At 41.1% G+C, this 144,179-nt stretch overlaps 4 protein-coding genes across 7 annotated transcripts in view; 3 read left to right on the top strand and 1 right to left on the bottom strand.

Moving 5' to 3' along the window:
* The window catches only part of LRRC63 (leucine rich repeat containing 63), a 7,200-nt gene extending 6,153 nt beyond the window's left edge, over positions 1 to 1,047 (bottom strand). Inside the window, 1 exon segment of the mRNA XM_065644137.1 lies at positions 960 to 1,047. Within this exon segment, the coding sequence (XP_065500209.1) occupies positions 960 to 1,047 (88 nt within the window).
* Positions 1,048 to 5,406: 4,359 nt separating this feature from the next.
* Positions 5,407 to 57,218, top strand: LCP1 (lymphocyte cytosolic protein 1). Of its 2 annotated transcripts, none has more exons than XM_065633451.1 (16): positions 5,407 to 5,472; positions 35,153 to 35,243; positions 37,028 to 37,179; positions 37,916 to 38,045; positions 40,176 to 40,308; positions 40,893 to 40,974; positions 42,940 to 43,105; positions 46,806 to 46,948; positions 49,358 to 49,453; positions 49,956 to 50,151; positions 50,804 to 50,882; positions 51,153 to 51,267; positions 52,112 to 52,245; positions 53,226 to 53,349; positions 54,242 to 54,366; positions 55,783 to 57,218. In XM_065633451.1, the coding sequence occupies exons 2-16, from the start codon at positions 35,177 to 35,179 to the stop codon at positions 55,913 to 55,915; spliced, it is 1,875 nt and encodes a 624-aa protein (XP_065489523.1). In that variant the 5' UTR covers positions 5,407 to 5,472; positions 35,153 to 35,176; the 3' UTR covers positions 55,916 to 57,218. The 2 variants fall into 2 exon arrangements, with proteins under 2 accessions (XP_065489523.1, XP_065489514.1); XM_065633442.1 differs by lacking the exon at positions 5,407 to 5,472 and adding an exon at positions 24,901 to 25,096.
* An 11,012-nt stretch (positions 57,219 to 68,230) lies between these two features.
* Positions 68,231 to 84,475, top strand: CPB2 (carboxypeptidase B2). The gene is made up of 11 exons (XM_065650827.1): positions 68,231 to 68,301; positions 72,084 to 72,159; positions 74,785 to 74,909; positions 75,001 to 75,109; positions 75,653 to 75,754; positions 76,308 to 76,412; positions 78,849 to 78,965; positions 80,117 to 80,207; positions 82,030 to 82,232; positions 84,080 to 84,164; positions 84,291 to 84,475. Exons 1-11 carry the CDS (start codon positions 68,231 to 68,233, stop codon positions 84,473 to 84,475), a joined length of 1,269 nt encoding a protein of 422 aa, XP_065506899.1.
* A 2,603-nt stretch (positions 84,476 to 87,078) lies between these two features.
* On the top strand, positions 87,079 to 137,270 carry ZC3H13 (zinc finger CCCH-type containing 13). Of its 3 annotated transcripts, none has more exons than XM_065640395.1 (20): positions 87,079 to 87,319; positions 93,434 to 93,556; positions 93,998 to 94,107; positions 99,467 to 99,578; positions 106,220 to 106,328; positions 107,968 to 108,107; positions 108,847 to 109,007; positions 110,290 to 110,487; positions 111,858 to 112,031; positions 116,785 to 117,095; positions 118,143 to 118,607; positions 119,604 to 119,786; positions 123,742 to 124,285; positions 125,361 to 125,464; positions 125,882 to 126,892; positions 127,981 to 128,490; positions 131,885 to 132,040; positions 132,953 to 133,153; positions 134,773 to 134,936; positions 135,572 to 137,270. In XM_065640395.1, exons 2-20 carry the CDS (start codon positions 93,440 to 93,442, stop codon positions 135,740 to 135,742), a joined length of 4,941 nt encoding a protein of 1,646 aa, XP_065496467.1. In that variant the 5' UTR covers positions 87,079 to 87,319; positions 93,434 to 93,439; the 3' UTR covers positions 135,743 to 137,270. The 3 variants fall into 3 exon arrangements, with proteins under 3 accessions (XP_065496467.1, XP_065496475.1, XP_065496458.1); XM_065640403.1 differs by having other exon boundaries at positions 93,431 to 93,556; positions 131,885 to 132,034; XM_065640386.1 differs by having other exon boundaries at positions 93,431 to 93,556.
* The last annotated feature ends 6,909 nt before the right edge of the window (positions 137,271 to 144,179 follow it).

The raw sequence follows: 144,179 nt of genomic DNA, 5'->3' as shown, positions 1-144,179 counted from the left end.
AGAATTACAGAAGCTAGACAGTGGAAAAAAGCGCTTGCTTTGGTCTCTTTAACCCAGTTTGTAGGGCCAGCGTTGTTTTTTTCATGCTACCACTTTATTCTACTGTGCTGATCTGTGAAAAAAATCACTGTAAAATTTCTGTATGCTGTACTTCTACAGCACATCCTGGGGCTTGACATTTTGGACAAAAGTCAGCGAACCTGTTCAGATGCCGGGGTCCTTCTCTACAGACCTGGTTGCAGGACTGGTGCCTAGTTTCCAGCTTATTTTTTTTATTACTGAGGTTAAAAATGTTTCAATTACAGAACATGTTATTGTTTTCCACTTTTATTTTTAAAGATTAGTCCTTAAATATTTAATCAACAGCTACTTTATAGAATCTAGAAAGCACTTTTCATTCACATACACAGACACACAAAATGCCCAGTTATTTCCGAACCATATGGCACTGCAAGTTCTTTGTTTTAATTGGAAATCCCTGATGCCTTTAAAATAATATAATCCAATATATGTATTTTTTACATGGATGTATATTCTGAGAAGAGCAGGACCATCCCCCAAAACCTCATTTTTTTCATTTTGTGTGAATCAAAGCTGTATCTCACTTCCCTTGTGGTCTGACTCCATGTGATCTAATTTAATTCTTCTTGACGGCAGCAGTTTTTCATGTTATCTCATACTTTTGGATGAGCTAGGGGGAATGCCTCTGTTATCCAGTGGGTAGTGTTCAAGCCTGATAAGTGGAACATGCAAGTTCCAGGACCTGCCCCAATGACCCTTCCACTGTTTACATGAAGAGCCTCCCAAAGAGATGCAGGTCATACGGGTCATACTGCAGTCTTATTCACACTGCTTTGGACTAGTAGCTTAACTTGTGATTTATTTTCTTCTATGATAATTTTAGAGAACACATGGAATTTGAAACTATGCACTACAGGAACTGTCTTCGTACAATTTACCTTTACCAACATTCTCCCTTGGTGCAGACAGTTTAGATGGCAGCTTAGGAGCCAGCAGTGTACGAAGCAGTTTTGGCTGCTCAACCATTTTCTGCTTTGCCTTTGTTCCTGCCAGATGACTGAAGATATTTCAAAAAATTAGAAAAATCTGACAAGGCAAACCAGGAGAAATCATAATCTCTGGTTTAAGGTGCTGAACTCTACATGTCTGCTCAGATAAATCAGGTGATAAAAGAATCATAAAACAAGAGAAGTGGCCAAAAAGGGAATTTGTTCTCTTAGTGACTGATTCAACAGTTTTTCTAGTTATCATTAGTGTTTCAGGAAATAAATCAGTGATGTTATACATATATATAAAAAGCTATTCTATTAATTTTGGAATGCTTCCATTAAAGAATTTTTTCAACACCTCAGTCACAAAAGGTGAGGCAATTGGAGGAGGTTTTAATCTCTGAGACGAAGAAGGAACACTAAAATAGAGAAACAAGGATGGCAAGGATTCCGAAAGCTCCCGGAAACAGTTTTCTGCTGGATAAACAGATTCAATAAGAGCAACAGTTAACCTTGGTAAAAGGCTGAGTCTGCAAGTAGTAATTTCATGCTTCTTTCTGGCTTCCTATTAGTTTATGAATGCATACAATGATACTGATTTCAATCAAAGAACCCCTGATTTCATTTCAGAAATCCTCTTATTAGTAGCCAAGTTTAGCAAATCTCTGATTCACAGTAATTTTCAAGATTATCTGCATCCCAAATCGCAGAGTGTTTGGTGTTTCTTTGGGGTTTATTTTTGTGCGTGTGTATGTGTGGGTTTTTTTCTGGTCTAGGGCTAAAAACATGTAAGACATCACACAGTATAAAGACTCAGTCCTAAAGAGTGGGAAATCAGAAGGAAAACACAAAAGAGAAAGCACTGACGAAGGTGACTTTGAAGAGAAACTGAAAGTGTCATCAGGAAACTAATGGCTCACAGGAAGATTTATGAAGATTAAGAAAACCGTCACACACAGCTAGGAGCAAGGACATCTCTAGGCAAAAAATATTTCAATAATTTAATTTGCAAGTAGATAAACTTCAGACTTCAGTGCAACTTTGCATGTGGACAACATTAATTTAAATGAAGTGTAGCATTATATAAAACTGTAACTAATAGAAAAATAATACTATGATGAAAGAAATGAACACAGTCCTGAAGTGTATAAACAGGACTGGGTTCAGATTTGACACCTAGCTAATGGACTTGAATGACAGCTAAACAAGGGGATGGAGAAAGGAAGAAGCAGAGGAAGCTTGAAAAGGAAGCCTGGAGTTCAATTATAGCCATACTGAGTTTGAATAAATGGTCAAATATCGCAACAAGATGAGCTACTGCTATGCAAAAATAACTTGAATCTGGTACGGTTCATGAGGTCACCCAGAGGCTGGGGACAGCATCCTTGCAATAAACTGGAGACACAGAAGGAAGAATATAATATTAAGAAAAAAAACCCCAAACAGCTCAACAACAACCAAACCCCCACAATAGAGGACTTTTTAAAAAGCCAAAGACCATTAATTTCAAGAATAGGTACAAAACACTCTATAGCTATGCCTAGACTTCCTGGGTGATACACTGTATCTTATCACTCCAGTCCTCCATTCTTCAGGATTAGGGTTCTGGCACCTGCCACATGGATCATAGCGCAGGATAATAATTCGGGCTGGAAGACACATCAGGAGGTCTCTAGTCCAAACTCCTGCTCACAGCAGGGTTGCCTGTGAGGTCTGAGCAGGTTACTCAGAGCTTTACCCAAGGACAGAGACCCCACCACCTTTCTGAGCAACGTTTGGGCCTCCTTCTATAGAAATCAAGACCTAGAGTGCACACCCCATCACGGCATAAGTCTAAAGATATGGAAATGCTCAATTAGAGGTAACCTGTGTTGAAACTGGTTGACAGACCAAAGATGGCAAGAAACATTCACATATTTGGATAAGAAGAAATCATCAGTGCCTTGAGGAGCACTGCCTGCGAATTGCCCGGGGGCAGAACAGGCTGGAAAGAAGCGAAGCGGAGGATGAAAATGGAGTGGAAGAACTCCTGACAGCGAGTGTGCACAGCTCATTCAATTGGCTCAGGGTCAGGGAGGGAGGTGAAAGCACCAGGGGGAACCCTGAAGTTGTGGAGGTGAGCAGGAGGGATATGAAGGAAAACATGAGGCTAAGTGGGGGCACTGAAGAAAATGCAGCACAGACAAAAAACCCTGGTGTTTTTGGCAGGGAAGGAAGATAAGAGTCAAGCAAGCTGAAGGGAGAGGGAATGTGATTTTCTCATGAGACAAAATTGCCCATTATAGTTGGTGAGATTCAAGATAAAAATCAAAACAAAAGAAGAACTGAGAAGTATAAAGATGGTGGCCACAAAAACATGGCTGTGGTCACCACCGTAGGTCTAATTTAGCTCAAGACACCAGACAGCTGAGCCAACAAGCCTCATCAATGCTGAAGATGGGAAGAAGAAAATTATTTGTGGGGAAATTCAGCCTGGTGAATACGGAGAAGCAGAGTAAAAGATACAGGAGCAAAAGAAGGCACCTGTGATGAACAGGTTGAGACCCTGCAATGGGAGAAGAGCAAAGTCAGGGGCAGAAGAGAGCAGGGGGAAACAATTTACCACAAACATATTACAAAGAGGGAGAGCAGTACAGAGAGACTTCAGATGTGGATCAAAAGAAACCTTGATACAGCTGTTTTCTGCTCTAACCATGGCCAAATAACAGGAACTTCCTGCTGGACGGTAACAAAAGCAGGTTAATGTTGACCACGAAAAAGCATCTATTCTGTGTATCAGCTTAGAGGAAAATTTTAGTTACCCTTTTAAAAGCCATATTTTATTGAGCAATATAGTCACCGTGAAGTGCAATACACAATACCAGTAAGATATAACATTGTGCTTCATTTTGTTCTTCATCTTGAATCTTTCCCAACTTTAAGCACAAATTTTCCCTTCTCGTTATCATAGTTTTTACATCTTCATTTAAAAGGTTCCTTGTGCAGCACTGTTCGACACAAGCAGAACAGACAAACCTTCAACCAGACTTAGCTCCTGCCTCTGATCTAAATAGGGGCAGCCTGGTCCCACCATGCAAACATCTGCAAACTCTGTACACACACCCAGGACTTCTTGCTTTGATTCATCCGTTCACAGAATTATTTTGGCTGGAAAAGACCCTCAAGATCATCAAGTCCAACTGTTAACACTGGCACTAAACCATGTCCCTATGAACCTCATCACAGAATCACAGAATGTCAGGGATTGGAAGGGACCTCGAAAGATCATCTAGTTCAATCTACCCGCCGGAGCAGGAACACCCAGATGAGGTTACACAGAAGGCGTCCAGGCGGGTTTTGAATGTCTCCAGAGAAGGAGACTCCACAACCTCCCTGAGCAGCCTGTTCCAGTGCTCTGGCACCCTCACCATGAAGAAGTTTCTTCTCAAATTTAAATGGAACCTCCTGTGTTCCAGTTTGCACCCATTGCCCCTTGTCTTATCATTGGTTGTCACCGAGAAGAGCCTGGCTGCATCCTCGTGATACTCACCCTTTACATGTTTATAAAGATTAATGAGGTCACCCCTCAGTCTCCTCTTCTCCAAGCTAAAGAGCCCCAGCTCCCTCAGCCTTTCCTCATACGGGAGATGCTCCACTCCCTTAATCATCTTTGTGGCCCTGTGCTGGACTCTCTCCAGCAGTTCCCTGTCCTTCTTGAACTGAGGGGCCCAGAACTGGACACAATATTCCAGATGAGGTCTCACCAGGGCAGAGTAGAGGGGAAGCAGAACCTCTCTCGACCTACTAACCACCCCCCTTCTAATACACCCCAGGATGCCATTGGCCTTCTTGGCCACAAGGGCACAGTGCTGGCTCATGGTCATCCTGCTGTGCACCAGGACCCCCAGGTCCCTCATCTACATGTTTTTAAACCCCTCCAGGGATGGTGACGCAAACACTTCCCTGGGCAGCCTGTTCCAATGCCTGACAACCCTTTCTGTGAAGAAATCTTTCCTAATACCCAATCTAAACCTCCTCTGGTGCAACTTGAGGATGTTTCCTCTCGTCCTATCACTTGTTACTTGGGAGAAGAGACCAACACCCTCCACGCTACAACCTCCTTTCAGGTAGTTGCAGACAGCGATCAGGTCTCCCCTCAGCCTCCTTTTCTCCAGGCTGAACAGCCCCAGTTCCCTCAGCCGCTCCTCATCAGACTTGTGCTCCAGGCCCCTCACCAGCTTCGTTGCCCTTCTCTGCACCCTCCCCAGCACCCCAACGCCTTGCTCACCCCAACGCCTTGCTCACGTGCCTCGCCGCCCGCCACAGGCGAAAGGGGCGTGTCCGGGGGCGTGGCCACACGGGCGGTGGGCGGGGCCTCCCGGCGCGGCAGGGCCCGGCGCGGCGGCGGTGGGAGCAGGCGGAGGGGGGTGCGGCAGCCCCGCCGCCCGCCCGGCATCGCCTGTTGCAGCGCGGCTCCTGGCTGGTAACTATTCCCTGATCATTATAATTAACGGATAATTCCCTATTTAGTTAATGGATAATTTATTGTTATTATCATTTTCATTATTATCATTATTATCATTATTATCATTATTTCCATCCCGGTGCTTACCGGAAAAAAAAATAAAATGAAATAAAAATTAAATTGAGCCTTGGCCGCTCGGACGGGAGCGGCCGGGGAGAGCGGCCGGTGACACTGTCCCCAGGCGGCGGCGGCGGCTGAGCGGAGGCTCCCGCAGTGGGTGCGGGAGCCGGGGGGCGGCTGAGGGCGTGTGTGGAGCTCTGTATGGATAACATACATCCCCCGAGGGGCTCGGAACGGGGCTGGACCGCTGCTGGTGTCACACTCTGCCTTAGCACTGCAGCACCCGCTGGCTGGATGGGGTAGCAGGTGTAAATCTGGTGTTTCCTAAAGCAAACTGGGTCGAGCTGAGCCAAACCTCCTCAAATTAATCTCGGAAATATAATTACTTTCAGAAATAGACTCGGCACTGCAGTCCAGGTTCAAGCAAACCACATTTGATCAAGTGTGAGAGAGATCTTGCCTGGGTGTAAAAAGTCTGTTGTGAGTGACTTAGAAATGTGGGATAGGGCAGAGAGAGGACTTGGACAGGACAGGGAGGGGTGGGACACTGAAGTAGAGGCAGTTTTAGCATCTCTGTTACCTGAAAATTATCTCATTAGGTTGCATTTAGGGACTAATGTGTAGTCTGCATCTGTGTTATGTGAACAGTGACCACCAAGCATCGTTTTCTATGTCAAAAACTGCTCTGCTGATACAGTCAATCTTAGTATTTATTTTTTAAATTCCTTTTTGTCCACAGGGTCCCGCTAAAGACAACTTCTTTATAGCGGTAATAGTTTTGAGAATTTCTGAAGGGCATTTCCCTTGACTCACTATGGAAATGAAGAAGCTGGTTTGCACGTTGCAGATGACTCTGCTGTTTGTCCCCTGCCTGCAAGGTTAACATTTCCCTACCAGGCTGGCAGCAATCAATTCCCCTCTCTTGCCTACGCTTCTGCTCTTCCTTTGCACGTATTCCACTGCGGAAAGTGAGTGGAATAGGCTGAAGGAAAAATTTGGATGTCTTTCACAAAAGAAACTGGGTAAATGAAATTAAAGGTATGGCTGCAATGTCCATAATGAATGCCAGAGGGGAATTATTTATGTAACAGGCCAAGGCATTTACATTTTTTATGTAATCATCATAGAAGAATCAATACCATGCCCGGGTGATTTATTTTATCATTGGCTTTTGTGCGTAGCAGTGCGAGATTCAAAGCAAAACATCACAACGAAGAAATACACCTTACGTGTGTGCCCTGCCAAGTCGCGAGGTCTCCCCTGTTAGGCTGTAAGCTCGTTTGGGCAGCTCTGGTGTCACTGTCTTTGGTAGTAGTGACATTTGCATGTCCGCCAAGGTGTGCCCACCCACCCTGGCACCCCCTTCCAGGGGAGTCGGAGTGGGGGTGTTCATACTCGCCTTTGGGTTTGGAGTTAGGGTACAACCAGGGTGAGCATCCAAACCTGGGAGCCCAGACACACTCCTGAGTCCCCTGCTCAGATGCAGGCATGTGTTACTGAAGATGACACCATGAGGAAGGCGAAAAAGACACCTGAAGGATACCAGAATCCTCCTACTGAAACATTTCTTATGTGGCGAAATACTGGGTTGCAGTCTTCCCTTGGAGGTAAATGGTTTTATCGAGGTTTTATGACTGGCAATAGGGATAATCCAACAAACCCTTGCCAAAATTTGTAGTTTTTCTTCACTGGAGCACTGAATTCAGCAGGATTAGTAGTTTCATTAACATGCATGAAGCCAAGTGTTTGGTAGGTGGGATGTTGTGTCGGCCCAGGTAGAGCAGATGATGGTACTGTGCTTGGGCTTGGCTGGGTCCCCTCTGCCAGGCACCTGCTGGCCAAGATGTTAGGAGAAATCCTTCCCACAGTGCTGTCTCCTGGCTCTGCAGCAATGTCTGCATGTCTGTATGGGCCAGCGCTAGGTGGTATGTGGACCCCAGACTGAAAACCCGGCTTGTCAAATACCAGAGTGTGATTTAGGGAGCCAAACCACCTGATGTTGCAGAGTGAGGCTGCAGGTTTTGCATCCTGTATTCTGCGAGCGGGATGAAATTTTGCTTTTACAGGGGCCCCTGGCAAAACTTCTCCAAGCTTCAGTGGGATTGTTTTGTTTTGTTTTGTTTTCTTTCAGATGAGAGGAATGAGGTGGCCTTTGTGTTTGCAAGATCAAGGCCTGACTTTTTTTTTTTGTTTCAGCATAAAAGACATTTACGAGAGCTGTGCTTAAAACACCATCTCACTCAAAGGTTTGCCTGAGTTTTCCCTGGTGGGGAAAGAGCCTTTTTCCATTTTCTGTTCCAGACCCTTCCCACGGTGATGGCAGGGGCCGTGACAGCAGCTGAGTGGTGGCACAGCCACCTGAGCGGGTGTCTGGTGTGGCAAGACAGGGGGGAGTGACTGTGGCCCCAGATCTCCAGCAGTGTCTGGCACTGATTTCCATTGGTGATCTCTCTTGGGTGGCTGTCTGGATGGTGCTTCCATCAGCTGCATCCAAAATTATGCCTCAGTTCCTTTAATGATTGTTAAGAGGTACTGATTGTGAGGGGGAAGGCCAACAACAGTAGTAGTCCAGTAACGGACTATGTAATACATCTTATCTCTGATTTAGAAAACGATATGAAATTCAGATGAAACTCCCTTTCCCATACCACCACATCATGTGGTACTTTCTCATGTCCCATCACTGTCTTTATGATAGACCTGCGGTTCCTAAATTTTCCTGTGTACAACTCACACTTCGTATAGCCCTTGCTCCATTAAAGGTACAATGCTAAAAGAGAAGTGCTGAGATGGCTCAAACCTTCCAGTCGCCCATGCCAAATCACAGAAAGGAGCAGCAAGGAACCACAGGCAGGGCTGTGTTGGGAGCATGTACTGGGAGATGAGGAATTCAGAGGTAAACTTCTGCTCCTCTGCATGCACATGTGTAACCTGTACAATTGCTAAATAACCAAACTTATTAATTTACATGTTATTTATTAATTTATTTTACAGATAACCCACAGATTTAGCTCATGAAAATACAACCATTCATCAGAAATTTTATTATTTTCCTTGTCTCAGAGAATCCATATTTTTGGTTTTGATGGCTGGAGGAAATAAATACCAATTGCAATGGTGTGGGTTGCCAAAATAGAATGATTTTCACCAAGAAGCAGCTAGGACCATGCTGTTAGTCCTCCTACTGACCTTTAGTATTGGCGACATAGGGAGCACACAACTGGAAAATTCACAAATTGGTAATAGCATTACAAGGTGGACTTGAGGGATGGATTTCTAAATTGGTGGTGTACTCTGCAAAGAAAACATCAGCTGCTTTTCTTTCAGTATTTTGCTTTTCTCAGGCTCTCCCTGTGGGCAGAAACCCTCTGGAGAGTGCCCGAGCAGAGCCCCTGACCCAGACAGCTCCCAAGAGCCCTGAAGCTGGTCCCGCTGCGTGCAGGTTTAGGGGCCTGAGTCAGATACCTGGTGTTAGGGAGGGGAATGATCCCATGTAAACATCTGCAGTCTGTAGCCTTCCTCTTTTCCTTCCTACCTTACCCAGTGACCTGGTGAACCTTAGTATATACAGTGCATTCATTTCGTTCTCTCTTACGGGAAGACGGCTAGTTCAATTTCCTTCTCTCTTATGGGATGATAGCTAGTCCACTTAATCAGCATTTTGAATAAACCTAATTTATTTTTTAATCTGCTTTAGCCTTATTTAATCTGTTTCTATTGTTATCCTTATAGGTTTTTTTAAAGAGTTTTATTCTGAATCAATATTTAAAATGTTTCCTTAGTTAACATTTTCCTAGTTTAAAATTAGTCCTTGTTGGTTTTCATTATTGAACCTTCAATATTTACTCTTCCTTTCCTGTTGTTATATTTTAGCACTAGTAGACATTTATTAGATTGTGAATGTCTGCCCTTGACTACTGCCATTTCAGGAAGCCACTTAAGTTGTTTTGTAAGGTTTTTTCTTTAAAAAAAATCTCAGAAGGTCAACACATTTCATTTTGTTCTTGCAAGGCCTTATCCTGCAGGAATTGAACTGTTTTCACTGGGAACACTCATACGTATGAGTGAAGCAATCAGATATGTTTTTACATCAGAAAAGTTTCCTTCCTCATAGCACTGCATTTTAATGTAACCCACTGAACATGAGATTTGGGGGGATGAATGCCAGAGGTCCCTTCCAGCCAGCATAGCCATGGTCTCTCTCAGCCTCATTAAACTGGGTACTGCAGGATGAAAAAGCGTGGTTAAAACCCTAGTGTTGAAGTATTTGTTCAGCAGAGTGGCAGCACATGCCTTTCACACCACACTTAAATCAGCGAGTCCAAAAGGTTTTTGGAAAAGGAGGCCAGCATCGTTTCTGGAATTGATTTCCCCAAAGACAAAGCACTGCAAAACTGCAGGAAAAAAATACTTGTTTCAGAGACCTGAGTATTTTACAAAATGTTTTTGTTCTGTAAGCAGAATTTCTTTCCCCATTACAGTTCCTGTCACTGTGCTGTTATGTTGCCTAACCCTGAAATGAAAGCAGTTTTGTTAACTTTTTACAAATGCTTGTTGCCATGTTGGGACTGATTTGCCTGTCCCTCTCAGGGCAGAAAAAACCAAACCGTACCAAAGCAAGAAAAGTTTTATTTTCTTGTGTGTACCAGAAAAAGGGAGCCAGTATGCTGGAGTGGAACTGAGTGAAAAAAAATTCTGAAAAAAAGCCAGAGTCACTTTTTTTTTTAATGATAGTTTTTTTATGGTCATCATAACAAGGTTAAATAACAAGGAAAAATGGAAACCCCGGTGTACGCTGTTAAGCAGAAGTCCCAAGTTGAATCACTGAAGATGTACCTAAAAATAGTATCTTTAGAAACAACTTCTTTGTTTCATGATTATGTAAAGATAAATGAGAACATTCTCTAATTTTTCCTTTATTGCTTATGGGAAGAACTGAAAAGATGAAATTTCAGTGTGTCTTACAGACAAATGCTTCCTTGCATTTACAAGAAAATAAATGATTTATGCCATATATCAAAATCTTTCTACAAACTATACAACTTTTACCCTACTTTTAAATTCAAAAGCATCTGTATTCCTAAGTGTCAGCAAACTTTTCTAGCATTTATTTCCTGTTGTTTTGTATATAGTCCTTGCTTGCCTCACATTCTGTTGAGAGAAATATGAAATACAATTTGCAAGATTTTTATGGTGAAATATTGGTAATAAAATCTCAAAAATGTAACTAGTGCCTATTAGTTAGCTTTGGCAGGCTATTTTTCTTCCCTTCCCAATATGTTTGCTGTCTTTATGTACAGGCAGGTGTCATGACTTTGCCCCTCAGTTTTTTCCCCTGTGTATCCAGGCCAAAGTTTTCAAAATAAAATGTAGATTTCAGATTACCTAGTTTAAGGCATGAAAAAAATAGAGCAGTCTCTGGAAAGCACTGAGCAGCTGTGGTCAGAGAGCTGTGCTGTGCTCCTCTAGGTCCCGGGGAAGAAGATGTGTCCGGGCTTTCTGGAAGACCTGCAGACTAGAAGTTCATGGAAGTCCTCAGGTCCTGGATCTCAGAGTTCACCCAGTTCCATCCGGGGCTAGAGAAAACAGCAAAGACTGCACAGCATAAGTGGAAATAGCTTGAGTTACGTTTTCCAGGCACAGTGAGGTCATTTGCATGTTAGTGACTTGATCAGCTTGGCTTTAATGAGCAAAGGTAATCAGAACTGTGATAATACAGGAAGTGTGAGCAGGATCACGCGATGAGCAACAACAGAACGTGTATTTTTGCCTATGAATTAAAATGAAGTAGTTTATGTATTCTTTAAAAAACCCCTTAGTTTCTCCTAGCAGTTCTATTTTAAAATGCCCAGCTTGACATTTCTTCATGAGCATGCTTACCCATCGGCTTGGACCCTGCTCATCAGGGGGGTCCTCACTGTTGTAAGGCTAGGCAGAGTAACTCCTAGCTTTGATGAGCTCCCCTTGCTAAAAAGACCCAAAATCAGAGGCAAGCATCCTCCTCACCAAGTACCCAAAGCCAAGTGCCTTGCCAAGCCTCCTGGTGGGGTTGCCTCCCTAAAGAAGCCATCCCTGAGTTGGGGAATGAGCTCCCTTGTACCTGGTGAGAGAGACCTGCGGTGCCATCAGGTGATAAGCTCGGGGGCATCTGCTGCCTTTGAAGTGGTGCAGTAATTACACAGACATCAGATGGACATATGGGGTGAGTGGACACTGGGGCAGAGGAATTAACACTGTGCTGCTCCCTTCCTGACAAGCTGGGGTCGTCGGCCACTGAAGGTCTCACATGCTCATGAGAGCGCATTTCTCAGAACTAACACCAACCATAAACTCTTTAAAAAAAAGAAACTGTCTTCAAATACGCATGTCAGCAGGGAGCCTGATAATTGCAAAAGTTGTTGGGTTTTAGGTAGTACTGGAGCTATCAGCATGCGTAGGGCATTTGGAACAAATAATTAAAAAGAAGTCCTGCAAAGGGAAAATAATGTCTTGCACATTTTGCCCCTTGATGATGGTAAATGTTTTACAGGATGAGGCAGTAATCAGTTTCTTTATTCTTATATTGCAAACACAGTTCTTATATTGTCTGTTTTCCTCGGAGAGATTGCTAGGTTGAAAAAGAGATACCAAAGGAGAAATACTTCCCAGAAAATGAGAAAGACATCAGAGAAGGAAAATGTGCTTACTAAAGATCCTTCAGACTCACCTTTAATCTCCTGTAAGTAACAGGATAACTGATACATTTTACACCTGATTTCTACTGTCAGAAAGATTTTTAAAAATTGTTAATATATCACATTTTCATAAGAAATGCCACTCTTCCCCTGCCTTCTTTTCATTTTGGGTATTCATTCAGTTAAAAAGGCAGTGCAGCCTTAGTGCTGTGATACACCAGTAAGCCCCAGTATTCTTGTGTGGATGCTACACACATAGAAGAGAAAACAATTTTTCAAACCAATTCAAAAAGCAGCTGTCAGGTGGGGACTGGCATTTTACACTGATTTTCAGATAACCCCTGCTGGCTGCCCTGGCTGCAAAGCTGCGAGTGCCCAAGCATTTGCCTTTGTCTGCAGTTTTCATTTGCATCCCCATGTCCAGATTTCGTCAACATCCACTTTCACAATTACATGCCTCACGTAGACAAGCAGGAAGTCGGAAGAGGAAGGACTGTGCAATGGTTAGACCACTATTTCAAACCATGCGCGATCTCAGATGTATATACTAAAAATATGTCTTTTTCTAAATAAGAGAAGTAAAATACATTAGTCAGTGGCAGCTCAGTTGCTACCAGCATTTGAGCCAGGTTCTTTAGGCAAACTCAGGTATTTCTGCCCTACTCTGCTTTCAGTGTCTACATGCTCTTAGTTAAATGCGTTTGTGCAACCGATGGTAACCAGAAATCCTAATAGCTGCAAGAGAGGTGTCCTGTTAGGCTGTGACCACCATGGACCTGCCATGTATTTATCATCTCATGCTTTCTCTCACAGCCTTTCTTGTGGGGAGATTTGAGGCCTCTCCTGTGTTGTCCCAGGTGCACACAACCCACACAGTGGCGTGGCCCAGAAATTTTGGACAGAAACACACAGCCTTTGCTTAAGTTCTGACTTATTTTGCAAGGGCAGGTAGGGGGACCTGCGGAAAAGATGGCCTTTAATAAAAGCTGAGGTTTGTGGCTGCAGATACCTGTGTGCTGGGAAGGAAGGGAGACCACGGAACTTTGCGGAGAGGCTGCAGAGCAGCTGGTACACAGGATTTTACTAAATGCACAGTAATTTTTCTCTCATTCATGAGTCGACATCTCTTGCATCCATTGCTGGAACATACCCTTGGGCACAGAGTAGCTGGAGCATCATAGTTCACATGCCAGCTGTCTTCATGGTGCCTCATTCCTGTGGCTGTGACCAGAAATGCACCCATCAAAGGTGTGCGCCTGTGCTCTAAGTACACAAAGCTCTCAGTACTGAAATCTCACTGGGATGTGGAAATATGCTTGCTTTTAAAATGAAAGGTAACAGATCTTCAGCCTTGGAGGAAACAGAGATTACAACATACAGCTGAAGCTGCCGAGGAAATGTAAAGAGGCTGAGCTAAACGAGGTGGTGGATGCCCCATCCCTGGAGACATCCCAGGCCAGGCTGGACATGGCTCTGAGCAACCTGACCTAGGTGAAGATGTCCCTGCTCATGGCAGGGGGTTGGACTAGATGAGCTTTGAAGGTCCCTTCCAACCCAAACTATTCTATGATTCTATGGTTCTAAATCTAGTCTTTGCAAAGGCACCTGTGAACCCTCTTGTTTAAGCGCGATTTGCTAGTCAGAGCCTGCAGCATGCTGTTGAGGACACACGGTGTGCTGCATGTGAGCATGGTGGATCTTTGTGAAATGAGTCAGGAGAAGGTTGGTTTGTAGAGGATCACTGCAGGCCGTCAGAGACACCCCCTCAGTTTTTCTTCCTCTTCCTGTGGCAGGAGCAGCTCATGTGCAGAGGAGGGAGAGGGACCAGGCCAGCTGTTGGGATTTTCTTTAGTGTGAAATCTTTGCGTTACTCTTCTATAGTTTGGCTGTCTAGTGTTTCTGACAGCTAAAATGCATATTGGGTTGCACACTACTCAGTCATGTAATACAGAATGCTGTGAAGAGCTGAAAACCATATTTTGTTATACCAACAACTTAGGTACTTTCCACACTAATGCTTAGGAAAGGATTTAGAGTTACTGTCTTGTTGGAAACTCATTGCTGCTCATGTGAAGCTCATAACTCACCAGGTGGGAAAAGGCAAAGAAATGCCTGAAGGGGCGTTAAACCAGCCAAAGCAAGTTTGACCAGGAGGCAGACTGCTCCTGCCACTCTTGACACTGAACCCTCTTTCCCTTGAGCTATTCAGTGGTTGTGCCAGTTTTTTATCTCAGTCTCATTCCACTTGTCCTGCGTGCCTGTCCTTCAGCCCTGGCTAGCAAAGGGGATGGAAATAAAAGTTGAAGATGGTCCTGCTTTCTTCTCCCCTCACCCTTTGCAGCTCTCTGAATGATGGTGGTAGAGCAAACCGTCCTTCTATCTGTCTCTTATATCTGGTTTCTCTTACCTCCCTCTCTGTCTCATCTGGGACAGTTCAAGCCCTTTGGGGAAGCTTTTTTTCTTATCCTCTGTCTTTCTTCATTCGTGGAACCACAGTGCCCAAAGGCTCCAGGAGCTCTTGTAGAAACCAGCTCTAGGAACAAAGAAAACACCAAAATGCAAAGGAAAAAAAAAAAAAAAACGTTGAGCAGCTAGGAGGATTCTGGAAGAAAAATTCCTGACTGCATTACTCATTCCTCTATGCAAACCTGAGGTGCCAGGGAAGATGTTTTCTGGCCAGCACATCACAGTGACTGAGGCCATTTTCATCCCTGAGCAGTAACACGGCTCATTGTACCTGGTCCAGAGTTCTGGAGTGGACTTCATGGCCAGTCCGTACATATTGCCTATGGTAGCACTTGCCAGGCGTGTCTTTGCCACCAGCTTTGGTGGGAACATGCACAGCAGAACACAACTGTCAACCTCAGGAGGGATGTGTAGATACTCCTGCCTCTGGAGATCTGCAGACGGCTCACATTGCAGCCTCCTTGGCTCAGTCCTTGTGGCCATGGAGCGTGCAAAACGCCGCCAGCACTGTGAGGTGTCAGAGCTGTGGGAGGAAACCATCTCACACTGACAGAGCACCAAGAAATCCTGCTGCCCAGGTGGTACTTCTGGTGCCCATCCCTCTGTGTGCCCTCAGTTAACCTCTGTGAGGTGTGCAGAGGAGACTGAGGTAAAGAATAAGCTTCCATGAATGGCTCTCAGCTATTTGGGAAGCTGGTTTGGCTCCATCCTCCCCATCTATGGACCATCAGCTTTCCCTCGTCCTTGCTGCTGGCACAGGGCAGGCACCAGCCCCCTGCGCGCCTGTGTCTGGTCCTTGGCACATCTTCAGCTGCCTGGCCAGGGCGAATGATGGCAGGGCTGCTGGCCATGCCTCAGTTGTCTGAACCAGCCAGTTGTCTGCTTCCGGATCATGACATAAGCTGGCCAGTGGTATCGTCTGCAGAGGTTTCCTTCATCTCGAACGTGTTGAGGGGTCTGTGTCCCCACAATTTGGGGTGATGGCGTTTGCCATTCATTCATTGTATGCGGCACTGATAAATATCGGAGAAGGAGCTAAACGGGTCTGCCCAAGGTCATCTCCAAAGCCAACCTGCTCATTGGTGCAGCTGTGTAATGAGGGGTGGAAAGTGGGCAGCAACGCTGGCTGGGAGCAGAACTCCTGACACTGTCGCTTTTGGAGTTTCGGATTAGGGGATGGGTTGTATGCTCTTGCTCCCTACATGTCAGTGAGTGCCTAGAAAAATGGACCTCGCTGTTGACTTGGGGCTGACCTGCAAGAATGCTGTGGTCTGTGCATTTATTTAGTGGGATGCAGAGCTGAATATGGTCAAGCGCTATTGATCCTTGGGCTGTTTATACAGGGGGTTTCTGGGCAGCTGCCTGGAAGAGTTTGTTCTTTTTCCGTGATCTGGAAGAGCAAGGAAGGCACTGGGTGGGATTACCGGTGTGTCACTTGGATAGCACAGGGCTTATCTCCTGGCCCTGCCCTGTGGACGGCCTTGATTTCTAAATTCCTGATGCCACTGACGAACACACAAGATCATTACTGTGGTGGAGTTTTCATTTGCTACCAAATTGTTTAACATTTCTGTTTCCCCTGTGCCCCTTGAATGCTGTGTCAAAAGAGTAATTAATATTTGTTTCAAGTTTATCTGTCTTTTAGGTAACACTAAATCTAATGTTTCACGCTCTTTTTCAAGAACAGTTGTTTAGGGGCTTTTTTGAGTCTTCTAACATTTGAAAATATACCTGATGACTTTGCCTCGTTGGCTTTCAGTGCGCATTAGCCATAGCAGCATGGAAAATGGAGCAGCTAAGTGAGGATGAGAAGATGAGAAACTCCTCTGCTTGTCTGAGGATGAGCTCTGTCTGTCTACTAGCAGTGATATGTATGACACCCACTGGTAGCAACAGCAGCTTCTATGTGAGCGAACTCCTGCCACATGATACACATCTGACACTTCACACTAAGTACTTGCTTACGAGTGGTGGATCTTCCATCTCTCTGTGTTCCCTCAAAGATCTTTCACTTTAAGCAGTCAGCAAAATTAAAGTCTAGTTTTCTCTTTTACGATATGTGCCTTCTGTATGATTGCTAACTTAACTATTACCCCAACATAAAGGTTCTTCCTGACCATATTTTAGTCAGGTGCTAAATACATTGTTTGCTAAAATTTGTCCAGGCTGCCTCAAACTTTTGCTCAGATGTGCAAAGCCTCGCAACCTTGGCCACCATTTCTGTCAAAGCCCAGTTGCTGCTCTATCTAGACTTCTCTAACAGAATTGGAACATACCTTTGGAGGAATACCCTTCAATTGCCTTGCAAAGTTCATTGACATCTTTTCAACCTTATCTCAGCTGAGCTTCCAAGGGGTGTCAGTGCCACCCACTTGGCCAGGAAGGTGTTTGGCCAGCAAGATGAAAAACAAATGCAAGGAAAAGCTTGGGTTTGCTTATTTGAGACAAGCAAAGCTGACACTGAAAACATGAAGGAATCAGAACTGGCATTTTGTGGGGCTTGGGCTGATGCAGAATTACAGCTAAGACCAGCTGCAACTGGTATTCATGATTGCTAGCAGGGAGAGATGGGCAGAAATGTCTCCCCATTCCCAAGTTTTTTCCCCTCATATTTGTCAGTTTATGTATGTCATGGATGGGATTCATCCCAAATACAGGCTCTGACTCAGAGGTTTTCTTAATCACCATGTAAAAACATCTACTGGGACTAGATTTGTTGGGAAAGAGTGTGACCTTGTCTGCACCCCTTTTCCAAAAACAAGATGCACCAGGTAAGAGTTTGTTGGATTTGGGAAAACCTGACCTCAGATACCTCCTGTGTTTAATTTCCATACTAATGCCTCATACCTCATCTGCTGGAGGGTGGTGAGTCCTCCTGAGGCAGAGCCAGGAGCAGAGCTGGCTCTGCAAACACACCTGCAGCAAGGCTGGAAATGAAATCCCCTTGTTTCAGGCGTTTGTTTTCCAGATTCTGTGATTCTGTACTGAGATTTTTTTTTTTTTTAATGTACTGTAGGAAGACAGCAAGTTCCTCCTAGGGGAAGCAAATTTCCCCTCCCAACAGGGAACTAATAACTGCTTGTATGGGTTTCTGAGCAGCAGTTTCTGTGCAGAGTTTCAGGATGTTGACCCGCCCGGCTTGGAAAATCCAGGTGAGAGGCTGCAAAAGAAGTGGGGCTTCTTAGAAATAATATTTCTTAGAAACATTATGAAGAACACTGGCAGAACAGCACCGTGTGAGCACAAGCAAGCAGAAACTGCTAGGGCAGGAGTCAGGGAGTGAGGAAATGACAAGAAGTAGCGGGAGAAGGGAAAAAATATAGAAAATGTGCCAAGGGAAAATGAAATAATAAAGGGAAACATGACAAAAGAAGAGGAAGAGATAAAAGAATATAACTTTTACAGAAGCTGAGTGAAAAAAGCAAAACCAAAACGACAAAAAACCCCAACCAAAACCAAAACAAAACGAGAAAACCTCAAACAAAATCCAGAAAAACAACTCACACCAAATAAACAAAAAAAACCCCCAACCAACCAACCAACAACAGAAAAATAAACTAAAAGTAAAGCAAACAGCCTAGGAGGTAAAAATTTTCAACATTTAAAAAGATATAAAATCAAAATATAATGATAGATTGTACAATAAGGTATGTATGCAAGCATGCCTGCATGAACACGACATTTTGTTCAGTCCTACAGGTGTTTGTATGCAGATTTCTGTCTGAATCCAAAGCAAATTGAATTATTATTTCCTTGGCAAAAAGCCACCTGTGGAGAATTTGTTCGGAAGAGCAGCTTCATTTATAATTGTGGGGGATATTTTCCTGCTATCACATCACTTTGCAGCAGAAGACAGGTACTTGAAATTCTGGCAGTGGGGTGGTAGCGCCTGGGTTCCCAGCAGAAGTGTTTTATCTTTGCCGTGACAGCTGCCCCGGGCACGTGATAGAACCTGGCGCCCACATAGTAGACAGTGGAGGGGACCTGGGGAAGCCAATTTTGCTACCAAGCCCAAGCCATCTACAGTTCGCTCTCCAAATATTGAGTGAGAATGAGGCTGTTAAGTGTAACAGATAAATGAGAAGGTTGGTTAACTACGAGACAGCTTTTGCCAGATTCAAATTTCCAAAAATTATGACTTTGTTTCCTCCCAGCTTTGCAAAAAAGCCCTGTCATAATTATAAACTAAACATAAAAACATTAAAAATAAAACATCTGTTCCATTTCTCCATGCTTTTTACTCCTATAAGCCTCTGGCCCGCTGAACCATCAAAGTCACATTTTCATACTTCCACCTCCCGATCACGAAGGTGAAATATTTCCTTAAAGAAAATCAGACCAGCTAGGAAACAGATTTTGGGTTGAGTCAAGGTCTAACCAAAACTCCGGTTTTCATAGGAGTGCAAAACAACCCAAAACCATGAGAGCAAACATTGTTGCAACAGCCTCTGCAAATGACTCTTCTGGACCCATATCCTCCTGGAAATGGGTTTATCAGCTAGCGGAGTCACTGCTGGTCTCTGTTCGCGATGTGGGATTTGGGCACTTTCCCAGGAGACCCATGGTTGCCTGCCCTCCTTGTGTGGGCCACAGCTACTCCATTGGCTAATAGTGGCCAGGCTCTCCCAACCTCTTCTTCTCTCCACCCCACCAACTAAAAACTAAGATTAGCTCATGCACCGTTATTAATATTTCAGTAATACTCCCCGTTGCAACAAATGGATGGTTCTGCTCAATAATTCATGGCTGGGCGTAGCTTATTAAATTTGTAGTGGGGTATACACTTTCATGTTATTTATTTATCATTGCTTTCATTTTACAGTTGTTTTTTTCCCCTGCTATTTCATTTTTCACTTGCTTAAATGCGTCTCCTTCAAAGTTCAGACTGCTTGCAGGAGATTAATCTTGTCCCTTATGCCTTTTAAGTAAGGCTAAGCTCTTACCACAAGGGCCATAAGGAAGACTTTCAGACACCGTCATTTCAGAGCAGGCAATCCCTTTGAAGCAAGTGACTTTGGGGCTTTGGTACCGAGTCAGACAGCCCAAAGTTCATCCCTGGCCTCAGAGCTATCTGCTTTTTGTTTCACAGGGATGTCTGGCTCCTTCTGCTGAGAGAACAAACTTCTCCAAGACCAGCAACTGATTGTTGCCCAGTCTCTCCTAATCACCCACACATATGTTTTGGCTGGTTGTACCCCCTGCTTAGGAGTGATCTTTTGTTTTGCTTTGTGGAAACAGTCTACTCATAGCTTTTTTGATCTTTGTGGCTCATCTTTATTACTAAATAAGACAGCCTGTCAGCGAAACTGAAACAAAGATTGCCTTAGAAGACTCATAGCCAGGTTTTCAGATTTAAGGAATTGGAAACCAAAAGCTGCACAAGCATATAAAATCACAAACCAGTCTCCGAGCCTATGTTAACAGGACATTATCCTCCTGGCCGTTCTTGTGCCCAGCTCCAGGGGAACTGGTGTACTTTGGAGAGCCACTTCTCAGAATGACCTCACCCAAACCACACTTTTCAGTATGAGGGAACATCTTTTTACATGCCTCTATCTCCAGATGTGCCAGTATACAAGCCTAGATGTCCCTGTCAGCCCAAGCGTAAATGCCTTTTTGCTGGTTTGAACAGGAGGTTGCCAGCTCTGCTTTGTGGCAGAGGTTTCCCTTCATTGTCTTCATACCTGTGTAGGCATGGGCCACCACCCTCCATGCTACCTTCTCCCTTCTCCTCTGGCTCCACGCAGCAGCTGTGCAGGGCCGTGCTGGCAGTGCTGATGCAAGAGCTCCATGGGGGTCGGTGGGTCCTGGCATGGAGGGTGGTGGTTGCATGGGGGTTGGAGATCCCATGTCTTAGGGAGGGAGAACATGGTGGCAGACTCTAGATAGAGGTGAAGCCCTGCAGGGGTAAGTCTGTCCCCTCCTTCTTGCATGACCAGAGTGAGACAAAGAATGAGAAGCTCTTGTTGCACCAATAGATATTTCATGGTATCATGATTTCCTCCCCCAAAAGACCTCAGTATCTGTGCTGTGACAGGTTCAATGGGATCACCCGTCATTGCTTTGCATTCTCAGGGCTTTTTCTAGCAGATGTAACGCAGGGAGCGTGCAGCGTAAAAGGTATTATTTTCACATGCATCCTGCAGAGCCCATAGTCTTTAGCATTCTCCTGCAGAGATCAGACATGGCATTTCAGGATATATTGCTGACACAGACAGTCCAAGCAGTGGGTCAAATTACCTCCCCCCACTTGAGCACACACCATCAGAGTAATGACTTCTGCTTCACAAGGACTCATTTACCTTTCAACAGCATTTAAGTACTCAGGGTCCATTTTCAGAAACAAGGCAGGCATTTCAGTACCTAAATCACTAGTGGCTACAGGAAGTGTCACTGACTTTAATAGGAACAAGAACAGGGTCACATGGAATAAAGGTGTGATTCAGATAGCATCAAACTGTAGTGGGAATTAGATCAGGTCCTCTGTACTTATATAAGAGCAAGATATTTTTTTTAAATGAGATCACTTTTAAATAATTTCCATTAATTTTGATTTGCCCTAGTTTGTCATTGATCAGGAGGTTCTTCTCAAAGGGTTAATTTAAAATTGTGGTGTCATTAAAACAAAGATACTTTGCAAGGTCCACAGGAAGCTTCCACTGTCAGCTTGGAAGATCTATGATGCTGTCTCTGCTCTCCGCCCCACCACACCCATCCCATCCTGTGTATGTTCTTGGATGGAGGACCTGTCCACAACTCATGACTGTATCAGCAGTGGCAAGGAAGGTGTTGCATTATACAAATGTCATTTTGCAAAATAGCGGCTTTTGGAGAAACTCATTCCCTGAAGCAGAAGCAGTCTGCAGGAAGGCAAAGGTCTTGGGAAACTGCAGTGGGCAGTTACAAATGTAAGAGCCAAGAGGTGGCTGTGCCAGAAAGGCCCCCACAGGAATACCCTTCCCTAGTTCTCACAAGGAAACTGTTCCCCTACAGCAGACCCCAACTCCCTCCTGGGCTGGGGATCCCTACAAACCCCCTCCGGGCTGCCAGAACCAAATTCTGCCAAGTACAATGAAGCTGCTGTACCTCTTCTTAGGTAGATGCCCCATTTCCTCTGAATATAATTCCCATTCATTGGCAGAAATGGGATCGGTGGTTCCTGCAGGCTTGATGGCCTGAGAAAGCAGGCAGTCACCACCCTTCCTAAGGGTCCCTGAGGCACCCGAGGGTGAAGGGGAGGAAGGTGAGAGCCCGTCGGCAAGCAAGGAGGCAGGAGTGAACACACGCTGCCACGCAGAGCTCCGGGGCTGGCTCAGAGGCAGAGGAGAGCTGAGGCTAGGGGAGAAGAGGAGAAAAGCCGTGCAAGGGTTTGACACCTGCGGTGACACGGTCTGGCTGACCTGCAGTGAAGCGTGGCTGCATTGCACTGACAGCAGGATGATGGTGCCAGTGTTGTAAGAGGTGGGTGGGAAGAAAGGTCTTTCAGGCACATGGATGGTAAGGGGAAAGGGTTTTGAAGTGTTTTAGTGGTGACAACGGAAAAGAAAGGATTGGTTTTGACCTGTTCTGCTGTGGCTCTGGGGCATAATCTGTTTATAATTATAGTCTTCTGTTAATGATTAGACACAGTGCATGTTAATTTATGGTACTTAATTTGTAGACAATCTTATCTGTTTCCTAATGTTTTTGCCTGTAACTGGAGGAACATCCCTCTCTAACTCTTCTGCCTTTCATGCAAGCAAACTTCAAAGTAGCTTCATTGGAATTTTGGCCCTAAGACTTGAGCTGTAAGTCAAGTGTATTTTTTTTTTAATGCAGGACAGTAATGGACATCTAACTTAGTAGCACAGTGCATCCTATTGTAACACCATCTAGCCTGTTGCTAGCCATAAGCATACTTTATTGTAAAATACAAGCTATTTATATTGAAGAGTTATGATTCAACACACATCTAGGAAACTGATACTATAATGATTTCCTGCAGCATTCTGCCTCATGTAAGAAATCACAATAGAGAGCTCATTATCATACATTGTCAGCAATACCACAAGCAAACATCACACAGGTATAAGTTAACCAGGTATAGGTAGGAGTTAACTATTGCACCGTACGAGTTAAATGTATTTCAATCCTGCCAAATAAAATTGTTATTTGTGTGATGCTTCACAGATGCATGGCACAGAATTTAAATAATGTGTTGTAATGACAGGACTTCAGCTGGGGTTGTGCGTAAAGACTACTTAAGTTTAATAATGATTGGAGAAACAGCATTATTAGGTATACAGAGCAATTTTCCAGTAGGTCTTGAAAAGGGAAAGGGACTTATGGTCCGTATGGCAAATATGTAAAAATCTTTTGTTTATACTTGCCTTTTAAATCCATCATATTTTAAATCTCATCCCCACTGTCCTTGTATTTCTAAGCTTGTTAGAGGACTGGTTTAGCACAGCTGGTGCCTATTGGTATGTACTGGTGTGAATCAGTGCTGTGTACTGGTGACACAGTATAGAGCTCAGTCTGAGATGAATATAAAATATCATACGCTAGTGTGGAAAATCTGAGTCCCTCACCTACCTCTGCATAAGCTATAATACCTCAAGAGAGGATGTTAAAAGTGCTTAGCAAACATCTCTGACAAGGAAACACCCGCCACTAGTTTTCCTGTTCAAATAAGATGTTAGATTTAAGGCGTAGAGTATAATACCAAATAACGGTGTGGTATTATCCATATGGTGCCCTTTTCCATATCTCAGAAGAGGTATTGAAGCATTTTAGGAATTGTTGTGGAGAGCAACAGCAATTATTAACAGTTTGGAAAAAGTCTGTAAGAAAGAAGTTGGGGCAGATCATTGGGTTGATCTTAAATATCCTAGAAAACAAAGAAGAGGAGCTATGGCATAGTCTATCAAATAATGAAATACCACAGGGGAGGTATTTTTCTAATAGAAAAAAGGTCCTCTATCAACAAAAATGCCTGGGACCTGTTTCAATATAATTCTGAATGCAGCGAATCTATGTGTGCTTCAAGGATGGATTTTAACTATGGGACTTTGTTCATGAGAAGGTTTTCCTGAAGCTTTCTACATCAGCATGTAGCTGATGGTCTAGCTGGTCTGAAGAATTGTGAATGACAGTTTTTATATTAAAGCCACTCAGTTTGTTTCATTTTTCAGCTGCCTATTTTCAGAGGTAAAAGTCAGAACAGTTGTTAAAAAAGCTGAAGGATGATTCTTCAGCCTGTGAAAAGTGGTGGGAATTTTGCTGTTAAGGCAGGACATTCCCTAAAATCTCCATGGGGTTGATGAATCACTTTCATCTATTGATGTTGCATTTCCAGTTCTGTTAAAACTTCTGCAACACTGCATCATAAGGTTTGAAAGACAGCTAATGTTAGCATCCATCAATCACTTTTATGCTTCACTCTCAGTGTAGCTGGAAAACGTGCCCTTGAAATCAAAGTCAGTTGTGAGGTGAGGTAAGGAGCACTGTGTCCTGTTTGAGGCTCTTCGGTACAAAAAAGACTTTGACAGAGTGTAGAGGGTCACCAGGATGGTCATGGGCTGGAGCACATGAAGTCTGAGAAGGGGTGGAGAGGGCTGGACTTCTTCAGCCTGGAGAGGAGAGGACTGAGAGGGATCTTTTTGGTCTCTACACTTACCTAATTGAAGATTATAGAGAAGATGGAGCCAGTATTTTGTCAGAGGTGAGCACTGAGAATAGGAAGGTCACAAGTTGCATCAAGGGAAATTCCAACCACATGCAAGGAAAAAAATTTTCACAGTGAGGACAGTCATATGTTGGCAGAGGTCGCCCAGAGATGCTGAGGTGTCTTCATCCCTGGAGACACTGCCCCAAGTGCCCCAGCCAGCCCTGCACTGAGCATGGGATAGGACTGCAGACCTTGCTGTTTTGCAAGTCTAAAATGTGTCTGCTTTTAATTGCCAAAGACAGAAGGTGTTTTGTGCATGCATGTGCTTAGCGAGAGAGAACGGAACCTAAGAGGAGTAAAACTTAGAGGAAGTGGTACACACCAGTGGACCTGTTGTAGGAGTAACGAGGTGAAGAGGGAGACCAGAGAATGCTAAATTTCCTTATAAAGACAAAATCTGTTTCACTGTGACGTTTTTGTCACCAGTCACTTCCTTCTCTGGGCTCAGTCTTGGGCTCTCAGTCTTGGGCTCACAGTCTTGGGCTTGCCTACTTGCTCTGCAGAAAGGGAAGATTTTCCTGGTCACGCTGCAACCTGTTTCAACATACCACTTCGCAGTTCCCCAACCTACAAAAAGTTTGCGTTTTTTTTAAGAAGTTCGCCCTTTCTGTTGGATTTGCAGCTTGTCAAGCAGTTGCTTTGGCAGTTTGGACCCACCGCTTGAGCCTGGGAGGTAAGATCACAGCACCTGCTGGTTTTTTAGCAAGCAGCCCTCATCGCGCGTACGAGCAGTTTAACTGCACAGGAAATTGTGGTCGCCATGAAAAAGCAGTGCAGGTTCTGTATTAGCATGAAGCATGTTCCATTTCTCTTGTGCACAGCGTTTCTTCTGACCTTCAGGAAAGTGTTTGATGGATTTAATTGGGCGGAGTGGTCTTTGACTGAGTAGAGTGGTAGTCTTTGACTTTGCATTAGTTTGGCATGGTGTGATAAAGTAAGAAGCCATTATCTAGATTACAAAGTGGATCCCCGTAAGAAGGTAATTGTAATTCCAGTGCTGAAAAACACTGATTCATAAAGCTAATGTATTTTGGCCCGTATGTATGTTTACAATATACTCTGCTGACTGTTAGAACATTCATACTAGGCTTTTATAAATGTAATTTTACTCTCCAGAGAATAAATAAAACTGATTTATGGTGGAGCCTGACTGTAGTAAGGACTTTGGCTTTAAAAATGATATGGGGTCGTCTTACCATTATATTTGCCCTTTAAGATCTTGACTGTTGAAGCTGGTCATGTTTGTCCCATTTTCTTTGGGATTTCAGTACAGGCTGTAGATGAGCTGTGACTTGCAAATGTCTACAGACATTTTAGGCTGCAGTACTGTGAATAGGAAGCTTTGGGCTTAACTATTTGCTCTGTAGGAGCAGTAGACTTGCTCTTTTTGTCAGACAGTGGTTTCCTCAGCATGTGCATTTGGTTTGAACGCTGTCTGTACAACTGACCCTTAAGCCTGTGAGCACCTTGACTTTTCAAGCAAATGGGATCTCAGGTCTCTGTTAGTGTGGCCCAGGTCACAGACACCAGTGGCCAGCTGACCCCTCACTGCTGCAGATACCAAGCGAAGATGATCCCTAGCAAATGGCAGGCGAGATTGTGCCACCAGAAGTGCAGGCGGTTGCTCGGGCGATGGCTGTTTGATTATCTTGATAGAAGTAGATCACGCCCTGAAACCTCTCATGTAGGGAAACCCCAGCATGTGTCACCTTCCTCCCCTCTTGGTTGTCACACAGGAGCAGTTTGCCCCCGCCAAGGTGGGGCCAGAGAGTCCACAGGGGGCCAGGGCTGGGGCTGGAAAAACTCTTCTGCGTGGGCAGATGTGGAAACCCTATCCGTGGTGGGAAACTCCATTGAGGAAGGATGCTAAAGCCAGGAGGGGCTGGGAAGTGCCTGCCTGCCTACTAGTAACAATGAATGGGGATTTCTGCTTCAATCCTGACCGTGAGGTCCAGATTTACTTAGCTCAGAAGATGAAGACAGTGATCACATAATAAGTCAAAAAAAGATATTATATTACTGGTTTCGAATCTGCTTCCTCAGTTGAAATCAAGGGGTTGGGCTGAGTACTGTTATGGTTATAAAATGATTGGGATCCTATATGAAACTCATTGTACTTAAACGAGTCTAGTGGTGTTGCTTCTCTCTCCCTGCTCACAGAACACACCATGCACTCCATTGTGTTGTATTATGCTACCTTTTTTTTTTTTTTAACCTGTTTCCTTCTGATTTCAGTCTTGAGCAGCTTAAAACACAGCTGTGGAGCATGGAACAGAGCTATCTTGATAGAAATCCTACAGTAAAGTCATCGCCTTATGTTTTTTTCCTAATGTGTGAAAGAACTTTAGAAAGAGGTCGAGTAAAGGGGAAGGAAGGAGGTGGGGGAGGTCAGGAGAGTACAGTGCACTCAGAAACGTAGCTGATTTTCATACTCATAGCACTTTCACGCAAAACAGCAGACTCCAGTGAAATGCTGATACAAAATGTAAAATATTTATCAAAAGGAAAAATATTTATGAAAAAAACTGAAACAGCGTTTAGGGTACTGAAACCAGCTGTGCTGCAAGATGGAGTGGGGGGCTCTGCACTGGTCGCTCTCTGCATCTTTGCAGTTATCACAGGGGAAAGCTCTAGGATGGAAAATAAATCACCACCCCCAGGTGTCCGGGACATAGAGGTAGTGCCTGTGAGGAGGAGAATTATAGAATCATAGAATCATAAAATAATCATGGAGGGTGGTGTGCTGCCCTGAGGGGTGCCTGGCAGTGGGGGCTCAGGGGCCACACCATGAGGATGGTGCCTCCTGCTGCTCCAGCTCCTGCTTTGGTTCCTCTTTGCACACTCAGAGACTTTATGGCTCCCAGGATGGCACCACTGCAGAAAGGGGTCCCAAGCAGCAGGACAGCTTGTAAGGAAGGTGATGTTCAGATCTGCTTTCTGTTTTCTGGTCCGGTTTGGCCGATGGAAGGGCCTGATCACCCAGGGACTTGCTAAGCCCCTGGGAATCCTGCTGAGAGCAGAGAGGAGTCCTGCAAAACTGAGGACAGAATACAGCTCCCAGCATGGGAGCAACAGCAACAGATTCATAAATTCCGGTGGAATCAGTCGAACACAGATACATATTTCTATCTACCTAATTTTTACAGCTGGAACATGTTTTTAATATTTTCCATGCACAGAGGAACTGTTTTTCTGCTAACAAGCTGCAAACACAGGCCATGTTCTCCTTTTCTTGTATCAGACACTCAGCTTTCACAGGACATTTGGGACTGAGTCAGTACTTTGTGACCTGACCTTCTGCCATTGGGCTGCAGCATGATGACGACCTCACAGGAATAGGAAGAGAGGCTTTTACCCGTCTGCCCCAGGGTTTTGTGTTCTCCTCTTCCCCTACCTTAGTTAGCAAAGATGGAACTGTGTGGGGCAGGGCTTTCCTTACCAAGTAGGACGTTGCTGAATGACTGAAGATGTTTGTCAATTCGGCTTGATTTGGAAAAAAAAAAAAAAAAAATCACTCTAAAGCATTTGAGAATCCAAATGTTCCTTTTTTATGGAAAAATGATGTTTTCACTTAAAAGCTAGCTAATTTGTGTTGCTAAAGGGATAGAAAATACCAGTGACCCAACAAAAAACGTAGTGTATTGAATTATTTTTTTCTTAAAAAAAAAAAAATCTAGACTTTGAAGAATAATATGCACATATATGCTGTCTCCCTGGTAGGATGTATCTGACAGATAAAAGACACATAAGGAGAGTTTTTATGGATTCACAGCTCTGCTTCTTCAACGTCTTAATTTCCTTGAAGGACTAGCACTCCCTGCCACTGAGTGATATATTGGAAAGAGATCTCAATTTCTCTACAAGCTCTGTGGATTTTCCCTTCCTAAGCCCTGCTGACTCATATTTGATTTAGGACTCAAGCATCGCATTGACAAATAAGGTCCTTTATAAAACAGAACATTAAGAAAATAACTCATGGGCATCACCATGTTGCTTTCTGAACAGCAAAAAATGTCTTTTCTCTATGTTTCTTCAAATTGTATACAAAGTAAAATATGTGAAGTGCAACAGCTTAACAATTTCAGTGCATGCATACCCGGTGAGATTTTGCTGTTGCAGGCACCAGTCTTCAAAAATGCCTTTGAGGCAAAGAATGTCATTTGTTGTGGGCTAAACTGTGAACCTTTATCATGTATCAGGGAGGAGCTATTTGCCATAACTTCAGAAAGACTCCTCTCCATATTTTATATGCTGATTTAAACAGCAAGATCCCACCCAGACTGAAGGTGCTGTAATACCCAAATTACACATTGCTAATAGAGCCAAGTATGTTTCTGTCTGCTTTTGGATTAAAAATTTAACTTAGCATCTTTGAGGAAATTACAAAAAGCTCTTGTGTGTATCTTCAGCTATTTAAATAGGGAAATAGTCATACCACTAAGTGTACAGCTTGAAAAACAAACTTTTTTTATGACCCTCCTCACCTCATCAAAGGTGCAGCAATTCTTCATGCTTCTTCAACGATTTTCAAAGTTGTTGTGTAAGACATGCATCTAATTGACACATGGTTCAAAATCTGATGGCATTTACTGATGCTGTCAGTCATGTCAAGTAGGTGGCTAGCTGAACAACTCACCAGCAAGGAAGAGATATATGGATTCTAGTTCTTATCTTACATCATTAGCAGAAAAAAGCCTATTACAAAAAATATCCATGTGATCTGCCTGGAAGCTGTGATGCCAAACAAGAATAAAGGACATGGATGAGATTGTTTATTTGTCTATGGTGGCTGGATACCTAGAGCCATCTCTGTGAATTATCACTGCTCAAACCATTAGTAGGCTGGGGAAATTTTAGTGTTAATTATGTTAATGTTAATTAACTATCCTGCTTTGCTGTGGGTGCACGATGGATCCCCCTGCTCGTGCAAAGATACAAGTGCATTATTTTGATCACAACTGTAAGAATCACAACAGATAATAATAAATATATGAGAAAGAAGCATGATAATAGTAGGTATGCTGAGAATATGAAGTTTGTTTGGGAGATAAACTCTTCTGGATTATGTCAAAAATATGTTTGGCTGACTGCCAACAAGATGGCTTTGCCTGTTGCATTTTAGTTGAAGTTTTTTGCAAATGAGCGCAAGATGAAACTTTAAAATTGAGGAACTTCTGGGCCACGCTGTTGTGGTTATAGCATTGATTCTTCTTTCAACATGCCATCTACTGCATAATTTCTCTTTTTCTCACCACTTAGTGAGAACAAAAACCAAAAACTTGTCTCCAGAAGTAAAATATTTAGCAGAGACCAACTCAAAAATCCTTTCCTTGCCTCCTCCTTAGCCCTTCCACACTGTAGAAAATCAGATGACTGATACACATAATTTGAACAGAGATGTGTATGGGTATATGGACTTACGTGTGGGACCTTATGAGAGAACGGTAGAGGGAAATATTTCTGAGAAGGAATATCCTATCAGGGATGTTCTAGTGAGTGACCAGGAATGAGCAGGGCACCAAAGGTGCAAGAAGTATGGGACAAAGATTGAATACGCTCAAGATACTCCCTTTTCCCTTATATTTTTCTGGCCTGCAAGACACTACAGATCTATTACAAGAGTTTCTGCACAATTCTGAGGCTACTTCTCTTATTCCTGCCTGCTCGTGGTGGGCTGTGTGTTGTGGGAGGATTGATGGTGATGCCCCTTTGATGTCAGCCAGGAAGGAGAGGGTAACGCAGGAGAGAGCTGGGGAAATACTCCCCAACCCTTATGGAAAGCCAGACATTTGGAAATTGAATTTGAGGATGAGACAAGGAAAAGAAAAGGAACTGGAGCTGTGAGCTCTGCTAAAGTAAAAGGCAGAGTTTTGTGTTTCGCGTGGGACACAGTCTTATGTTGCCCCAGGCAATTCTAACAGCTATGTTTTGCAACAGCGAGTGCCTCCTGTTTCATCGCTTTCAGAAAAAATAAACAAGTTTGAAGCAAAGAAAGCAGAAGAAATAGAGAAATTTATATATGACAGGGAACATCCGTGCAAACCTTTCTCTGATCACTCTCCAACAGCTAGGTTATTGTATTATTAACAAAGTACTAGTGCATTAACAAAATTAAGCTCTGATGGTAGAAAGTGAGTGAATATTAGTAATTTATTCAACTTTCTTGGTTCCAAATTCACAGTTAAGTTGTTCCTGCCAACTTAAATATGTGTTTTTGAAATGTAGCATTTCCCTATGAAATATGCTTTTCTGCTTTGGGGAAAGGTACAACATAAAGTCTAGCTGTAAAGTGTGGTTTCACGTCTTCAAGGTTTTCATTGCTTTGCTTGCAATAAAGCTTAAACACTAGAGAAGTGGAGGAAAATGTGAAACAAGATAACCATTTAACACAAGTCTTGAAAACTTTTAGGTTTTAATGGCTTTGCCATTTATTATTTATATTGCATGGTGCATGTACACTTTGCCAAGTAATACATAACCAAGGAGCTTCTCAGACTATGGCTTCAAAATGGAAAGAGATGAAAGAACATCAATATCGCTGTGTTTCAATTTAGCAGTAACGTTCAGATTTGAGATTATTTTAGTTCTTCCTTTATATTCCAGACTGAAAATAGTATGTTCTTAGACTTCTTAAGACATCAGAGTGATAGTAGGTTCTCCTGAGGATAAGGTCAAATAAAAGGAGGCTTTATGGCATGTCTGCAATGTACTGGTTTGGAAACGACATCAGGAAAGAGAGTGCTTCATAGAGGCTCTTTTGATATCAGTTTGCTACAATTCTCAGCAGCTTAGGTGAGACCATTTTCCCTTTTTCACATTAACCTTTAACTCAGCTGTCTTCTGGGGAGGAAGGAGTGCATTTGCACAACTTTATTTTTGCTTTTGCAATAGCAGGTTTCTGCTGTTTGGCAAACAAGAAAGAAGCGTGACTTTCAGGCAATGTGTAATCCGGATGTCATGATGCCATCCGAAGCTCAGGCTGTCTCAAGGAGTGTTTTATTCTCCTTCTGAATTTTTATTACCTTGCATTTCTTTCTTGCTGGCAGTTCCACCATCTTTCTTGCTCTGAGCTATAGAGCTCTCTTCCCCTCCTCAGTGTCCTGCTTCCACGTCCGAGCATGTGTCGACTTTCATCTTGTTCTCCCTAAGGAACTTCAATTTGTTCACTGACCTTCGATCACACCAAGTTCAAGATCCTCCTCCCAGCTGCTGCTGACCTTCAAAATCTCATTTGTGCTGATGGCTAAGCTGTTTGCATTTGTTCCTTCTCAAACCCACTCTCCCTCTTGCCATGCCTACCCAGCTTTTCTCTTCTTGCCGTACATCTCTGTGCTCAAAGCCTGGCTCTATCAGCTGAATTTCCTTTTGCTCCTCCCTCAGCTCCTCAACAGCTATGCCCTTCAAAGAAGCTGTTTCAACTTTTTCATATTGCCCGTCTCCACATTTTCTCTTTTGCTGCATTACCGTCCTCTGCATTTTTTCCTCTGCATCTCTCTTGTTGCACTGATTTTGAAAATGGCTTGGAGCAGACCGGTGCACCGTATTCTTACAATGCCTTGTGGATTATCAGTAACTGGACTATTCACCCAGGGTTGCTGGATGCCCCCTTGATGGGATGCCCAAGGTATTTTCAGGTTGCATTGAGAACGGTGAAGTGCTGGAAGTGTTTTTCCCCTAGAAGCAAATGACTCTACTACTACCTTGTTTCCTTGAAAATAAGACAGGGTCTTATATTACTTTTTCCTCCGAAACGTATTACTTTTTTACGTGTATAGCTGCCTGGACACTATTTAAATTGACTTTTTTAATGAACTATAAATAGGGCTTATTTTTGGAGTAGGGCTTATATTTTGAGCATCCTCAACAATCCTTAAAAAATCATACTAGAGCTTATTTTGGGGGTAGGTTTTATTTTCGAGGAAACGTGGTATCTTATAAAATCAGAAGGAAAATATAGGACCTGACCTCCCCCACCATTGTCCAGAACCATTATACATTTCTGTGTGCCTAGATATCGTAATTCACCTTTAATGATCTAAGCAAAATAAGCAATTATGTACTGAAAAGTAGCTTTTTGAAAGTGGATTTGTTCCTTTTTGCTGTGTGTTGCTAAAGCTTTGGACTTTTACTCTCTTGATTTCCCTATATTTTGTTTTTACTATTCAATTTTTAAAAATGACAGCATTTTTAATTGTCAATAACTCTGAATCCTTTAATCTGAAAATTCTGATTTTGATTAATTGAGTGTAAGTTTGTGAGCTTTCATGCACTTCTCAGAGGTCTGGCTGCAGGTGAGCCTCAAAGGCCCATGGCGAAGACTTTCAACTCTTTCCCTGCCTTTATTGCAGTCCCTTGCCAAAACTGGGAATAGAGGTAACCCTGAAACTATGTAGACGTGATGGCTATAAAGCTGGTATGCCATATTGGAGCAGGCAGTGGTGACACCTTCATCACTCCAGTACATCTACTCCTTGGGTGATCAAGGACCAGTTCTCGCACTCAGTGCAGAGATTCATCTGATTTCTTGGCTAAGAGTAGCCACCTTTGCAACAGAGTGGATAATATTACCTGAAAAAGAAGTCAGAAGGGTTCATTACAGCAAAGCCCTTCATCCTATTATGTATTACTGGTACAAATGCCCACACATGTAAACATATGCACTATTAATAGGATTCTCTGTCTTTTAACAGATCAGTTAGTTACTCATCAGAGGCCACAACTTCTTTTGCAGTCAAGAAAAGTCCATTTGATGTTGGTGATAATTTTTTCTTGAGGTTATAAAACTATTTGCAAAAGTAATGTTACAGGCAACAACCCATAGTGTTTACTGTCTGTAAGGATCTAGAACAGTCTTAATGCTATTAAAAGTTGTGTCTCAAATTATATTGCTTCATCAGGTGACTGGACTGGAAGGGATGATCTTGCAGCAGAATATGGATTTTCTTGCTTATAGTGTAAGATTTTCATGTGTTCACGTGCATTTTAGGGAATCCATATGTTGCAAAAACACGCAGTATGTGACAGAAAAAGATTGTTAGTGAGGAATCAGAGGCAGGAAAGACACCGGGATGAAGGAGGAAGATTATGGACCTAATATTACACTAGTATACTTAACTCACATTGCTAGTGGATCACAGGGATTTTTACAGGTAGCCCTCAAACACATGGTGGCTAGAATCACTTTTAATGTTATATTAGTGTTTCAGTAGCAACCACCAGCTCCATTGTGCTGAAAACTGCATATGGGTTCTTGTGCCCCAAGAGCGACTGCATTGTGGATTATCTTGCATTTCTCTACTTGTGAAGGTTGGAGTAAATGAACAGATTTCTCTCTGGAAGCTGTCCTTACCTTAAAATCACAGTGATGAGGCAGATGAAGGGTGCATGATACTACAGGGAGACAGCAGACAAAAAGCCAAGCATATGAGGTTGCCTTTGGGCTGTTTGAAAGCCATATCCATAGTGGTTCTTGCAGATACAAAGAATCAATGCATGAGCCCAGGAGACCATTAAATCTGAAGCCCAGATAGGCTGTACAGAACCGTGTCTTTTTAGACAGCTATAACAAATTCGTAATTTTTAAAAATTATCCCTGTATATCTTTCTATAAAGTTTGGAATCCAAGCCTCCAGGATGCAATGTTGGTTTCAGTCTGGGAATAAGGTACTTCTGATTTTTTTTTTTTTTTCTTCATTTGAACACTGTAGCTACAGCAACCACTTTCCAGGATCAACTCAGGTTTCCATTCTGTTCTGTTTAAATAGTTGTTTGGTTAATTAATACTTAAAGAGACATAGGACACTAGAGTCATTCTCACAAATATAGAATAATAGATAGTCTCTCTCCTGGACAGTTTCCTCATGAATAGATGTAAGGGACAGTAGATGCCTGAAAAAGCAGAAGGGTATAATGTGCATGTTCTGGCAGTGTATTAAATGATGTGACAAACAGAAGTAAACTTTCCCTTTCTGATTATTAAGAAAGATGCCTAGAATGGGAAAGTCTAATCCTTCCTCCTGTTCTGTATCTTTGGTGGGAGGAAAGGCAGGAAAACTCCTTCTAGCCACCCACTCCTAAAATGCCATCCAAACTCAAGCACTAACTTAGCTATCTTTGGGGGGCAAAATCCCTAACCTCTCTCTGTAGCCAGGAAAAGAATTAGCCCTCTGGAAGCCTGACCTGATGCTCTGAACACCTTGTGAAGGAACTTCTCTCCATCCATCCACCCTGTAAGGGTGACCAGCCTCCTCATTAGGTATCCAATGGTAGGGGTGCAAATATCACCCGGGGCTCTGGCTCCAGCCCAGAGCCCCTGGAGCAGACAAGGCTGCAGCTTCTCTGCCAGCACTGCTGAAGAAGCACATGGTGAATTGTGTTTCCAAGGGGGGAATAAAACAAGAACCAGCACAATTTTGTCTGCTTTCTCCATGAGAAACAAAAGTTAGCAGAGATAGGGTTTAATTCCAACTAAATTTGTATAAATAAAACTTTTAGGATTTTGAGCAGGGCCTGGCAAAAGAACAGGAGTGATGTTGATTTAATTTCACATACTTAGAATTTTACCCCTCCACTTCATTTTGAGATGCAGAGACGAACTGGGTTTTCAGCCATGGAGAGCTGCTTCAAGACCTCGAGTCATGCTGTCAATCCCAAGTAAAAACCGCTCTTTTTTGTCATGATTACAAACCCCAAAAGACACGAAATAAAAGCAAGTGCTTTCTTCTTGCAGACCCGCCCCTCAGAGAAACAAGAAATGGCATCGACAGCACACTTCTCGGAGGAGGAGATGGCAGAGCTACGAGAGGCTTTTGGCAAAGTGGGTGAGTACAGCAAACAGGAAAGACGCTGCAGAAGTGTGAAGCCGTAGCGAGCTCTTATCTCTCGTACCGACCGGCTGCGAGGAAATGGAGATTACTCCAGCGCTGATCTGCTGTGTCACAGAAACCACAGAAGGTCCTTTTCCTGCCGCCGCAGGCCTCCTGGATGGAAGCCCATCAGCACGCTGCAGAGCCATGGCTTCTTACTGGAGAGAGACGGTGGGGCAATGAGCAGCAGGGTTTATGAAACAGCCTCAAAAGCTGTGCAGAAAACCATGTTGGAAATACTCTCAAGTATTTTCCTAAGAATATTGCTTATTCCTGACAAATTATTTTGAAGGCATAAAGTTTTTATTCTAAGGTAAATTGAGTACACCCTCTGCGGGAGGGAGAGTCTGGAGAGGACGAATGTGCAAACGGCTACAAAATTTGTAATCCCTTTACTAGGACCTTTCAAGCTCCGTATATTTTTAAACTGTGTGTTTACTTTCAAAGGCTTTAAAGATCTCATCTGATTTATCTCCTTTAAAGTCATGCAGACCCATCACTGTCTACCCAGATTCTAAGAAAAGGTCCTTATGCTTCTCACATCTCACTTATCTTCTATTAGATCTGTCAGCCTCGCTGGATTATGTGTTAATCAGTTGTCCTTGCTGCTTCAGGTGATGGCTGTTTGATTTCTGAGCACACAGTCTTCCAGGCTGGCAATCCTAAATATCTGGTCACTCTGTGTGCCCCATACACCTAATGCACTGACAAGGCAAGTGCTGGAAGGAAGCTCTGGTTCCTCTCCCAGACATTTCCCTTCTGTTGTATGATTTCAGAAATGGATAGGATGCTCTTTGCAATCTGTATGAGTCTGTGCTACTGGTGCTGAGAACCGAGTGCCTTTTTGCAGTGTGCAACAGGTGACTCACATTGCTACTCACCGCGCAGGAATATCTGCAATATGCTGCTTTGAAATCACCTCAGGCACTGGGCTGGGGAAAAAGAGCCTGCAGAACAAGAAACACACAGATATATAAAATACAAATATAGATATATAAAACCTAAATATAAATATATAACCATATATATGTATATATAACTATGTACATAATAATAGTGTTTTAACAGAAACTTTTCAAACAATAGACTCCGTTTCCTTTTTTATTTGTGGAGATTTGCACAAACTGGTGGAGAAGAAAGGACCATTTAACCTGTGTTAGTGATTTTCTCCTAAATTCCTACCCTGGATCTTGTAACAGGCTCCGCAGGATTATCCATGTTAGCATCATTGCAGAGATACACCAAGTTGTTATTTTAAGAACGACTATATGCATTTCCAAGCCTCTGAACTCATGACTTCTGATGCAGAAAACAGGCCAAAATCACAAGTTATATATATGAATATATGCACATGTAACATGTAACTCTGTATTGCATCAAGTCCATTTTCTGTAGCTGTTCTGTAGACAGGATGCTCCCTCTATAAATCACTCACATGCTTGTCTACATGTAAACCTTGGAAAGACAATTACATCCATCTAAACCTAGCTTTGTTAAGATATTGCTCTATTTCTAAAACATATAAATTCATCAGTATGAACTTTGGTTTGTTGAATAGTGGTTGTGATTTTTTATTGGGTGTGAATGACACTGCGGTGGTTGAAATTATTGGATTTCAGGATATCAAATCTTTACATATAACGTACCCTTCCCCAGGTAAAATAAAAACAACAGCCTTTGTGTGCATACAGTTTTATTGGGCTGATTTTGAATCTAAATGTTTGCTTTAATCTTTGCAGATATTGGTGGGAATGGCTTCATCCATGCCAGCGATTTAACAGACGTGTTGAAGGCAGCCAATCTCCCTCTCCCAGGATATAAAGCCAGAGAACTCATTCAGAATTTGACAACCACGGGGGATGGCAGGATCAGTTTTGATGATTTTATTTCAGTAAGATATTATTTATTTAGTAAGTAAGGTGCCAGGTGGGTTATTCAGGGTGGTCCCCAGGGCACAGCAGAGGCAAAAGCACAGGGCCTGGGCACCTAGTTAATCTGAGGAGTCCCATCGCTGGAAAAGATGAGAGCAGGAGGTAACTGAACTAGAAATCTTGCAATTAAGTGGGACAAATTACATGAATGCGGCTGTGTATTGAACAGACCTAATATCTTCCTGTTTGGTTGATGCAGCAGGATGAAGTGTTTCAGTCACAAGTTGCAAAAATATTGTGTTCTGGCTAGATGCTTATGAAAAATTTCAGCAGATTGAAACTGAAAACTTTATGTGGCATTTTTTTCTACTAAAAAGCTGCTTCTTTCTCTAGTCTGAACTGGGACAAAAGCGAATGCTAAAATAGTGGAATTTCCCTTGGGATGGAGAAACAGAATTTTACTCATATTTTCTTCAAACTGAAACTGTTAAAGGCTCTCCTCCTGCACATCTTAGCTCCATGGTTTTGTACCATGTACGTTTCTGTTACTTAGGTGATCTTTGTTCACTGCTTTGAAAACATAAAAGCTGTGTATGACCCTGCTCTGCCACTGCAGATACAGAGGTTTTACACAGAAACCCACTGAATAATACTCAAGCTGTGAAGCAGAGAGGACACATCTCCTGGCCCAAGACCTCACTGTTTTAGCTTGGTTTGATTTTCTGAGATTTTAAAATTGTCTCTTGTGCTTGAAAGATTTTCCAAAACCTGAAGAGTGATGACGTTGCTAAGTCATTCCGAAAACAAATCAACAAAAAGGAGGGCATCTGTGCCATCGGTGGGACATCCGAGCAGTCCAGTGCCGGCACACAACACTCGTACTCAGGTAGGTACAGCTGTCCTACACTGATAGTCAACAGGAACAAGTGTGCCTTTGGAGATATATACACCATGGGTGTCAAACTCATTTTCACCAGGGGCCACATTGGCCTCCCGGTTGCCTTCAAAGGGCCGAATATAATTTTAGGACCGTATAAACCTAACTACTCCTACATATATACAATCCTAAAATTACATTTGGCCGTTTGAAGGCAACCGTGAGGCCAATGTGGCCTCCGATGAAAATGAGTTTGACACCGCTGATCTACACCTTATCTTGGTGCAAACCCAGGTGTTCTGGCCTCGGTGAGCTTCGGCAGCTGCTCAGGCAAGCCTGGTGCAAGGCAAAGAGTTGAGAAGGTGACGAAGCACCAGAAAAGGCTCTTTGTCAAAAATAGTGTGAGCTGGTTTTGTGGGCTGGACAGAGCTGTGGCTACAGGAGGAAGGCGCAGCTGGCTCAGCTTCCCTTACCATAGCGGCACTGCAGCTCTGCTGGAGAACGGCCTCCCGGCACGGCTGCAGCAGCACAAAGACTGGCCCAATGCTGTCCCTGCTCACCGGCGAGGCAAGACACAGGTTCCTCACTGTTGCAGTCTCTGCAAACTCACCTGTAACCAAACATTTCCCGACCTTTTTCTAAAGAGGGCACGACCCCATCGGGGCTCTTCTCCCAGCTTGTTTCTCCAAGCTGAAGGTTTGGGGCAGCCGGGGTTGTTTCTGCTGCTTCCTGGGCACAGCCTGCTCTGAAGCATCTCCGCAAGGAGAAGGTCCCACCCTTAGCTGTCTTCTCCAGGGGCAGGGGTGGGGAACTGACTCTCGCCAGGGAAGGGAGAGTGGAGGATGCTTCCAGGGTCTCCACCCTCCTGAGAACAGAGGACACCTTCCCTGAGCTACTGGGGGTGGTGTGAGCTGCTGCTGGTACAGGATAGCTACGTTACAGCCCTGTTGGACTACAGGCAATGTTGCCCCATTACCCTCTGAATGCTCTTTGTCAGAGTCCAACACACCCTGGCCAGGATCTTCTAGATATTCCACATGTGGAGGCTGTAATGTAAAATACAGAATTCACTTATTTCAACTTATTTGAAGTTACGTGAGATTTTGATTTAGCAGAGTGATACGACAATGCATTCGAATTATGGTGCAAGCACAAATACACAGAATCACAGAATCACAGAATGTTAGGGATTGGAAGGGACCTCGAAAGATCATCTAGTCCAATCCCCCTGCCAGAGCAGGAACACCCAGATGAGGTTACACAGGAGGCGTCCAGGCGGGTTTTGAATGTCTCCAGAGAAGGAGACTCCACAACCTCCCTGGGCAGCCTGTTCCAGTGTTCCGTCACGCTCACTGAGAAGAAGTTTCTTCTCAAATTTAAGTGGAACCTCTTGTGTTCCAGCTTGAACCCATTACCCCTTGTCTTACTGTTGGTTGTCACCGAGAAGAGCCTGGCTCCATCCTCGTGACACCCACCCTTTATATATTTATAAACATTAATGAGGTCACCCCTCAGTCTCCTCTTCTCCAAGCTAAAGAGCCCCAGCTCCCTCAGCCTTTCCTCATAAGGGAGATGCTCCACTCCCTTAATCATCTTTGTTGCCCTGCGCTGGACTCTCTCCAGCAGTTCCCTGTCCTTCTTGAACTGAGGGGCCCAGAACTGGACACAATATTCCAGATGAGGTCTCACCAGGGCAGAGTAGAGGGGGAGGAGAACCTCTCTCGACCTACTAACCACCCTGCTTCTAATACACCCCAGGATGCCATTGGCCTTCTTGGCCACAAGGGCACAGTGCTGGCTCATGGTCATCCTGCTGCCCACCAGGACCCCCAGGTCCTGGTGCAACTGAAACATACAGTTGAATCACGTGAACTTAATTACCAGTCTCTATCATGTGCCTGCCCTCATGACACCGGGCAACCCCAGTCAGCAGGAAGGAGTGTGGAAGGAGTATTAACCAGCTCATTTGCTGTCTTCAGCTCATTTGCTTGTCTCCTCGGAGCCTTCTTCCCTTGTAGGCATTCATTAATCACTCACGCTGATAGGAGAGTCTTCTCCCCCAGGAGTTCGGCCTTTGTAAGTAAAACGATGGTAGAATTATTGCCCAGCAAACTGATAGATTTGATGTTGTGTCCACAGAGGAAGAAAAGTATGCCTTTGTCAACTGGATTAATAAAGCCCTTGAGAAGGATCCTGACTGTAAGCATGTGGTCCCAATGAATCCAGAAACAGATGACCTCTTCCAGGCAGTCGGTGATGGCATAGTGCTTTGGTAAATAATACCTGTCTTTCTCACAAAAGGGAACTGTGACTCTGCAGAAACTCGCATTTCTGCTTAAATGGAAGCTGCTAACTTTACATTAAGCTCATTAATCTTTGCAGATTCAAGGCCTTAATAATGCTATTTTTCCCCTCCTTTTATTTTAAAAAATATAAAGCTTCTTTCATGTTAAGTGAGAGTTTTTCCTTGCCTCTGGGCCCTTGCAATAAGATGAAGTCAGTGAAATTTGAGGAGTTACTTGGTTTTATTTTTGTCCAAGGACTTTTGGGGGTTCACACAAAGCAGCACGAGACAGTGAGTGCTTTCACAGAAATTTACTGCACGATAAACTTTGTGCACAATTTGACCTTGTGGCATTCTTGGCCTCACAATTATAGTACAATCCGCATGTGACCCAAAATAATTTCTTGAGTATTGCGTGTGTGCCCGTGTTTGTATGGGTAAAAACAGAGTCTGACTATATTTGTTCAGTAATTGTCCAGCTCTTTGACTTGTCCTACAGCATAGTTACAAAAGCTATATCATATTTCATGTGCACATAGCTAGTAGTGTATTTTTTTTTCTTTTATTTCCAGTAAGATGATCAACTTTTCAGTGCCAGATACTATTGATGAAAGAACAATCAACAAAAAGAAACTCACACCCTTCACAATACAGGTACAAGATTCTTTGCTTTTTTCTTTGGGATGCTTTGATTTAATCACTTAGAGCAAAAGCTGGAGATACCATGGTGCTGCCCAACCCAATGAGGCAAAATGGTTTGTGGCAAAGTGAGATGCTCAGGTCCATGTCATAAAAACATAAAGACTTAGATTTCTGTGTCTTTCCAAAAATATGAGCAACCTGACTAAACAAATTGTATTTGTGTTTGCATTTGACCCGCTGTATAATGTTTACCAGTTCAAAGATGTCATGTGAATGCAAGAGCAACTAGATAATACAGTGACCAATTCCAGTTGGAGCAGCTCTCAGGAGGCTGAACCCATGTCTAAGGTCACACAGACTGTTTTGCAGTCTGGCGACCTCACTAAAATATTAACTGTGATTCAGGAGGTACCGTGGTGTGCAACGTGCCTGAGATGGGACCATAGCCTTTGCCGCCTTTCACAAGCCATGCTATTTCACCTCAAAAACAGAATACCTTCTTTATTTCTGTTATGTGCACATGTATATGACATGAAAATTGGACAAAAAAGCTAATTTTCACCTATTGAAAGTTTACTGTGTTTCTCACATAGCATTATGCAGAGAGATATTTTTACGTGAACAGCATCCGTGTATCTGGGTATAAAATAGATATAAGGAATAGATATGAACCTAACCCGGTTTAGCCCTCAGCTACTCTGATTTGATGGAACATTAGCCAGGCTCAAGTAAGCTCAGAAGCCATTAAATTGGATTTTTATGCTGTATACCACATTTTTCAGTTCTAATCATTCTAGTCAGCAGCACAGCTTAGAGATGCAGCTCAGATCAATCCCTGTCACACATAGACATGATTTGATCAATATAGCTTCCACTTTAACTTAACCCTTTTACAGCTGTCTGGTGGAGAAAAGGTAATTAATTTGAAATGCTCCAATTTTTCTAGCTTATGAGAATTTACACTATGTCTCTCTCTGCATTTTGTATCTAATCAAATCTCTCTGTCATGCCAGCAGTGATGAAATTTATGTGAAAAATTGCAAATCTGTAGACATATTATATTTTCCAGGCTTTTTTGCCTGCTTTACTTGCCCTCTGTTTACTAAGCCACCTTTTTGAATAGTGCAGACTTGTGGGTCAGATTTTGTTGTAGCCTTTGTTTTAAATAGGGAGCGGTGAAGGAACATAATGTTCTTGAAAAATCGCTTTCCTTCTGCCCCTCACTGTGAATCACAGAATCCCTCTGCTTCCCCTGAACACTCCCAAACCAGGACTCCATACTCCACAGTTCAAAAAGAAAATATCCAGTCTTGACCACTTCTGACTTGGGCTGAACTGTAAGGTTACAAACTCAGCAAGTTTATTCCTATGACCATGTGTTTTTTGTGTACATTGCCAGTTAGCAACTCATTTGTATCTTAGGAGTTAGGGCTTTTGTATACTGCTTAGGGAGAGAAGAGCCTGGAATATCTGCTGGTTGACTGGGTTGTAGCTCCCTCGTTCCTCCATGTGTGCAAGACCGAGCGGAGGAGAACTTGCCTCATGCTGAAGCTAAGTCTGCACTTGAACATGTGCTTATGCATTGGCTATAGGAAGACCCTGGCTTTGATAATAAGGATTGAGCCAGGACATCACTGTGAATGCAGACATGTGCTCTGAGCCCCAGTGCCCTGTGACGTGGTGTCTTTCACCTTTGCCAAAGAGGTCATAGAATCATAGAATAGTTTGGTTTGGAAGGGACCTTTGAAGGTCATCTAGTCCAACCCCTGAAGGTCATTTCCATCTTCTTCTTGGGACCCCGAATTCATCTGTAATCCCAGGAGATTCTGAATTCCCCTGCTCCCTGTGGTCAGACTTGTACATATATGCATTAACAGCAAAGCTTTTCACAGATTTCACTAGTTTTGTCTGTGTTCCCTTCCTGTATCCTCAGCTCTCCAGTTACTGCATAATTCAGAAGCTTTCTTCTTTCCCTAGGAAAATCTGAACCTGGCCCTGAACTCTGCTTCAGCCATTGGGTGCCATGTCGTCAACATTGGAGCTGAAGACTTAAAGGAAGGGAAACCTTACCTGGTTTTGGGTCTTTTATGGCAAGTCATCAAAATTGGGCTCTTTGCTGACATTGAGATCAGCAGGAATGAAGGTATGTATGGCGCTTGCTTTTAGTGCTCTACTGTTAATATTGAACAGCCTTTAGGATAAACCTCTTTAAAAAAAAATTCTTAATTCAATTTTTTATTCCAGTATTTGTTACCTGTCTTCTTGACCACTCTAATTTCCCTTGCTCTTCACAAGTTCCAGCACTCCAAAGTCCAAGGCTGTGGATAGGCTTTTATGTGCAGAGCCAATTTCATGCTCATTGGGTCAGGAATGATGATCTACACCCAGGTATATGGGTGTTTTGGCACTAACTCTGGGATAAGGAAATGCTACACTGCATTCAGGAAGCTTTGTTCTTGCTCTTGATGAAACCATTGCCAAACATCTCCTCTTTTTTTGTGAAATCAGAATTCACAGAATCACAGAATCACATAATTCATAGAATCACAGAATAATTTAGGCTGAAGGGAACCTCTGAAGGTCCACCCTGGAGGTCCTCTGGTTCAGCCATCCAACTACCCACTTACAGCAGTATTAGTCTTCACAGAATCACAGAATCACAGAATGTTAGGGATTGGAAGGGACCTCGAAAGATCATCTAGTCCAATCCTCCTGCCAGGGCAGGAACACCTAGGTGAGGTTACACAGGAAGGCGTCCAGGCGGGTTTTGAATGTCTCCAGAGAAGGAGACTCCACAACCTCCCTGGGCAGCCTGTTCCAGTGCTCCGTCACCCTCACTGAGAAGAAGTTTCTTCTCAAATTTAAGTGGAACCTCTTGTGTTCCAGCTTGAACCCATTACCCCTTGTCTTACTGTTGGTTGTCACCGAGAAGAGCCTGGCTCCATCCTCGTGACACTCACCCTTTACATATTTATAAACATTAATGAGGTCACCCCTCAGTCTCCTCTTCTCCAAGCTAAAGAGCCCCAGCTCCCTCAGCCTTTCCTCATAAGGGAGATGCTCCACTCCCTTAGTCATCTTTGTTGTCCTGCGCTGGACTCTCTCCAGCAGTTCCCTGTCCTTCTTGAACTGAGGGGCCCAGAACTGGGCACAATATTCCAGATGAGGTCTCACCAGGGCAGAGTAGAGGGGAAGGAGAACCTCTCTCGACCTACTAACCACCCCACTTCTAATACACCCCAGGATGCCATTGGCCTTCTTGGCCACAAGGGCCCAGTGCTGGCTCATGGTCATCCTGCTGCCCACCAGGACCCCCAGGTCCCTTTCCCCTGCACTGCTCTCTAATAGGTCATTCCCCAACCTATACTGGAACCTGGGGTTGTTCCTGCCCAGATGTAAGACTCTACATTTTCCGTTGTTATATTTCATTAAATTTTTCCCCACCCAACTCTCTAGCCTGTCCAGATCTCGCTGGATGGCAGCACAGCCTTCTGGCGTGTCAGCCACTCCTCCCAGCTTGGTGTCATCAGCAAACTTGCTGATAGCACACTCAATTCCCTCATCCAAGTCATTGATGAATATATTGAACAGTATTGGTCCCAGAACTGACCCTTGAGGCACTCCACTAGATACAGGCCTCCAACCAGACTCCGCTCCATTGACCACGACTCTCTGGCTTCTCTCCTTCAGCCAGTTTGCGATCCACCTCACTAGTCTTAAGGTTAGATGAGGTTGCTTAGAGCCTTTTCCAGTGATCTCTGGGCAGCCTGTTCCGGTGCCCAACCACTCTTGCTGTGCAATTTTTTTTCTTATATCTAGTTAGAATTTCCCTTCTTGCACCTCGTGATTTTAACCTCTCATCTTTTTACTGTATATCCTGGCAAAATACCTTGTGTAGTTGTTGAAGACAATACTTGTTTGCTCATCCTCTTCTCACGTCATGTACTGCAGCCCAACCATCTTGGTCTCCCTCCACTAAACTCACTGCAGTTTGCCAACATCTGTCTTGTACTGGGGAACCCCAAACTGGACACAGTACTCCAGATGTGTCTCACTAATGCCAAAATTCTCTGTGAAATAGCTTCAGCGTGAGGTTGTGGGTGTGTACACGCTGTCCATGCCGCACCTCACCTTGCTGCTTTGCTCCCTGCGTCTCTGGATAGTTCGCTAAACCAACAGTGACACTTCTTTCCTCCAGTTACCATGCAGGTGTTACCTTCGTTTCTTCACTCCTCGCACATTTCTATCCCTTTCATAGCTACAACCACCAGTTTCCAGAGTTCTCAGTTCCCATTCCTTTGTAGATAGCCTTGCCCAGCTTAATAGCTATTTTTTCCTTTCCTGGTATTTTCTCCTTCATTTCTCATCTCAGACTTCAGTTTGTGAGGGTAGACAAGCCAAGGTAATTTTTATTTCTTTTCAGGTTCTCTCTTTCCCTCATAGCCCTTGTCTGCAGCTGTTCCAGGTGAAATTCTGCTTTCTTGAATATGGAACACTATATTTCCACTGAGCTCTCATTAGCATATGGAATCAAGGCAGTAATACATCCTGAACTCTATGGGAAATACCTGGGATGCACTAATATCATGTTTAGTTTTTCCCTGGTCGTAGCACATGGTGACTCAGAGCAGCTCAGATGACACCTAATACGCTTAAGTTGTTCTCATCCTCTGTTCATATAACCTTTTAGCTAATAGCAGTTATTCATATTAATTCCCTTGTGAATGTCTTTGAACATGGCACTATTAAATTACATTACATTTTTATTACTGTCATCTAGTTCTTTCTGTCTAATTTTCTGATCATCCTCTGTATTGACTATGCCACCTAGTGAATATCACCATCAAAATTTTAGCACATTGCTAGCATTTGCGCCAAGACAATTGATGCAAAAAAAAATGAAAACATTAGTCCAAAAATCAATCCATTATCAACTCCACAAGAATCCTTCTTACAGCCTACTTCTCAGTCTTAACATTGTTCTCTTAATAAGATCCACTCTCTTTTCAGATACTTCTATTATCCCCTTCTGCTTCAGTTTAACCCCATAGCACCCTATATCAAATTAGCTGTGAAACTCCAGATATAGTAGGTCTCCACTGTTTCCTTTTTGTAGCAAATCCGTATTTCTTTCAAGGAATGACAAAGGTAATCAGAAGGAGATCAGAGCAGGGTAACACGCTCTCCCTTTTTAGCAATTAGTTTCCATGTTATTAGTTGTCCTTTTCAAAACTTGTTCTGAAGCCTGTCATGCTCCAGAGACCAGCTGAACATCCTGCAGTTGCAAGGGTCAATCCTTCCCTCCTGCCTCTTCTTCCTTTTATGACATAACTAATACGTTAATTTTTCTGTAGAAATAGAGTATCTTCTCCAATTGACAGATGAGTTAACCCTACTGGCCCATGAGGCCATGAAGTCCTGTACAAATTCTTCAGAATACCTGTGTGTATCCAGTTTCAGCGTGAAGGTCAATGAGATTTCCTTCATCTAAGCTGCATAAAGTCTGTGTTCATTTCTTCATTCCCATTTTTCCCCTGTGCTGCTCAACGTCATCATCTTTTCATTAAGATCTGGGACGGGGAAATTGCGTAGTTCTTAGAGCACACTAAAATTGTCTTACATTTCTATATGATCCACAGCTAAAACTTTGTCCTCATTTTATTAATGAGACTCTCTTTCTGTTTGTGTCCTCTGTCATGCTAACCCAACTTGAATTTTGGCAACACTTTCGTTGCTCATTTTTAGAAACTAGGCTAGCAAAATGTGTAAGAGAGAAAATAGTTATACGTTCTCCTCTACAAGTATTGACAACATCATTAATTTTTTCTTTTTTCCTTGTTTAGCCTTGATTGCTCTTCTGAGAGAAGGAGAAAGCCTGGAGGATCTGATGAAGTTGTCTCCAGAGGAACTGCTGCTGAGGTGGGCAAACTATCACCTGGAGAATGCAGGATGCAACAAAGTCAACAACTTCAGCTCAGACATCAAGGTATGAGAAACGCTGACCAACAATAGCAAAGCAGTAGCTCCACACCCAAATCCTGGTCCTCCAACCTGGGATTGTGCACTGAAACAATCCAAGCAGCTGAGACTGCTCTGCCAAACACATGGAGCTGGGTACATAAAATAATCTTGGTGGGGTTTACCTCTCTGCTTGGTAGTATTTCTCCTCCTCTTGACCCCCCAGTCACCACTGCCAGCCCCAGCACACCAAACGCCTGGGAAAGGAATGACTGCTGTCTCTGGACAGGGCATACAAACACTGCCGCTGTATTTTCAGTTCCCTGCCTCTATTGCTCTCCTCCTTCCTCAGTGTCCTTAAATGCCTCTTGGCCTGGTCTTTGCCTTGGAGAAGGCTGGACCTTACTCAGACATGTAACAAAGTGTAGGGGAAGAGGATGAGGCTCTTCCAATTCCCACACTTGATGTTTCCTTTGGTACAGCACCTGGGTCATGTGCTCCTCTGGCTCAACCTTTGCTGTAATGCTGAATGCACTTACCTGCAGGTTTTAATTCAGTGGGACTATTCAAAATAATATAGCTAGATGGAGAGGCACTTGTAAAGATGGGTCTCTAGTCCATGCAACATATTTCACATACTTGGGATTTCATAGACTTGTAGGTGCAGACTTCAGCGGAGCTTTCTCCGTAGCAACTTCATTCTTCTTAGACAGAGTTACCTGAACCTCAGTGGTGCACACTGATGAGTTTCAGACACTAAAGCCACAGTGTGAGGCCCAGCCAGCATGCCAGGGCTGTAGGGGGTACATCAGGGAGGGTGTCTGAGCTGGCTTCCAGGCAAGCCAGGGGCTGGCCAGCACATCAGCCTCACCAGCCATGACCCCACCTGCCCACTCCCACCATAACATGGGAAAAGCTCTGCTCCAGAGGTGCCTGCTTGTGGGTTTCGCCAGGGGCTGAAGCATGAAAAGACATTTACCATGTCTTTCTTGACATACATAAAAAAAACCACCAGGGAAGGCAACAGGAGAGTCTGAGAGTCACATTCAACAATGCAGTTTTTATTGTAACAGATTTTTGCTTCACTGAGTAGAAGTGACTGGAGAATATCCATGGAAAGGAAAGGAATGGAGTCTTTTCCATCTTTCTGTAGGCTGGCTGAGAGGACTATAATGCAACTGATTAAATCCTACCTGCAACTGAAAGATAAACCACACCATATTTACAACTGGAAAATGAAGCACACATTTACCTCTCAGAGGCCAAGTTTACAGCCATCCTCATAATTAAGTGTGTCACCCCACCTCTCTTCTGTTAAAAATAACCACTTTCTACATATGGTGGGCAGTAATGCAGATGTATAAGATTGAAAATCCTTCAGGTAGTCCGCTTTATATTTTGAAGAGTATTAGCTGGGTTGGTTAGTCAAGTCCCTAGACACTAACCTGCAGCTTTATTTTCAGTTTTTTGAGTTATTTCTGAAGTGAGATTAATACTTTCCATACATAGAAGCAACATTACATTTCACAAAATATTAAAGACAAAACATGTTAAATCCTTGTCTTGTTCCTGCTCTTTTGCCTAAAAAATGCTGATACCATTGTCAGTTTTAACTTTTGTCCTTGAAAACTATGCTTTCTCTTCCATAACTGTTCCAGCGTTGCTTTGAAATCTGCTTTAAACATCTGCTTTCTCCTTCTGCATTTTCTTTTGTTAAATGCTCAGCAGTCTGACTTCTACAGCATTATAAAGGTATGTGTTTTCTTATCTCTAATGTTCAGATTAAGTCAATTCTAATATTGAATCATAGAATAGTTTGGGTTGGAAAGGACCTTTAAAGGTCATCTAGTCCAATCTCCCTGCAATGAGCAGGGACATCTTCACCTAGATCAGGTTGCTCAGAGCCCCATCCAGCCTGGCCTGGGATGTCTCCAGGAATGGGGCATCTACCACCTCTCTGGGCAACCTGGGCTGGTGTTTCACCACCCTCATTGTAAAAAATTTCTTCCTAATGTCTAGTCTGAATCTGCTTTCCTTTAATTTAAAACCATTAAGCCTTGTCCTGTTTTAACAGGCCCTGCTAAAAAGTCTGTCCCCATTGTTCCTGTAGGCCCTTTTTAAGCTCTGAAAGGCCCCTTTTAAGTACTTTGTTTTTGCTGTCCTTTTTGTAAGTGCAACACACAGCATTTTGTCTCACGTGTTGAGCGTTCTGCAGCATATATATATTGGCTTATATATATCAGGGAAGAAACTGATCTGGCAAATACAGCATAAAGTAGGAATTGCTAAGTGCTTCCAGATTAATTTAATTAGGTAGCCCAATGATTGATGTAATAAAACCGAATCATGCAGGAACATTGTTCAGGGGAGCACTGGCATGCAAAACCTGAGCTTTAGATGTAATTTTTCCTCCATTTAATTTCTCTGTCTGTCACAGGACTCAAGAGCTTATTACCATTTGCTGAACCAAGTTGCCCCCAAGGGAGATGAAGAAGGCATTCCAGCTATTACTATTGACATGTCAGGATTAAGGGTAAGATGAGATAAGTTTAGAGTAAATGCTGGTATTTTCTGTTACTTGCATTGCTGGCCAACATGGAGTTGCACTGGGATGCCAGAACAAGCAAACTGGTTTTAGCGTTGCAACATGATCTTGTATTTCAGATATCAAAGCTTTCAAATAATTAAATGATGTGCTTTGCCTTTTATTAGATACCATAGCTGAAACTTTAACAACCACTGAACCACACTGATAAACTACTAACATGTAGCAAGTATATTTAAATACATTTATTTGGTAATTTCATCAATCCATTCCCTTTTATACGGAAAAAGCAATATAGTGAGATGGCTGTATTGTAGGTAAAGCCCATTTGAAAACACAGGCCTGCTGTTAGTGAAAGCAGGAAAGGAGACAGCTATAAACCCCACAAGGACCTGCTTTAACAGCCCCACATGTGGAGACCACAAGTGGGCCTTGCGTGCAGTGCCAGGCACTGGGCTGAGGCTGATGGCCCCAATTTCTGCTGGCACAGGAGAAGGACGATGTCCAGCGAGCAGAGTGCATGCTGCAGCAGGCGGAGCGGCTGGGCTGCCGACAGTTTGTCACCGCCACCGACGTCGTCCGGGGGAACCCAAAGCTAAACTTGGCCTTCATCGCCAACCTGTTCAACAAATACCCTGCCCTGCATAAGCCAGAGAACCAGGACATCGACTGGAGCTCTATTGAAGGTAAGGAAAATGCAAATAAAGGATGTTTCTGGACATCCATGCGGGAGTATCCCTGCTCTCAGTTGATGACACATTAACTTAACCTTATGTCCTTCCAGCATATATTCACTGCACCGTTAGCACAGGCATCCTTGAGAAGAGGGTTCTGTTCTGTGGACAGCACGTGTTAAAAACCAAAAATGTTTGTGGGTTGTCTGAACCAGTATGGACTATTGTGCATGCTGGTTGGTTGAAATTAGGCTTCATCTGACATTCTGTTAACTCAGAATATAATCTAAAAATCAGATCTTGCATAAAACTGCTGCCTGCTTGCTCTGGGTTGGGGTCAGGACCACCATTGGGTGGATCATTTGCTTAGCTTCAGGTCCTCCTTTCTCAGCCTCATAGCGAAACTGTTCATGCTACAGCACAGGCTGTTCTTGAATTCTTGAAGGCATTTCAAGGCCAATCTGCCTAAATACTGTAATACATAGGGCATGAAGAAATATTGCATGCTGCATTGTGCTTTCTTATTTCACATGTCACCCACTGTCTCCTTCTGTTTGTGGTTCAGTGCACTATAATTTCTGAGTTATGGCTTAATCACAAGACACTTATCTTACTAGAGAGTTGTGTTTTGCACACCTGTCGATTGATGTATCCATTGTTTTAGGTGAAACAAGGGAAGAGAGGACATTCAGGAACTGGATGAACTCCCTGGGTGTTAATCCACGTGTAAATCACTTATATAGGTAAGAGGGGGTAATACACTTCTTTCAGATGATGATAACTACAGCCAGCAAATTGTTTACGAAAACATAAAAACTTTTGGACCCTATAAGAATATAAGCTGCGTTTTTTTGTGTGGTGTTTTTTTGTTTGTTTTGTTTGGTTGGTTTTTGGTGGTTTGGGTTTTTTTGGTTTTTTTTTTTTAGGAAACTAAGTTTACTTCTACTGATAGTTTAGTTTGGTTCCTTTCCTCTATTGTTTGTACAATGATATACCATTTTTATTTTTTTCAGTGACCTGTCAGATGCCTTGGTTATCTTCCAGCTCTATGAAAAGATCAAAGTGCCAGTAGACTGGAACAGAGTGAACAAACCACCATATCCTAAACTGGGTGGCAACATGAAGAAGGTACAAAAAGCTAGAATAGCTCCAGTAGCAATGTCTTACGCTTAAAGGGTGTCTATATCATTTCAAACAGCAATGTGGGCACTTGTGTTGCTCTCAAGTCCCACGTACAGCACATTAAATGACTTTTTGTCTAATCAGTGAACAATTTTTCATCCTGAAAAAGAAACATATATTTGATTCACTGGTTATTGTTGACAGATGAACCATACTTCTAAAGTAAAGACACTTGACACCTTTTGTGTCAATATTTAAAAACTGTATTTGCAGAACACTTTTGCTACTGTCTTAGTCACCAATTATAATGCATCTTCATTGTGAGTCATATGGCACCAGCTTAATTGCACCTGTCTGGATCACTGCCCTCCACATCAAATGAAGACAGTGATGATAAGCATTCTTGACCAGATACATCAAGAACTGGTCACAGAGTTGCTGCTAAATACAGAGCTTTCTTCCAGCTATCTGGATGAGTAATTCCATCCAGTTAGGCCAGAGTGATTAACTGACCTAAAATATTGACTGGGACTCTAATCCTTTGTCTCAGTGCAATGTCATGATGCTGGAGGTACCCATGAGCTATAGCTTTGTATTTTCCAGGGTAATCTGTTTTCCTGGCCCTGATGATGAAGTACAACATTTCTTTCTATGTTAACTGTTTACCATGGTATTTTTGGGATGGAACTGGCTGTTGGTAGTCAAACAGCTGCCTTATCGCAGAGCCCCACAGCTCCTGTTTGCCCAGGAGGTTCTGGGCTAAGCGATCCATAGAATTTAAAGTAATAGTGTCTTGTCTTCTTTTTTTTCTATATTGTTGAACCTCACTAATTGACCCTGTCATTAACAGCTTGAAAACTGCAACTATGCAGTGGAACTGGGAAAGAATCAAGCCAAATTTTCCCTTGTTGGCATCGCTGGGCAAGATCTGAATGAAGGAAACCGTACGCTCACGCTGGCCTTAGTCTGGCAGTTGATGAGAAGGTATGTATGGCCGCCAGACACAAACTTTGGAGTGTTTTGGTATACTTAGCTCACGTTGTAGTAGTTTCCTGATGCTATCACTGAGAAGGGTATACAGGTTACAGCTTTCTCCCTCCTCTTTGCACTTATGCACAGAGTAACCTTTTGCTCGCTCCTAGTTAGGGATGTGATCAGGAAGCACATTATCTTGTGGGCAAAGCCATTACAGTCAGCTCATGCAGAAGTTTATTATTGTCGCTGTCTGTATAGCATGAATAAATGTTCATTGCATGGAAGAGAGAAGAAGAAGTTGAAAGGTTTCTGTATCAGGGAATAGGGAGAATGTACTGGAAGCAAAGAATTGATGCGGAAGTTTTATAATCTGCTACCTGAAGTGGATGCAACTCTCCCCACTTTAATGTAATTCTGTATGTGTGTTTGTGTGTTTCTGTGTGAGCTCCATAATTGGATGTAGAGACCCGGTGGTTAGAAACTGAATACAGGCTAAATTCAGTTTATAAAGTAAGGTACAAGTTTATCAAGCAGGTAATTAATCTAGAGATGTGGTGATTACTTGCCATCAATTTGGGATGTCTTTCCAAGGTGTATGCTGACAAATAAGCAAAATATTCCAGGCTTGTATTTATGCAAGTCAGTCTTACATGAACATAAAAATTCCCTTCCAGCTTTAAAGTCAGTGATTATTTTTTAAGCATTGTAAGAATGGGTCATTTACATTGAGATCCACTAAGAGAGACCTTGTATGAATTTTGAGTATCAAAACCTTTTGACACTTCCAAAACAGTGATTAGGGAACTGAGGGTGAATTAGACCAAATAGATTAATATAATCCATATATACTGTGAGTGTGTGGGAAGCAGGGGAATATCAGGTCTAAGGGGACTGTTGGCGTGATCCCAGTCAAGCTGCACACGTACAGGATGGTTTTGAGGTTACAGTAGACTTTGAGCAAATGCAGGTATCCTGGTTTCCCTCTTAAGGTACACCCTGAACATCCTTGAGGACATTGGTGGTGGAGAGAAGGTCAATGATGAAATCATTGTCAGCTGGGTCAATAAAACACTGACTGCAGCCGGGAAGGATTCAACCATCTCCAGTTTCAAGGTACAGTTTTTTGTTAGAAGTCTCTGCTTAGGAATCTCTTATTCAGTGTGTTTATGTGTGTATTATATACATTGCCTGTATATAGATATATAAACACATATACACGCACACAATGTATTATAATTAATTTGATTATTTTTCATTCCCTTTGAAAGGCATGTTCAGATACAGATGTTTTATTCAAGGGGCTTTATTATGAGAAGGTAACAGAAACATGTTATGAATGTAACAGGAAACACCTTGAATGCCAGTTTGACATAGGAAATCAAAGTATAGAGCCAGGAATGATGACTGGAATTAAGCAAGAACTGCTGTGCTATTGACTATTAAATGACAGCAATTACAAATGACAGTATTAAAAAGAACAATAGCAATCCTTTCATAATACGGTAGTACCATTCAGAGGTGGTGCCCTGTTTTGCAAGGCACCTTATAAACACAGAGATGGTTCAGGTCCAGAGAGCTTCCAATTTTGCTAACACATCTGAGAAACTTGCCAAGCTGGGGAACATTCAGCAGATGTAAATCAGCAGTTTGCACCAGGAGAGGACAGATCCATCAGACTTCATGTAATGAGCTCAGAAGTCACACAGCTGGTCCCCCTTGCACCTCCCATCAGTAGATGTGTATCAATGTCATCTCCCCACAGGAAGCAAACTGACTAGCTCAGCACCCCATCTTTTGATTTAATGATGTCTCATTCATTGAGGAAAAAAAACATCCTTGGAAGGATTCTTAGTCTGCCTTAGATGAAAAATTATGCTAAGCAGCCCTTTGAGAAGATCTAAATGGCTTTCGACTGAGCTGTCCATTGCTCTTGAGTGTAGACTCTGGCTTTGTGGGAGATCTGTCATCCTGTTCTTGCATATAATTGTATTCTTCATCTCTGCAGGACAGCAAAATCAGCACCAGCATGCCAGTCCTGGATCTCATTGATGCCATTCAACCAGGATCAATCAAATATGACCTCTTGAAAACAGAGGACCTGAATGATGAGGAGAAACTAAATAATGCTAAGTACGTTCGTGCCAAGTGACACTTAACACGAGCTACCTGCTCAGACTTCCCTGACTCTGTCTTTGAAAACTGCTCTGCTATCATTGTCACCTGGCACAACCTCAGCTGAGAAATACCTCCAGAGTTAGAAGCATGAAGGCTAGGAGTTAGGCAGTAAAAAAGACTATAAATGGAAATGAAGTGTGTAATGTTATAATTCCTGCTTTATAATTCCCTTGAAGGGATCAAAATTACTTGGCTTCACAGGCTCCTATTTTCTCTTATTAAATTTAAAATTCTTTCAGAGGTCAGGGAACAATGCCAACAATAGTGAGCCATGGAAACCAGTGATTAGAGGTCATGACACCTCTTTAGTCACATACAGGTGGAACGAAGGCATATTTAAGAGAGAAGAGGGAGGACATGCCTGAAAAACTGGTTTTATGGATGTGGATATTGATTTTTTTTTTTCCTGAGTGCAAACCGTTTCCTAGCAGAGAGTCAATCCTGGGGGCATCTTGCTTTCCTTTCAGAGTTATGCAGATCACTTCCTGCTCTGATCATCAATTTAGCTTCTCCTTTGCTGTGTGGCAACTACAAAAGAGAAAAGGATGACTAAGGCAACCAGAGCTGCCATCGTTATTATAAAGACTTTTCTCACTATTGTTTTTCCCTTCCATTCCCTACCACCTGTTCTCTTTCTTTTCTTGCAGTCCTATGTGTGCTTCTCTCCATACTTAATTTCCTCATCCCTCTACTAACGTTACCCTCTTCAGTCCTCCCTTTCTTCCTTTCCCCCCAACATGTTTCTCTGCATTTGGGGGAGAGTTTCACAAATGTATGTGCTCTGCAGTGGGAAGAACGCGGGGTTTTCTAGCTTTTTTTTCATGAAAAATAAAGATAAGAGACATACCCTCTGGACAACAGCCAACAGCTGTGAAACAGTGCACTCTGAGGAGGAGGAGGATAGGAAGGTCAGCTTGTAGATGCTGGGTACAACTCAAGCAGAAGTCCCTGAATGTTGATTTTCCAACAACACTGATCTCCACCAACACCAGCCTTCTGCTTTCCATCCTCATGAATTTGTTTATGTGCGAAGACTGAGCAGCAGAGATTGAGGGGGAGCAAGACCAGAATGGCTGCTTGTGAGGATAATTTTTCAGGGGATGGGAGACCAAATGTTTCATTCCAGACTTTGACCTGCAGTCTCCCATGCTCTAACCATCAGGGAATACACTCTACCTTTTACTACAAATTCGTTCTTTACAAACCTGTCTCATCCATTCCTATAGAAAAGTTTAGTTTTGACAAATCAGTAAGGAAGTTCCCAACCCACTCTGGTACTGACCATGTGGAAAACTTCTTAACAGAGAGAAAATTAATGCTACTGCACTAATTTATTGCTTTGTTTTGTTTTTTTTCATCCCTGCAATGCAGATATGCCATCTCTATGGCGAGAAAAATTGGAGCAAGAGTCTATGCCCTTCCAGAAGACCTGGTTGAAGTAAAACCCAAAATGGTCATGACAGTGTTTGCTTGCCTCATGGGAAAAGGCATGAATAAAGTTTAAAGCACAAAAGACTTGTACCGATACCTGGTATTCACCCTTTTGACTTCCTCAAACTGGATGCTCTTCGTATCAAGGAAATATGCAGAGTGCTCGTGCTTTTAAGGCATGAATGTTATACATGGTTCCAGATCATACAAAAGTTCTGTACCCACGTGTATCCAGGAAATGTTTTGTTTTGAACAGTAATATGTGCTTGTTTTCTTTGCCTTCCTTTCCACTTTGCTACATATAACCATTTCATATTCCTGAGTAAGTTTCCAATACTGAGGCCTATACATATCCTTTTATTAATGGATACCAGGGTTTTCTGTCAGAGGTCACCTGGAGATCTTTGTCTTGGGAGGTACAGACAGCTTTTAGGATTATGAAATGTTGTACACTGCTTCTGCCTGAAAATGTCTTCATGCTTCTGGTAGCATTTCTGCCATACTTTCCTTCAGTTTTCACCTGGGATAACAAAAGTGATTTCCCCAAGCCAATGCAAGTATGAGTGGTCTATATTGACTATATTTTTGGAATGGTAGGATCCTCCTACAAAATTCTTGTGGAAAGACAGAAGTGTTTGGAGTCTGCTATGTGTTGCTGGTATATGAACTGAGCAGTACTCTTCACTGCAAGTTATGCCTCTGCCGTCAGTGGCATTACTCCCAGAGTACATTACTACTCAGTAGAAAAAATATACTGTAACCTGGTCCTCCAAGAACACCCAAACTCTGGAAGCTTTGGAAGAAATGCTCTCCATAATTCATTTTTATGTCATAAGAGACTTGAAACATAACCAGATTGAAAAGCGTGATAGAAATGAAAACCATGTTAAAGAAACTGAGGGGATATACTCAGTTAGTAGCAATAAGATGTGAACCAAAGGGACACAGAATGACATATTTATGTAGTGGATAAAAATGAAACTCTGTTAACTGTAAAGACTTGCACTCGAAGGGCGGTGGGCCTGATTCAGGAGAGCATTTAAATCTGTGCTTGCGTATGAAACATACTAAAATGCTTCCCTGAACCCAGGCTGGGATCCTCAATGGAGCTAAATCAGCATAGCTTTGCAGCAAACAAGGCATTGTCAATTTGCCTCAACCGAGGACCTAGCTCTGTCTACAGATAATGGGATATATTTGCACTGAATCTCTTCCTTGGCATGAGTCATTTACTGTTCTGGCCTTTACATGGATTTTACTGTGGTGAAATGCAGAAGAAGGGAATTTTGCCTTAATGCAATCCCATTGACACAGTCTCAAGTCCTTCCCTATCCCCCTCCGTCCCCCCCCGCCCCTTCAGAATTGCCTTAATGAAGAACCAATATTCAGTGATGTGAGAAGTCTCTCCAAATAAAATGTTCTATAAAGCCAAATGTGTAGTCTTTGCTTTTAGTAATGCATATGCTAATGGGGAAGTGTGTATCGTATGGCCGAAATAGGGATGGATTTAATTAAAAAAAAACAACTGTGGCCTTGCTAAGGATGTATCTTCCATATTGTTATTGAAACCATAGATTGCAGAAAGCAGGAAGAATTATTGCCTAGGTCATTTCTGAACATGCCACTCTGAGACACTGCCAAAGATGAGACACTGCGCTGGCTGGACCTGCAGCCTGACCCAGTACAATTTTCCCCATTCAGCGCAATCCCTGTCATCCTCTTCCTTCGCTCGTATACCCGGAAACTTTGCTTCTTTAAGCACTCTGGAATGCAAACATGGTTCCTGTACTAATGATCAGATCCTCTTCCTGATCGGATCTGGCTGCCCTGTTCCTCTCCTGAACCTATGGTCCTGCTCTGGGTTCCCTGTCTCAGGGAGATGCCCTCACCCCAGACGCAGGGGTGGACGTGAGGGATGAAGTAGATGAGGGATGGGAGATGGCACTAGGGTGAGGCGGGAAGGGCTTTTCCCTTGGTCCCAACTTGAAAGCAGGGACTTGCAATCCCCAGGAAGAAAAAGGGATTTTCAGACATTTCCCATTCACCAGCCCTTAGCGACTCAGTTTTTTTTTGCATGGGGTTAGGATTTTTAGAGGATCCTGCTGAGAGGTGCAGGGAGAGGAGGCTTTCACACATCGTGTACTTCCCATAGGCAAGATGTAGGACTTCAGGGGCCCTGGAGATCAGAACCTGCCTCTACTTCAGGCTCTGGAGAGGGTCCGGGTGATATATGCTGTTATTCAAAGCATGTTTTGTTTCTTCTCCCGGCACTGGAGCTAGGCACCCTGCCTTACAGCCCTCCCCGTTGCTACTCCGCTGCCCCCAGGCTGAGTTTTGGGACACTATGCCTGAGCCCCAACCTGCAGCTCTGCACCAGCAGCGAGCCCTGGCACCAGTGACACCTAACCACGAGATGGCAGTCACTCTATCTGGAGTTTTAGAGGCTGGCATGCATGGGCTCCGAAAATGCTCCCCTCTGGGAAAGAGAAAAATTGGGATATTTAACCCTAGGCAAAGTGCTAGCACCTGCCAGTGTTCAAAAGGGAATAAGTGCTGTTGGCAGGGATATTATACTAAATGTCTTATCAGATATTCATCCCTATCTCTATAATCTCCCTTGAAAAATTAAGCTGTCATGCACCTGAAGGTGTGGAAATACCTGCATTCTGGTACAGGAGTATAAACATTCTCACTTTTCAATGGACCTCTTGTTTATTTGATGGACTTGAGGATTTGCTTTGATGAACTGGTAAAAGGAGCCTGTAATAAAGCTACCAGAAGATGCCGAAGGGGTTAATCATGACAAACTTAAACCAAAAATAGGATCTGGAATCTTTTGCTGTTGCTTTTCTCCAACTTTTTCCATCACTCTTAGAGAAAGCAGCTGTCTTTGGGCTTCACTCCCAAATCAAGCTGGCTTTGTAAGCACTTCCGTTATTGATTTTCATTGCACAATTAATCATAATTTTCAAGGCTTCAAAAAAAGTTTAGACATTCATATGAGTAAAAATAAAGCATCAGCAGTTAGAGTAACTAGGAGAAAAAACCATGAGGGCAATCAATCCACACGCTTCAGGGTACAGTCTAATCACCAGATGGACTCAGAAGGAAATATTCCCCCATAGTGTAGTAGAGCATAATTAAATGCATGATGAGAATTTTACACCTTCTTGTAAATCATCTATCCTGGCTAGAAATCATCTGTCCTGGCTTTAGAAAGGGGATAGGAAGCAGCACGGCTGGCTGCTGTGCTCTTTTATGGACAAAGTCATATTTCTGCTTCCTCCAGAGATGGAATCGAAGGAAAAACCCAACCTGACATCACTTCTCCTTCCAACTGCAGCTTACTTCTGGTGCGAGTCAGAGCTCAAACTTCAGGTCTTGGTGTCCATTGCTGCCTAATCATGCAGCAGCTTTAGTTTTGTCTCCTACTTGGAAAATAGAACCTTGCCTCTGGTAGATACAGCTGCGAAAAGCACACGAGCAGCCCTGGTCCTACAGCAAGTACTCAGCTGCTGCTGCTTTCAGCTTGATGGAGAAATGGGTCCTGGTGCCTCAAATCTTGCAAGCACATATGTTGAGTTGCTACCAAGCTTCTCCAGCTCCCCATCTTCTGTCACTTCTAGCAGCCTCCTCCATCATCTGGAGAATGGGCTTGCCAAGAATTTGGGAGCATTTTCCTCCAAGCTGCTCAGTCACTTTAAGTCCAATATTTTTCAGGCAAGCGGACAAAGCGAGCAGCAGAGGGTAGAGTCACTGAATGCCTCAGCCTCATTGCCTGCTGTGTGGAGAGCAAAGTCAGAGCTAAAATTTACACACAAACTTCAGAAGCTGATCATTAAGCAAGTCAGTAATAGGAGAGCTCTGTGTGCTGGTAAGGTGATGGACTTTATATAGTTTAGTGTGGGAAAACTCTGAATTAGGACCAAAATAACTAAATAGTGTTCTCATTTTGTTCATATTTTTTATGTATATCAGTACTCTGCAGCAGTTCTCTTCTGCCACTGGGAAAACGGTGGTTTTTCCTGATGATTTGTTTGCTGCTCAGAAAGTAACATACAGCTCTGAAATAAAATTACTATTTTTAAAGCATTGTTTTTCATCACATCTTATTTACTTTTTGAGCCCTGATTGCTTTTTAAAGGCACCAGTATCTCACAGAAACCTAACTTGCCCCTAGGGTGCAAGCTACTCTTGCTATTACAAATCCATGGTAAATTGTCCAAAGCTGAGAAGGGCCAGAATTCTCACAGGCCGTGTGCTCACAAGTAATGATATGCCTGAAATTTGTGAAAAGGGCAGAAAGCTACGTAACCGATCATGCATATAAGCACTGAACTCCCACAGGGCAGGCACTCATCTAGTGCACACATTAAGGATCTAAAGCAATACAGGAATGAATATCTGTGAACACACAAAGCGTGGAGAGAAACCCCACACACCCACTCAGGAAACCTCCTAGCAGGTGGCTGATGTGCACGGTGTTGCTTTGGATTCACGCAGGCAGAAAAGCAACGACGTCCCATTGCCAGGCACTTCTGGCAGCCTGTGAAGTTGTCCTGGCTCTTCATTGCAGGTAAGCAAACCAGACACATCAGAGCATCTGTTGGTTTGTCACTGAGGTGGGGAGATGTCCTCCCTTGATTTTTCAGCCCTGGAGGAGACCACCCTGCATGTCTGAGAGGTGTTGAATAAGCCCTCAGTGCATCAACCTCTCCACGCGTCTCCCCAAGACCTGTGTCTGCTTGGGTGCTAGTGAAACAGTCCTGTGGCTAAGTAACATGCCAATGAAAGGCTCAATTGGCCACACCAGTCACAAGTAATAGGGGAAATGTACCCCATAATGCTTCAGTCACAATCCTTCTCAGGCCAACATGGGGCAATGCTGCCTATGTGGTGATCAGATCTTGCAGACCAGCCAAATGCCTTTAGAAACTTCCCAAGTTTTCTGCTGGAGCCAAGTTCTAGAAATAGAAGTTCTGCTAATTTTAGAGGTTGTGAACTGTGCTAATGGGGCCTGTACTGTCAGAAACCTCCTTGGCTCACCGAGGGAACAACCTCCTAATACAGGTTCAGCCTCTGCTGACCTGGTGGCGTCCATTCAGGAGTACTCAGAGGCTTTGAGCTTGGTAGAGGAACAAATTCTCATAAGGTCGTTTCACTCCACACTTCCCATATAAGCTCTGGGCAGGGGGTTACCCGGCACCATGACAGAAATTCCTCTCTAGCCTACAGTGATCTCCAAAGGGTTTGGTAATGACACCCCAAACAGGAACCATGCGGTTCTCAGAGCATGGATGGTCCTTGGATGCAGATAGCAGAAGCTTTCAGCACAGATGCTCTCAGCTGCCCGAGTAGTCACACTGGGCTGGGCTGGAGCAGCCACACAAATGGTGTCACTGCTTCGCTGGGGGTCTGCAACTGTGACACTGAGAGTGCACTGTAGGGAAGCTTACCTCTCCTCATCCCTGGGTGGACAGAAGAAAAGTCAAATGTCTATTTGGATGCATTTGTACAAGAGGTCTTCTGCTGGGACAGTGATGAGCATCTTTCTGCAGTGTGGATCTGCTTGCCCAGACTGATGGTCAGCAAGGGCTGAGTGTGAGATGTGCCTCTCCAAGGTGGGGACCACGCCAGCCAAGAGGGGTGAACAAAAGCAGGCAGGAACTTTGCTCCATGGAACTCCTCCTCACCAGGATCCTCAAGCAGGTCCTGGCATCCTCCAAACAGCCAGTATGCTCCAAAAGCCCAAAGGAAGGGCCCATTCTGCCAGATGCCACGTGAGCAATGTGAGCAGGTGCAAGCAATGCAGACAAGAGCAGCAAATACTGTCGATGGACTCAGGGACAGGCAGAAAGCATTGTTACTCCAGGGCTAATTGCATTCCTGATATGTACATACACACCTGCATACATAGAATGGGGGACAGGTGCGCATCCATTTGCTTGCACCTTAGCCAAAATGTGCTTTCTGTACGTGGTACTTAGAGCACCTTCCTCAAGTGTTCAGAAGCTCTGCCTGGAGTGCTACTGTGGCTCCCTTTGATATCCGGTGTTTAAGGAAGTTAAAGTTGCTTTGCAAGTACTCCTTGTTAAGATACTGGCAAATAATTAAACATCTAATGGCAATAAGAAAACATGAGTCACTTCGACAACATGTTGTTTGGGTGGGAGTTAATAACAGACCATGAGGAAATAGAGCTCATGAGGAAAGTGTTTAAGCAATACAGACGCTTCACCTTGCCGAAACAGCACAGACACTACAGCACCTTTCTCTCTTCTGACCCTGGAAAGCTAAACAGCAGGGAGAGTAGAATAAAAAATGAATAAAGTAGGTTGGCATAACTGAATACTCAAAAATGCGAAGTGAACACATATTTTCAGCCTCTGCTCATACTTACCAGCCATGATTGAAACATGCTGCTTGTACAGCACTCACCCGGGGATAAAAGCTTTGTTTCTTCTCAGGTTAACCCATCATTTTCTAGCACAGGTAGCATCTGATTTTTATATTTGGGAATGATGTGAGGGAGAACTGCCAGAACCACAGAAATTTAGACATAGTTCAGATTTTCCCCTCCTGGTGGTTTCACGGGCTGCAAAATTGTTTCCAGAATGAAATGACAGAGGTTGGCGACATTGGCCATGTATGTAAATGATCACAGTGTCCTACGGAGATTAATTGGTTCATGAATAAAGATGAGGAGCTGAGGTGTGCAGGGAGAAATCATTTATCAATTATATGCCTTGGAAAACTGAAAGATGATGTGGCCTTAACGGCTGAATGGGTTTGAAAGGGAGACTTGTAAATTGAGTTCTAATTCTGTTCTGCTGCATTCATAATAAAGAGCTGTTAAACTAATTGCATCCTTGTGTGGCTCATGAGCAACGACACTCAGCTGCATCACACAGCAAGCAACAGAGATCAGAGTTTAGTCAGAGTTCAGTTGTCCTTTGCTTCATGTAGGAAGGATGCTAACCAGTTACCTTTGGCCTCATTGGTAGTGATAATGCACAAAAAAAAAAAAGGCAAGAGTCTGTAAGTATTTTTCAGGAGATTAATTTGGCATTTGAATCTGAATGGAAAGAACCAAGAAGGACAGCACAGACTCACTTGGCTTTCATGTTATGCTTCAGTCACATGGATCCATCAGAGTGATTACCCATCCCTGGAGGGGCTCGTTGCTGATTAACAAGGATTCTGGAGGATCAAAACAATAGCAGAATATGCCTATCTCAAACAGGGAAAAGGATCTGAGGAATGTGGCTGCTGGTAACAGCTGACCTCCCCTTCTGTGTGCTTGTTAGCAGGTTTACTGTTACTAACAGACAGCATCAACCTAGCATGGGCTCTGGCACATGCTGAAATACAGACTCAGATCTGAGAATCTCGATGCAGAACAAGGCTCGTTATTTAAAATGTTGCTGCTGGATGCTGTGCAAACCCCGGGATCAAAGAGAACAGTCACACTTAGGTCTTAGTTGAGCTTAGAGGAAATCGCATCATACTTTGTTGCTGAAAGCCAAGGCTGCCAGTAATGGGGGTCACTGGCAATTACTCAGCAGCACTGCTGCAACTATTTGAGACCATCTGGCTGCAGCGGTTCAAACAGTTCCTCCTTTTATACATGTTGTATCTGACTGCTTTCTGGGGTCTGGCTCTCCTCCACCAGCAAGAGCAGCTGCAGGAGCCCAGTACGATGCCTGGGCACAGCTGAGAATCTCAGAGTATGGTGATGCAGAGGGTGCTCGAACAACGATACCCTGACTTAGCTGGGACGTGGGTGTCTGGCCTCTTCTGCTGCCACCTTTTTGGGCACTGGCGTCTCAAACCACCACACAAAGATGGGCCAGAGCCTGGTCTGGGTGAGGTACAACACCTGTGCAACATCAGGAGGATATGGGTGTTACTACATGACAATGTTGAGAGGGAGGCTAGAAACAGGAGATTCAGCCAAAAGAGTGGAAATATCTCTTTAGAATTGCCTTTAAAGTGTGATTATATTTTAAAAAGCAGTATAGTAATGGCACCAGGAGGTTTTATATACTTCCAGTCCTAATTCCCACATGTGTAGTTGTTAACAAAGAAATCAAGAGACTACTTTGCTAATTATCTGCTCTAAAAACTAGGACTTGATCATGCATTTTTAAATAAAAGCCCATGCATGTCCCCAAGCTACTCTAAAGGTTAACAGAAACCAACACAGATCAAACTGTCTCCCATTACTGCATGGCTTCTGGTCACATCTGCTGCATTAACACTTGCAGGCACTAGTTCAGCATAGCCCACGGTTTACCCAGTGTAGAAACAATATTAATAATTAATAATAATAGTAATAATTAATCCAGGTGCAGCAAAACCTTTGAACTCAGAATTTTTGATGAAGCAGCTCTTCATCAGGGAATGATGATTCATCAGAAGCAAAAAGAGTGCTGGAAAGGCTGTTTTGCTGGATTCCCCAGTTAGAGAAAAATATATTTGTTCAAGAAAGGAAGCTTTCAAATGGCTGAAATCTCCCCTTTCAACAGTTCCTAAATTCATGCTTGTTTCCTCCAGATCTTTAAAAAAATGCATAGAAATGTGAGTTAAATTTCAATAAAATCAGGAAAAAGCTTATAAATTGAGTAACATTCAAACAAAAATTGAAATATTTGGTAAACCCAATTGTTTTTATCTTTGCCCTTCACAGTATTTTTAAGATTGCCTTTTTCTTCCCAGCTTACCTAGGAAATACTTCCCAGGTTCTCAGAAATTCTTGAAGATTAATATACAATTCACTGTTGTAGGTAGAGCAAGTATGTCTTAATTTATGACTTTCGTAGGCCAGAACACAGCAAATTGCTTCTGACCATAACAAGCACCTGAAGTGTCCAAGTTGAGGGAGGGAGGTAGAATCCATAGGATCCACTGGAACAAATCTTCCTACCTCTGAGCGAGTCATCCCAGCTCCAGTGCCCGTGAAGAGGACCAGGTGTTTCATCGCCCTCTGAGACGCCTACAGGAGGTCACAGATGAATTGCTCCCAACAAGTGCCCATTTCTCTGCAGCGCCTATGCAAGCGGCACAGGATGGCTTGCTCAGGTACGGCGGTTTGCACTGGGAAGGGCTGGTGTTAGAGGAGATAATTCTCTCTTCCTAAGCGGATGAGACAAGCAGATAGCAGGAATGTCAACATAAGCCAAAGAACAAATGATAACCCCTAACAGCTAGGTGGAAGCAGGGAAGTTAATGCTTAAGTTTGGTGTCTAAATACATTCCTATACCTTCCAATTATATCAGCAGTTTTATTTTTTACTGTTCTGCCTGGGCAAGGCTAGAGCACTCCTCAGCAGCTCACAAGGCTTTGGGGGTAATCAATTTACAGCTGGTTGCTCATTAGAGCAAACCACAGCAGTGCAGTACAAACAGATCACATCAGGAAAGGAAATCTGACCTGCTCAGAGGCTGAACTGTGACAGAAATTGCCGTTGTGTGTGAAATGTGTGTTACACAGTACAAATATGTTTGCAATGGAAGGCTCCATGCTTTCGAAAATCAGACCACTTCATGGAGGTGCTTACTGACCAGGAGCCTGATTTTAGGCACCCAAATCCAAAGAGCTTGGCTGCTGCTGGTCAGGTGATGGTGCTGGGGGTTGTAGTGGATGTGGAGCTGCCATTTAGTCACCAAAGGATGGTGACCAGTGGCACTGGGTTTGAACACTTTGCATGACCTTGTCGCTGAGACAGACTGTGTAAGTGGATGAGGATGTGGCCTGTGATGGTTAGATACTAACGGAGAGGAAAAAAAAGCAGAAAAAAACTATCGATCCAAACAAGCAATGTCCACCATATGCTTGAAAGGCAATGGGTTTGTATCGTGAGATCTCTGAGGCTTTCAGACAAGCAAGAGGTGTGGGGATATACATCTCTGCCTCCTGGTTAGTCACATATTCCTTTTTGGTTTGGTTTGAGTTTTTTTGTTTTGTTTTTGATCTTTCATCCTACATTTACTTTAATGTTTATTGTGTTTTATCCAGTGTGATGCCTTAACCACAAGACTCTCATTTGTCCTTCCCTCAGAATTTCCTCTAGTGCCTATATTTTCTTCAAACACCCGTTTTTTCCTTTTCTGTGTGGGTGAGATATTTCCAATGCATACCAGAAAACAAAAAGAAAGTAGGAAAACAGCAGCTTTCAAACAGCACATGAACCATCTCTTTGCAACAAGCTGGGGAACCCAGAGGAAAAGCAACCAACGTACAACCATGTCTGACACTTACCATTTGTCCAAAATTTTCTTCTCAATTAGATAGCAAAACCTGTTCCCTTTTCCCACCTAATTAACACTTTAGGACATAGAAAAATACAATTTTTTTTTCCTCAGTTACCAGCAACTCCCACTCCATCAGCTTTTCAATCTCGCCTGTTTCACCTATCTCAGTAGACTCAATTTTTCTTTAAATTCATATATCTATGCATCAGACATTTCCAGATGAAAGTGTGCCTAGATGACCAAATTTTGTCTCCTGTATTTGATCCTCTGTCGCCAGTTTGCTTTTGCCTACATGAGGGAAAGGCATCTGAACCATTGGTTTAAAAATCAACCCCTGTGGTAGAGCGCTGCCCACTGCCCTTGCTGGGAATGGTTTCTGTACTTTACCAGAACTTCCTATTTGTTTGAACAACATCTAGAACAGATAAAGTAGGAACTACAAAATCTAGGTAAGGTGTCAGTGGTTTACCTTTCCATTAGCCTTTTTTTTCCCTTTCATGTCCAGTTTGTGCTCAACTCCAGTTTGGGGATTTTCAGTGTTGATGTATTTTCACAGAGGTCAACCCTGGGGTACTCACTGGGGAGCATGATTTACCTCTGCTGACTTCAGCCATCTAAAACTGAGCTGTTTGGCTTCTCAGGGCAGGTCTTCCCTCCTAAATAAAAGAGAGCCAGGACTGAATTTGAACTCCAAAGCCCCAGCTGCATGCCTAACTGGAGCATTTACTCAGATCTGGACCACTCCAGAGCAGTTTTAGAGGATGTTAGTGGTGCAACTTAGTCCATATTACCTAACCTTAGTTCCAGGGCTTTCTCCCAGGCATTTTTCCCCCAGTTGTATAGCCCTAATCCTAAAATACACCTATAATCTCAAATAATGCAGTTCCCCAATCTACTCCCAGGTCTTGGCTCCCTGGTGTTCCCATTGCACGTATATTGATTCACTCCTCAGTGCTCTTCTGGAATGAATTCCCTCTGGAACAAAACCATGTTGTGTTTCTGGGGATGACTCACTCGAAAAAAACCCTTTATATCAGACAGCATGGATGAAACTACCCCAGGTTTGGTTCCCTCATTCTGCACCCACACAAGATGCTCAGCCAATGGTTGGCATTAGGGTGGATCTGATGCTGGAGATGAAAATGAGCAGTTCTCTACATGCCATAGGGGCATTTTCTATCCAGAGCCATGCCTGGAACTGTTATGTTGTGTGAAAGAAGAGGACTTGGACCATGTAATAAGCCTGTAATGGAAAGTTGGATTTAGTGTCCCAACACAGAACATTTATGGAGATCATCTATACTGGACATGTCAAATTCAGTCAGCTTTTCTGGACAACCATGGGTAGAAATATAGGCAGCAAATCTCGGGGCACACAAAAAATAATAATAATGAGATGAAGAGTCACTAGTAATTTTTCTTGAAAAGCTAACCCAGCATATGGAAAATACATGAATGTCAGAATGTTACAGAAAAGAGGACATGGAGCAATCTGAAATCCTTGGATGGATCGGGTGTTAACCAAAGAGGTAGAAGCCAGCTGCAGAAGACGGAGACCTAGTTGGTGTACTTCATCCTGAGCTAGAGGAATGGCTTTCAGTAGCAAAAAAGTATCACATCCTGCTTGGTCCTCATTTTCTCTGCTAGCTAATAACAGCAAAAGAAGCTTTCCTGCTCAGGATTTTTCCATTCGGACTTAATAACCTCATCCCCACTTTTCTAAGCCAGCTTCACACTAGGCAGTGATGTACTATATGAGTGCTGAATGCAGAGCGTGCTGCTGGACCTCTGTAAGTATTAGAGGATCACAAAATCTTTGCGCTTGGTGTTCTTTCTTATGTCCAAGGTTTGTAGCTACAACGAAATGACACAAAGGCTGAGACAACAAAGTGACTTGTCAATATGAAAATGTCCAAAACATACCTTAACTTTTTGTGGATGAGCGACATCGATACGAGCAGGACCTCCCCGGGGAGCTCTGCCATATTGACTTAGCCACCAGGAGCTTGGGGTTGAGGGGAGCAACTGTATTAAATTTTAACCACTCTTTAAATAATATTTTTAAAATCAATAATGTGGGTCCTGAACTCTTGGCTTTCCAATTGCATTTAGTTTCATTGTGGATGCCATTAAGATGAAGTTTTACCTGCTCTTTTTTACCCTACTTATCTGGATTCAGGAGAAGCATGTCTTCACTCTTCCAAGGTAAATATCTGCTGGTGCTACTTGGCTTTTAGCATGTGTTGAGTGGGACAGGGAAAGTACTGATGCAAAATAACTCCAAGTTGCATAAGAAAACATTTGGCAAAGGCCGACATTTATTTATTGCTCTTGTAATTGGATATGTGGTTCAATTTAACATATAGATGGTGGAGGCAATGAAATTATTCTAAGACTTCTTTGCATCCATAAATCCTATGTTTTTAATCATATTAAAACTATTCTTTTCAGCCTAAGTGCAAATCAATTCTGTTCATTCAGTGCTTCTGAATGCCAATAAAGGGCATTCTGAAACTTAATGGGAAAAAAAAATTTGCTTCATTTGCCTTAAAACAAGACCTTAAATGAATTACTTCTTGAGGTAGAGAGAGAAACCATTTCAGAAAGTACTAACAATCTGTTTTCTTTCTAAAGCAGCTTTTATGATTGTTTTTCCAGTCATAAATCATTTTTGAATACCCATTTAGTATTTGTAGAATGTTTCAGAAGCAGCTTTATTGTTACCTATCAATAAACTTCAGAAATGCCCTGAAACCAAATGCTTTCTTAAAACATGAGAACATATGTCAGAGATGAAGACAGGCAAAGTGCTTTTATTTTCTACATGTACAGCTGTTTAAAAACCTAAAATGTTTTAATAGGTAGAACTAGAAGATAAGCCGCTCATGTGGTGATATTAAGCAGGCTGAACAACCTACAAGAATCACAATTAAACACAACCTGCGCCCAAGACTGAAATATCTACACAAATAATAGTGAATTATGTCTCACAACCCTTCTGCAACTGCCCACCACACGCCAGTGGCAGACCTGTGACAGGTGAACATCATTGAGTTCATGGCTTAAAAAGAGGATCTTTCATCTCTGTGCTACAATCATATTTTGTTGTGGATTGCTGTGGAAGTGTGAGGGTTACAGTAAGGGGACAGTTAAACAAGTTTTTAGTGAAATCAGTGGAGCAATATTGCTCTATTCTACTTGAAGGTTCATTCATTTCATGTTTAAATAAAACACTGAATATCTGACCCTTACAGAACAATACAGCATTTCCCACTGGAAAGCGTAAGTCTAGCCCTCCCAGCCCTGGTTATGAAAATGGCTAAAATAATGAGATTTTAAAGGTGATATATTACATCTGACTTTTCACTTTTATTTGGGTGCTAGTGTTGCAGGATTTAATGGTCATGTATTAAAGCTTCCCTTTGCAAGGTTATATATAGCATGATTACTGCATCTGGACTTCTAAAAACAAAATACTGAACACTGTGAGTCTTGTGAAAAAGAGCTGATGGCACTTGAAAGACACCAAGCTCACTTTTAGGGAAGGGGCAAGTCTGGGGGCTGTTGGAGAGGCAGCACGGTGGGAGAAAAGAGAGTCCACAGGCAGACATCTGTGCTCCAGGCAAACAAACAGTTTACACAGTCCAGAGGACAGGAGAAGATGCTGGCAGCACTCTTCCAGTGACACTGCCTGCTGGGAGCCAGGGAAAGATGTTCAGCTGGAGACAAGTAGGGAGGCCTCTCTTGCAGAGATGTCAGTCTCCAGAAAGAAGTTGGAAGGTTTAAACGAAGCCAGGCTAGGAGGACAGGGAGACACATCTGTGCTGATGCCTTGTTTTTGTGTGCCTGTGTGCTATGTGATGCTGATGGCCTTCCTAGTGACTGAGGAATGCAGTGGAGAGGTGAAGAGGTTGAAACACCTGCAGAGAACTGGCACTGATTTGTGTCTATCTGTGAGATGGTGGCCAGGCCCCTGGAAGGGATTCATCTAACTATACAGGCTTTCTGCATAGGAGCAAGTCCTCTTCATCTTCCTGTACAGCTAGTGGAGAAAAATACGTGTATTTAGCTTATAATTCGTTCAAGTTTAGCACACACATCTAAATTAGCTCAGGTTAACTGGACCCTGAAAGTGTCTGTTTCTTTATGAAGAGATTGACTATCTCAGATGAAGGTATCAAAACCATCTAAAATGAACTGTAATGCATCCCACTCACTCTGTCATAGCTACAGGATAAGACCTGAGCATGATAGTGTGGGGATGGCAGCTGGATGTCTATTTACCCAGAAATAAAAGGAAGAGGGAAAAAAAGATGTGGAACAGTGATAGGGTCCAGTGAGACCCTGGCAGAAAATTGGAGGAGGGGAATGAGAGGGATCCTCTTAAGGGCAAACTCAATGAGCAGCTAGGGAAGCAGGGCATGAGGACCAAAATTGAAAGAAAAGAGGTATGTTCAAGATCCAGTGTCCAGCCGTACCAGGGCAATAGACAGGGCAAGGAAGCTGGAGGTGGAGAGTTGGTTCTGAGATCATACAGGATACAAAAATTAGCACTTTTGAATGGGTGTTTCCTAACAAGAGTGCAGCAGGAGACAGATGAAAGAGGGTATAATGTCAAATTGAATCAGAGGAACTGAGAAGCCCAGCAATTACAATTTCAGCTGTTAATACTCCCCATGTTATGCATGACTACAAGAGCAAGGTCAGAACTTGGATCAGCCTGTTCAGTGTATTCAGGTCCTACCAACAAGAGCTACAGAGCAATTGCTGCTACTACCTGTCCAGCACTTACCACACTCCACTGAAATACTTGTGCAACAAACAGTGGGGTACAAGTACATAACAGCTTCTTCAGTACTTCAGTACTCTCAGGCAGTGGGACTCGTAGGATGAAAACAGATGCAGCAGCCCTTTTCTGATCTCCCCTGTGAAAAGACTCCCCCAGGTATGAGAAGGCACATTCACTTTTAAAGTAGCCCCAAACACAAGCTTTGGAGTATACTTACCTAAAGAAACAGGCAAACTGCCAAACCTGCCTATCCCTGATTGCTTTTTGATGCTCTGCCAAATGATAGTGGAGGCAAAAATGGGGCTGGCATATTGTTGGTTCTGCATGAGAAACAACACTGATTGCTTGGAGCCCGGCTAAAAGTAGAAAAGATGAATCACCTCGTTGCCAGATGCTGTCAGGTCTCTGCTTGAAATCAGTCACAACAATGAGCTGTGACAATCACGTTATGCAGCTTGAAAACACTAGTTTTACGAGCCTTGCCTGTTTTCTTTTCAGAACATCCTCTGCAGGTAGGGCAGGCAGGGACTTCCCCGGTGCCTGGTTTAGGCACTGCTACCACCTCCACATGATCAGAAGGCTGAGAGCCACTCCAGACCAGAAAATGGAAATCAGGGTCTGACATTCCCCTGAATTTCCTCCTTCTACACACAAAAATTATTTTAATTCTCTATCCAATGCAATTTTGAACTACGTGGCTTGCAGGGCATTGAAGATCAGGGCTGGATTTACAACGCAAAGTGGTATTTTTTCTTTCCAGGAAGTGAATTTGACTTCTGTCACCAATGGTGGGGTCAGGCATGGGTTAGTTGGCACGGGCTGTCTCACTGCACAGCGTGTCTGGACCATGGGTTTCCAGTAGAAGTGGAATTTAAGTTACTGGGCAAAGAAAGGGAGGACGGTTCTGGATTAGCTGGGCCTGGCAGCTGTTGTGCCAGTGCCAGCTCCCAGGAGCAATCTCAGAGTCCAGCAGTAGATGTTGGCCACCAAAGCCATGCACCAGCTTTTTCATGGATTTTACTGATTGGCAGAAGCAGAGGCGGAACAGGGCTCAGCATCTTCATTATTGAATCTACTTTGAGTTTATGGCAGCCAAAACAGGGAATACAAAAAGTGCCAAGCCTGCTCCTCTACTTTTGCATGACCTAGAGTAGTTCCAAGGACCTGTACTTTACTTAAATACCACTTTTTTTTTCAGGGACGAAGTTTTGTGGGCTCTCCCACAAACAGACCAACAGGCTGAAGCCTTTCAAGATTTACTGAACACCACCGAGGTAAATGCTCCCATTGTCTCTCTGGTCTCTAGGCCAAATTCTTTCCCTTAAGTGCACTAATACTGCTCTCCCCCCAGAGAAAGATTAGCCCACTTTTGTTCATTTGTCCTAGTACAGCAACCCAGCAAATGCTTGATTTTCACTGTTCCACTACCTTCTGATTTACATGAGGAGGCCCCTCCTTAATACTGTTATAGTAGGGTTTTGTATCAGAGCTTGGATTTCTGCGATTGATTTTGGGTAAGAAAACACTGCAAAACTGGCAAAGCACAAACACACAGTAAGTAAAAACTCTTTTGCTATGTAACCTCAGCACTTTCGATCAATGCAATCTTGATCTATATGACCTGCACAGCTTTGAAGACCAGGACTGAACTTCTGTGGTATTTTTCTTAAAGCAGCATTTAGAAGATAAAAATCTCTTAAGCAATACTCTTTTTTAATAACTTTTAGCTGTCGTTAGAGAACATTTGATTAAAATGAGGCATGTCTTCCTCTTCAAAAGCATTTTCCCAACCACATACAGTTTGAAGCCAACACTCAGCAACAAAGGTGTAACCATTCCCTCAACCAACATAATTTACAGGATGATTGAGGATATGTCTCAGATGATGGAAAGCTTTTAACAGTGCCCATGGCCAGTCTTTGTTTTTCTTGGCTCCTATTCGTTTTATACCCACCCCAAAACCCTACTAGTCTTCTCCTGTTCTTCCTAGCATCTTCTCATCCTTCCCTTAAGTTCACACAAATCTCGATAACCTTCCTCGCTCTTTTCCACCTCCATATGTCAACTCACATATCCATCTCCTTTGCTGTACCAAAATAAATCTCCCCTCCTCCACCTTGTCCTTGTCACTGTCAGTCTTTACTTTCTTGTGCACAGGAGCCCCAAGAAGCCATGAAGAACAGCTGCAGCACATTCAGTGCAGAGAGAGCATGTGGTGGTTTCCATCAAGTCACTCATGTGAATATGTGAACTGAACATTTTTCAAGGGTTGTTAACTGGCCATTTTTTCCATGGCTATGAATTGAGCAAGTTACAAAAAGAAAAGAGAAAGGGAATGAGAGAAGGAAAGCAAAAGGAAAGGGAATGGGAAAGGGAAGACACAACAAATTGTAACGGTTACAATCTAGCAAAAAAGCAGCAACTGAAAATTAGCATCTTACAAGAAGAATTATCAGGCTAATTATAGGTGCTATTCCTGCAAAAGTTGGAAAGCAAAAACCTAAAACAAAGGAAATGCTTTGTTCTTACGGCACACACATCACATGTAGCATCTATCAGAAAACCCAGATACAGGAACACTGACAACAGGGTCTTTTATAGCTGCTCCTGGGGCAGTACTGACCATTGCTGGTGACAGGTAAAGAGACCAATAATCATGTGTATTATTTAAGTTTCCCATCTACCCTCATTCATTGCTCTTCTGCCACCTCAGCTGCATCAATGCAGAGTTCCTTTTAATTATTCTCAATTAAAACAATGCCTATACCAACTAAATCTGCACTGGTGCACATCAGTGCAGACAGCAGGCTAGCCAGGGCAACAGCGAAATCCATGCTGGGGAGCTAAACATCCCGCTTGCTTCTCTGGGTTTCTCAAAAAATGCTGAGCCAGCAATGCTGTTGCTACCCTGCCAATAACGTCTGAGATAGCTAGACTGAGGCTAGCTCAGCCATTTTTATAGCACATTGCAGTAACATAGCCAGAGTCCAGAAGTTCTACCATTTATTATCCCAAAGTCTTGATTAAAAGCATGGAGGAGTTTTCTGTATGAATTTGAGGCACGTTCTCTGAGAAATGGGTGAGGTAAAGAGTTGACAGCTGATACATGACTGCAAACATGGTGCCCTAAGTTGAATCCAATATTCCTAGTGCAACTGCACCAGGAAGGAAAAAATAAACCTTATTGTCTGGTGACTCCATGATGAATTGCTTAAAAAATGCATCCAAGAATTATGCTGACCTTTTCCACATTGTAAATTCATGCCTAATTTTCTGCTTGCTGTCACCCCTAGATCTTTCCGTATTATTGTTTCTAAAGTTTCAGTCTTTTGTTGAATATGTTGGCTTCTGATTTTATTATTGTAAAAGTTTTAATTTTACCAAGAAGAATCTAATTTTCTCATTTTCCTCCCATTTCTAATCTCTGGATTGCTGCTTCAACTTGACTTATATTCAAACCCCTTCTGGCATTTATTTCCTCCCTGATCAAAGTAATCAGCGAATACAATAACTACAAAGACTGGTCTGATCTTCATTAATTCTCCAAATACCCTCAGGGAAAATAACTCTCAGCAGCCTTTAAAACATGTAACATTAACTGGCTAACCACATCTATTATACTAGAAATACTGTCTCAGAAAAGGTTATTTTCCCGTCTTTGTTCTTGATTTATGAATTTATGTGCAGAAGTCATTATAAACATTTCTTAAACACAAACGCTTCATTTATAGCAGAAGCAGAATGCTATAGCACAACACATGGAACGTTAAACTGCTTGTTACATGTGGTGTCTTAAATTGAAAACATATGCCTTGATTATTTTCAAAATACTTATGTTAAATGTTAAGATTTTTTCTTTCCCTGGTAAAAAAAAATAATTATTTTTTGAAACCTTGCAGGTCATTCTCTGGCAACCTGTTGTGGTTGAAAACATCAAGAAGGACAGAGAAGTCCATTTCTATGTCAGGGCATCCAGTGTAAAAGGCATAAAAGCTCAATTAAGGCAACTGACCATCCAACACAAGTATGTATTTTTTATTTCTTGTCATGAATGTTTCTGTAAAGTTGTTTGTCATTTATTTAACAGGAGATTGTGTTCTTTCTTTGTTATTCAGAGTCTTGATGGGAGATGTTCAAGGACTTATTGAAAAACAGACTATCAATGACACAGTCAACCCACGCAGATCTTCATCGTATTATGAAAACTACCATTCCATGAAAGAAGTAAGATATTTTTGTTGTAATCCTCTGTAGATCCAAGGGGTGAAATTTGTCTCATGGTTGAGAATGGAGATAGGGAAAAAAATAATGAACAGGTAAATAATTACCATTGTATTGCTCAACTGCTGAGAGTTGTGTTTACTGTAATGACTTCATAGAGAAAGGATGAAGCACCAGACAAAACCTCTCATACATGTATTGCCTCAAACTGCCATTCAAGCGCAGCCAACACAGAAGCAAAATGAAGTCACAAAACAACATGTAAATATTTAAAACATTAAATGAAAAATAATTTAACCAAATATTAATAGAACTAAGGAGGAACTTCAGGGCTATACTGGGACTGTGTTGTGACTGTATCTTACTGTTTGTTTTAAGATAAATTAGAGTCAGGTAAGTGGTAAGTGGTCTGAATAGCTAGGTTTTATTTCCCATCAGCTACAGAAGCAGGATTTGGGGAGGAAGAATGAATTTAAGTCTAGACTACTTTCAGAGATGAAGGAAAACAACAGGGAGAAGATCTATTGACTAACTTCAACCTTGCAGATATATCATTGGATGGAAGAAATAGTGAAAGCCCATTCTGACCTCCTCCAGAAAATATATATTGGATCATCATATGAAAAACGACCACTTTATGTTCTGAAGGTACAGCTGTGACTTACTGCAAAATCTTTCCAAGTATTAATGTAAGCAAGCAACAGGGTTTGGCCAGAACACTTTCTTAAATCTATACTTAATATGCATGTTTTTGTGGGTTTTAGAAGTTTCTTGAGTTCTTCTGGTAAGGTGCATTACCTTTGCAAAGGCATTTGGACACATTAGGTTCCTTGTTGGGTCACAAAGAAGTTATCACATGTAGGCCATCATCCAAAGGCAAGAAATACTGCCATGGTGGATACCCTCCTCCGTTGACAATGAAGCCAATCTAGTTTGTTGCTCTGCATAGCTGGTGATCTACTGTCTCGACCTCAGGTGTTGCTGCAGTCCTGGTGTCTATATTAGGAGCTTGCTGCAAGCAGCCTGAGGATGGCTGACTGTACGCAAATGTACCTGAGAGCAGCATCCTGGCCGAGGATCAGCCTAAGCTCTCCCTACAAGACGGATGCTTCATCTTCCATCTTGGTTACCCTTTTCACTTCCACTTTTATGTGTTATACTTTACAACGGTGACATTTCAATACAATTTCTCTTTTGTCAGCTTTCTAAAAGCCCAGAAAAATCCAAAAGTGCCATATGGATTGACTGTGGTATCCATGCTAGAGAATGGATTTCTCCTGCTTTTTGCCTCTGGTTCATAGGCCATGTGAGTAGATAATCACATCTGATTACCGTTTTCAAAGCAAAGCAAAAAATCTTGATGTCATTTACCTTTTCTGTCCAATTGCACTCTAAGTTCCATAAAGTCATAATCCATTTACTTCCACAACACCAACACATGAGATTTGTGTCTAAACTGCATAGGTAGCAGTGAGTGTGTGTGAATGTACGTGTGTGTCAGTAGACAGAGGTGTGTGAGAGACAGAAGGTCATATGGATTGAATGGAAAAGAGCTCAGATGTATTCTCAAGTACTAAAGAAACTTCAAAGTATGTGCAGCTAATTCAACAGAGATGTTTACAGTTATGAATGGTCAGGGATGGAGATGGCATGCCAGGAAAAGCATGTATTTGGTCATCTACTAGGACTACGTCTATACTGCCACATGGATCAAGAGAATGATCTTGGCTCTGGGTCATGCAGCACATGGTATCTCATGCCCGTATTACTGCAGGTAGCACTGCCTGGAGTAGATCAGAGGACACCCAGAGTGAAGCTCAAGCTGTACTACAACCCTTGGTTCTTCCCTATGTGTCTTCCTAGAGCTATAGGTACTCCACACTTGCCTGCTCCAGGCCTGGCATAGCTTCACACCAGAATGCACACCAGCAATCTCTACTTAGCATTTGCTGTGATGTGTTACCTTCTGCTGTACCTGCTGCTACTCCTCCTCCTCTTCCTGCGTCCGCGTTTTCTATTTGTACTCCTGCTTTTTACTGGGTCTGCCTCATTCAGAGAGTGAGGTCACACAAGCCACCTTCTTCTGAAAGTACCACCCCTGCTAGAGACACCCTCATTTCAGACCTCCAGAACAACTGCCAGCCACTCGCACAGTACCAGCTCATGGAAACTGGTAAAACACTGATGGGATGAGACTATAGTAAGAGCTTAGCCTGACCCGACTTAATGTGCAGCTGCAGACTGATGGTCCCATCTGATCTGTAATATCTTTAATATCTGTGCTGCTCAGGGTAGTGAACAATGGTATGCCAAAATGGTTTTCACTTGGATCTTAACATAAGTTGCCTTGGTCTTTTTGAATTTAAGGAATCTCTGTTCAACTCATCATGCTGAGCTGCTGGCCCAGTTCCTAGAATGGACCAGGAAAAGGCTCCTAAAGCCCTCCTGGCCCAAACAAGGTTGCCCAGAGAAACAACATACCTGAGTCCTTGGAACACGAATTATGGTTTAGCCATGATGGAACTAAATAATGATGGTCATGATGATGATAATAACAACAATCATAATAATAAATATGTTTATTTCTGTCCTCAGTCACAACTATAAAACTTCAACGACTATAACATTTGAAAGGAGATTGCAGGAGTTAGGGACAGATACAGCTGAATGTACCTTGTGACCCACTGATAATCCCAGCCTCCAAGGTTCTGTTGGAGAGAAATGCATTTGCCCTTTTCATGCCACTCCAAATAATTACCAACTGTGCTGTCACTTTGTCAGTGACGTGTCCCTGCAGCATTTTTCAGAAATAACAAGCTGAACACTTAGGTTCTCCGTCCCCTTGATCTAATTTACATCTTTTAAATTCAAATTTTATTTCTATATCACTTCATGAAGTAACATTTTAAAATCTGACTTTAATACACATCTGCACACACACACTAAAATCACTCTCTCTAGCAAATTCTAGGCATTCTTTATAATGGGTCCACACTTTATAATTTAATTTTCTTGTTAAGATTGTAGAAAGATTGACATTTCTCATTTAGTCAGAAAAAGTCCATTGCCTGAGGAGAACTAGGAAGGATTTAAAATGAAAGAAGGTGGTTTAAGCAAGGCATAAAGAAAAAACAGATACGATTAAGGACTTAGTCTATTCTAATAGTAACAAAACCACTTATCTGGGTTAAAATTTATCCCTGTGTCATGGACCAACAAGCAAGTTTGGTATCTCTAAAGCCTTCAAAATGGGCTGTGAAACAAAATTAGCAATGTAGATCTTACTGGCTCTTGGCACACAAATGCACTGAACTCATAATGCAACCAGAAGAAATAATGTTATGTTCAGCAGCCATTTGAAAAGTTACTTGTTATTTTTGGGCTTGCTTTATTTTATGCTACTTTTATTATATTTTGGTTCCCATCATTTATACAAGCAGCAAAAGCCCAAACCTTCCTATTAACAGGCTTTGACTCTCTCTCATGACCTCCTGTTAACATTAAAAGACTGTAGTGTGTCTGACTGACTGTATCAGTTTGATTCCTACCCTCTCCCTGGCACTTCTAACCAAAGAGCTACTTTGCTATTTAGCAATTTTTGTGATGTGATGCGCCTCTATCAAGAGGTAGACTGGTCTAATAATTGCACAATAATTTTACATACAACATCAGGTGCCTTTCTAGGAAGGCGAGAAAACCACTATTACCAATGCTTTTAATAAGTTTCCCCTGTCTTTTATAGGCAATCCATGTGCGTGAGAGAGATCAGACCATGACAACACTTCTGGAACACTTTGATTTCTACGTCATGCCTGTGATGAATGTGGATGGCTATGAGTACACATGGAGCCATCCCTCTGTATGTAGAGCTTTCCCAACAGGCTGTGCAATGTACTGATGTGCTGTTTATGGGAACTATTAGTGTGCACATTTAGGGCATCATTTCCATCCTGGAGCTGCACGCCCCAAACTCTTAATTTGTGCTTGGAATTTCTACATCTCTGCACTACTTAAACCACAAAAAACACTACAACTAATTGGCATTTGATCCACAGTACCTTTGTGACTTCCAAGCTGCTGGAAATGCATTTGGAAATGACAGAATCTCATCCTGGGATTTTAATGCTTCCAGATGTCAGGTAAAACCTGTGTCAGCCTTCAGCAGCAAGGTTACAAATATTGGCACAATCCAGCACAAGCTGAATAGCGTGCTGCAGCAGATGTAGCACAGCCAATAATTCACTCCTCCCTCCTGCAAGGTAGTCGCATTCTCTGAGTACTTTTTGTCTGAGATAAATTGAGGTACAACAGGTATCTTTTTTTCCAGGATTTTATTTATTGGCTGAAAATTCCAAGTTGTTGATATGGTTCTTTGTTTTTTAGATCCTTCACTCACGTTTTTTTTTTCCTTTAAAAAAAAAAACCAAAACAAACCCAACCAACCAACCAACCAACCAACCAAAAACCAAAAAAACCCAAACCCAAACAAACAAAACACAACAACAACAAACAAAAAACCCAAACCCAAAACCAAACCAACCAACCAACCAACCAACCAACCAAAAATAAAAACAACCCAAAAAAACCTCCTTCACTCTTTTTACTCATTCAATCTTTAAGCCAGCTTGGCTCACATTTGGATAACTACACATATACACCTCAACAACTGCACACCAAATTTCCAGCTTTCCACATGATGTCAGTTGGACCCGAACTCCTAAACTCCCCTAACTGGTCAAACCTTATGTCTTCTCCCCTCCTTCCATAGTCCAAATCCATTGGCATCGGGGCAGATGTGACCCCTTTGTATCCTACCCAACATTTCCTTTTACCATACAGCCTTGCTGGCAATCAGATTGTGGTTTTTAATCTTCCTTGGTCTTTCACCTCTCCATTGGCATATGACCTGTAAAGGTACAAATGGGAAGTCACATTTAACTAACCAGTGACATGGTGCATCATTTGTCTCATGTTCTTCCCTGAACATGGCTTGTGTGTCTCTTTCCACAGAATCGGCTGTGGAGGAAGAGCCGCTCATCGCACGGTAACAGCAAGTGCATCGGTACTGATATGAACAGGAATTTTGATGCGCACTGGTGTGGTATGACATAGTTTCCTTCCTATTGTACCCCTGCCCCAATTTTAGCATTTAAAATCCTTTATTTGGAAAACATTTTCATTTACCATTTCACAATGTTGATATAAAGACAGACACAGCCGAATACCTGTTATGAACCAGAGAACACTTCCCCAGTCTGAGATGCTTTCTGTTGGGACCCAGGATTTTCCCTCCCCAGATGCCAGACTGGGGAGTAACCTCTTCCCAGCATGATAACAAGAGGGAGAGGGACCAAGACCCTGGATCTTGTTCCTTTCATCACACCATGACACACTGGAAGAGGTGGCCCTTGCCACGTCACCCAGCGACTGTTGCACCACCCAGTTCAGCAGATGCTCCACTGTGTTGTACGAACCGATCACTTCAGTCATCCTTCCGTAACGTCCAGCTGACCAAGATTTCTTGGCTCTCCGTGTTTGTTGTCAAGGCTATATCATGTTTACTTACCCACAGGCACTTTAGTACATGGACAGGTTTTTATAGTGTGCCACCCTATAGATCAGATCTGGCTTCACTCTGTACTGGCACTAATGTCCTGCATGACTTTCAGTCACTTAAATCCATTGCTAAACAGGGAAAAAAATGTTTATTTGCTATCCATGGCTATTATGTGGAGAAAACCATACTTCTTCTTCAGGCAAAAAATTATGAAGATGGAGACCAAACACTTAGATGTAAAAGCAATATTCAATATAAATATGTTACATAACCAGAACTCAGAGAAGTCTGAAGAAATAACAGCAAAAAACCCTCTTTGATACAGATACTAATTTCACAGAAAGGTTATATAATGTACTGTGTTTAACTTGTCAAGCACTTCTGGTGACGAACAACTGAAGCAGAGAAATGCTTCATAAAGAGCAGAAAATACAGGTAGATTAGAAAGTGTTTCTTCTCTAAAGGAGTCTTTGGACAGAACGTACACTGGGCGAAAGCAGAACACCTTACTTTAGTAAGCAGGAAACTATTCACATGGTTTTCAGCCATTCAATGCTCCTCTCTTAGACATGGTTGAAAACATAGAAGAGAGAAGCCTCAGCACCTTGCAGGGTCATTGGAGAGGAAAAAACCTTTTTGTACAGGTAAATCTAAGCACCAAAATCAGGTGCTTAGAATAACTTAAACAGATGACTGTAAGGATCTCCTGAGGTTTCTATTCCTTTTAGCTATGCAGTCACTTAAATGCTGTAAAACAAGATCCTGTTTTTCTAATTAGCATTTTACAATTATTTACAAAATAATTTACAAAAAAATTACAAAATGTATTAAAACATGAAGAGCTGACATTTAACACTAACGATCCCAAGTGCTTCAAGAGAGTTATTTGGTCTTATTCTAAAGACAGAAAAAATGGCGAATCTTAGTTGTCTTCCTGGTAACTTGTTCCAGTGTCTGGTTTTCCTCATTCTTAAACACCTGGTACATTATTTTCAATTTGATTTGTGTTTTTTCAGCTTCCAGTGGCCAGCTGGCTTTTCCCTGAGATAATTACTTAGAACTGCCTTTTTTCCTGTAGCACTTCTAGATTTTAAGAACGGATCTCACAACTTTGTTCTTGGTGAATTTAAGACTGTTTATAGAGTCTATGAATCATATTTTTTCTTTACCCTCTCCATTTTTTAATAGTAGGTGAGAAATTCTAGCAGGCTTGCACTGATTTCTGCAAGAATGAGAGTTCTTCCCACAGCATGGCAGAGTCCACGGTTTCTTGTGTATTAACATCATACTCTACTCTTTCATTAGACAAACAGAAATGCAGAAGAGAAGAAGTTAAAGAGTAACAGTATGCGTCCTTTTGTTACAGAGGAAGGAGCATCTCCCTATGAATGTCATGAGATCTACTGTGGACCCTATCCAGAGTCTGAGCCCGAAGTGAAAGCAGTGGCTCGCTTTATCAGAGACCACAAAGATGCCATTAAAGCATACATAACCATGCACTCTTACTCCCAGTTGGTATTGTTTCCGTATTCTTACACTATGGAAAAAAGCAAAGACCATGATGAGCTGGTAAGTCTTCCCTGTCTCTTGAAGTTTCACATTTATTTCAGAACTTCTTACCCTGCTTGGCTAGGCTTGTAATGGGGGAGTCCCAGTGCTCTGAGGATCAAGAATTAGGAAATAACATTTCTCTTGATGTTCTTAAGAACTTAAAGAAGTCTAGGCTGGTCCAGCAGTGTGTAAATCAGCAAGCTTTTTCTGAAGACTATGGAAAAATGAAAATATCTATTCCAGATCGATAACACATCAACAACGCCCAATATGTTGAAGCTGCTGCTGAAAGAGCAGCTCAGTTTTTTCTTGACACCTTGAAAGGATATCTGTGCAAATTCCTCATTGTGTTGTATGATTTACACAAACTCTGAAATTACCTGCGTGAGTAACTGAAAAATATCCTCCACCTACCTAAGCAATGAGGTATGCTGGTGGACACTTGCTATTTTTATTAAAGAGTTTTCCTAGGGATAATTATTTTAAATGATCCTAATGGTAGGATGGAAAACTTACACTGCTTCTGAAGAATTTTACGTTCTTGAAACACCAAATCACATGGTAAAAACCCTCCTAGAAGACAGATTTCAAGATAAAAAAAGTAGCTGCTGCTTTTTCTCACTGAACATAAAACTCTGGTTTTGTCTGGATCTGGGAAGGATATACAGGCTAAAATGGGATTTGCTAACATGGAGCCATAAGAGTAGGTGGACAGCTTAGTAATATTTTTCTTACGTAAAGACATCAAGTTCCCCAGAGCAAGGAATTCCCTTTCCTGCACTTCCTAGCCCACTTTTGGTGTATCCTAAACTCCAGCTGCTGAGGTAAAAAATTCTTCCATTTGCAGCAAGGTCTCCTTCCCAGTAGTAAGAAAGGCGCAGAAATTGTGTAAAGGGGACCAGAAAGCAGCTTCACAGGCTTTGGGATTTGCCATATGGCAAGACGGTGTATGTCTGAGGTGTACAGGTCACTTCCTATGTGACATGACATAAGCACAGACAGTAAGAAAGTTTCTAAGATATAGGACTGCCAACCATCCATTTACTGCTGGCATTGTTACTGCTTTTCAAACTCATGCATCTCCCTTAACGTATTTTATTTTTAAAAAACATATTTTAAAAATTATTTTATTTGAAAAATAAAAGTTGTATAGAGAAGGGGAATGCAAAAAGCACACAATTAATGGATTGGAAGCATCCTAGTTCATTAGACAAAACCCCAGGCAGTCCAATGTAGCATTTCCATTGGTAACTAGTGCCAGTGTGTTCAGAAGAAATGAAAAAAATCCAGTTATGTAAATATGGAACAAACTAACCCCAAATAACATATATTCTTATACTGTCTTGGTTACTGTATAATTTCCTAAAAAAAAAAAATTTATATACTGCATTAAAAAAATGCAGTTGCGAACAGTAATAATGCATTTATGGCTCCTTCCCTCTAAAGCAGAAAGAGACACACTAATTCTAGGCATTTAAGTCTTCTTCGTGGCTCAAAAGCAGAATTCCCTCAAAGAAAATATTTTTCTGCTGTTTTTGTCAATACAACATAAATCAACAGTGACTTAAATACCGTGGTGGAAAAGGAAAAATAAGAGACAAGTGGGAACAAATGGCTTGACGACAGTTTGTTGACTGAAGTGAGTGGTAAGGTCCCATCTATATTTTTTATATTGCTACAGCAGAAACACAATCTGTAGCATGAGCATATTCGGAAAATTTTAACCACATTCTGTGGGTTTTCTAGAACCTTTTATATGCGTATTTAACTAAGGCAAGATCCAGACCACAGTGTAAATAAATTCTAACCAAACACATACTATTATCACAAGGCTATAAAGCTGATAATGTTTTACTTAATTTCAGGAAAGTCTGGCAAAGAAAGCAGCTAAAGCTATAAAGAGGACAACAAGGAAAACTTATAGACTTGGTGCTGGTGCACAAACAATTTGTAAGTATGATTTTTACTACAACAGGCATGATAGCATATCCTTGCTAGCATTAGAAGATGGCTTTGAACAGAAAACTGAAGTTCTGGTTTCAGGTAACTGGTATCTATTTTCCCTTCTTCACTTAGATTTAGCTCCTGGAGGGTCAGACGACTGGGCTTATGATCTTGGCATTAAATATTCTTTTACCATTGAGCTTCGGGACACAGGAACTTATGGATTTTTGCTTCCTCCTCAAGAAATTAAACCAACTTGCTTAGAAGCACTTTCTGCTGTCAAAGAGATAGCCCAACATGTTCTTCAAAATTTGTGATGTTGAATATAATTTATTTTGGCATGACTGCATCTGGTTAGCTCAAATAATAATAAAAAAGCTTGCTACTTTATTAAAATTATTTGTATATATAGGCAAAAAAAGAGGATGACTGCATCTTCTACACTTCATTTTACAATACATCAGGTTTTTTCAACCATATTAATATATCTACACCTAAAATGGTAGCTCAGTGTAGTTTCCTACGAGGACAGCAACATAGATGGTAACAGTGCTGCAAATACAATTTCCCAGCACTTAATACTCAAATATACATTAAAAAACTGCATGGAAAAAGTTATCTTGCACCAGGAGGTATTGGTCCATTACAGTCCCTGTAAGAAAGACACTTAGACTCTGTAAGGTATCACTTAAAATGTTATTTATTAGAGATAATGCTATATGGGAGAAATGGCATAGATAATCTTATGTCCGTCTAGGTGGTGGGAACCCCAGGTGGTGTAGCATCAAATGGGCCTCTGATTGACATGTGGCATGCTGGGCAGACTCCATCCATAGAAGAAATCCCTCCATTTCAGTCATTCAAGCTATTATAGGATTACCTTACACGAAAACAACCCTGTTCATCATTTCCACTGTCAAACAGAAAGGCTGTTCACATGAGAACTTCTTGCTGCACGTTTAGGTAGAGGGAAGGACACGAAAGTGTCCAAATCACTGATATCAAGTAGGAGCTGCCCAAAGGCTCCTCTGCTAAAATTACCTGTCTAAGTTGTCCTGTGGTCATCCTGTGGTCAAGGGTTTGTGCAGCAGAACATAGGCCAGGCTGATTATGCAGCAAGCGCAGGACCAGCCTTCATCAACTCAGGTTCACCTGAATGAGCAACTCCTCCACATATAGTCACCTCCTGGTCAGGACCAATACAAGTCTAAAGACAAGCTGTCATCACGCTGGCATGCTCATTAAATGTGAGAATGGAGCTGAAGACGAGACCCAGAGAGAGATCCTTGCTAGAGGGAAGGGATGCCATCCAGAGGGACCTGGACAGAGCTTGAGAAGTGGGCCTACCTGAACCTCATGATGTTCAACAAGGCCAAGTGCAAGGTCCTGCAGCTGGGTCAGGGCAAAGCCAGGTCAAGGCTGGGGGATGAAGGGGTTGCAAGCAGCCCTGTGAGAAGGACTCAAGGGTACCAGTAGACAAAAAATTGGATATGAGCCAGCAATGTGTCTTTGCAGCCTAGAAAGCCATCTGTGTCTTAGGCTGCATCAACAGCAGCGTGGCAGCAGGTTGAAGGAGGCGAGATTCCACCTGGAGTCCTGCATCCAGCTCTGGGGTCCTCAGCACAGGAAGGACATGGACCTGTTAGAGAGGGTCCAGAGGAGGCCACAAAGGCAGTCAGAGGGCTGGAACAGCTCTGCTGCGAGGACAGGCTGAGAGAGTTGGATCGTTCAACCTGGAGAACGCTCCAGGGAGACCTTATTGCAGCCTTTCAGGACTTAAAAGGGGGATTATAAGAAAGAGAGACTTCTCCCCTGGGTTTGTAGCGACAGGACAAGAGGCAATGGTTTTACACTGAAAAAGAGTAGGTCTAGAATGGACATAAGAAATTTTTTACAGTGGATGGTGGAACACTGGCCAAGGTTGCCCAGAGAGGTGGTGGATGCCCCATCCCTGGAGACATCCCAGGCCAGGCTGGACGGGGCTCTGAGCAACCTGATCTAGTTGCAGACGTTCCTGCTCATGACAGGGGGCTTGGGCTAAATGACCTTTACAGTTCCCTTTGGACTCCAAACATTCTGCGATTCTCTTCTCTGTATCAGCGACACCGTTCATCATCCCCACAATCCTGACCGGCCCAGGTAGACTGGCAAACCCATGGAGACTGGGCAAACACCTCGGACATGGCCAAAGCTCGGCCAACCAATGATAGGACAAGGGGCAATGGGTTCAAACTGGAACACAGGAGGTTCCATTTAAATTTGAGAAGAAACTTCTTTACTTTGAGGGTGCCAGAGCACTGGAACAGGCTGCCCAGGGAGGTTGTGGAGTCTCCTTCTCTGCAGACATTCAAAACCCGCCTGGACGCCTTCTGTGTAACCTCATCTGGGTGTTCCTACTCCGGCGGGGGGACTGGACTGGATGATCTTTCGAGGTCCCTTCCAGTCCCTGACGTTCTGTGATCCTGCGCAAACCCCGGAGCAGCCGCGCGGCCCGACGCCCCGTGCAGAGGCGGGGGCGGTGCTGGGGGCGGTGCTGCGGGCGGTGCTGGGGGCGGTGCTGGGGCGGTGCTGGGGGCGGTGCTGCGGGCGGTGCTGGGGGCGGTGCTGGGGCGGTGCTGCGGACGGTGCTGCGGGCGGTGCTGGGGGCGGTGCTGCGGGCGGTGCTGCGGGCGGTGCTGGGGGCGGTGCTGGGGGCGGTGCTGGGGGCGGTGCTGGGGGCGGTGCTGCGGACGGTGCTGCGGGCGGTGCTGCGGGCGGTGCTGGGGGCGGTGCTGGGGGCGGTGCTGGGGGCGGTGCTGCGGGCGGTGCTGTGTTGGGGGTGTTCCCGGTGCCCGCCCCCATCATGGCACCGCCCTCCCCCTGCGACGTCATCACGAGCGGCGGCGCGGCGGGCGGTGCGGCGGGCGGCGCGGGGGCCGCCGGGAAGGGTGCGCGCGGCGCTGGCGGCGGCGGTTACCCAGCGGCCCCGGCGCGCGGGGGCAGGGCGGCGGCGGCGGGCGCCGTTGGGCTGCGGGAGCGGGTGTCGCTCCTCGTCTTCCTCTCCGTGTCGCTCCGCGCTCAGGCCCGGGAGGACGGACTCCCCCCTCGCCCCCTCCCACCCTCTCCGCCCCGGGCGGCGGCGGAGGAGGCGGCGGGGAGCGGCGCGGCAGCGGAAGGAGCAGGTGAGTGCGGCGGGGCGGCTGGGGGCGCGGAGGGTGGGGGAGGGGAGGGCCGTGAGGGAAGGAGAGGCGGGAGGGGCGGGGCGGGCCCCGGCGCCCCATTACCCCGCTCTGGCCTGGGGGACCGGGGCCGACGGGGCTCGGGGGCGTTCGGCCTTCGGAGCGGGGCTGCGAGGAAGGGCCGCACTGCAGCCCAGCACGGTGCGCGGCTGGGGGGCTCTGAGGAGAGGGGGGCGGCCGGGAGGCCTGGGGGAGGCCCGCCGGGGGACGTTTGCTGGGGTGCAGTTCCGTCAGTCAGCGGCCGTGCTGGAGCCTGCCGCCCACGTACTTGGATCTTCCCTGTTGGTGTTTTATTTTTTTATTTATTTTTTTTTTTCCACTTCAGTGGGGCTCTTCTCCCACTTTCTGGCAGTAAAAGAGTTTCTGCTTTATGCATTTAGAGGAACTACTAATTTCGCTTGTATAAATTCACTCATCACCATTTCTTCAGATAGCGGCTACAAGCTGACTGCCATCCCTTCCAGAGCTTGTAGACTGGGCATCTTGGATTAGTGTTATGGATGGTCTGCTTAGGTCCCCACCCTTGACTTCTCTGCTGGATTTTCACTCCACCATTGATTTCTTGTCAACCTTTTGCAAGACTGTTTGAAGAACAAGTTTTGACAGATAGTGGGTTAGCAACCAGGACCTTATGGCATCTTGCTCTGGTAGTGAAACACTTATGGTGCAGACAGGAGTGGACAGACTCAGCCAATTAACTGCATGTATCTGAAAACTATAGAAGTGTGGCTATACATGGCTGTGCCCAAGATCATATGCCCAGCTTCTCAGCATGCTTGAGTGTGACAACATGCTAATGTGGTGATCCAGTTTACAGGTTGGAGATAACATGTACCCAACAAACTCGATATGAAGGTTGAGTGAGCTTGGATCTGTCTGCACCAGTCTACGTAGGCTGTCCCTTAGTCTGGTAAAACATCTTTGAGCATGAGAACTTTGTTAGGCGAGTCATAGAATACTGTATACTTTCTTTTCTGATAATAGGGCCTGATATTTTATTTATTTACACATAGAAAGCCAACTATGATTTTATATTTGTGAAAACATAGTTAGCAGTTGCTTATTACTGCAAATGGAAAATACCGAATGTTAAATTAGAGGGATAGGTTCAAGTTAATATGGTGATGAGTTAACAGTGTGGAGTTGTTAAAGAAAACTTGGGATAATGTATAGTTTTCTGTCAAACAGGTTTCTCTGTGCGAGTTGAAGAGTACTGGACTGACATTGGATAAATGTGCAACCAGTACTTGACTATTTTTTTGAAAGTCGGTTTTGCTATTTTTAGCATTACTTTTAGGTAGTACACCTGTGGAGCTCCTTCAGATATCCCTATTGTATTAGTATTGTGCCATGAAAACATTAACACTGTAACCAGAAACAAAACATTTTCAGATAAAAACTTTATTTGGAAAAGTGAGGGGCAGCACTGACATTTTCCTCTTTCCAAGCTGTTATTTAGTTGTCAACAGTTATTTATCCTAGTGTGTTATAATCAGCTTATGTGAACTTCTGTAGGATTTTAAAATTAAAATTTTGCTTGTTGTTTTAAAAGACGTATTATTTATCCAAAGCCAGGATTTTCTTAAGTGACGTAATGCTCAGCATGTGTGTGGCGTGCAGATATGCATGCACAGACATTGATGTGCTTACTAGTGATGTCTTGGACTTCTTAAAGAGATTTTATTTCCTTATAGTTTTTTGTGAATTTGCTTTTGTTCTGTTACCTTGCAGTTTCTAGTTTTCATGTGGAAGGAGGATTAATGTTTGTAGAGGACTGGATTAAGTTTTTCTATTAGAAAAACAGGTGTTTCATATGTGTTTCTATTGATTGTGGCTTATGTAGTATTATACTTCTATTGAAGAAAAATATTAAGCATGCTTGACACCAAAATGTAGGAGTACTGATAATAAAAAAGTAGAGTTTCACTGAATATTGTGTCAATCATATCATGCTCCATTGATTTCAGTTACATGGTTAGTCCCCACTAGGTGTACTCACTTTACTCAAGTCTGTCTGCATTTAAGATTTATTCACAAAGTAACACTCTGAGATATACAGGATGTTTCAAAAAGATGGACCCAATTTCAAAGGCTTAGTGGTTTCAAATTGAGTCTGTCTTTTTGAAACACCCTGCGTTTTACTTCAAATGGTAGTATAATTAATGCCATTAATATATTCTCTCTCACCCTGGGAAAGTTACTCCATTTAAAGGCTAACATAGGTGCATCTGTGAGTACGTTATGGTAGTGTTAAAATATTTCTAATTTATTATTAAAGATTCATTTAGATCTTATTTATGTATGGAAAAATGAAACTTTACAGTTGAAATCTTAGCTATAGAATTTATTTTAGGAGTGTGAAATTAATTTCGCATGATGGTAGTAAGCTGTTTCAGAAGTCACAGGCACTTCAATGTCCCTTAGTAGATTTAGCAATGTCGTGTACCTGAAATGTGGAAATATATAATTTTCTACTTAGAAACTTTTTTTTTTAAAGTCATGGTAGTAATTATTTGAAATGTTGAAATATGAGTGCTCAAGACTGTCCACACTGATACTCAGTGCTGTTTAATCAACATCAGTGTTTGATAAGAAGATGGTAGTTCAGAAACACAGACGTTTGGAAAGAAAAATCATTGCACTGGCCATCAGTGTGGGATTGATAGTGGAACTGTGATCATCAAGTGTAAAGCAATGTAAGATGAAAATGTGGGAGAATTGAGCAAGGGGTGGGAATTTTTATGGTTTGTTCCATTGAAATTGTTCTTGATTCTCCATTCTCCGCAGTCTGAAAAATTTAAAGTGAAACAATTTTTTCCCCCCTTACAGTACTTGTTTATAAGCAAGGAAGCTTATCAGTAATCTAAAACCGCTGCTGTGCATCTGAGATTTCAGCCCCAATATTGTTTTAATAGTGTCTTTATTTTTCCAACTTGGTCTTTGAAGAATTGAAATGGGAGTGACTGCATTTTCAGGTACAGTCTCTCAAATGTAGTGTTTGGCAGAGAGACACACTGAGGAATTTTCACTGAATAATGTGTCTGGACTCTAACCTTGCAGCCTGTATAACAGCTATATTCTCTTAACAGTGAAATTTAACACAGTTCTGTTTGCAGGACTGACACCCTCCTGATAATATGTGCATGCAGAAAGTAATACTCTGTGCAGTCACAGCATGCCATTTTTGTTTGCTTAGAATAACTTCTCATGAAATATCTCTTCTGTTAATGAAGTATCTAGTTTTAATGGCAAACTGGTGGGTATGGATTAGAACGTAAGGACAGAATTGACAGAATGCTGCCTGGAATAGTACGCTTTTTCTTTTCAGATACCAAGTTTTTCTTTTATTTAAGATAGGGGGTTTTACAGCCTTTGGAAGATTCAGGGTTGGATGGTATTCTCTTAATTTCCTTATAGGAAATTATCAGACAAAATATAGGGAAGTAGGTAGCTGGAATAAAATTGTGCGTTCCGTTATGATGATGTTAGCTCCTTAGCCCTGTCCGTGTTTAAAACTATCCTTTTAAGCTATCCTCATCACAGCTTCCTATAGAAGTGAATTCCAAGAAGGTACTATTTGCTGGGTAAAGGGTAAATAACAACAACAACAAGATGTTTTGTCTCTGTTTCTTTGAGAATAAAAGGAGATTCAAATTAGCAGGCAAAGTGAATGTAATTTTTTTTGTATTTGTATGCAGCTATCATGTCAGTGTGTATGTACTTATGTATTATAAGCACTCATTTTATCTGTCCTTCATGTGTTGAACCCTCTCCCTATGCCATTGCCAGTGCCGTTCTTCTAACCCTCTTTATTTCAGGTATGACTCTTTTTTACTGTAAATACTTGAATCAAATTCAGTATTTGGTATATGGTTGTCTTACTAAAAATGCTTCTGTATATGTCAGTCATTTTTTATCCTCTATTAAAGGGTGTAGCTGCATGAAACCTTACAAATTCAGTGGGGTTTTTTTGCTGAAATACAGTGGGAAACAATCCTGAAATGGAAGGGTGCTCAGCTAGGTGAGATGTGGTGTTGTTTTGCTTTCTAACTTTAATGGTTTATCCTGTCAGACTTTAACTACTGCTGCACATTGAGCTGTCCACAATGACTCCTAATTATTTTTCTTGGAAGACTGGACTAATTTGAACTCATCAAGTATTTAGATAAAATCATTTCTCCTTGTGTGCATTACATTGTATTTATTTGCATTTCATCTGCTGTTGTATTACTCAATTTTCTAACTCAGTTAGATCTTTCTGGAAATCTCTATTCTTCACAGTTTTTACTAACCCAAATAATTTCCTACCACTGGCAAGTTCTACTGTTTCACTGTCTGCTTCCACTAATTGATGTTAACCATTGCTTTTAATGTCTGGTGTGCACCACATGGTTAACTTTTGCCCTCTCTGAGCATCTTGGTTCGCGTCTTGGTTATCTGAACCTTACTTGTGAGATAAAATTCTTCAGATAATCAAAGGCTTGGAGAAGTAGTCACTAGAACTGAGAAATCTCTCAAGTATGCAGTGTAAGCTTTCTTTTTTCTGTTGCTTATAAAGAGCTAAAATGCTTAGCAAGAGCTTAAGCACAGGGTTTTGTTTGTAGAAGGTGTACAAGTGTCAGTCTTCTATGGAGGTCTTGTCATTTAAGTAACCATAGGATTCAGATAATGGAAATTTCACTAAAGTCCAAGGGAGAATAGCAGATATTATCAAGTGTCAAGTGTAAAATGTAAGTTACAGTAGTATTTCATTTTGTGTATGTTTGCCCACATTTATACATTATACTTTTTTTTTCTTCTGTAGAATGAAACCTTACAATCTGAATGCTATGGGAACATATTGCTGGTCAGATCAGTGAAAATTTGTATTAATCCAATCTGGTGAGGGTTAGTTGAAATTCGTGTTATTCTGACTCTGTGGATGAGGTTTGCATCATTTGTAACTACTTTGTGTGTGAGAAACGGGCTGAAGTGTGTGTGTTCTAAACACAGTGACATGTGGATAGGACTAGAAGAGACAGCAGAAGGGTAAGAGGCTAGTGTTTGGCTAATCATGTTATACTGACTAATGAGCTATAGAATGGTGGCACTTTGTAGTACAACAAAGAGGTGGGTTTTGAGCTGTGTATAAATTGTCCAGCATCTGGCAGATTTTTCCGAATTGATTTTATTTCTGTGTAGAACAAGTAGCACTTAAAGAATGGACAGTAGTTTTTGGAGCTCATTTTGCCTTTTTTCTACAACGTGTCTCAGTGTTCAATATATGTCCTCCTTTTTTTTAATATATATGTATAGTTTCTTTATTCAATAACTCCCTCGTTTCTCAGGTAAGGTGAATTGTGACTTCTTATTTATCAAACTTATGCTATATTTGCTTCAAAATCTGTTTTTCCTAATGAAAAGGAGTTACTTCTAGCGAAGCTTAAGAAGTGTATCACTATTGTGGTGTGGGTTGTTTTGTTGTGTTGTTTCTTTTTTCCTAAACTCGGTTCCAAATAGTTGTAGAACACAAACCAGAAACAAACACAGACTGTGGATGATATCAAGGTGGTTTTCAATAGGTTGTCACACACAACAAAGCGGGGGAAAAATTGAGCTCTTGATTTTGGAGGTTTGTTTCCGAAAATGGGAGCCACTTGTAGTGGTCAGAACCTGAGAGGTTGGTGTAGTAACATTAAAGGTTCTTTTCACTTGAGGTCACTGGAGTTGATCCATAAAACATACACAAAGAAGAAATGCATTTATTCTGTGTGGTGTTTGCTACCTAAATGAATAATATATCATATGATCTTTCCCAAAGAGAAGCTGAAGAATCCAAACCAAGTAATAAAATAAAATGAAAAGTTGTCATTACTGGTGTTCAGCTGACTAGTTCAAATCAGAGGCATTCTTTGTTATTAGATACATTTCACTCATTTATGACTACTTTTTCTTTCTTCATCACCTCTACAGCAATTCTTACAACCTATATCATATTGTTTTATTCATGTGAGTTCAGTGTCAATAGCCCCAGACTGAAGGATTTTACAGTTTTGCTTTTTTTTTTGGTTGAAGTAGTACAAAATGTCAAAAATTAGAAGGAAGGTCACAGTGGAAAATACCAAGACCATATCTGATAGCACGTCCCGAAGACCCAGTGTGTTTGAAAGGCTTGGACCCAGCACTGGAAGTACTGCAGAGGTGAGTTGTAAAAGTGTTCTTCTTTTTCTCCCCACCCCAGCATCTTCTTTTTCAGGATTTAGGTGGTGGGAAAGAGTAGCTCACAAGTACCAGATACTCAGATATCACTAATGTTAGTGAAAGTGAAAAGAACTTAACATATGGATGTTCAACATACTAATACTAGAATTTTCAAATAATGTATGTTGTCCCAGCTTCTGGAGAGGAGCAATAGTATTGTACATATTAATAGTATTTCCACCAACCTAAATTTTTCTCTGCCAGACCTGATGCTCACTGTTGATTTTTTTTTTTTTTTTTTAAATAAGTTATATTACTGGTGGACAAAAATTACAGATAAATGGGAGATAATGTGGAGTCATTTGTTTGTTCTGCCACACTCACACCAATGGCATTTCCAGAAATGAGTGTGAAATTCACCCAGTAATGTCTGTCTCTTAGACACAGTGCCGTAACTGGCTGAAGACTGGCAACTGCCTCTATGGGAACACATGTAGATTCGTACATGGCCCTTCACCACGAGGTAAAGGCTATAGCAGCAATTATAGAAGGTAAATCAAGAACTCACTTCGAATTCTTCACATGCTGTAGGAAAATAGCTTTTTCAACTGTCTTCTGTTGTGTTTTTTAAAATTTTTTTTTAAAGTCAAATGCTGTGGTGTGCCTAATGGTATGTTTTATTGATAACCAATTGAATTGTGAAGCTGTTTAAAAAATTAATCTGGCAATTTGCAGTGGGTTTTCCCAGGATTTTTGTGTGTTTATAGCTTTAAAAGATGGATGCTGGACACGGATTAACTTCTTATATTACTTGAAATGGGTTCATGTACCTTAAAACTTTTTTTTTTTTTTTGCATAGTGTCACTGCAGCTTCTGATATGCCTTTCTATCCTTTACTAAAATGCTGGTTTGCAACTACTTACAGCAGTACTCACATACTTGCAGTCCTTCTGCCTTTGCTGTAGTTTGAGTAAGATGTCTATCCATTCTCTCCTGTTGTGAGAAAACACTTTTCAGAACGTAGTTTTGTGACTTTATCTGTCAGATGTAGAACAAATATCCTGTATCATAGGAAGAGATCCAAAAAGTTTCTCCATTTCTCAGAAGATAATATTTTTTATTGTCTGCCTGTTCCTATGTTACTACTATAATTTAAAAATTGGTTTTTTTGACTGTGCTTTGTGTGACATAATACTTAACTGAAACTAAGTGTGGCAGTAAGTTTGTAATATTCTTCCTGTAAAGGACAAAAAGATAGTAGAGTTTTAGCATAGTACCTCTTTCTATGAAGACTTCACATTTTACAAACAACTGCACTTCATAATGCTACAGTAATGTCAGTGTTACTTCTAGATTACGGATGGGCACACTGAAGCATCAAAGTATAAAGTAACAACAGAAAGGTGGACATGAGGTTAGGGTTCTGTTCTGATTCTTTTTCCTATTCCTGTGGCATAATCTCAGGATGATCTTGACTTTGCTTGTTTGGTCTTCCATTGCTTCTAAGGTGGTAGCTGCTGGGATACAAAATGTATCACTGAGCTTAGTATTTCTGTCAATGCGTAAAGATTTTACGCTGTTTTATACTGAATGTTCCAAATGGGAAAAAGGAGTGATTTACTGGTAGAGATTAAATTTAAAAACTGTTACAATGTCACTTTCTCCTTGATTTCAGTGTTTGGAACACTCAGTGCATAGTCCTGTTTGGTCATTTGAAGAAAAGTCACATTTCTTTTAATGACTAAAGCTTTGTTTCTGCTTCGCTGTCACCGCTGACATTTAAGAATAGTATTGATTTACTACTTTTTATTGCTGTTTTTTACCAGCACTATATGAAAAAGTCAAAGGACAGATTTTGCTACATATTTGCCTGATATGTTCAGCATTTAATAAAGGTGTTCTTAAAACTGAAAAGGGGGAGGAGGCCCCTACCTACCCACCCTCCACACACATGCCAAAACAGGCAAAAAAAGCATACTTGTTTTCAGAAGTTTCTAATGATAGCTCTTGGCCAGGTACAGAAAAACCTGCTTTATATACATAATAAAATGTTGGCATTTTCATGCCATTTAACATTACAGAGATTTTTACAAATGTTATCCAAGTATTTTGAATGTAATTTTATTGGCTTCTTGCAAGCTCAGCTAATGCTACTTCTGCATCAGTTCAGTTCAAGCAGTATTCTCGTTAAATTATCTGGGGCAACATAATGGTGACTTATCTACGTGTGTTCGGTCAGGCCTGCTGGTGAAGTCTTTTGTCTGCTTTGCAAGCAGTTTGGAGGGACAAAGCATGTCTTATTGCCTTTCTGTATTGCCCCTCCAATGTCATACCTGTCTTAAATAAATCTAATTTTTAATGGTTTTGTCTGACCGTGATGCCTCCCGTAGTTCAGAACATCGACAGACAGTAGGAAAACGTGACTCTAAGGTATAAAAAACTCTTAAATTTAGTTTCATTATAACTCCATTTCAGTATTAATGCTGCCTCTCATAGCATTTTAATCTTGCTGTTATAAAAATAAAACCTAGCGCTTTTTTAATATAAAAGGCTATCCTGATGAGGATATTAAGAATTCAGTAACAGACCTGCTAGTCTTCCAGGCATCTAAAGTAAGTAGAAGCTAACAAGGGAAGAGCTGTGTGTAAATATTGCTATCCCACAAGGAATTTTGCTCTCTTGCTCCACTCATAGATTGTTGTTTAGTTGCTTGGCAGCTTCCTGCTGGTTCTCTTACACTATTGTCAGGAACTGTGCCATCATAGTGTCCCTCTCTTAGCCTGTCTGATCCTCTTTGTTCTGGATCATTACACTGGGTTTAAAAAACAAATCAAACCAGCAGTAATATTAGGTAAGAATGTATACATTTTGCAGGGTTCAAATATTGTTGTATGGGAAACTGGAACACTGGACAATGTTTCATGAGCATTCAGTTATAATATGTACATTATACACTAATGATTGTCATCTGCCTATACATGTACATGCGCACACGCAAACAAACAGATACTCAGATAGATGTGTTGTAACATGTGTCGGTTGCTAGGGAGTTGTTCCTGAAAGAGGCACAGAAGCAAATGGAGGTCCTATTGTGAATGTTCATTTCTTAACCAAGCTACTGAATATGGAGAACTGAACTGTTGCAGGAACTGCACTGCTTAAAATTTGAAATTATGAAATTCTACATTTTAAGCCTTATATAAAGGACATCCCCAGCACAAAATATGAAGTCATTAAAGAGAAATCTTTTGTTGAGTAGTTTTCTTCTTTCAGTATACGGGGATAATGCTGTAGAGCCTTTTGTGTGAAAGGTTCTACCTGTTGCAGACTAGCCACATCATCTTAAACCACAGAGGTAAAATTGTAGTTATCTGTTGAAATTCAGCAGTGTGCATTACCTGGAATAACCAAAGATCCCTTTTGGAGGGAGACGGCAGGGAAAGTTATGTAGAAAATAAGCCATTGTGTAAAAACTAAAATTGTGGTACACCTGAAAGAAAAATCAGCTAGTAGGCCAGCTTGTTTTAATGTGCATTAAACCAAAGTATCTGAAAGCAGTCACAGCTTCCTGAGTAATTATTTCTGAAAATTTGATAGATTTTTAACTTTATTGTGTTAGACTCTTGGAGTTATGATGTTATGATTTTTGGGGGGAGCAGTAGGATGGCTACCACAACTTTGTTCCAGTGTTATAAAGCTGAAAAAATAACCTCAAAACCAAACATAAAACTGTCAACAAGCCTTGAAGCTATAGCTTTTTTAATTTCTGTGATTTCTGGATAACTTCAGTAATCTTTAAGTAAATTTGAACAACATTTTAAAAAAAGTTTTTTCTTCCCTCCCGTACTGAAAAAGGCACCAGTTGACAGTGAAATGGTTTAAATGTTTTTTCACTCCAGCATATAACTTTAAAGAAAAATAAAGTATTAAAATACCAAGTGTCTCTCTAGAATGTACATGAAAATTCTCTTGCTCTCTCCTTCAGCTACTGGGTTTTTTTTCTGAAATTTCTTCTCTTGAGGGACCAATGTTACGAGTACATTATCTGTAACTTCTTTGCCTTTCAACTTAATTTTCACTTTCACAAGTCCAAATCCTTTGTGCCATAGCTGAAGTATTATTAAAAATTAAGGTGGTGAATTGCCACTCCAGTGTTGAAAGATGGTTTATTTGTTGAGGTAGATGACAGCTGGAATGCTTCAGAGTGTTTTGGTAATGTAAAGGAATTACCTTTCTAAGATGGGAGGAGGGGGAAAAAACAAAAAAAAAATACCTTGAATCTTAACCTTTGCTAAAGCCACAAACTTTAAAGAAGATGTAATAATGCACACACAGAGGGTAACTTATTTGTATGCTGGATGTTACATGATCCTTCCTAGTGCCAAAAGAAGCAGCATGCTGCTGTTTCGTACCTTTCCTCTGATCTAGAATGACTTGTATTTACAACTTCATGAGGAATTAAATGCCTTTAAAAATGAGAGCAGTCACTGGTCTTTTTCTCCTTGGATCCTAAGACACTTAACTTTATGATGCTGTTTAAAGAATTAAATATAGATAACATTGCAGAAGAGGAGGTGAAAACAAATTACTGTTTTTCAAGTATGCACAGGTTGAAAATGAAATCATTAATTAGATTTTTTGTATGCATAATTTATGAGAGACAGTTTACCCTTTGTGTATTATGTGACAGAGGAAGGATGTAAGAAACAATACTTTCTAAATGGAAACCCTAATTCAGTCTGAAAAACAGAACAAATGTAAATTTCATTACTCAAATATTATATGTAACTCAACTAAGGCAGCATCAGTATCTCTTTGTGATTCTTTAGTGTAGGGTGATAGGACCAGATCCAGTACTTTCATACAATCCTTTCACAGAAGAGTCTGTAATTATGGCTAACAGCCGTCACAGAAGTACCAAACTCAATATCAAGCCAGATTTATATGAAGAGAAAATTTATTTTCTTTAACTGAAAGATCATTTGAAGCAGCTCCTACATCCCCTTTGCTTAAGAACTTGTTTAAATCTGAGGGTTGTTATCTTTTAACCTGTAAGAGAAAAACGAACTTATGAATCCATACGAAGAGGGGCAGAATTATACAGATGTCTTGTAGTAGTATAGGATGTTCCCCCTCCTTTCCTATATCACAATAATACCTTTTACAGAAAATATACCTTAAAGTTGCATGACTAGTAGAGTTCATACAATATTTTGAAATTAAATAATGAAATAGCTGTGTTACTGCAAGATAGAAAATCGAGGAGGCCTCCAAGAGTGAATTTCTAGTGCATGGTCTTGCAACAGCATTTTTTTTGTGTGGCAGTCTCACCAAGGTCAGGGGAGTATGACACCTATGTCAGGTTATCTCCACTTGCAGACTTCATCTGTATTCAGACTTGTGCTTCTTGCTAGTCTACAGTAGCTTGACTCTGCATTAATTTTATTTTTTAAATACATATGTAAGGAATATATGAAATATGTGTATTAAATGCAGCTTAGAATATGGAGAAGGCTAAAGATATCTTGAAAGTCTTGGTAGGAGTGATTGTGAAACACATTTGTATGATGATCACAAAAAGATGATTTGTTCTGAGTAGGGTCACCTGAAGCTGATCTAGAGTTGTAACTGAGTCACACCATATATACACACATGCATCATTTTTCTTCTTAGAGTCAAGTCTTCCTTCATGTTCTGAAAGAGTTTGTTTTTAGAATGCTTAAGCCCATTAGAACTTAATTTTTTTTTTTTATTTATTCACTTCACTTCTGGGTGGGAGGTTTAGATCTTTCTGTATATACTAAAAAAATCCCAAAAAACCAAAAAAAACCACCCCAACTACTAAAGACAGATTTTATTCCTTTAAAAAGTCCCATAGAACTGGTTATATAATGTTTCTGTATTATACAGGTCACCAGAAAGACCAACTGGAGATCTTCGGGAAAGAATGAAGAATAAACGTCAAGATGTTGAGGCAGAGCCACAGAAACGAAGTACAGAGGAATCATCCTCTCCTGTTAGGGTAAGAATGGAGTTTGCAGGACTCCAGAATCCCTCAGTAGCAGTTGGGCAGTGTGTCCTAGAAACCTGATCATGGTGACTTGTAATATTTAAAATGTCTTAATGACTTGATCATTTTGTACATAGCATGTAGCAAAATTTCATTGTGAAGTGTCTTAACAATTATTATATTTTGCAGTTTTATAGCAACTTCTGATCTTTTAGTCCTCAAAGTTTTTTATAAATTCCACAGACTAAAATATGTTATGAATACTGATAAACACGTGTTTAATAATAGTGCAGACTCTTTGATTATTACAAAGAAAGTGTATTAACTATTGTTCCAATCATCCACTGTTTTTCCCCTGACACTTATTCACATCCATTGTTTACATGCGCCCTGATTTCAGTCGTTCATCCCAAATTTGATTTTGATGAGACTATGCAGTTACTGTTGTGCTGGTTCATTTCACCTTCCTCCTCATACTCATCAGCCATCCCAACTGCTCACTTATGGATTATGCAAAAAATTAATTCATTATCATTCTCATTTTCTGAGCATCTTTCTGCAACCTTGAACCCCTGAAATATCAGAAATTAACTCATTCTAAAATTGTGTTATCTGTTCCTGCACTGATGTTACAAATAGGGGCAGAGTTGGTAGAGTGACCCTACTCCTCTGTAACAATAGCACCAGTGTATTCCTGCATCGTGTTTTTTAAGACCGTCTTCATATGAATAATGATTAAAAGTTTTTACTTGTGAAAAATCAGTTTTGCTTCTGCAGGTATTAACAGCATTCTTTTTTTTTTCCCTCTCAGTTTGTTCCTACTTACTGTGTAAAATGAATTTTTATGTTAGGTGTAAAGAAATCAACAGCAGCTGCTATCATTAAATTAGCAGAATGGCTTACCTTCCAATCATGTTTTCAGTTGCTGTTAATTTGTATAAACTTTCACTCCTTTTACTCTTCTGCTTAAATGTGTTTCTTTTATTTTCTAATAATTTAAATAAACTGTTCAGTTATTGAGTACATGGTTGGTGGGAAAAGTGTTTTTTCCAACCGTTATTAAAAATTTACTGTAATTTCTTGTCTCCTGGTACAACTCTAATTTTGATGTAATTCTTACTTTCGATTAGTTAACCCTGCTTTTTATAGTGTTCTATGAATGTACCAATAAAATACTTTTAAACAACTAAAGCCCAAGTAAAGGTGAACTGGAAACGATAATTAAAAGGGATTGGAGAATTAGTGGGTCTGTTAAAGTACCAAGGAATTATTTACAGGATAAGCACACTGCAGAGAAAAAATTACTCTGCTTCAGTCTCATAAAACAGAAGGCTGAGGAAACCACTGAGCTTTTGTATTAGTTGCATGGAGGAAACTCTCGAAATCTGCGATATGGAAAGAAAATATTCTAGAACAAATAGATGAAGAGGGAGTGTCGTCAAGAATTGCATTGCAAAGAACCAGGATATCTGAAAGAACAGAAGACTGAAGTGACTGAGCTGCTAACAAAAATCTTGTTCCATCATTAGAGCTGCTATTATGTTGGAGATCGAATATCTGACTTTTCCATCTCTTATTAAAGCTTTTGGCATAACAGGAGCTGGATAAGAAGCATTAAATTTGTTTTGATATAACACAAGGTAGCTTGTTCCATAAAAAGTTTCATAATTGTGGTTTTTGTGGGTTTTGTGTGGTTGGGTTTTTTTTTTTTGTTTTTTAAAAAAAAGAGCAACACTGTTCTTGCAGACAATGTTTGTGCTTCACCAGGCCACCAGCCTGAAAAAATGGAGAGTAGTGGCTAAGAGAACTGTCTGATACAGGTGAAACTTCAAATAGCTTCTTTTGAAACAAGGCTTTTGAGGCACAGAGATAGTCAAAGAATAGCAAGTCTAATATTCTCAGATTTAGAAGCCAGCTAAGGGGAAATTTTAAAATTGATTTCAAAAGATGAAGTTACAGACGATGCTACAGTGCTTCATCAAAAGAGTTATAACTTTTTAGGAATGTGGAAAAAATGTTGGGCATCCCAAATCTCAAACTTTGCAGAAGATATGAAAACAGTAGTTGAGGTTACTGAAATCTGAGAAATACAATAGGGATTGGGGAAAGTTTTTGGCTGTACAATGGCAGATGAAACTTGGTGTTGGCAAGTGAAAGGTAATGCACAGTGAAGAAAGTATTTGAAACAAATCATGAACAAGTATTTTCAAAGTAACTGAAACCATCCAGTAGAAAAAGAAGTTATTGTGGACAGCTCAATGAAACCATCTGTTCAGAGTGCAGTCACAGTTGCAGAAGCAAATGCTCAGATATATAAAAATGGAATAGAAAATGATTGATACCATGCTGTAGGAATTCATGGTCCAGTTTTATTTGAAATGCTGTTTGGTTGTGATCGCCTGTATGCAAGAAAATACAGTCAAAAGGTCTTTTTGAAGTGGGCAAGGAGGTGAGGAGGAGACTGGAGAAAAGAAAGGACGTGGTGAATGCATGTAACATGTGGTTGAGAGAATGTGAATTAGATGCGTCATATTCATACTTTATCCCAGTAGAGCGAGTGTCAAATTTGAGAATAACAAAGGGAAACGCTCTTTGTGTTGTATATGACCATTTTACCTGATTTCCAGAAGATACAGTCAAAAACCTGAATAAGTTCCACAAAAATCTGAGGCAGTATAACTAATATAAAATCTTTCTGGAATAGATTCCTTGTTCTTTGGAGATGTAAGATAACTAGTACAACCTGGATGCATTTAGGAAGAAACTTTCTATATGGACAGCTTATACAATATATCCCTTCTTCTTCCTTCATGTCTTGTACTATTATTTTCAGAGACAATATGCTGCGTTTCGTGAACAACTACATTGAACTCGGTTGTTTCTGTGTTTCTCAGATTTGTGTTCAGAATGATTTCAGCACTGTATGTTAGTGTATCAGTAGTTATACAAATAATTAGATACGGTTCCTGCCATTATTGTGTTTAGTTAGAAATTTTTATCTTGAATTTTCCCCCATATTATGAGAAGACAGTTACATTATAGTATTTGTAGTGTTACCTGGGAAGTGTGTGTGATTTGGGAGAAGTAGTGGGAATAAATGTATGTTTAGGAAAGGTTTTTGTACTAAATGTGTGTCAATTGTTTCATAATTGTGCTTTTTGTCACTGACTTTTGAGTATCTCCATTGGAAATGGAAGTCAGCATTATCTTCCATCTCTGAAATGGAAACAATACCTGTTCATTTCAGGAAAACTTCAGATTCATTTTATTGTATGTTTGGGTAGCGTGGTAGTAGTTTACACTATAAAGCTATTATATGTAGGGCAAAATCATACTGTGCTTGCCCAAAAGATTCTAGCTGTAATACATGCTAACTTATTCTAGATACAAAGAAACCTGCGTTTTTTAATTAGTTTGTATAGCTGATAAGGCTGAAACTGAAGCCTCTGCCTTGTAAGAACTGTAAATTTTAGGAGTCTTATAAATATTCTCTCCATCATTGTTGGCAAAATAACACTTCTTGGTTAGAAGCATGTTTTGCAGACTGGATGAGTCCTTTTCTTTTTGGCCAGATTCTTCTGGCTATAGTGGCTATAGTTCTTTCAAGTAGACATCAAGTCTTGTACTGTAGAGTGCTGATTATATCTTATGAGCTATGGAACTTCAACTTAAATACACATTAAAATTCAATAAAGTCTTACAGAATTCATCCATAATGTTGTATTTTTCTTCCTTTCTTAAGTAGCATTTCTCTTGAATGTCAACATTAGTCTGTAATCATCTATCCAACACATGAGCACATACCTGAAAACAGCATTGACAAAGTCTGCCAAGTTGTTTTTTACTCTTAGGACTATCTATAATATTTTTTTTTTAGAAAATAATTATAATATGAAAGCTTATTGTTTCTTATGTAGTAAATGCCTTTTTTTAAGAGTCTGCAGAGAAACAGTTTACAAGTTTGGCTGAAGTGGGGACAGCATCTGCAAGTACAAGAAAGACATGCTGTTGGCCTTTAGGAGCTTGACTTATTTTATTCTTGGCTTATTAAGGGAGAGAAAAAAAACCCCTGTGTTAAGTACAAGAAAGTTTATAAGGATATGAAGGAAATATATTTTCCAGATAGTATGAGGGAATTAAATGCATTGCAAGTGCAACAAGTGCAATAAAAGTAATACGTTGAAGACTTTTCTGATGAGAAAATTCAAATATATGTTTTAAACCATCATAACTTAAATTCTTGATTTGTGTGCCCTGGGTAAATATGCTCAGTTTCTAAGATGAGATTTGTTTTTCAAGATGCAATGTTACCAGAATCTTTTTTTCTTGACAACTAAACTGAAGTAATTTAGTGTATGAATAGGCTTGGTTCAAGTTGTCCTGAATTGTAAAATAGTTTGCTTGAATAAAAATTGTCTATTCCCTTCTCCTATATTGAATAATTCAATAAAATTCCCTTCATAGATGTCTTTGTTCTCAGTTCTTCTGTAGAAGTATGGTTGTGCCACTACTGAATCTCTTCACTGAAAGGAGAAAATACAGGCTGTTTCAAGATGCTTGTGTTGGTTTTAAGTTTGGAGATGTTGAGTAGTATTAAATTGGTAATGCCTTATGGTTATTTAATTGGTCTTGAAGCTTTCTGGCTTATCTGCACGTTCTCTGCCGACAAGTTATTTGGAGAATTGTCTTTGAGAAGTTTTTTGAGGTCAGTAGATAGAGGGTGTCCTAATGTGTGTTTCAGTTTGCTAGTAACACATAGTGTTGAATTCATAGAAACTAGTATTTGTATTTAAGAAAAATACGTTTATTGTTTGCTTATATTGTAGGAATTAGTTGGAGTGTATGGCAGAAGTACAGAATTTAATAGAACAGATGCAGCCTTCAAGGAGGGCAGTCTAGAAAAATTAAGATGCTCTAAGAAAAAGAATGGTTGCAGGCGAGGCTTGTTGATAGAGTTACAGGTTTTCAAATCTCATCAGAGTAGTTTTCTTTTAAAGTAACTTGCTTTGGAGCTTAGTACAATTCTTGCTCTTAGACTGGAGTGCCTTTAGTACATGTTGTGATGGTGGCTTAGTTGATTTAACCTTGTCTGCAGTTGATGTCAGTAACCAGCATGACTTAATAGGTTAGGATCTTGTGCATCATTTTAGAGATCCTGTCATGAAACAGAGAAAAAAACCACTTTTTTTTTTCCTTATTCTACAAGCGGCTTTAAATTAAACATGACACAGATTAGTTCTTTAATGTGAAGTTTCTTTGTGTTATATAGTGGCTGGTCAGTTTTTTCCAAACCTTCTAAGACTTTGAATATGATATATTGAATGCAACAAAATGAGAGGCTTGAAGATACCTGTGTGTTGAAGCGTCTGTTTTAGGTCATTAGGTAAAATAAATGCACTACTTATTCTGTCATCTTTTACATCATTAAACTAGAGACAAGATTTTGACGTTGCTAGCGGGGAAGAAAAAAAAAATAGTTGAATTTTACTCAGGAGTGACCATCCACAATGTTCTGTTATGCCCTTACTGTGTTTCTAAGGTGATGTTAAAGATTTAAATTAAGTCAGGACCTAAGTCCCAATAAGGAATAGCTAGTGAAATTCTCAGGCATCTCTCTTTCTTGGCATAAAACCAAAGGTTCCTGTGTATCAACACTGAGGAATCCCCAAAAGACGGCAGTGTAGGAGTTGAGAACAAAAAGGATACAGGACAGACTTTGATTATTTGCTTTTTCTGGTTTCCTACTTAAAAAATTAACCTGAGATATTCCTAAGCTTGAATGTTCTTTTTTTTGCAAATAGTGAAAAAACTTTGTCCTGTACTCCACTTGAGCCTCAGGGAGACTATTTAGAGAATGTCACTTCAGCAGAGGTTATGATGCATCTGTGCAGCTTTACTACTGGAATTTAGCAGGGGGAAAAGAGCAGTACAGGTTCAGTTGCCTTTTGAAATTACCTTCTTTCCTGTAAGAATAGTCTCTTCTTTGGTATCCACAGGACCATCTGCCACATGCAAAATGGGTGCTACTGCAATAGTTAGTCTTGCCTAATAATTTGGGGCCAGTAAAAGTTCAAATATAAAGCTATCAACAAAACTTGTTTCCAGTGTGTTTTAGACTTTTTTCCCCTTCCTTCTGCCAGCCAAGGGTCTCTGTTTTTGTTTTATTTTATGATCCCCTACATTCTTTATCTTCTGGAAAGTTTATGGTTCATCTTCTGAGGCTCATCTGCCTTGCATATAACTATTCTTATTTACAGCTGAGAACTCTTAATCAAGCTGTTAAAATTATATTCTTTAAATGTTCATTAAACTTCTGGTCTTAAGAACCTGATCTGTTCTTTTGGTTCCTTTGTTAAACTTTATTCTCTGATACGTGCTTGATTCTTGCCCTGCCTTTGAACCTTCTTATTTTATGAATCTTCTCTTTTCCCCATCTGCCATTTGCATACTGATTGTATGAAATTGCAGTAGAACATGTTGCCTGTGGAGTCTCTGCTTATTTAAGAAGATATTTGTTCAACAGGCTAGAGGGGAAAATGCTTTTTGTGCTATAAAAAAGCAACAGCCAAAATACCATGTAAAATATATGTGCTTCTTCAGGCTTCGTTTAAAATAAAGTTGTATACTCTAATGCAGCATTTTTCCTTTTATAGAAAGAGTCTTCACGAGGGAGACGTAGAGAAAAGGAGGATATCAAAATTACGAAGGAGAGAACACCAGAAAGTGAAGAGGAAAATGGGGATTGGGAAACAAATAGAGAGGGTAAGTATAATTAAACTAATGGTTCCCTTGCATCTAAAAGAATTGCAAGATTACTGGGCTGTATATAAAGCAGTTGGACTGCTATGATGGTAAAAACACCTGCTTTTTTTTTCCTTTTTTACTTGGACAGCAAGGAACTGGACCATAAGCTACTCTGTTTCTGAACCTTTCACATTTATATCACTGGTTGGATCCAAGTTACATCCAAAGTAATTTTGAAACTGATCAGTCTGAGGAGAGAGTGTAACTACTTTAAATTCAAAAGTCAAAGTCAGCAGTTTTTTTTAAAATAGTTTGTAGTGGTGTGAACTGTCTCATTAACGAGGGCTCCATTAGAATGAACATAACATCATCTGGAAGTAGCAATTGGTGCACTGTTTATAATCTGAAAACACTGAAAGAGTGGTAAGAGTCTTGTGTTACCTTCTGTAGTACTTTTTTTTTTTTTTTTTTTGGTTAAGAGGTGACTTCATTGTCCTTGTTTATAATACATCTCCATTTAATATGCTGTCCGTTGAGGGAAAGACTCTTTTTGCTCTCTTTTGAGTCTTTCAATTTCACACTTGTTAGAGACCAAGTTCACCTGGCAGTGAAATTATGGCAGCTTCTAATGAACTGTGATGTTTACATAGTTCTGTAACTATTAGTGTTTCAGAAGTAGTTATGATATTGCAAGAGAAGAAGATGGACTGGGAAAGAACTTGTGCTGTTAGGAACTGCACCTCTCTATAAGCTGTTGCCTTGCATTCATGACACATGAGGGGAATTTGTAGACTGAGTTTAGTTATTGCAAAACCTTTAATATAGTTCTTGTGTGTAGGAATGGGGCGTGAAAGCTAATGACTTTTTAATGAAGTCATCTTTTCTTTGACGGTTATTTTCCTAAAGTGCTTTTTGAGCATTAGACTTAAATAGCTGTAAACAAAATAAGAAATGTAAACAGAGTAAAACTAATTTGCAGTAAGATTTCAGTTGCAAGGCTTGAAGCATATGATATCAACTAGTCATGACTTAATGAAAAAGTGAGAGAACTAGCACATTTTCTGACATGAAAACAAAACAGTAAGAATGTTTTAAAACCAGAAATTAAGTGTGCATTTATCGAATGAAAGAGGTCATATAGACCTCTTATTTTAAAATCAATTTGTAGATGTAATTAAATAAGTGTATCAATTGATTTGTGGGACACTATTAAACAAAACCCTCTAGTATCTTGCATCACTATTTAAATCTATTTCATGTGACATTTCTCATTTAAGTGGTACTTTACATATTTTTGGGGTGAAAGCATACTTTTTTGTTGTAATTTAAATAAATAAATAGTTTACTGGCCTTCCCTTGCTAGCCTAGCTTAGTAATTGGTGCAAGTCTCTGAAAGAAGTTAAGGGTTTGCTTTTTTGTTTGTTTGGTTTTTTAATGAAGTTTAAGAATTTAACTGCAGGTTTTATGGAACTAACTGAAGTTATTTCAGGTTTGCACACGTAATTGGAGAAGACATTTTGCTTAGCTTCATTGATCCATTAATGCAGTGCTTAAAAGTCAAGGAAATATTTATGCTTGACATCCAGTATGCTAAGTATTATTTTTTATTTCATATGTGATTGTTTATTAATCTATTTACTTTTTTTTTTCAATAAAGACTCTGATAATGGAGATGTTAATTATGATTATGATCATGAGCTGTCTTTGGAAATGAAGCGCCAAAAGATTCAGAGAGAACTTATGAAGTTGGAACAGGAAAACATGGAGAAACGAGAGGAAATAGTCATTAAAAAAGAGGTTTGTGTTACGTAAATGTGAAATGAAAAAAATAAGTAATCAGCCACTTCATAGGCTTCTGAGTGTTTCCTGGAGACTTGAGCTTCCCGGGCTACAAATGCACTATTGTGTTACATAGTAGTAAATAACTGGCACATGTATAACTTAGTATGTAACTTGGATATTGGTTGTGAGTAGCTGGTCAATATCCAGCACCATAACCAAGATTTTTGCTTTATGAAGTTGGCTACTAAATGAGTAGGATTTAATGCATTTTAGTTATATAAAACTAATAAGAACTTTAACAGAGAAGACATGTAGAAGAAAACACAAGGCATGTTTTCCAAGCTCCTTGTCCAACCTGTCTTGTAGTAACAGAGTAAAGTACAGCCAAGCTGTGTTAGAAACCCTAAAATCTTGGGGAAGCTTTAAAAAAATAAAAAGCCTGAAAGGAGGTCTGTCTTTTTCACACAGACTGGAGTGCTAACTGGGAACCTACTGATTTTAAACTTTTAGTTACAGTTTTTTTAATGTATTACAGAGTGCATCATTTTTCTCTTCCCCTGCCCTTTTCCCATCATCTTCCTTTTATGGTGTTCTTCGAAAATGATGTGGTTAGTTTATTTGAGGTAGATGTGCACATGGCTAAGATCTCACATGTAGACTCTTAGTGAATTTACGTATTTGACATATATATCAGCATACAGGTAAGCTTTTGAACATGGATGTTTTTCTGATTAGTATATGTTTTTTCCTTAAGATTTCTCCAGAGGTGGTTAGGTCTAAATTATCACCATCGCCATCACCAAGAAAGTCTAGCAAATCTCCAAAACGAAGATCCAGTCCCAAATCATCTTCTTCAGCTAGTAAGAAAGAGAAGAAAGCATCTACTGTACCTTCCCCACTTTTGGATCAGCAGAGGTCAGTATGTTGATGTGTCTTCTGCGAAAGTGAGAACAGAGAACCACACTGATTTTTATTACTGGGGTTTTCACAATTAATTTTTTTTTCCCTCCTTTTTGGGTCTTCTGATTATATAACTTTAGGGGAAGGTCTCTAAATTGTGCACTGTTGAATCATCTTCTGCAGAAAATTGTTGTGTGCATGTAGTTGTCAATTGATTGATTTAATGGTTTACAAGCAGTTCTTTTCTCTTTGAATGTCCAGAGTTGCTGGGAGGTGATGAGGAAATATGAACCATTAAAAAATGAGAAGCAGTTTTATTTGAGCCTGTGTAGTGGCTTCTCTAGACAGAAGTGAAATGCTTAAAATTTGACCAACTGCACATTCCGTTGGTATTGCATATTCAGGAAATAATGTTTGACTTTCAAGGCAGGGAATTTCTCAGAATTTAGGAGAGAGAAAGTAAGACTTGTGTGTGGGGGTGTGGAAGTAAGGACAAAGTATGTGAAAATCATAGAAAGCTCAAGCTGGGTGCCTTACCACAAAAAGTCAGTCTCTAAAACCTGTTTCTAAGTTCTTGCTGGCTGCAGGACCTTTTGAATCACTGGTTACAGCTTTTAGATAGGAAATTACAGCAGCAGTGTAAGCAGACACATCTCTATTTGCTAAACAATAATCCCCTTTGAAATAGGGACAAAACTGTTGTTTTGCTATGAGAAGGTAAAGTGTGGGCTAGTACGCTACTGACACTCAGTATGCAGTGATATCTAATTTATAGGATTCATGTCAGCGATCGTTTAAATGGAAAAATATATACTGTTTCATATTGTTAGGTGCATATTCAAAAATACTTGGGTGTTTTATGCATCAGGTAGTTAGCATTAAATTGAATACATGAGTTGTTCGAGTAATTTTGTGTATGTGATTGGAGTGTTGCATTGCAGAAATGGGAGTCTAAATGGACAAGATACTCTAGATCTGGTTCTCTGTGTGCAGTTCGTGCAAGGGCATTTTAACTTGGAAAACTGGTTCTGCGTGAACAGGAACAATTCCTATTTTTGTTCACTTGCTTCAGAAATAAAGGTTATAAATGGAAGAGATCAATGTGAATTTTTACCATCTGCATTCCCCCCTCAGCTAAGTACAGTTATTGACTGCTGCTTGCTAATGGAGTGATGAATCCTATCCTAAAAGCTTCAAGGCCCTTTAGGTTATAGTTTGCCTGCCAACATCTTAGAAATTTTTGTTTGAAATAGTTGGCAGTCCTTCATTTTTTCCCCTCCTGTTAATTTATCTCCAGAAGTTCTAAAAGTAACCAGAGTAAAAAGAAAGGTCCTCGTACGCCTAGTCCTCCTCCTCCAGTACAAGAGGAGACTCCCCTGGGGAAAAAACACAAAGAAAAACATAAAGGAAAAGAACGTTCAGAAGAAAAGGCAAGGGAGGTGAAAGAGAGAGGACGTGACTTTGAAAGGCATAAGGAGAAAAAAGAGAAGCAGAGGTAAGTTATGTTGCGTTATTAGCTTTTAACATTAACGTAACCTTGCTTTTAAAGTTATCTTTTATAGAACACTGCATAATAAGGGATTTATACCTGCTTTGCCAACAATCTTTTCAGTACTCATTAAATATTTTAAGTGTGTTATATAGATGGATTGATAGACTATAACAGATTGGTAGGTTTTAATTATATAACTTAACAAATTTGTAAAATGCTGTTTTGAAAGATTCATTACTTTTCATGAAGTTGGACCTTCACCAGTGGAGCAATTCATTTGCCAAAATCTTTATCAAAGTCGTTTCCTTGTCCCCTTGCCTGCTCTTCTGAAATCTTAGAGGACTAATATCTTTCTAAATTGGCAGTGACATGTTTAAACTCTCCCTAATCTCCAGTAGGTTAAAAGTATTTCTGAAGTAGTCAGACTACTGCGATTTTAGAATTACTTCACTTTTGCATATATATCTCTCAAATGGTAGACTAATATGACTATTCCCGTTATTTTGTGAAGCATAGATTTCCATTTAAGTTGAAAAATACATCTGCATTTTTAAGTCCTGTGTTCCCTTGATGAAAATAGGGTACATGTTTCTAAGTGTTTACTTTGTAACTGGCATAGCAAAGACTAAGGAGTGGAAGACCAGTGAATTGTGTATTTTTAATTGATTAAATAAATTAGACCATTCTTACTTTAAAATATATTATTTCCCTCCTGCTTTCGGACTCCATTACTGGAAGAAGGTCGTAAGCAGTAGAACAGAACGTTCTAGGTTGTGCTGAAAGGATTGAGAGAGTACTTGACTTGTTCTGCTATAATCGATATTGCTGTGGTGACTACAGCCTTTTGTTTTAGTGTTGGATTTTTGTCTTTTCTTAAATAATAAAAATTAAGAAATAATGTCAAGTCTTCGTGATATACAGTAAGTTAAATAGTTGAATGTTCTGACAGATCTCTCATTCATTTGCAACTGTGATGAGTGTTTGAAAACATCTGTGAGCTTGAGGCTTCTTGAATAAAGTTCTGACATTACAGAAATTTTTAAATAGAGTAGCAAAGTAATTCTCCACTGTTAGGAATGCTGTTTCAGCACCACACGAAATATTAGGGAAAATTACAAGAATATACTTTTGGTCTTACCATATTCTAGTTTTACAGTCCAGTGATTAGCAAGAAATTTCATGTTTATCTTGCATTCTCGAATTTTGCTAGCTTAAGGTAATATCATGTATGAAATTATAGATGGAACTAATGATTCCATACTGTAGTTCTTGGTCTTGTAAACACAGATTCTGTCTTGGAGTTGTTTGTCATTTCTTAGAAATATATTAATGCCGTATTACACCTGTTAAACAAGCTGCTATTTGTTTCGCAGGGATCCCTCTGAAAGCTCCCATAGACAGAAGCGTTCTCCTAGTCCTGCAGATCATTCTGGCAGTAATTCTTCCCCTTCCAGGGAGTATTCACCACCTGCTGCAAGACGAAGACAAACCTCCCGAGCTCCAGCCAAGTCAACCACTCACAAACGTAACTTCTCACCCTCTCGCAGGTGGGTGGTCAGTTGCATGGATTTTATTTTCATGAGTGCTTCTAGTTTGTCCCTGTTGGTTTGACTGCTTGTTCGTATGTGTCTGTTCTGGGAATGTGTGTACCTCAAACGCTTGACCTCTGAGGCTTTTTCTTTTTGCCAGGTTACTATGCTGAGGGTACCTGTCATGTCCAGAACACAAGTCATAGTGTAGGCTGCCATTTGTCAGTTCCTCTCAAATGTTTTGGCTTCAGGTGGAACTTCAGAAGTCTGATATGAGACAGTCTGTGATCCTTTGGGAACTTTTTTTTTTTTTCATTCCCACCTTCCCCCTTCTCACATTTTCTACTTTTTAAGAAGTCTTCTATCTTAGAGATGGGGAGGGAGCAGAATTTCTCTGTTCTAAAGTGGGTAAAGTGATACACAGATCCTGACTCTACACATCTTCCCTGAAAAGTGAGCACAACCGGCTAAACAGTACAATATGAGGACAGTTCAAGAGACTCTTCTTGCAGGAAGCTTCAGGGAACATATTAACCCGCTAGTTCTAGGGGCTTAGAAAAAATCTTTTATCACCCATTAAAAAGAAAGGAAACTTTTAAAATTTTGGTCCGAAGGAGCCTGTAAGTTTAGGTGCTAATACTACTGCAGTCCTAAGCTTGTTTAATGGAGAGGATGGCATACTTGTTTTCTGCACTTCTGTTGAAGGGTGGGGGAAGACACCAGGTGTCACATATATCTGCATACTGATAGGACAAGCAAAATCCATCCATTCAGCAATCCTCAAAGTCATAAGCAGGCTCTTCTGCTGCTGTGGTGACTCAGTTCAGCTGGAGCAACGTGTTATATTGTATGAAGCTTGATGTCACTAATGAACATTTTCACTAAATTGGATTGTTTATAGGCAAGGGAGTAGTGCAGCCCATTCCCCCTGCAGCTAGTGGTAGTAAGGAGACTGAAAAACACCTTTGCAGAACCCTTTTCCCAATTTTTTGTTTGCTAACCTTCTCTAGTATTTTGCATGGCACTACCTGCTTGGGGATTCTATGCAGACGTATCAAGTGGTGTGCAAGAGAATGTTAAGCAGGGAAGATAAATGGGCCTTCTGTTAGAAGCAGGGAAGGATATTTGAAATGTTTTGTTTGTCCCCAAATCATTGATGGACTTTCATGCAAGCCGATTTTGGTAACCTCATGTTTCATGATAATGATTTAATGGTGAAAAGTAAATATGGTCATAGTTTAAAGATGGAAGGTCGTGAAATTATATTAGATTCTGTCAGTCATTTCTGACCCTGACTGGATTTTACTTTGAGTGCTTTGGAAATTTTTACTACTAATTCTGGGCAATCTGTTTTATTTATATGTGACAATGTGTACAAATTGTCATCTTGGAGCCATGCAGGCTGCTTGCTTCCTCAGGAGCAGTCATTGGTCAGACCTTCCCTCTTGTGATGGGGAGCTGCAGACAGCATTAGTATGTGTCTGTGGAGACAGACAAACTGAGTTTCCTCTTTCCTGCTATCTGTGAAGAATGTTCACTGGTAGCATACATAAAAGGACCTTGAGGCTTTTTAATTTTCCAGGCAAAAGAAGCTATGCATAAGCATCTTGGAGGTCAGACCGTGTAGGAATTACTGGCATCCCTAAGCTCCATCAGCTGGATCCTAAGCATTTTCAGGTCTTCAGACAAGGAGATACAGAATCTTAATCTAGTGTTAGAGGTGTCCAAATATTGTCTGGCACTGACCATCATAAACACATCTCAGTGAGATAGTCTCCCGGCCTGGCAATATCTGAGCGTACAAGCATGCAGACACACTGAATTAAATCAAAGAAACAAATGAAGCCTGTTCTTCAGAGTGTCCTAGTTAAGGACAATTCCAATGGCTGGTTTTATTTATTTTTCTGTCTCAACCCTTTCTGCCACTTTTCTGGGTATACTGTCTACTAGAGATGACTTGACTCAAGTTTTATGTATTGTTTCAATCTGTCCTACAAAAATGTTGTTTGAGTTCTCTCGATTGACAAGTCTGAAGTGCCTCAACAATCAAGTCAAGATGCTTCCTTTAGTGAATGTATCTGGTTCTATAATGGAATCTGTCTGTAAAACCACCATCTTAATGAGATTGGTCCTATGGTTATCAGTATATTACTCCATGGGGCTCGGAAGGCAGTTTTCTTGAGTCACTGGCATTCATTAGAAGGAAGAATATTAATAGAAGATTTCCACTGTGTTGTCTTTTACCCAAAAAGCACTTCCTTATAGATTTGCGTTCCTACCTCAGGTTGCCTGTGATTTCACTTCTCATTCTGTTCCCAAAGCTTTACTACTTGGAAGCTTGTTGCTCTGTGTTCTTGACAGGAGAATAATTTTAACCTGCAGAGTCTGGGTCTTTAAGAAGGTTTAGCCAGGAGATCCACTGCTGAGTAGCACTGGCTGGAAAACTGTCCGTTTGGCACTTGGATTGTGTCATGACAGGCTGTAAGCCTGCAAACCTGAATTATTCCAGCTCTTATTCTTCTCAGACCCCAACTGACATCAGCTGTCTCACTGAGAAGTTTCTTATGACATTTGCAAGATATTCAGCAAAAGCTGTGTTACATATATGTCTTTACCAACTGCTGGGCTATTGCAGAAGATTGCAGGGAGGTACTACTGCCTTTCGTAAAGTAGTCCCTCATTTGCGAATCATCCAAAACCAAGAGCTTCATCTGTGTGATCTGGAAGTTTATTTGAAGTCACCAACACTGTATATGGACATTCGAAAGTGGAAACTAAAATTAAGTGGGATTTTTGAAGACGTATTGTCCATGTGTGTGTTTTTTCTGACTCCTTTTTGGAGTCTCAGGACCTTTGTGAAGTGGGAGTTGAGAGTTAAGGGCAATGCATTTTTCATGAGAAAAGATGCTTGCAAGTTGCTTTGATGCTGATAAGGGGAAAAAAACCCTATGCTGCTGAGCTCAAGGGCTTGAAGTCTGTGTTTGTCCACATTGGGTCATTATATGGGATGACATATAAGGAGGAAACTTGTTTACTGTTGTGTAAATAATCTTCAGTTAAGTGATAGGATTTCGAAGATGAGAGATGCTTTGTATGCTTTTTCTTCATTCTGTTAGACGTGAGTTTTCCCTGTTTGTAAACATTCATGTTTGCTAAAAAAAGATATACATATGGGTTTTCAGGCTCCAGACCTAAATTGTTTAAAGATTAATGCTTGTAATAAAAGAAAGAAGTTTAAAAGTACCCAAGGAGGAAACACTGCTTTCTAAAAAACAATGCTGTTGGAAACAAAAGAAGAAAAATTCCTCTTGGGGAACACTGCGTAAAAGTTATCTGCCTAACTCCATGAACTCCCAAATGCATTTTCTATATTGAAGAGAACAGTTGTTCTTGGTTTGGGGATGGGGGAGAAGATCATGGTTTTTTCTGACTCCTAGGGGAACAGGGGTTCCTCTAGGAGAGCATTCTGGTAGCTCACAGAATCACAGAATGTCAGGGATTGGAAGGGACCTCAAAAGATCATCTAGTCCAATCCCCCTGCCGGAGCAGGAACACCCAGATGAGGTTACACAGGAAGGCGTCCAGGTGGGTTTTGAATGTCTCCAGAGAAGGAGACTCCACAACCTCCCTGGGCAGCCTGTTCCAGTGTTCTGTTACACTCACTGAGAAGAAGTTTCTTCTCAAATTTAAATGGAACCTCTTGTGTTCCATTTTGAACCCATTGCCCCTTGTCCTATCATTGGTTGTCACCGAGAAGAGCCTGGCTCCATCCTCGTGGCACTCACCCTTTATATATTTATAAACATTGATGAGGTCTCCCCTCAGTCTCCTCCAGGCTAAAGAGACCCATCTCCCTCAGCCTTTCCTCATAAGGGAGATGCTCCACTCCCTTAATCATCTTTTTTGCCCTGCACTGGATTCTCTCCAGCTGTTCCCTGTCCTTGAACTGAGGGGCCCAGAACTGGGCACAATATTCCAGATGTGGTCTCACCAGGGCAAAGTAGACGGGGAGAAGAACCTCTCTCGACCTACTAACCACCTCCCTTCTAATACACCCCAGGATGCCATTGGCCTTCTTGGCCACAAGGGCCCAGTGCTGGCTCATGGTCATCCTGCTGTCTACCAGGACCCCCAGGTCCCTTTCCCCTACACTGCTCTCTAATAGGTCATTCCCCAACCTATACTGGAACCTGGGATTGTTCCTACCCAGATGTAAGACTCTGCACTTTCCCTTGTTATATTTCATTAAATTTTTCCTTGTCCAACTCTCCAGCCTGTCCAGGTCTCTGGATGGCAGCACAGCCTTCTGGCATGTCAGCTACCCCTCCCAGTTTGGTGTCATCAGCAAACTTGCTAATAGTACACTCGACTCCCTCATCCAAATCATTGATGAATATATTGAATAATACTGGTCCCAGAACTGACCCTTGAGGCACTCCACTAGATACAGGCCTCCGACCAGACTCCGCCCCATTGACCACGACTCTCTGGCTTCTTTCCTTCAGCCAGTTCGCAGTCTACAGTTGCAGCTGTGTAATATAATTTTGATTAGACAACTTGTTCTTGGATTTTGAATAAACTGTAACCATTTAAAGATAAGCATACTTTGAAAGGATATCCTTGGTACCCTTGAGGGAAGACTGATGTTATTTTCAGTGGACAGAGGGTAGAGAATGCACAAATTGTTTTAATCACTCTTTTCTGTAGGGTATGGTATAAACCTTTCAAATCAAGTTATTACATGTGTGCCTTTTCTAACTCTTCCTTGCAGGTCTGCTTCCCCATCAGGTCAGCATCATTCTCCCATATCCTCCAGACATCACTCCTCATCATCACAGTCAGGCTCCTCTGTTCAAAGACATTCTCCTTCCCCACACCGCAAAAGAACTCCTTCTCCGTCTTATCAAAGGACAGCTTCCCCACCTGCAAGGCGATCCTCTTCTCCCTATCCTCCACACTCTTCCTCTTCTCCTCAGAGGAAGCGAAGCCCTTCGAGACACCGATCTCCTGGAAGAGAAAAGGGAAGACACGATCGTGATAGGACTTCACAGTCTCATGATAGACGCCATGAAAGGCGGGATGGTACGAATAAGAATTAGCACTTCAGAATAATGTTTATTTGTTTGCAAATTGCATTCTGAAACTTGATTTTCAAATTGTGGCATTGTCTGCACCTATCCCAATGGCTAGGGGATGAAGAAAATACTGGCTGTATTATCATTCCTGTGCTGGTAGTGCTGTTTTCAGGGACTACACAATGGAGTATTCCTGATAGGACTGCTTATGTAGGCTCAGCTGACTGTAAAGATCCTGTAGGCATCTGTCTAGGTGTTGTGTAATGCAATGATGGGTCGGTGAGTAAGTGATCATCTCTTGATACCAGGCATATACTAGTGGATCAGCTGAGTGAAGGCAGGATACTTATGACTATTACTCTTTTGTGTGAGGTGCCCAAATGCTAATCTGGTCCTCATTGATTGTTGTCTGTTGTCTTTTTAATTGGCATTAAATGAGGTGTGTACAAAGAAAGTCATTCCCTCTGGAAATCTGTAAAGCTGGTTGAGCAATTTGTGATGGGCAAATGTGCTGTTTCTCTCAGGAGACAGATTTACAAAGAGTACATATATCAGCTTCTTTTAGACTGCCTGTAAACTTACCTTCCTGTCACAGTAGCATAATTAAAACCAAACAAATGAAACCCACCAAAACAAGCCTTTGGCAGGCATTGTGGTCTTAGAAGCGAGGGGTCTAAATATAACACAGATTTCCTGAAAATATCTGTATGTGGAGGAAAAAAGGAATCTATGGTTGGAGGAGAAATGATCCTACCTTAGAATTATTGAAATGTTGTTGCTCTGTAATGTTTGAGATTTAATTTTATTGTATTTATTGTCTTTTGAACAGGTGAATATTTGTAAAGTACAGATACAAATTCACAAAAAGATCTTTAAAGCTTACTGAATGTATAGGTAGATACCCAACATGATAGTCTCCTACTTACACAGAGAAAATAAAAATTAATATGTATGTCAGAAGTATACTTTAACTATATTAATGTAGTGTTCTTTGTGAGCTAAATTTTTGCTCTGGTTAAGCTAGACATATAACATTCTTCTATATGTTTTACAGAAACTAGAGGGAAAAGGGAAAAAGAAAGAGAAACAAGAGATGATCGTGATTATGACCAGGAACAGAGCACCTCCAGGGACCACAGAGATGACAGAGACACTCGTGATGGAAGAGACCGGAGGGAGACAAGAGACAACAGAGACCGGCGGGAGCCAAGGGAATCCAGAGACACTCGAGACTCCAGAGATACAAGAGATTATAGCAGAGATACCAAAGATAGTCGGGATCAGAGAGACTCGCGCTCTACACGAGATTCCCATGACTACAGAGACAGAGAGAGTCGTGATACCCATAAAAAGGATGACCAGTATCAGGAGGACTCACGCAGCTATGGAAGATCCCATGGCAGAGAGGAGAGCTCTCGTGCTGAAACAAGGAATGACTCCAGAAGTGACTCCAGAAATGAGAGCAGAAGCGATAGAACTGGCAGAAGTCGAGGCAGAGGTCCAGAATTATCTGACAAAGGTATTGTATGATTTAAAAAATTAATATGTCCTTATCATTGGAGATTGAATATTGACATTTGTATTATCTTGTTTGATATTTGATATGGAAGCGCTGCCAAATAATTAAAGCTTTTAAAGCTATGTTCAGTTCTGCTGTTGTCAAATTAGAACAGTTGCTTAAATTTATTGCCCTCCATATAGCATTCTTCATTCATTAAAGTGGCATAACATTGGTATTCTGCCATCCCATTTAAAAAAAGTCCTAACCCTTACAGCACTCTATTTAATGTTGCTGCAATCCTAGGTTTTCCCATGGGCTATAAACACAAGAAAGAGACTGATGTGTAGTGGAAGATTTGTAGGGTGCAGTGTGTACTGGGAAGCAGGTTTTTTGTGTTCCTTCAAAAGCCAACTGCATGTTTTACATACTTGAAAACATCTCTCACACATACTCACCTCTCCCCACCCCCCCCAGCCCTTACTGACTGATCAAAAAAAAAAAGTGGGATTTCAACCTTTGGCAATATTTTTGAAAGCATGATGCACTTTGTAGAACAGCTTGGCTTATCACCTTTTAATCATCTGTAGTAAACATATTTTGCTTTCTCTGGCTTATTGTGACATTTTCATTAGGGAAATGCCATACCGTTTTTACAGGAAAAATGATCTCTACTTTCTTTGCTTATTCCTGCTGCACTGCCTATAAGCTTATATCCTGCTCAGAACAAATGTGAACTGGCTTTTGGTCTGTTGTCTTTCTAGTCAGGTGACCTCATGCAATGACTAGGGGATGGTGATTTAGAAAGTCTTGAGTTAGTGGTTTGAAAATAAGAACTTTACAGTTAAAACATGTGAAATTTCAGTTGTTAGTTAAGTTGAGTTTGATTCTACAGTTTCTATTTCCATGAACAGTTAATTCAAGTTTATTAAAAGTTACACCTTTAGTTGTAAGGAAATCCACTCATATTTTATACCGTGTGAAAACTCATCTTTTATATTGATACATCTCTATTAGGAAGTCGGGGGACTAGAGGATCCCAGGTTGATGGTCACAGCAGTAGTGGAAACTACCATGACAGCTGGGAATCAAGGAGTAGCTACCCTGATCGGGATCGTTATGATAGTCGAGAACAAGCAAGGGATTCCTCCTTTGAAAGAAGACATGGTGAACGGGACAGGCGTGACAACAGAGAAAGAGGTATTTTAGTTTATATTTTTACACATGCATATGTAGTCAAATGTATATGTATCGATGTGTGTGTTTCTGTGTCCCTCCTTGTTTTTCCAGGTTCTGTCCCCACACCACTAATTCATAAATAACTCATTTAATAGCACACACTGGCACTAGTCCTATCCTTGATGTAAGTTAACTTCTGTAGTAAGATCTCTCATTGGCAGTGTATGCATGAATGCCTTTTTCTATGGCTAGATTTTGGCACCTTCTTTTTTTATTCATACAAGTAGTCTTTAAACAAACTGTCGTGGTTTAAACCAAGCTAGCGATACAACCACGATAGCTGCTCGCTCACCCCCTCCCCAGAAGAACCAGAGAGATCGGAAGAACCACAACCGGCAGGTCCCAACTCCCTTAAGTATGAAGCATGACGCTAATGGGATGGAATAATCTTATTGATCAATGTGGATGTCAGTCAAGCTCTGCCCTGTTTCTGCCCTCCTTCCTCTGTGCCTCATACCTGTAAGCAAGGTGCTCAGAATGTCCTTGGCTTTCTCACCAGAGCAATTAAAAACATTAGCTCTGTGCTGGGGTGTTATCTGCTTGTTCTCAAACTAAGTCCAAATAATGAGCATGCTAGCTATGAAAAAGAAAGGTTTCTAACTGCACAAAGAAAATTAACCTATTTTCAGTCAAACTTCTTCAAGAGATTTCATTGTGCAACTTCAATGTGAAATGTGTTGTTCTTCTCTTTGCCTTCTCTTCCACTTCATGTACATACACATGTAAGCTTAGCTCATGATTGCATTTCATTACTGACTCTGTTTGTCTGCATAGAAACATTGTACTTTTGCACTGTAAATTACTTGAGGCTGTTTCGGGCAAGGCCTGACTACTAGACTGACTTAATTATGGACTACTTACAACTAAAGTGAGTGACAGTTTAAATTTATGATTAATTCAAAAATTTATTGCCTGGGGAACTGAATATTCATGAACACTTTGCTGTTGTCAATAGTAATTAGCTAGTAAGTGTTGGTACAGGTGCCTGTGATCATGGAAAGAGTATGCAAGACTGTTCTTTTAGACACAGAATCCAAGATGTCACACTTCTGCACCTGAAAGACTACCGTGTTGTCTCTAAGCAACTCAGTAGCAACTTTCACTCTGGAAAATATTTGTCTTGCTCACCAATTAAGAGAACAGGAGTCAGGCAAATGCAAATAGGATGGAAATGAAAGGATGAGCTGTGAAGAATAAATATAAAATTAGAGTGGGTTTTTTTTCTATCTTGAGTTTTGATTGGGAAGTGACAGATGTGTTCGTGCTGTTGCTTAACTTCAGTTTTTCAAAGGGATGTTTTGTATGCGACTTTGAGAGATGCTTTTTCATCCACTGGAATCTATCTGTTATTGCTTGTTCTTGTGAAACGTTCTGCTTTAGATTCGGCCTTGTCTTCAAGGCAGGATTTCAACAGATGTAATCTCCAGGCTTCCTTTTTCTTGTCAGTTGAAAAATCCTAAAGTCTGAATGTGTCCTGGGATTGGCTTTGACAGACTAGCTTTCATCCCTTCCAGCTCTCCACCTCCAATAAATTCCAGATATATTATAATGTAATTTGTGCTCTTCATAACATACTGAGTTCTTAATTTATTTAGACATTTTAAAAGAAAAAACAACAGAAAAAAACCTTAGAAGTAAAAACATGTAATCACAACAAAGTACATTTCAAGAAGAAAAGTTGCTTTGAATGGGTTGTGTTTCGCTTTAAGGGGAAAAATATAAAGAGCTTGAATGGAGATAAGATTTGTTGTTTTCTTCCTTAAAAATTTAGATCACTTTTTGTAATAGTAAGCCCTCCTCAGAGTTACAGTTCAGGACATAGTTTCCATGATTAGACCACAGTCTTTACGTTTGTCATTCAGAGAAAAATAGATTTTGGTTGGTACTTAGTCCTGTGATATGTAAGGAATCTTTTTAGTATTATTTAAAAATGCAAGCTTGCAAATTTGGGTTGCTTTTTTTTCAACTAGGGCAAATATGTAGGTGTTCCAAACAACCACTGGAACAGCACTCCAAGAATGAAGTTACCTGAGAAGTGCTGACTATGCACACTTAATTGTCTAATACACTTTAGTATCTTGATTCGTGCAAGGCTTTCATGTGGATGTTTTGTCACTAAAAATGACATAACAAACAGGAGTTACAGAACTTCTGTATAGAATATGATACTTAGTGTGCAGAGTAAATAATGTTATAGGCACCATTAAAAGAATGTGAAAACTCTTCATAGAACTGATTGCATGGATTGATAATTTACCTTTTTAAAAAAATAAGTGTTACATCCATGGCAGAAATGTCACTCAAGTTTGCTTTTAATTTTACCTGGTAACAGGGGAGTATTAAGTCATGATTAATTCACTCAGAGATGAAAATTGATTAAACTGGTGGAAATGCATGTTTTATTGATTTCGTCCTGTTCAAACTCTGCCTGCTTGCTCCTGGTGGACATTGTCTCAATTTACAGCGAAGTGCGCTTGCAGTCTCAGAGTAATGGACTGAAAAATACCAACCTCTGTTCATGCCATTTTTTGTTCTTTTGTATAGAGCTTTTAACATATATTGAGGAAAAATAGTTTTATTGATTTTTGGTTTTATTATTTTTTTAGGTGGTTCAAATGCTGCTAACATCAGCATAGAAATTGTTATGAAGTGGTGAAAATTTATAGAAATATTCAAAAAATATCAAAAAATATAATTAATAAAATGCAGCTGAGTCTGTGGAGAGTAAATACCAATAGATAAATGAGATTTTGCTGTCCTTCTGGATCAGTCATTTTCTACATAATTTTAGTTTTCTCTCTGACTCTAATCCACTGTCTGAACAATGAAAAACTGAAACTGTAAGACACTGCAGTGGACACATATGAAAACTTCTAGCAGTTCTGCTTCCCGTATCTCATCTTCACCTCTCCCTTTCTCATGGATTTGGTTGTCTCTGTCTGTGCAGGGATCTATTCTTCTGTGATGAGACTGGCCAATATTTCTTATTTTGCAGTAACTTCTACTAATTTAGAGGGTTGTTGTAAAGCACATGGCTCTTAACAGGTTTAAGAAGTAAAAATATTGTAACATTTTATTTCATATTCGAGGTACTGGAGGGAGTTCAGAGGAGGGTGACAAGGCTGCTGAGGGGCCTGGAGCACAAGTCTGATGAGGAGCAGCTGAGGGAATTGGGGCTGTTCAGCCTGGAGAAAAGGAGGCTGAGGGGAGACCTGATCGCTGTCTACAACTACCTGAAAGGAGGTTGTAGCGTGGAGGATGTTGGTCTCTTCTCCCAAGTAACAAGTGATAGTACAAGAGGAAATGGCCTTAAGTTGCACTAGGGAAGGTTCGGATTGGATATTAGGAATATTTTTTTCACAGAAAGGGTTGTCAGGCATTGGAACAGGCTGCCCAGGGGAGTGTTTGCGTCACCATCCCTGGAGGTATTTAAAAGACATGTAGATGAGGTTCTTAAGGACATGGTTTGGTTCTAGAGTTAGGTTGTGGTTGGACTTGATGATCTTGAGGGTCTCTTCCAACCAAAATGATTCTATATGTATGTCATTCAGAGAGATCTTACACCAGATTTTGAATCATTGAGTAATACAATAGTAATAGCTAGGCTATGAGGTGTATAATTATCTTTTTGAAGCCATTCAGAAAAATCTGGTAGAAAATAAAGTTTTTGTACTAACTTTTGGCTAAAATAAGAAAAACCCACTCCCTAAATATTGAAGAAATATTTCAAAATTAGTATTGCGTTTTGTCTTTCTCTCCCCAAAGAGAATTTCCAAGTTTCTGCAGGGAGTTGCTTTTCATTTAATGCAACCTATATCTAGATTGTCAAAACAAAAGCTCTTGGGTTTTTATTAGTGTCATAGAAGCAGTGTATGTCACTTTAGCACTTAGTAATCAAACCTGCCTCTCTTCACAGATCAGAGAGCAAGCTCACCAGTACGACATCAAGGACGAAGTGATGACCTCGAGCGGGATGAAAGAAGAGAAGAGCGAAGGGTAGATCGGTCGGATGATAGGAGAGATGAAAGGGCCCGGGAGAGAGAGCGGGAAAGGGAGAGAGACCGAGAGAGGGAAAGAGAGAGAGACCGGGAAAGAGAAAGGGAGAAGGAAAGAGAGTTGGAACGAGAGCGTGCTCGGGAACGGGAGAGGGAGAGAGAGCGGGACAAAGACAGGGACCGTGAGCGTGACCGAGACAGGGACCATGACAGGGAAAGGGAACGAGAAAGGGAGAGAGAGAAGGAACGAGAGCGAGAGCGGGAGGAACGAGAAAGGGAGCGAGAGCGTGAAAGAGATCGAGAGCGAGAACGAGAAAGGGAGAGAGGTCGAGACAGGGATAAAGAAAGAGACCGCCAGAGAGACTGGGATGACAAAGATAAAGGAAGGGAAGATCGCAGAGACAAGAGAGAAGATATCAGAGAAGAAAGAAGTTCAAGAGATGTCCATGAGGAAAGAAAATCCAAGTGAGTGGATCTGTATGTTACTTCAGTCAAAGAAACAAACCAACCAAACACAGAAAAAAAAGGGCATTCTTTTACTGTTGATTTCATTAAGTTAGTAATCAGGGGAGTATCATAAGGAAGAAGATATCCTGTTTATCTGGAGGCCTGGTCTGAAGCCATGCATCTGTGTGGCACATACTGGTGGCTCTAAAATCAGTACTGTTCTGGTGAAGTTAATCTGATGCTTTCTCAGTGCAGAATTGTGGAATGATTGAGGAGCTAACAATTGAGTCAGACTATATTTTCCCTTCTACATATATTTGCTTGGCTGTGTCTTTAATAATGCAGGCATCCTTGGAAACAAACACAGACTGGTACCTTCTGAAGCCCAGAAAGTCAAACAGCAGCTAACTAGGTCAGGGTTTGTGACTTTATTCCTTAAATTTCTGTGGAATGTACATTACCCTTTGCACTGCTAAATTTTCAATACCAGAAGGCTACCAATGAAGGTGTGAACAATATCCCGAGTAATTTTTTTTTTCAAGTGTGTAGCATTGATTTGCTTTTTTCTTTTTATGTTGTTTCATTTAGTACAATAAAATTTTCATCATTCCATCAATAATAAGGAAAACAGTGTTGCCCTGAATGGCTGCTTTGCTTTGCTTAGTAGCTTTTGTGTGAGGGAATTGTGGATTCCTATAAATCATCTAGTACAGACTCTTCCCCCATCCCACAGGGGAAGTGAGCAAGCTGGGTGGGGGCTTAGCTGCCAGCTGGGGTCAACGTACTGCAAGGATCATTGACACAGGGGAAAAATTGATCTTAATAGTCTTTTGTAACTTTTTGCTAAAAAGATAGTTGTCTTAAGTGTTTGAGTTTTAGTTTAAAGTGTCCTGTGGTATGATCAGAAAACTGATCATACTTGAAGATTTGGAATAAAAACTCGGAAAACTACAAAACTTTCTGCATCCTTGGATGTGTTGTCTTCTGTGTGAGGTGGTTAGACTTCAGGGATTGTGTTGTTGGTAAACTGAATTAATTAATGTTTTATTTAAAGAATCTCGAAGAAATTTGACTGTACATGTTTGTTCTACAGGAAGCGTCACAGAAATGAAAGCAGTCCAAGTCCTCGTCAGTCACCCAAACGTCGCCGTGAGCACTCTCCTGATAGCGATGCTTACAACAGTGGAGATGATAAAAGTAAGTAGGAGTGGGCTAACTCTGCAGCTGGATCCAGCTTACTGTCTGCCTGTGGAAAATAACTTGCAATCTTAAATAGAAAAAACATGCGGGAAGCTTTTGCAAGTGTCCTTCTCTCCTTTTTTTTTATGAGCAACATCATTTTTCTTAATCTGTATGTTTGTCTTTTATTTTCATTTTGTCACTATATGTTACATCTGCCAGGTGATAGCGGCTTCTGCGTCCGTTGTTTAAGATGCACGTTTACCAAAATGGAAGTAGTCTGTTGCTGCTGCAGCAGTAGAAAAACTTAAGAAATCTAACCGAAATAATGGATTATATGTTTTAATTGACACTTTTTGGCACGCACAAGATACCAAATGTTCACCTGTTCTCCTTCCTAAATAATATAAGTACATCGATTTTTCTATTTTGTAGATGACAAGCATAGACTTCTGAGCCAGGTTGTGCGGCCACAGGAATCCCGGTCACTGAGCCCTTCTCACATTACAGAGGAGCGACAGAGTCGCTGGAAAGAAGAAGAGCGAAAATCAGACAGAAAGGAAAGTTCACGGCGTTATGAAGAATCAGAGTTTAAAGAGAGGGTTTCTTCAGCAGATAAGCAAAGAGAGCAACCAGATGCTTCAGAAAGCTCACGGTCCAGGGTTCAAGAAAATCTTGGTCACCGCCCTTCTGAAGAAAGAGATGCTTCTGATAGAATGCATGATGACAGCAAGAAGAAGTCTAAAGTACAGAAAAAGGCCACAAAGAAGAAGAAAGATGATGACAGTGGGGTGGAAAGGTACACTAATGAATCAACAACTGAGGAAAGCCAGGTCTTTTCACCCAAGAAGGGTCAAAAAAAGAAAAACATAGAGAAAAAGCGGAAGAGGTCCAAAGGCGATTCTGAAGTTTCTGATGAAGAAATTGTTCCACATCATAAAAAGAAAAAAGGCCCAAGAACCCCCCCTGTAACAAAAGAAGAATTGGCTGAAGCACCACCTGAGAAAGCTGTAGCAGAAGTCCCCCAAAAAAGAGAAGATACAACATTTAGTGACTGGTCAGATGAAGATGTTCCTGAACGTGGTGACATTGTTGTTCCAGAAAGAAGCACTGAGGACTCCCACAGGAAAAGTCATAGGACAAGGGGAGAAAAGGTGGAAGCCCCTCATGTTACTATAGACGATGGACCACACCGTAAACCAGTGGATCAGAAGCGCAGCAGCAGCCTCGGTAGCAATCGGAGCCATGCCTCAAGCAGACTGAGATCCCCTTCCAATGAGTCAGCTCATCGCAGCGGAGATGACCAGACTGGACGGAAGAGGATCCTGCACAGTAGCTCTAGAGACAGGGACAGGGAGAGAGAGAAGAAATTAGAAATCACGGGAGAACGGAAGTCCAGAATTGATCAGTTGAAACGAGGGGAACCCAGTCGCAGCACATCTTCAGGTAATAAGATACATTTTAGTGAGACTGATCTATAATTCTCTATAAAAGTGTGAAGGTACAAATCCCAAATCATTCTTGCCTGGCTATGTACTCCTTTCATTTGTAATTGGTGTGAAGGGAGAGGGAGGTGCTCTCTGCCATTCGCTATAAAACTAGAATGAATTAAGATTCCTACAAGTGTTAGTGTATTTGAAAAGCTGATCCTCAGCGGATAAGATTACTGCTTTGTTTACACCAGAACATTCAGTCAGATTCAGTTCAAGCTGCCTGGGGAATAAAGTAATTTGTAGGACAAGAAAAACTCATAGAAAGAGAAAACGCTTGTGCTAACAGCACACTGAGATAGTTTTATCATCTAAATAATGTTCTTAAATTTATTATTAACATTCATTTTGATATGGAAATTCTGACATCTGTGTGAAAGGAAAATGTCTCTTTTCTCTGGGAGAGAGATCCATTATCATCTCAGGAGCTAATTTCACTGAGGGAAATCTGTCATGATTCCTGTTAGACATATTTTTAGTGCATACAGAAATCATCTTTGTTGCAAATCAGAATAATCACAATCGACTTGTTTTATTTGTGTAGTTCTTGTAAGAAAAAAAAATGGGTGCAGTGTTTTAAAAAGTAAGCAGCATCAGTATGAAAATATCTTTGTCCTAAAGCACTTTGGCACTCTGTTCTCCTTATGGTTACATGCCAAAATTATTTTTATGAATTTATCATTTGTTGGCCAAGGCATTCCTAGATTTTAGAAGACATGACTTGAAAATTCTGAATTTTGAGATGATTCCTTTTTTTTTCTCCTCCCCTCTTGCCTAAATTTCTGAGTTAAAATGATGTACCTTCAGTTTGGCTTTTGTCATAGTAGAAAGTAGCCACTAAAAGTCTTTTTTAAGAGTGGGAGAAATACCTTATGTTTTTAAGTAAGGTTAGATCTATAGGCAATTTGAAGGCATTGTTAATTTAAAGGTTATGCTTTTGAGAAGTACATTTTCATTCCTGAATCTTTAAAATAACTTGGTCTAGTAAAATGATACTACATTTATGCGCTGTCGTCATGCGTGTGTTTAAAATATTTTATTCAGATCGTCAAGATTCAAGAAGCCACAGTTCAAGAAGAAGTTCTCCTGAATCAGATCGTCAAGTCCATTCCAGATCTGGGTCCTTTGATAGCAGGGAGAGGCTCCAGGAGCGAGATCGACATGAACATGATCGAGAACGAGAGAGAGACAGGAGAGAGGGAAGGCAGAGAGACTGGGATCGAGATGTTGACAAAGACTGGCCGAGGAGCAGGGATCGAGAGAGACTCCAGGAACGAGAGAGGGAACGAGAGAAAAGACGGGAACTGGACAGAGAAAGAGACAGACAACCACCTGATACCGCTGAAAGAGAGAGAGACAGAACTCTTGACATCTCCTCTCAAAAAGAGTCAACAAAACACAGTGAAACGAAACTAGACAGAGATCACGAAAAGGAATTTGATGGTGTTTGTCGGGACTCGGCGGCTTCAGAGAAGGAAAGAACAGACAAAGATTTAGGACCTTTACAAGGTTTTGAAGATGGAAATGAGGCCGAAAAAGTAGAGAGTTTAGAAGGTGAGATATCCTGGGAAAGAACCTGAACTGACAAATATTTTATTCTCTCCCTTTCAACATAGTGCTAAACTGAGCTGTATTAGAATAATTTTCTACCGAAAGGCTTATTGGCTCCAGCTTCTCTATTGTGGAAGCAGACACAGTAAGCCATGAGCATCTTCCTTGGTGTTAATTGTGTTAGTGTTATTTGTTAATTTCTAAAGAAGACTTGAGGCAAGGAAAACAAATTATCTGAGGTATAGTTTTACCGATGTGTAACATTTCTGAACAGGCAGTTTGCTAAAGAATAACACCAACATTTGATTGCTCTGTTATATCATTATAAGATCTATTTCTTAGTTTGGAAGTGACAGGTAATGAGTGAAAAAAATTAGTGTTGACTTGGAACTGTTCTTTGGGGTTTTTTTCTACAGAGCCCAATTATCATAGAAATGATTGTCTGATTAGTAGGTGAAACATATGTATGTCGTGGTACAATGGTCCAAAAATGGCTTTCCTGAGGTAATCTTATTAAATGCAGCTTCAATTTATTGGCTCTAATCATACTGGGGAAAATGTGCTTAGGAATAATAAATAAAGTAAGTAAAGGGCAAACACCGACAAATTCTCTAAAGAGAGTTGGATTAGACAGCTTGAGCTTTGCATGGATAGGGAGTTTGGGAAGTACTTTTAACCTATATCGACAACATAAAAGAAGCAAGAGTCTAAATCCAGGGTAACTGGTGTACATTATGGTTATGTTCAGTAAGTTGGCTTTTTTGGTGATTGCAGGAGTTCTCTAAAATCTGCTGAGAGGAAAAAAGGCATTGTAGGATTTGGAATTTTTGGATGTTTGGGATGGTATGGCCTGAAGTCCATAGCCTTCAGAAAGAGAAACAAAGGAAATAAGCATTTGTAGTTCTACAAAAGATAACAGGACATTGTCTCATCATATTTGCATGCTTAATAAGAATTATCAGTAGATGTTCATTGTTAACTTGGGCAGTTAAATCGAATGTTGTCTGGAGAGGACAATGAGGAATATTTATTACTTATTATATCTCCTGCCGGATTGTGGTCATTAAAGTCAACTGGTACAATTGAGAAAATTCCATTTGAGGAGATTACCTTCCACCTGAGTGGAACCACTTGTTAAAGATAGTGTTTGGAGTGAGCATGGGGAAGTCTGCTCTGTCTTGCTGTAATAGACAGAATTCAGCAATTTTTAATCTAGAAGAAGGAATGGTACAGATTTATATCTGAGAGTACAATGTGGTAACTTCAGAGAAGAGTTAGTGAAAGGCTGTTCCTAGGTATGTTATCTGTTTCCAAGAGGGCACCTCTAGCTGAACAGGCTGTGGATGTTGAATGCATTCTTAGATATAGCCTTTCAGCAGCCTTCTTTTAAGTATTTTAATGTGTATTCTTTAATGTATTTTTCAAAGGTGGTGTTCTACCCTGTTTCCCCAAAAACATGACAGGGTCTTGTATTAATTTTTGCTCCGAAAGATGCTTACTTTTTTACATGTATAGCTGCCTGGACACTATTTAAATTGACTTTTTTAATGAACTGTAACTAGGGCTTATTTTTGGAGTAGGTCTTATTTTGGGGGAAACAGGGTAAATTCTCTGAAAATTGTCGTCTCTAGGAAGTTGTGGTATATTTAGGACTGTTTTTTTAGAAAAAGAAATGTCTTTTGTAAAATATTAGATGGCATCCCATTTTATTATAGCAAACTTTATATAGCATATTTATGATTTTCTAAGGTTTAGTGTACTTTATTTTCTTTCATTAGTTTATTATTCTTGTTTACATTGCTCCTTTTAGCTGACTAGTGAGTCGTGGTTTTAATGCAGAATTAATATAAAAGTACATATCTGAAAAAAGCAGTAAAGATAGGGATAGGATTATAATCTAGAAATTATCAAACTTTGATTTGAAATTCAAAATTGAGAAAGTAATCTTTTTAAATCAGGTATTGAGAACTAGCAATTGTTATTTTAATTGCTTCATACAGTAACTTCTAAATGGTTCATCTGTGCTGTCCAAACATGTAGTTATGGTGAGTTAGTGAATCTGGTAGGTCAGTGTAGAGGCAGAAAATGGATCAGAGAGGCAGTGAATACTTGAAATCATAAGACAAAATGAAATCTAGTACAGATCACTTTATTTTCCTTTTAAAAAGGAAAAACTTTTTAGAAAATTAAATACAATTTCCAAATTGATGGTGTTAAGGAGGTATCTGGTATTTACTTGTACAAATTACTGTTGTATATTTTCTAACTAAATGTATGAGGGTATAATTACTGAATTATTGTAGTTTCTTGAACCTTAATGTGTTTGCTCTAAATGGTAAATGTTTCCCCCAAAGCATTGCCAGGTGGTCTGAGTAGGTAACATGCACACTGCTAGCATGTCTTTTACTTGCTTTTTTCCATGCTGATTTTTAGGTTAGTTGAGGTGGTTTGGTTTTTTTCTTCTCCTTTCTGTAGCTTTTACAAAGGCAAGCAAAAAAAAAAAAAAAAATCAGGGCAACTTAAAATGGGAGGCAGTTTCCTATCTGGCTAAGGGAATGGGAGGGTATCAAAATAGTTATCCACAGGGGATGACCCCTGTAAATTCTGTCTAGTTTGTATGGCACAACTCATTGCAAGTACCGTGGCAAAGAACCCTAAGAAAGCCCGATTTTTGAGCAATAGGGTTTCTGAATGCTCGAATCGGATCTTTCAGTCTTGGAGGTGAGAGAATACCTGCAGATGTTCCTTTCATGAGCTGCAAAATGTGATGTTTGAGTGTCCTGTGTTTACAGCTTTTAAGGAACATGTTTACATGTACAGCACAAGTATTTGTATGTGCATATAGTACCTGGATGGGTAGGAGTGTAACAACAACTAAAGAAGTGTGGCATGGCTTTCTGAAAGCTCTTCTCATGACTTCCACAGAATCTAAAACTGTGAATAATTGATTCATTCAGGATATAGTGCACCTTCTGGTATTTGGGGTTTTCGTTACTTCTTTCACTTGTAGAGCCTTTGGACTGAATCCTGAGTTTGAATTCATGTGCAAATGCATCTGAAAGACTTTGTGGTGCCAACTTAGATTTGTATTATTAACTACATATCAGATATCAGATAGTCAACGTATGTTTCTTCTGAATATGGCCTTTTATGTGCAGTTTGACTAATGCTGCAGCAGAAAAAACGACCGATATGTAAAATTCGAACTGCCACGTTGTGTATGGGAGAAATAACTTGTCTGTTTCCATGAATTAATACTTGTTTTCATGTTGAATATACTTGTCCCCCGAACCTAATAGTTTAATTTGCTGAACCTCTTCGTTTTCAGGCTGCTTAAAGCATGTTTAGAAAACAAAAATGATTGCTTTAAAGCTACAGTGTGTATCTGTCTCTGCAGGAGGAGAAGATGAAGCAAAGATTGATGATGTGCAGTCACTGGGGTCTGGTGCTGGAGAATACGAGCCAATCAGTGATGATGAACTGGATGAAATTCTGGCAGGTGATGCTGAAAAGCGGGAGGATCAGCAGGAGGATGAGAAGATGCCTGGTAAAAGTATAGCAAAACCCCTTTATGATTATTTGGATGTAAAAATTATATCAGTTTGCATGTAATGCTGTTGTGATGCTGACAGTATTTCTGAATTAGGAAAGTGTATGCTTGTTCTTCAGTATTTCTCATTTGTTCTGTAATAGGTAAGCCTGAGAAGTGTAGTGGTAAGTGAAGAGTATTGGGAGCTGTGTTTTGAAGTAATATTTCTCTTGGTTTATATAGCTAGAAGGGTAAGCTTTTTGTTTTTATAAACATGTTTTCATTTATCCCATTTGGTTTTGATAATTATTTGGAACTGATATTTTTATGAACAGATTTTATTCATGCTTGAACGCTTCCCAAATGCACTGGGAAGGACGCAATCTTCTACATATGTTAAGTTCAGTTGGGTCATCTGGGCTATATGATAAGTGTTTGTATTTTCTGTGCTAAACATACTAAACAAACACAGTTGTATGGTTATCCAATTAATAGTATACCTGTCCTTTGAAACAAAACATCCGCATCCAGAGTTGAAATACTAGCTTTTTAAGCATTTAATTTGGATCTATCATGGCGCGTTTAGTTATACTGAGACTTTTGTGAATGCACAAATGATGTGTCCAAACCTGCTAGCTAAGCAGGGTCTGAGCAGCTTTCCACAAAGGGATTGCAATAAAAATGAAGCAGAATATTAGGGCTGGGGTTTTGAATCCAAGAAGCTTTATATTTGTATGCTCCTTTTTTCTGCCAGTCTAAGTGACTTTTGACATTCTTACGTGAAGGGTTCAAGGATCTGGCTTTGAGAACTGCAGAACAATGTTTATCTAATATATGTTGCTTTTAGGAGACAGGGTTGTACACAGCATGTGAAATTAACTAACTGTGGTAAGGAATGTTGATGTGATGACTCATCCTCTATCAATGTTTTTGCAGATCCTGTGGATGTCATAGATGTAGATTGGTCCAGTCTTATGCCAAAGCAGCCGAAAGAACCACGGGAGCCTGGGGCCGCACTCTTAAAATTCACACCAGGTGCTGTTATGTTGAGAGTTGGCATTTCCAAGCGATTGGCAGGACCAGAACTCTTCACCAAGATTAAAGAGACTTGCCAGAGAGTGTTAGAAAAACCTAAAGGTAATTGTTTCTGCCGGGATTCGACTGTCTTTTGTACTTAGTGAAAGTCCTTATGAAATGTGCATTAGTTCATTATTTTAGGTTTCAAGACCAGAGAAAGTGTATAATGAGTATTATGTGAAAATTACAGGAATGTAATACAGCTGCAAGTCAATCAAATTGGTGTTTTAATTCTAGTAGTGGTGGGGTCTTGAATAATAGCCTAAACAAAATTTTTCAGGCTAGCAGAATTTTGTTTTTGTGAGAGCGTTCATGCTTTCCTGGCCTAAAGTGTGTCAACAGTTTTTTGGAGAGCCAAATATCTTCTGTAGTGAATTAACAGTAGCACTGTGAGAAAGAAAGAAGATTTTTTTGTTTGTTCTTTTTCCTCTCCAGAATGTATGGATAGGATTTTGGGTCAGAATGAAGGAGCTCAGTGAAATTTGTATATTATGTCTCTGTTAGAAGTGGGAAATTAAATAACACATTGGTCTGGCATTTTGTCAAAGTGTATCATGAGATGTGCATGATAGATGTGATGGGCATGAACTGTACCAGTGCTGTTTACTACAGTTCTGTAGTGTAAGCGTGAGAGATAAGGCTGCTTGCAACAACTTGCATGGTAGAATTGGTCTTTTAGGACTATGAAACATTTGCTTTCTGTAAGATCTCTATGCAAATTATTCCAGGATCTAAATGTGACAAATTATGGCTTATAAATAATAGTATTTGCAGAGCCTCTGTTTTTAGGGAATAGCAGATTTTTCTGTGTTGTTTTTTTTTTTTTTTTTAAACTCAGTAAGTTCTAGTTCTTCATTTGAAACACTACTTTTCAGTTCTTTGCAACAGTATTCTTCATGCAGTTGTCTTGTTAACATCGCAGTCTCAGATAACTGTTAATCTCCATGAATGTCACTGCTTGCTTGAGCCATTGAAATTGTATAACTGTTAATCATGGGCTGTTGCTACTGATTCGACTTTAAGTCAAATTAAATGCAAACATTTTACCGCATGATAAATAGTATAATTGAGGTGTGTAGTTGGTATTAGTAAGTACTGTAAGTGTCCCACTGCAATATTTGCAGCTCTTTCTACACAGTATTAGCTTTCTTCTAGTTTAAAAAAAGACCTCAGCTCTTATGATTAAGAATTCACAGAACCAGTGTAATTGATACAATATTGAATCTTCCTCAGTTTGCATATTTCACTTCTGCATAGCCAAACAAACCCTGTTTTGACACTGGTACAGTTATCCTGCGCCTTGCAGGGAAGTGAAATTCAGGTGACTCCTGATGAATGCTAGTAGTAAACAACTTTTGTCACACATGTCTGATCATAAATGATATCTCCTCTTCTGTCTCAGAGCTGTCACTTGATTTTTAGGCCTCTTGGTGATTGCTGTCTCAATATTGCTTTTCGTTGCTGAAGCTACATACAAGTGTAGCCGTCCTTCCCTTTAAATGGTGAAGGATTTATTCGTGTTTTTCTATGAACTGCAATATCCTTTTTTTTTTTTTTTTACCAAACCTTGGTATTGTTTAGAAGGCAGAAATACAAATAGTAAAACTTTAAGGGATTTCATACTGCTGTTCCAAAATACCATGTATATGTTGATCTCTGCAAATATCAATTGTTTGTAGATGCAGAAAACCTTTTTGAACATGACCTGGGGGCTTTGAACATGGCTGCACTTCTACGAAAAGAAGAGAGAGCAGGTCTTCTCAGTAACCTGGGTCCTTGCTGTAAAGCGCTGTGCTTTCGAAGGGATTCTGCAATTCGTAAGCAGCTAATGAAGAATGAAAAGGCAAGTGGTTTGTTTACAGTGCTTGGTCAAAATGTGGAAACACAGATTCCACTATGCAAAACTTTTCCCTAGGGAGATGATTTTTGTACTTGTTTGTTTTTCTAGAGCAAACCTTGTCCTTTAAATAATAGAGAACAAACTCGTATTGAAAGCGGTTGTAGGGTGTTTATTTTTTATTTAGGATTAGTTTAGATTAATTTAAGATCAAGTGTAGAGGTAAGTGCTGTTTCTTATTTTGGAGTTTAAATTCTGGAGGTTCGCTTTCTGTATTTTGGGAATACATGATAAAAAGAATTGGTTAAAATACAATTTCAAAGACAATTGTTGAATAATTCTGCTTAGGATTTCATGTACTTTTACAAGAATTATAAGACTCTGTTCTACCACATTAAAAGTACCTAGATAATTTTCTTTTCAAAATTGAAACAAAAAACACTTTTACCATTTCTGTGCTACAGTAGGTTTTGTGATCTTGCGTACTAATAGAAAAATAATTAATTCTCAGTCTTTCCTAGTAAATAGGTATGATAAAACCTCTAATTATTGAGAGTACTTCAGGTTAATTTCTCTGCTTGCATGTTAAAAGCCTCTGTTTTCACTTCTCTTTTTTTTTTTTTTTTTTTTTTTAATTTCAGGGTGCAACAAAACAAACCTATACAAATTCTGCAGCAATGGACAGCGACTTGTTACGATTGAGTCTACGGTTATTCAAACGAAAGACTGTGTGCCAAGTTCCTGGTCAGGAAAAGACAGAGGATAATAAAATTCCACAACCAACTATCCAGCAAGAAGTGTGTGTCTCTTGAGCGAATGACCATGGTGGCACTTTCTGGTTGATTTCCCACTACCCATGTTGGTGTTGATGTTTAGAACTGGTTCGTTGGAAAGCAGGTGTAGAGGATGGAAGAAAATACTCCGTTTGTACACAGATAAGAATTATTGGATTTGGATGTGAATAAAAGGGGTAAAAAATTACTTCTATGCGAAGTTCTCTGCAAGTATTGTAACGTTGGATCTTACACTGTAACATAAACCTGTTTTATGGTGCATCAAGTGTAATAATGTGAAGATGTCTGGTTTTAGCAATTTATAAGACCACCTGATATTAAACTGAAGAAAACTGTCTGTGTATCTTTTTTCTCATTATAAGTGGGTTTTTCTACCACCACCCTGATCCCTCAGTACACATCTGGAATAGCTTGCTTCCTGGGAATCTGTCTACCTACACTTTCAAATCCCTTTCTTATCACAGCAGCCTCTGCTGTGGATCCAGACAAAACTCGAGCTCCTTTCCATCTTTGGCATAGGTTTCCTCTGATAATGTCTGGACACAAAAATCTAGTCTAGTCACTTAAGGCTCCCCTTGTTGATTAAAAGAAGTAAAAAAACCTTCCAGGAAGTGTTCTTTGACTAGTTTTAGATGCCCATATTTATGAGACTAACAGCATTTTGGAAATGCCAGCTGCTTTACAAAGGAGGACTAGCGCATGTATTATATTTTCCATTCTGTTAAGTATCAGGGCAGATCAATCCCTTGCAGGAACCTGAGGATATCTCACACTTGGTGAGTTTCAGTTGTTTTCAGATGTTAGCAGTAAAGGCAGTAAGCAATGATGTTTTGCTGGGTGTTACAGATTTTAGGGGCGTGAGTAGAGACTTGTCAAGCCTGAGCTTGATTTTGTAAGAATTGTTTTCCATTTGAGAAGTGGGATCTTTGGATTACACCAGTCAGGTATGTTTAAATAATCTGTGGAGGCCTCCATGTGAAACTGAGACTTCTAAAACTTCAGCCTAAGTCTCTATATACACCTCTCTGCTTTTCCTGGGTTTAAACCTGAACTGTTGCTTTGAATTCTTCTCATAGAGGGTGGGGAAGAAACCTCTAGTTTAATGTTGACACTGGTTTGCTGCAAAGCAACTTGTTTTCTTTGTTCCTGTTCAGGTTGAAAATGAGTTATGAACCACTAAATTTTTTTTCACAGTTGGTTTATATTAGTTTCTTATCCTTTTCCTCCACTTGGAACCAGCACTCTTGAGGTAGGAGGTTGACTCTGCAGTTTAACGATGGGCCTGTCTTGCATCTCATGGTTACTGACAGTTGCATTGGCTTCAAGCAAAGGCCTGAATATGAGTCAGAATTCAGTTTGAATTCACTTTTTAGAACACTAACATAAAGCTTTCTTACTATAATGCTTTCCTATAATGCCTAGAACATAAGCAGTCGGTAAAATGTTCTCATAATATGTTTAAAGAATTGTTGAAGAAGAAAATGTGAGGTAGTTTTATTTTTGTAAGTGCCCACTTACTAGTGTATATGTACTTGTATCAAATATAAATGACATGAGAAATTTCTACCATTTGTTTGATTCTTATTAAACTGCGTGATCTGGGCAAATTTTTTTCCCAAGTTTTTCACTTGCTGAACATTTTTTAAGAGACTTGGTGGCTATTATTTTTAAAGTCATTGGTGATTTTATATATGCTTCTAAAAAACAGTGTGTCTTCTAAGCACACTAGTACCTTAACCTGAGCAAGTTAACAAACCTGTTTTATTCAGCATTTAAATGCATTCTCACCTATTTTATAGCTACAATAATGCTGCCTTTAAGCTGAAAGTATTAGATCATTGCTTCCAATTATGTTAAAGCCTATTTTAATCTCCATCTCTAAAAGACGTAAAAATGTTTGATAGCTAGAAACAGCCTGGTGTAAGAGTGCAGTACACAAAATAGATTCACTACGTGGCATTTAATTATGCTGTGCTTGCTTTAAGCACTCTGTAAAGCAGTCAAGGTGTATATATGCACTTACTTTGCAGAAGCATATTTCACATTACCCTAGAAAATGCAAAATAAAATAGGCTTGATGGGCTATCATGGGTATCTCCTGAAGTGCTAGTGTCCCACTGAAGGTCAAATCCAGTGCTGACCTGTACCATCGTGTGTTGGAATTGTACAAAAAAGGTGTTGCAATTGCCTTTTATACGCCTTTGGTTTTATTTGATTCACAGTGCTTGTGAGTGCAGAAGTACATTATGGTACTGGCAGAAAACACAGCTGTTCCTGGTGGAAGCACTAAGATTTTTTTTCAAGCAATTCCTCTCTCACCTGGCAGGAATTACTGCATGGGTAGAGCACAGCAAGCGTGAAGTTCCTCTGATTATTCTTGGTCTCTATCATTTTCACAGAGTTTAGTTTGCAGGTATTCTGTCTGACAGGGAATGTAAGTTACAAAGCTGTCTTGAGGTGATTTTACAATAACCTTAGGAATGGGCGATTTGCCAACATACATACCAACTTCAGCAAAAGGTGTGAAATTTTCTGAATCTGAGAACTTGCTTTTAGGACCTTCCATCCCCTTCCCTGGGTTGGTCATCACTTTTCTGACTTGGTCTGCCAGCCCTTTTAACCATCTCTTCATTTCTCCCCATTTCTCTTCTAGCTTGGTTTTGTGTGTAAAAAAAGAGTAGATGGAAGAATTTTAGTCCAGTTGTCATCTTGCGAGGCTCCAGCAGTGACGTGCCTCCCACATCAGGCAGCAGTGTGAGGACAGGCCTGGGCACGTGCTGCCTCAGATGCCTTTGTGTGCTTCGGCTTCAAGAGTGAAAACGTGGAGAAGCCTCTGTCCTTCTTGGTTTGTCCTTCTAAGCTGTGGCAGCAGCTTTAAAGCAGTCCCTCCACCAAAGCAGAGATGTCAGCCCTTTCTGCTGCTAAGCCCATGCTGTGCTTAGTTGGATGACAAATTGGTTTGAAGCATCCCCGAGGTGCAGACTGGAATGTGGAGCCACAGAAGAAGAAGAGGCCGTGTGCTGATAGGATGAGGTAGGCTCACACCAGCTGAAACACTGCCCAGCTCTTGCAGCCGTAACGAATTCACAGACTGAGCAGATTTTTGGAGCCTCGAGACACAAATGGGACTATGGCCTGTATCTTTGGATATTGGCACGGTCCTTATCTCAACTAGTACTCTCAGGCTATTACTGCTTCAGCTAGTAGAGTGAGACAGGGATTTTGACAGTGGGCCATTAGCACAGTGTACTCAAAAGACAGTGTTAAGAGTTTAGGCAATTTTACTAAATTAAAGCATTTGTTCGGGCTGCGTTGACACGGTTGTGTTCTCCCTTTTCTGCTGTAGGGAGGCCCTTCAGCAGAGAGCAGGCTGGCTGGAGCCGCTCTGCCTGAACGAGGCAGGACATGGGATGTGTGTTCAATTTGAACAGTTGCCATCATCTCAAAGGGTTCAGGAACCTCCTTCATTTTGCAGTAACAGTCAAAGTCTGATTTTCAAAGTGTATTTGTACAAAACAGTTGTTTCTACTGTGCAGGTCTTCACCTTAATGCTAAAGGGAAGCCCAAGGAGATGGTACCAAATACGTGATCTTGGTACACACTTCGTATAGTAGGTAGGGTTCTGTGGGCAGTGTGGGCATCCGAGGTTTCTTGGATGCTACTTCAGGACACAGCTTGACAATAGCAAATGTACTGTAAAAATAATTTTTAAAAGCTCTTAAACAAAGCCTTAACTCAGAAGTAGAGCAATGTGACCAAACATGAAGATTCACGGGGTTTCTTAAACCAAACTGGAAATTTGTCCCATCAAAATCGATAAAGGAGTCCAAATGTGCAGGGAGAGAAGTGTTAAAATAGCATTCAAAAACCAAATACCTGAAGTTTTTTGGAAGAACACAAGTATTTTTATAACGAACAGCCAGTTTCATTGCCTCTACCAGTAGGGATCAACAGATGAAAAAGGGAAAAAAAGCCCATTCTCGGGAAGTTTAATTTCTTGCTATCAGCTTTCACTGCCAGGGATGCACCTACCAGAGGCTTGCTTTTTTCCTTAGTAATGAAGTCGAGGTAATATCTTTAAAGACTGAAGTGTCACAAGATGTGCTAGAACAAACTGCTGTGTCACAAAGCGGTGGGCTGCCAGATTTTAAGTGTGTGTTCATGTGTGAAAGGGTTGTGTTGGTTGCAAACATGCAGCTCCTAAACAAGAGGGATGATTGAAGCAACAGGTGGTGAATGGGGATTTTAGGAAAGCTTGCGGCTTTGGGGGCAATGAAAAATGCTCTTTTCCATCTACTTCATGACTAAATTTGCTGGTATAATATATCATACATACGAGGGGTACTTGGGGCACCGTGTGGAAAGTGCTTGAGGAAGGGAGTAGTAGAAATGGGACAGAGTTGAGTAGTCTTAAATTGTAACTGTCAGCCTGGGAGTGCTACAAGCCTGGAGCTCACGTGTCAGAATGACAGAGAAAGAAAGCTCTAGGTGTGCTGAACAGCTCTGCAAAGAGGCAGAATAGCCCCAGTGTGGCTCCAGATGGATGTTTCCAGCAGGGAGAGGAGTAGTTTTACTACTCTCTGTAGTACCTGGGAATTTTCACCTGGTATGTCCTGGGCTGTTCCCCTATGTGTGCAGAAGTTGGATTCAGTCTACAGGTACTGGGAGCCCTGAAAGTGAGGAGAAGTATGGAATATGATTGCTGTCTTCTACAAAAACTGGGGAACTGAGAAAAGAACAGAAAAAGATGAAGAAGGTCAGCAAGAGAGTGGGTGAGCCTAAACCACCCATACAGATCTTTAGGTAGGCGGAAACTCCCAAAGGACCTGAATAAGTGCATGCAAGATTTACCTGCCAAGGTGCTTTGTGTCAGCATGAAACCTGCAGTTGCCTCTATCTTAGACATCATGCCTGTGTCTGTCTTGCATGCTCACAGAAAATGTGTTAGCAAGAGGTTTCACAGGGCTTTTGAAATGTCTCACACAAGGTTACTGGAAAAAAAATTAAGCTGTAGCAAGTGAAGGATAAAGAAATGACATGAATTAAAAATTAACTGAGAAACAGAAGGTAGAACAGAGGATTAGATGATCGCATCTCATCACAAACAGCTCACAGTGGGTGACCTCCCTGTACGTTTGTGATTTGTGAAGGAGTTAACTGAGAATGAAGACGTGAAAATTTGCAAATCACAGTTAAAACTGGAGGAAAAACCCAAGGAGGTGTATTTGCTGCCATGTGGCCCATTCATTTACCTCATTTCAAGACCTTCTGCCAGTCAGCATCAAGATGTGCAAATTGACACATCGCTGAAGAGGAGAATTTAATCAACTTCTGTACCTTACAGTGCCACAAATTAGCGGGATTGGTGCCAGAAGTTCATGGAAAACTTCAATGTGATGTAAAGAGACGTGTAAATCCAAAACCAGAAGAATACAAAGAAAAGACGATGTATCCAAAGGTAGAAACTACACCATGAGTAGGCTCCTAATGCAAGAAAGCTTATTGCAAAACAGATGAGAACTCGAAGACACAGATGATCTCGTATCAAAGTTTTAAAATTCTTGGGACTTTGTCCTTAGAAAGGAAAGGAGTAATAGTAGTTATGATTAAAATATATGAAACGGTGGTCCAGAAAAAGGGGGATTGATGATACTTTTTTTCCTGCTCCTTATGACAGAGCTCAGTCATACTACGGTAGAATTAAACAGTGGCAGAATTGAATAATAAAAGGGAAATTCTTGTTTTCCTCACAGTGCCTAATCAGGCTTAGAATTCAAGCTGTAGGACGTTGCAGAAACTGAAATTTTGCAAGATTTCCGAAAGGATGGAGTATGTTGTGAGTATATACGGTTGTCCCTGGGGGGTAAATCAAGACGGCATCTATAACAGCTTATATAGTATGAATTTATACGCAATGGGGAAGGCTTTTGGGCATTGGGAGCATCTGGGACCCAGCAGCTTGTTTCTGTGTGAACAAGCTGTCCAGCTCCTGAAATGAGACGTCTACCTGGTGCGAAAAGGCCCTGACTCAGCTGCCAAGTCAACACAGGGGATTTGTGTAGGGAGAATTTGGGTTGGGATGGGCCAGATTCACTCATGCCATTGTTCAGACCGAGACAATCACATTCCTGTGCTCAGGGACCATCCTGGGCATGTTTAAATCTCACAGGGTCTCATATTTGTGGGCTTAACCTACTCATCTCTTGAAAACAATAGGGCCTGCTGAGAAGGTGGCATCAGCCTGTATCTAACTGCTAGAAATTGGGAGACCCTTGAATTTCCCTTTGGGATTTCTGGTTAGAGCCACTATGAGAGAGAGATAAATTGACAGATTACATGCCTGACTGTGGCAGTTTTCCTGCACAAGCTGAATTTTTAATTCTTTTTCCTTTATGCAAAAGGCTTCCTTGCCAGCTTATCAAAAAGCAAGTTGCCCAAATAATAAATGCGCTGTTAAGTTCACACTTTGCAGCAACTATTCTGTTCTCCGCTTTCCCCAAGCAGCGGTACCCCTCTTTGCAAATCTCATCTGATGCATGAACTGTCAAAACATAAATGGGCAACTGTGACTTCTCCGCTGTCTGCTCTGGAATGAGAGCATAATCTATTTGCTGTATTCATCCCTTAAATTTCCATTTTTATTGCTATAATCTAACCCACTCTTTTTTTTTTTTATTTCTTGGTGCGCAAATTATAAATATGGCCTCGCCTATTCATCAGTGGACTCTAAAGCATGTATGGTGTGTAATGCATGATTCTCTCTTGTTTGATGTAGTTAGCACCGCATTCATAACTAACATAAAAAAATGGGAAGTGCTGTCTGATGACAGCTTAGCGTGAATCACATCTTCCTCTTACCCAGGTAGAAGCATGGAATCTTAGCAGATCCGAAGCTTCAAAAAAGAAGGCTTATGAACTGCTTTTAAAGCACTTCCAAACCTGTAAAAACCACAATTTTTCATTGTATGTGCTTGGATGGGCACACAAGAGTGCTCCTGGAATGCAGGACCAATGGCATCACCATCTAGACGGAAATGTTGTCATAAGAGTGCTGCATAGCCACAAGGGTTGTTCGTAAGGAAATGCTCAAATTAGAGTCCCACTTCAGCACTGTTTTAGGAAAAGCAAATTAATACTGCTCAAATACCATAGGAACATAAAATGGCCTGATTTTGCATAAAATTGCTGGAGCCTATAATAAAATGTACTGGATAGTTAATAAATAAGGCAACTGGATAGAGAATGTCAGAGTCATATATTTTTTTCTGGCAACAGACATATATCAGTTCCAGCCTCAGCTCAACCATGCACATCTGGATAGAAAGAAATGATCACATTTATGTATGGGAGATTCAACTCTCATTTTCACCTGTATAAACCAATGTGAACTGTGAAGAGAATGACATGATCAAATTGATATACTACCAAAGTGATAAATCCAATATCTGGAAAGATGTTTTCCTTCCCTGCTTGCTCCTGAACCGTAGAAATTGCTTTTCAGCTCTTCACCCAGGAACAGCAGAAGAGGATTTATTAGGTGAGGGGTTTGGTTTTGTTTTGATTTTTCTCTTTAGAAATATTTTGTGTAGCTCTAAAAGTACACTCGTGTAGCTCTAAAAGTAATCACTGTTGTAATGATTTATGTACCAAAAATGAATATTAGGTAAAGAGCAGGAGTTTCACTTTTGTCCCTAGTTGTTACTGAAATACGTATATATGGTTTTGGTACAGTTTCCAGGGGGTAGTTTGTCCGACCTGGCCACAGGACTGAGCACAGAGTGGGCAGCCACCTGTAGAAGGCTTGCATGGACACAGGCAGCAGAGTTTCTGCTGTCACGCAGAAACATGCCCAGAGCTGGGGGCCTCTGTAGTGGTCTCAGTTCCATGGAGGGGTCCATGGGCTCAGTCTTCTGCTCCAGCCATGAGTGGGAGATGAGGTGGCTCCAGTGAGGAGCATCAACTTTTTGGCCGTTGCCCTGTGGCTGATCACACATTGGGCAGAGCCCCTGAGTAGAGGTGTCCTGACTCTTTGAAATATGCATCTTTAGGAGGATTTACATGAAGTCAATGTTTTAAAAGCACAAGGTCCGCAGCTTCAAAAGAGATATTTTATCTGGAGATACAGGAACATACTTTAATCGGATAAATGCTGACACTGTCCCATAAAGGAATGGAAGCGAAATCAATATAACCTTAAACTAAATTGAATTGTTGAGTTTTTTCCTCTCCTTTCTGCAAGGCTTGGGTAGCTTTGCGATTCATCACATGCTACTGATCAAGAGCTAGGAAAGTTTCTTTCCAGCCTTACAAATATTAAATTTTACACAGCTTTTGACCTAGATTAGTGGTGAGGATGGCAATATACAGCCAGACCTCAATTATTTCTTAGTCGTCCCCCCCCAACCCACTCCATCCCTCCACTGCTGGCGTGCGCTGCTGCTCATGGGCTGGCCGA

The sequence above is a fragment of the Caloenas nicobarica genome, chromosome 1 (genome assembly GCF_036013445.1).
Source record: "Caloenas nicobarica isolate bCalNic1 chromosome 1, bCalNic1.hap1, whole genome shotgun sequence".
Lineage (NCBI taxonomy): Eukaryota > Metazoa > Chordata > Aves > Columbiformes > Columbidae > Caloenas > Caloenas nicobarica.
Note: the sequence above shows the minus strand (reverse complement) of the source record. Positions and strands in the feature narration are given on the sequence as shown.

Bases quoted from the DNA above. Each gene is read 5' to 3' on its own strand.
- LCP1 (XM_065633451.1), top strand. From the start codon at position 35,177: ATGGCATCGACAGCACACTTCTCGGAGGAGGAGATGGCAGAGCTACGA. The intron at 35,244-37,027 runs GTGAGTACAGCA...TAATCTTTGCAG, and splicing joins AGAGGCTTTTGGCAAAGTGG to ATATTGGTGGGAATGGCTTC. The intron at 54,367-55,782 runs GTACGTTCGTGC...CCTGCAATGCAG, and splicing joins GAGAAACTAAATAATGCTAA to ATATGCCATCTCTATGGCGA.
- CPB2 (XM_065650827.1), top strand. From the start codon at position 68,231: ATGAAGTTTTACCTGCTCTTTTTTACCCTACTTATCTGGATTCAGGAG. The intron at 68,302-72,083 runs GTAAATATCTGC...TTTTTTTTTCAG, and splicing joins CATGTCTTCACTCTTCCAAG to GGACGAAGTTTTGTGGGCTC. The intron at 78,966-80,116 runs GTATGTAGAGCT...CTCTTTCCACAG, and splicing joins ACACATGGAGCCATCCCTCT to AATCGGCTGTGGAGGAAGAG.
- ZC3H13 (XM_065640395.1), top strand. From the start codon at position 93,440: ATGTCAAAAATTAGAAGGAAGGTCACAGTGGAAAATACCAAGACCATA. The intron at 110,488-111,857 runs GTAAGTTATGTT...TTTGTTTCGCAG, and splicing joins GAGAAAAAAGAGAAGCAGAG to GGATCCCTCTGAAAGCTCCC. The intron at 118,608-119,603 runs GTATTGTATGAT...CATCTCTATTAG, and splicing joins TCCAGAATTATCTGACAAAG to GAAGTCGGGGGACTAGAGGA.